The 122,318-nt window shown below is 41.5% G+C and overlaps 14 protein-coding genes and 1 pseudogene across 27 annotated transcripts; 6 read left to right on the forward strand and 9 right to left on the reverse strand.

Annotated features, from left to right (window-relative positions):
• The first annotated feature begins 2,305 nt into the window (after positions 1–2,305).
• Positions 2,306–9,351, forward strand: nlrc3l1 (NLR family, CARD domain containing 3-like 1). 3 transcript variants are annotated; one of them, XM_084564859.1, is made up of 7 exons: positions 2,306–3,232; positions 4,858–5,125; positions 5,929–6,030; positions 6,132–6,209; positions 6,305–6,410; positions 6,527–6,767; positions 6,873–9,351. In XM_084564859.1, the coding sequence occupies exons 2-7, from the start codon at positions 4,947–4,949 to the stop codon at positions 8,438–8,440; spliced, it is 2,274 nt and encodes a 757-aa protein (XP_084420985.1). In that variant the 5' UTR covers positions 2,306–3,232; positions 4,858–4,946; the 3' UTR covers positions 8,441–9,351. The 3 variants fall into 3 exon arrangements, with proteins under 3 accessions (XP_084420985.1, XP_084420984.1, XP_084420986.1); XM_084564858.1 differs by having other exon boundaries at positions 2,306–3,196; positions 6,873–9,350; XM_084564860.1 differs by lacking the exon at positions 2,306–3,232 and having other exon boundaries at positions 4,777–5,125.
• On the reverse strand, positions 9,351–10,950 carry LOC311502576 (interleukin-18-binding protein-like). The gene is made up of 5 exons (XM_084564872.1): positions 10,751–10,950; positions 10,630–10,671; positions 10,476–10,538; positions 10,252–10,375; positions 9,351–10,070 (listed from the first exon to the last, which is right to left on the reverse strand). Exons 1-5 carry the CDS (start codon positions 10,863–10,865, stop codon positions 9,905–9,907), a joined length of 510 nt encoding a protein of 169 aa, XP_084420998.1. The 5' UTR covers positions 10,866–10,950; the 3' UTR covers positions 9,351–9,904.
• Positions 10,951–11,063: 113 nt separating this feature from the next.
• rnf121 (ring finger protein 121) lies at positions 11,064–21,699 on the reverse strand. The gene is made up of 10 exons (XM_084564871.1): positions 21,591–21,699; positions 20,934–21,106; positions 19,374–19,411; positions 19,028–19,169; positions 17,777–17,931; positions 17,539–17,646; positions 14,978–15,098; positions 14,759–14,892; positions 13,131–13,232; positions 11,064–12,384 (listed from the first exon to the last, which is right to left on the reverse strand). Exons 2-10 carry the CDS (start codon positions 21,009–21,011, stop codon positions 12,264–12,266), a joined length of 999 nt encoding a protein of 332 aa, XP_084420997.1. The 5' UTR covers positions 21,012–21,106; positions 21,591–21,699; the 3' UTR covers positions 11,064–12,263.
• Positions 21,700–21,754: 55 nt separating this feature from the next.
• On the forward strand, positions 21,755–27,299 carry LOC311502572 (ribonucleoside-diphosphate reductase large subunit). Its single transcript, XM_084564857.1, has 19 exons — positions 21,755–22,025; positions 22,745–22,833; positions 22,930–23,107; positions 23,351–23,451; positions 23,546–23,605; positions 23,688–23,727; positions 23,843–24,005; positions 24,106–24,247; positions 24,334–24,417; positions 24,535–24,696; positions 24,796–24,875; positions 24,961–25,162; positions 25,274–25,423; positions 25,513–25,734; positions 25,826–25,902; positions 26,017–26,152; positions 26,250–26,345; positions 26,464–26,652; positions 26,751–27,299. Exons 1-19 carry the CDS (start codon positions 22,007–22,009, stop codon positions 26,940–26,942), a joined length of 2,382 nt encoding a protein of 793 aa, XP_084420983.1. The 5' UTR covers positions 21,755–22,006; the 3' UTR covers positions 26,943–27,299.
• A 1,059-nt stretch (positions 27,300–28,358) lies between these two features.
• On the reverse strand, positions 28,359–34,578 carry LOC311502571 (short transient receptor potential channel 2-like; the record flags this gene model as incomplete). Its single annotated transcript, XM_084564856.1, has 13 exons — positions 28,359–29,588; positions 30,966–31,083; positions 31,193–31,265; positions 31,369–31,496; positions 31,583–31,775; positions 31,934–32,026; positions 32,129–32,291; positions 32,385–32,585; positions 32,688–32,862; positions 32,945–33,109; positions 33,218–33,418; positions 33,504–34,196; positions 34,564–34,578. 13 exons carry the CDS (start codon positions 34,576–34,578, stop codon positions 28,714–28,716), a joined length of 3,093 nt encoding a protein of 1,030 aa, XP_084420982.1. The 3' UTR covers positions 28,359–28,713.
• A 1,316-nt stretch (positions 34,579–35,894) lies between these two features.
• Positions 35,895–57,357, reverse strand: rb1 (retinoblastoma 1). The gene is made up of 27 exons (XM_084565060.1): positions 56,667–57,357; positions 56,117–56,237; positions 55,497–55,600; positions 55,138–55,272; positions 55,008–55,046; positions 54,814–54,863; positions 54,489–54,599; positions 52,857–53,002; positions 52,671–52,748; positions 51,086–51,195; positions 50,928–51,005; positions 49,432–49,519; positions 49,226–49,342; positions 49,074–49,130; positions 48,915–48,946; positions 48,662–48,738; positions 48,299–48,519; positions 40,921–41,036; positions 40,470–40,624; positions 39,965–40,110; positions 39,750–39,854; positions 39,515–39,628; positions 38,423–38,571; positions 38,269–38,299; positions 38,004–38,146; positions 37,737–37,783; positions 35,895–37,626 (listed from the first exon to the last, which is right to left on the reverse strand). The coding sequence occupies exons 1-27, from the start codon at positions 56,774–56,776 to the stop codon at positions 37,556–37,558; spliced, it is 2,751 nt and encodes a 916-aa protein (XP_084421186.1). The 5' UTR covers positions 56,777–57,357; the 3' UTR covers positions 35,895–37,555.
• Positions 41,513–43,889, forward strand: LOC311502716 (lysophosphatidic acid receptor 6-like). The gene has a single exon (XM_084565061.1). The coding sequence runs from the start codon at positions 42,315–42,317 to the stop codon at positions 43,410–43,412; it is 1,098 nt and encodes a 365-aa protein (XP_084421187.1). The 5' UTR covers positions 41,513–42,314; the 3' UTR covers positions 43,413–43,889.
• On the forward strand, positions 46,094–48,027 carry LOC311502717 (lysophosphatidic acid receptor 6). The gene has a single exon (XM_084565062.1). The coding sequence runs from the start codon at positions 46,912–46,914 to the stop codon at positions 47,896–47,898; it is 987 nt and encodes a 328-aa protein (XP_084421188.1). The 5' UTR covers positions 46,094–46,911; the 3' UTR covers positions 47,899–48,027.
• A 650-nt stretch (positions 57,358–58,007) lies between the features above and the next one.
• On the reverse strand, positions 58,008–67,011 carry slc6a7 (solute carrier family 6 member 7). Its single transcript, XM_084565259.1, has 14 exons — positions 66,768–67,011; positions 64,974–65,205; positions 64,349–64,480; positions 63,271–63,481; positions 62,865–63,003; positions 62,634–62,768; positions 61,990–62,093; positions 61,783–61,907; positions 61,187–61,299; positions 60,949–61,086; positions 60,768–60,867; positions 60,396–60,514; positions 59,668–59,841; positions 58,008–59,542 (listed from the first exon to the last, which is right to left on the reverse strand). The coding sequence occupies exons 1-14, from the start codon at positions 66,825–66,827 to the stop codon at positions 59,378–59,380; spliced, it is 1,947 nt and encodes a 648-aa protein (XP_084421385.1). The 5' UTR covers positions 66,828–67,011; the 3' UTR covers positions 58,008–59,377.
• A 2,159-nt stretch (positions 67,012–69,170) lies between these two features.
• LOC311502128 (SLAIN motif-containing protein-like) lies at positions 69,171–74,371 on the forward strand. Its single transcript, XM_084564262.1, has 8 exons — positions 69,171–70,251; positions 70,456–70,669; positions 70,712–70,764; positions 71,828–72,029; positions 72,111–72,132; positions 72,278–72,364; positions 72,703–72,828; positions 72,939–74,371. Exons 1-8 carry the CDS (start codon positions 69,800–69,802, stop codon positions 73,208–73,210), a joined length of 1,428 nt encoding a protein of 475 aa, XP_084420388.1. The 5' UTR covers positions 69,171–69,799; the 3' UTR covers positions 73,211–74,371.
• Positions 74,372–74,938: 567 nt separating this feature from the next.
• taf1 (TAF1 RNA polymerase II, TATA box binding protein (TBP)-associated factor) lies at positions 74,939–88,888 on the reverse strand. Of its 8 annotated transcripts, XM_084564575.1 has the most exons (41): positions 88,309–88,888; positions 87,476–87,590; positions 87,207–87,330; positions 87,004–87,120; positions 86,678–86,800; positions 86,287–86,531; positions 85,941–86,156; positions 85,609–85,851; positions 85,266–85,527; positions 85,077–85,184; positions 84,824–84,991; positions 84,605–84,732; positions 84,251–84,358; positions 83,922–84,095; positions 83,643–83,816; positions 83,375–83,479; positions 83,069–83,269; positions 82,845–82,986; positions 82,356–82,486; positions 82,188–82,268; positions 81,941–82,090; positions 81,724–81,843; positions 81,327–81,502; positions 81,005–81,237; positions 80,712–80,919; positions 80,054–80,219; positions 79,662–79,873; positions 79,399–79,507; positions 79,218–79,316; positions 78,943–79,120; positions 78,745–78,812; positions 78,548–78,670; positions 78,358–78,450; positions 78,168–78,252; positions 78,006–78,073; positions 77,152–77,268; positions 76,713–76,820; positions 76,428–76,523; positions 76,037–76,268; positions 75,710–75,881; positions 74,939–75,526 (listed from the first exon to the last, which is right to left on the reverse strand). In XM_084564575.1, the coding sequence occupies exons 2-41, from the start codon at positions 87,587–87,589 to the stop codon at positions 75,304–75,306; spliced, it is 6,000 nt and encodes a 1,999-aa protein (XP_084420701.1). In that variant the 5' UTR covers position 87,590; positions 88,309–88,888; the 3' UTR covers positions 74,939–75,303. The 8 variants fall into 8 exon arrangements, with proteins under 8 accessions (XP_084420701.1, XP_084420702.1, XP_084420700.1 ...); XM_084564576.1 differs by lacking the exon at positions 76,713–76,820 and having other exon boundaries at positions 86,287–86,528; positions 88,309–88,886; XM_084564574.1 differs by lacking the exon at positions 76,713–76,820 and having other exon boundaries at positions 88,309–88,886.
• A 626-nt stretch (positions 88,889–89,514) lies between these two features.
• Positions 89,515–101,556, forward strand: LOC311502129 (RNA polymerase I-specific transcription initiation factor RRN3-like; annotated as a pseudogene). Its single transcript has 17 exons — positions 89,515–89,529; positions 90,753–90,809; positions 90,902–90,991; positions 91,064–91,193; positions 91,303–91,362; positions 91,512–91,575; positions 92,048–92,117; positions 92,465–92,563; positions 98,933–99,028; positions 99,119–99,242; positions 99,382–99,502; positions 99,756–99,886; positions 99,980–100,167; positions 100,258–100,366; positions 100,618–100,770; positions 101,193–101,280; positions 101,503–101,556. The product of its transcript is annotated as an RNA polymerase I-specific transcription initiation factor RRN3-like (transcript).
• A 2,669-nt stretch (positions 101,557–104,225) lies between these two features.
• fam76b (family with sequence similarity 76 member B) lies at positions 104,226–108,902 on the reverse strand. 2 transcript variants are annotated; one of them, XM_084565145.1, is made up of 10 exons: positions 108,403–108,902; positions 107,491–107,555; positions 107,342–107,396; positions 107,063–107,218; positions 106,792–106,976; positions 106,593–106,643; positions 106,425–106,502; positions 106,196–106,331; positions 105,992–106,093; positions 104,226–105,357 (listed from the first exon to the last, which is right to left on the reverse strand). In XM_084565145.1, exons 1-10 carry the CDS (start codon positions 108,487–108,489, stop codon positions 105,268–105,270), a joined length of 1,005 nt encoding a protein of 334 aa, XP_084421271.1. In that variant the 5' UTR covers positions 108,490–108,902; the 3' UTR covers positions 104,226–105,267. The 2 variants fall into 2 exon arrangements, with proteins under 2 accessions (XP_084421271.1, XP_084421270.1); XM_084565144.1 differs by having other exon boundaries at positions 106,196–106,502.
• A 2,789-nt stretch (positions 108,903–111,691) lies between these two features.
• On the reverse strand, positions 111,692–118,856 carry mtmr2 (myotubularin related protein 2). 3 transcript variants are annotated; one of them, XM_084564374.1, is made up of 16 exons: positions 118,617–118,856; positions 117,897–117,999; positions 117,774–117,797; positions 117,212–117,278; positions 116,989–117,083; positions 116,803–116,907; positions 116,445–116,549; positions 116,259–116,342; positions 116,031–116,180; positions 115,749–115,937; positions 114,793–114,978; positions 114,506–114,712; positions 114,328–114,420; positions 114,130–114,243; positions 113,820–113,996; positions 111,694–113,708 (listed from the first exon to the last, which is right to left on the reverse strand). In XM_084564374.1, exons 1-16 carry the CDS (start codon positions 118,694–118,696, stop codon positions 113,544–113,546), a joined length of 1,944 nt encoding a protein of 647 aa, XP_084420500.1. In that variant the 5' UTR covers positions 118,697–118,856; the 3' UTR covers positions 111,694–113,543. The 3 variants fall into 3 exon arrangements, with proteins under 3 accessions (XP_084420499.1, XP_084420498.1, XP_084420500.1); XM_084564373.1 differs by having other exon boundaries at positions 111,692–113,708; positions 116,031–116,342; positions 117,212–117,275; XM_084564372.1 differs by having other exon boundaries at positions 111,693–113,708; positions 116,031–116,342.
• Positions 118,857–119,551: 695 nt separating this feature from the next.
• On the reverse strand, positions 119,552–121,692 carry cwc15 (CWC15 spliceosome associated protein homolog). Its single transcript, XM_084564528.1, has 7 exons — positions 121,673–121,692; positions 120,926–121,069; positions 120,678–120,790; positions 120,476–120,573; positions 120,273–120,383; positions 120,033–120,163; positions 119,552–119,924 (listed from the first exon to the last, which is right to left on the reverse strand). The coding sequence occupies exons 2-7, from the start codon at positions 121,054–121,056 to the stop codon at positions 119,795–119,797; spliced, it is 714 nt and encodes a 237-aa protein (XP_084420654.1). The 5' UTR covers positions 121,057–121,069; positions 121,673–121,692; the 3' UTR covers positions 119,552–119,794.
• Positions 121,693–122,318: the final 626 nt, after the last annotated feature.

Genomic DNA, 122,318 nt, shown 5'->3' on the forward strand with positions numbered 1-122,318 from the left:
TTTAAGTTGTCCGATCCTTTTATGAGTCTAATGTGTCCCACCAATTTTACACCCCCTCTACAAAGGGGCCTCAGCCAACTGGAAAGACTGCTGCAGGAAGAACACAATCCCTCATAATCCCAGACACCGTATTAATCAAGCAGGCAGCATTTGGGAAGTACTGCAATCATGGATTTGTACTGCGGTTGTTTTTTAACACTTCTTCTTTTCCACCGACTACAGTACAATCCGTTGCATTAAGTAAAACTTTTTAAGTATTGATGACTCACAAAGTTGATTTACGCTTGGTAAAAGAATGGCACATTTCTTCTTGGGCAATACTGCAACACTGCAACTGCAACATAAAGCACATATTGAGTAATCAACAACAATGATTTCTCCATTTCTCCTCCCAAGACCCTTGGCACTAATCAGCCCTCATACCAGCCGCTGTTTTCTCCTGCTGTCTTTGTCACTGCTCAGCCTCCATCACACAAAGCGCAGTGTAGTGGAAACGACGGTCACCAACGAAGCTAGGATGCTGACATGCGCCTGGCTTTTTTAATTTATTTTTTTTCTTCATATATGGATGGGCAGCTTCAGGGTGTATGCCTATATTCAGTGCGTGGGCACACATGATGCAGCAAACTCTACATTTAGAATGAAAGATATGGCATTGATCCCAGATAAAAAATATATATATATATATATATACTTTCAGACTATATAGGCGTGATTCTTTAAATATGCAACTCAGATTTTTTTAGAAATGAAGTACATTCATGTTTTTGTAAATTATAGGTTCAATCACTCTTTAAATTAAGTGGAACCCTTCAACACATATGATGAAAACACAAAAACTTGGTAAAAAAAAAAAAAAAAAAAACAAGACAAAAATGTCCACCAGAACAATAGGCTAAATTAAAACTCTTCAGGGAGTAATTAAAAAAATGTCAATATGACAAAAACAAGAACATGATTTACTGAATTATTTTGCTGCACGCACACAAGCAGCTAGAGAGCGGCCACTGCAGTGGATAAAGTCCCAACAGTGTTAGCACTGACATTCAAGACAATCAATAATCATAAATAAATTCAGAGACAGGAAGCTGTAAAGTGTGAAACTTGCTAATGTGACTGCATGCAGCTCTTATAAGCTGTGATGCCTTTTTTACCTTCGTGAGTCATATTTTGCAGCAGACTGCCTGAAGAAAATTCCAACGCTACTGTCTACAAACAGATTTGACATTCAGCACCAGCCTTATATAACAGCAGTGAAAACATATAGATCAAGGTGAAAATATTTTTTAAAGTTAACTTTTTGAAATTCATAATTGTTGAAAAAAAAAACATGTTGAAACGACTTTGATTAAATCTTTATCAAACGCCAGACAGCTTTTCCAATTATAAAGAAGGTTCAATGAGAACTCAACAGATTTCACACATGAAAGTGTGTTAGTGATCTTGGGGGTAAGTTACTGCATGAGAGGACACTGCGGGTTCAAGTTGCCTCAAGTGATGTAAATTGACTCAGTTCTGGTTGGGTCTGAAGAAAGAAAGAAGTGAGCATACCAGAGCTCTGCAGCCTTTTCCTCATCTCAGAATTTCAAGTCTTCAGTAGCTGCTAGCATAAGAGTAAAATCAGAGACAGGTCAGGTGTCATTTCCTGTATCAGGTGTTACGTGGGCGTTGCCTCTGACCCGCCCTTATAGGAGACAAGTTGACATCAGCACAGGTGTGGAATGTTTTCACTAGTTTTTTTCCTAAACATATGGTATGCAACTCCCGAGCTGAGCTTACGGGTACAACATGAAAAGTTGGTTGTTAATACCACCAGAGAGGACCGTTCATATAGACGTGAACATGATAAACACAACACCATTTGAGGGCAGCAATATACACAAAAAGCTACCTCAGCCATTTTTTAAAACATCCGAAAAAATGTGGTGCAACTCTGTAACTTAGACCTTAGTGGAAATTTCCACTTATGAAGCAATGCATACCACAGGAAAAGGCCTTCATATGCAAACATGGTACCTACATTTAATATTACCAAATAATCTTTCAACCATGTACCTACACAAGGTTCACAACCGTTCTGAAAAATCCCACATGAGACAGGAAGTGTTTGTTATTTCATAAGTGCTTGAAATGCTTCATCTAGTTCAAATGTGACCTCGTGGTTATGACATGGAAAGTCATGAATGTGACTCATGAACATGAGTCCAACGTCTTGGAGAGAAAAAAAAACACTGGGTGGACTACTCTTCAGTTCTTGGGTCATTAATTACGGCCGATTCTGGCCAATTTGCATTGTCTGTTTATACACATATGCCATTATCTTCAGTTTTACGGTCACAAGCAGATTATTATTCATGTTTATTTATTTATTTATTTATTTGTTTTGCTGTTAAATATCATGTTTATAACACAGTACAGAAAAACACCTTACCATAACATAAATGGTGCCACTGTTGTGCATAGGTGATGTGTGTATAGAGGAACAGTAGTCCTGCAGTCACAATACCAGAACAATGAAACTAAAAGCAGCCAAACAGAATTCACCCATCATGATTAATTGACATTATTTATACCAGTGCCTTTCTGTGGCATTTGAAAATGTCATCTGTGTGAAATGCAACGTTGTTGGATATTTTGTGCAGAAAAACTCAGTATGATGATGAGCTGACGAGTGATTTGACATACAGCTTTTATTTATTGCACAATAATGATACGTGGAGAGATTGTGCATTTCAGGATTATTTAAATCTCTTACAAAGACAAAGATTTGATATACAAAATATATGATCAGCTCAGAAAATAGTATGCCGTGTTATATAGTCAATTTCCAGAAGTATGTAGTACTTTTAGGACTTTAGACCAAGTGCCACATTAAAATTCTGAAAATACAGCATATTAAACCAACACAATAATATACTGAAAGCATTTATTCTGCATGAGTACTCTGTGGTCGTAACAATTTTTGAATACAGGGATAATACTTTGTTATTTACGCTGGTATTTCTGCTTTTCATTTCTGTACTTCCACCACTGGTCATTCCTCCAGACTGCATGTTTTCAAACTGCCTATAGGTGGCAGTGTGGCTTTACTCCACCTCACCTACATTTGGAAAACATAGAAGAAAAACAATAATAAGAAGAAGAAGAAGTCGACGCAGACGCAGAAGAAGAAGAAGAATAGACTTCCTGAAGCGAGGTGAGGTAAATTCCTATCTGGAATATACATTAGAAGGTAATATTAATGTATTTATATAGCAACAAATGCAGTACCTCTACATTTATTGACTGTACGTAAGAGGTTTAGTGTAATTTTGCATTTGTCTTCGCGTTTTGAGTAATGCGCCTGCATTGCCCATCAAAAGTTCAAAGTTTGCTAAGCTAGTTAAATAACCATAAAATTGCCACGAAATCCGTTGGGAATATCATTTCCCAGTGCTGTATAGATGTATTAGTACAACTGAAAAGACTGTCCCCGACAAAACGAAGAGAGCACAGTGTGGAATAGTGCAATAAAGGCCCCAAACATTTTATAACAGTGCCTTGTAGCAGTTAGCTGATATCATCAATGTGGTCCCTCAGTCAGAATGACGAATAGATAGATTATACATGGGACATATGAGGATGGTGGCCATGCTTCACCTCCAGACTGTGGATTTCAGGTGTCTAACTTTTAATACGGCCTATTGTGTATTAATTACGAGTTTATAGAAGGTGAGATGTTTTTCGAACTGTGGCCCCAGCCCTCTGAATGTGTCCTTGATTATCTGTGAGGGGTTAAGAGATGAAGAAGAAGGAGTAAAGAAGAAAAACACACATACCTGGACAAAATCTGGCTTGTGCGTTCTCCCATCCTCTTAATTCTGGCATCAAACTCTTGCACAGAAATCTGTATGACAAAAGTAACTCAAAAATGGTCATGCAGCAATATACACAGTATTGTATGTCTAGCAAACAGATTTCCATCTATATGAATCATATTTTAAAAAAATCCACTCTTGCCCCTGTATGCAGTATTCTTCCTCAAGCTTAGGTCCTGCACAGTATCTTAGCTGTTCCTAGTACAGCATGCTTCTGGACATCATGTAGAGATCTCACGCAGCCATCATGAGTGACAGCAACATCATCACTAGTTTGTATATGGAGGTCTCACGGGATCTTTTGTCCATGAATGTCCAGTTCTTGTTCCAGTAACCCACTCCTCATGATGTTGCCATGGTTGCCCAGCGCCTAACACCAACTTTGTTGACCTGGCTAGCATCCAAGCCGTTGTGTGACTCGTGTGTTTCTAGCTCCCATTGTTACTAATGAGGTTGGCAGGTAGCATCAAAGACCGTGCCTACGGGGCCGACACTGGGGATGTCCTGATCGGGAATTTAACCTCAACCACCTGTACTGATGTCCAGTGGTTTTTGGTGCTGTATTGTCAAAAAACAAAACCTATATACGATGATTTGTTTTTGTTTACTGAATTGGCTCTTATTTCATGAAGTCTTTTGACGCCCAATATGTGATATTTAATTTACTGCACTAATCTTTACACCAAGAAACAAGACATTTGAATGCAATGCTAATTTTAGGTACCTCAGAATGTAATTGAACTGAATGAACAATTGAGTGAATTTAACTTTCTATGAATTTTTATTTCAATTTAATGTTTCATATTGAAACAAGCCAAACCAATCATAACATGTTGCAGTAGCCAGTGTTAAAAAATGTCTGTTCTAATTCCATTCTAAAGATATCTGTAGGAAATTTAAATGAGATTTTACTTTGCATGTTATTGTAGTCAGACACAATCTGAAAATCTCTAAACCAGGTCTTATAAACAGCTTTCTTTCCATGTTTCTTCTCATACAGGTTCAGGCAGGTTTCACACCCTGAGACCATCCTTGCTAAACAGAAAGTGATCACTGTCCGTGTCATTAACTGACCCTCCCTATGAAATCATGGATGACACTGACGAGGCGATGGCCACGCAATCAGGCAGCTCCTCCATTGGGGAAGCAGTATCTGGTAGAGGAGAGAACGTGGCTAATGAAGAAGAAGAAGACGACGACCTGTACTACATCCCTGCAAGAAGACCTTCTCTTGACCTGGGACCGGATCCAATGGATACCAGCAACTGGTAGGGAGAGATGTTTCACTTACGAGTACTAAAGATGCTTTTGCTCTCTATATGTCATTACTATTTTAATGGAAAGTGATGATTAATAGATCACAATTATAAAACAAAAAGAATAAATCTTCTTGATGATACAACAATCTCAGGCTGTATGTCTAAGGCAGTGACAAAGGTTGTCATTTACTGTATTTTCTTAGGCTACAGTAATGAAAGTGAGTATCACTTACACCTTACATGTAGCAACAAGGTAGGTGTCGCAGCTCAGCAGTTTTCCCAAGGGAACTGAATAAATACCTCCTTAAGGGTTATCTGATCTGTTTTCAGTTTGTATTATCATCTACGTACGTGTTATAAAATTGTGTGTGTTATATAAACTCTCCTTCTCATAATTCTACCGACCACCGTACACCATACTTTGACGTTTTTATTATTATCATTATTTAATTCATTTTAAGAATGAACACAAAGCTTGCACCAAAATAAAAAGGGAGGTTAATTTAGTTCAACTGTTGAGTGAGAAATAGGTACATGTTCGTAGCTTAAGCATCGATATGCAAACATGTATGTCACAAAAATATGGTATATTTTTTTAGTTTGAGCAAAATAAAAATAAATGGACAAACAAAAAGTGAGTTAAGTTTATGTTGAATATCTGAAGTTCTTGTAGCCCACAGTTTGAATACCTTAGCCTCGATGGCCTTCATGCTGCTTGAGAGAGAACAACCGGGTTAATTTGGTCTGCTTATCTTGCATGTACCATGGAAGCCACTTAGTAATTAACAAACCGTCAATCTTCTTTTTTTCAGGCATTATGTGGAACAGGCCGTGTCACCCGCTCAGAGCTACAGATCAATGACAAGTGAGGAGAACTTAGACGAAATGAAAGATGACCAAGGGTCTTCCACAAGGTACAAACAAGACAAGAGACATTCGGTTCATGAAACACTTGTTCACATTGTACTTTCACCCGAAGAAAATGTCATTCCCCCCTTTGTCTTCTTGATTTTAGGATCCAGCTGGACAGAGCAGATTCATTCTCCAGCTGCTACTCCTTTGACAGTGACGACTGTGAAAAAAAAGCTCCTAAGTAAGACATATGGTGCAGCACGTCTACTTGTTAATGTGTGTGGCAAGTAGATGGGCGTTAAACATATTAAAATCTATACACTATTGTTTCACCAGGAATAAAAGCAAAGATGAAGTCTCAGAGCCTACTGAAACACTTGAGTTAATCCAAGGCCCAGATCCAATTAGTCATCCATCTCTGACAGTGGGATTTACTCTCAAGGTGCCCTTTAACCTTTCTATATTTTTTAAGAAATTATATACACTACACATATTCAAGTAATTAATACTCTAGTTTGAAAATGGCAGCACTGAATGTGATCCTTCTTTTGGACATAGGCAATTTGTGACACCCTTAAGGAGTTGACAAAGGAGGAGTTTTGGAGGTTCAAGAGGATGCTGTGGAAGTATTACCCCCAGTTATTCACCACTTCTCCCCAAAGCACGGACATGCTGGACCTTGTGGACCGGTTACTCGAGTGTTACAGCCTTGAAGTGTCTTTGCAGATCACCAAAACCGTTCTTATCAAGATAGGGCAAAGTAAGATGGTTGACTTTCTGCAGACTTTGTGCATCAGAAGTAAGTCCACTCTTGTATCTTCACGGTCCTGTTAATTTAACCTTAAACAAATGTGTCGGATAGTCTATTTGCACAGACTTCTTTAATGTGTACTTTTTCTTCCAGATGAGGTACGTTACGATTTGAGAGAGACTCTGAAGAAGACCTATGGTGAAGTGTGTCAGGATTTGGCCATGGAGGGAGAGAAGAGGCCCTTTGACGAGGTCTTCACTGATCTCAACATTTCATCGAAGTCAAATAATGGCCCAAATATTGAACACGAGGTAATGACCATAAAAAAGCAGGACACCAACCAGGAACCAGGAAATCTTCTTTCTGCTAAGGATGTTTTCAGTGAGGAAAGCCTGCAAGACCACTCACACGTCAAGTTAATATTGGTCACTGGTGTGGCGGGATCAGGGAAGTCCATGTTGGTCAGAAGGTTAGTCCTTGATTGGGCTGAAGAGCGGTCACACCCACACATTTCTTTTTTATTTCCCTTGACATTCAGACAGCTCAAACAGTTTGAGGGCTCAAATGTCTCCCTCCAGGACATAATACAACAAATCTACCCGGAAACTAAAAAATTAAGAGTTGAGGATTATAGAAGTAGCGACTGCAAAATGATGTTTGTCTTTGACGGTCTTGATGAGTATTCTGGGAAGCTTGACTTTGAAAATACAGAGCTGCTGTGTGACCACGCTGATCCCACCACCTTGAAAGTCATCGTGGTCAACGTCATGAGAGGGCGGCTGCTCTACAGCAACCTGTCTGTGGTCACCTCTCGGCCACAAGTAAACAGCTGCATCCCTTGGGATACGTTTCACCATGAGATAGAAGTGCGGGGCTTTCGTGAGCCTGATAAGGATGACTACTTTAAAAAGAGGTTTAAGGATCCAGATCAGGCGGCTCGAGTTATTGATTATGTCAACTCTTTCAAAACCCTCCGCATCATGTGCCACCTGCCTCTGTTCTGCTCATTGGTGGCCGATGAGTGCCAGCGCATATTTCAGGAACAGCGGACACGAGCACAGCTGCCGAGGAGCATTACCTACATGTACACAAAGCTGATGCTTGTGCTCATACGACAGCTTCGCACATGTAGAGCTCGGAAGTGGACCCCAGAAGAAGAACTAGAATTCCTTATGAAACTTGGAAAGCAGGCCTTCAGCATGCTGGAACAAGACCAGTTCAGCTTAACCTTGTGGGATTGGAAAGAGCTTGGAATCAGTGAACAGGAGGCAGTGATTAACAGCGGCCTGTGCACACAGTACCTCATAAAGCCGTACGTCTTGTTCCATGAGAAAGTCTTGAGCTTTATCCACCCCACCATGCAGGAGTACCTGGCTGCTCTTTACGTGTTTCTCCTTTTTAAGATCCAGGGGACAAACGTTTTTGAGCAAAAAGGCAAATTCGCGGTGTTCAAGGGTTCCAAGTCAAAGGATCTGTACAAATGTGCTTTGGACACAAGCCTCTCATGTGCAGATGGCAAACTGGACATTTTCCTGCGTTTCCTGTTTGGAATGGCCCCTAAAAGCAACTTTGTACTTCTCCAGCCATTCCAACCATCTTCTTTAAAGTGGTCATCTGTCATAGAGGATGCCGTTGCACTTATCAGGAAGAAGATCAGAGACAATCAGTATCCCAACAGGATCGGCAACTTGCAGCAGTGCCTGGCGGAGCTGAGTGCGTGAACATCGGACTCATCATGTAGTTTATCTTGTACACACTGCTCAACACTAAATTACTAACGTAGAACCGTGTTGCATTAGGACAGGATGTGATCTCAGTCCAACCAACCTAAACACTATTGAGGATTTTGAGAATTTAAGAGCCAAACAGAATCTGTTTAAGAGTTCCTCAGATATGCTCATGTTCCAAAGGTGGAAATAGAATCTTTTAAATAGTGTGAATGGTGTGATTTAGTGTGTGTTTATCTAAGTAGGGAGATTGTATGGTGCCTTATTTGGGTTTGTGTTTTTTTAATGCAATGCAGATATGATTTGAGACTTATGCTAGACATTATGAATCATTGCTACCATTTCTATTAAATCTGCTGCTGTGGTTAGAATTACATGCACTTAAAATTGACTGCACAACTAACCAAATATTGATGCCTTCTTTTGTCTTGTGAAACATTTTGCACTATTAAATTAGTCAATTTTACTTGTTCTTGGCTGCTTGCAAGATTGTTTTCTTATGGAATGCAGCAATCACATGGAAGAGTGACCGTTTATCCTACAGGACTCGAACACACCCATCCGTGCTGTAGTTTACATCACTGAGTTTTTCTTTTATAGCAAAGCCTGTGTGTAATCTTGTACCTTGTAAATATGTAAACTTGAATTGGTAATGTCTAACAACTGATAGAAATTTACATCTTAAACAAAGATGATTTTTAGCAAATTAATTTAAAACCCCCCAAAAAACATAACTGCAGTACATCAGTAGACGCTGGATTCTGCCTATGAATTATGTTGACCTACAAATAAATAATCCTAAGGAAAAACTGGCTCCTGGTTGATTTTTGGGCTCCAACGCTGACAGTAATAGCCATTAGAAGAAAAATGACCTGCTTAAAATAAAGTGTGATTATCTATAGATCTCTGGGGAAACAACCTCAGGCTTCCAGCAGCAGCTTCACAGTTTTGTGAAAGAACCAATAGATGCGGCTTTTGTCTCATTAAAGAGTATTTATTTCATTCAAACGCACACATTTAAGATGTCAGCAAACACACTGAGATGATTCAGTATGAATCATATGGAAGTGCCGTAGTGTTAAAAGTATTCTGAAGGTAATGTAGGCAGTTTTAATAAGAGTAAACTGAGTTCCACAAAAAAATGCCCTCAAGTGTCTTGGATAAAAGGAACACCATGCATCATATATACATTGCAAGTAGAAGACAAAATTTAAACTCAAGTGGCTTTCTTAAATTTTATTTCCAAACAACCAGAAGGAGTATTTTCATTACATGTTTTGTCTCTCTGAAGATAAATTTATCAAATAAAGGTGATGTGATGTTGTGGAACCAAATACAGTCCAGGCTTTATACATTTCGTCATCCAGCTCCAGCATAACAAATGAGTAAATTCACATATAATACTGGCTCTCATTTTGCTGCCACAGGAAATCCACATTTTACATCAATATCGTTCAGTCAAGCACCGTTGCAGCCGCTGGTGTTGGTAGCTAACGTGATGTGCTTCTGGGCCATTCCCACAGCATTTGTCACAACACATTTGAAGGTGGATCCGAGGTCCTCCGATGTGACGTTCTTCAACACCAAACTCCTGTGAAGGATTGCACCCTCCTCTAAAGTTGACCTAAAACAAACAGTCATTTCAGTCCAACTGCAGATTTAGCCATCAATCATCATTGCTGTCTTCACTGCTGTGTAAAAAATGTTCAAGCAAAAGATACAGTCCGACAGACGTCTAACAGTAACGATGTGGACTTGAATTTATGATGTGTTTAAGTCAATTCCAATAAAGTGTTAACACTCACTCATCTGATTCCACTATCCTGCCATCGCCCTCTTCAGGGAAAGAGCCGTTGACGAGCCAGTAGATAAGAGTAATGTCATCTTCACAGTTTGGAAACGCATCGCAGTGTAGAACCAGCAGCTCTCCTGAAAGGCACAACGCAAGCACAGCTTCACTATAACAAAAGTCTTCATTGTGTAACGTCAGCATGTGTAAGCCATAAATGTTGCTGATATTGAGCGCTACCTGGATGAGCTTCTATTTTGACCCGGTCTGGCCCGATGATCTTTGGAAATTCATCCTCAGGAACTGAAGGACAAACTTCAGTTAGATTTAAAAAAAAAAAAACATTAAGATTACATAAAAATATCAATTGGACGCAGACAAAAATGTACTGTACCTGGAAATCCATCTGCAAGAAGCAGACACAGAAATCCAAAAGCTGTGGAAGAGGCACAACAATGTTGACAACAAAGCAACACAATACAGAGAAAATGACTGGTGTCATTGTGTGGGATTACCTTTAACAACAGAAGACTGCTTCATGGTGATTCCTCCTGAGAGACTGTTGCTGCTGACTGTTGTCTGGGCTTTACTATATATATGTACACTCATACTTCCCCTTCGCCCACTCATTGGGTCATTGGGATTTCCTCATAAACAAGTTAACCCCCGTTCTTAGTAACGCTATTTGATTTCGGACATGCTCAGTAACTCACAGCTCTGTCACTTTATTCTGCGCGTGCCTACACATGAGGTCATGCAGCGGGCTTGGCTTAAGACCTCAGAAACATGCACCTCGGGGATGCGCTGATAAAACACCTGCACACCATCTAAACCACGTGACCTTTATTAAGCGGATCTTCATCAAAACATGGGACAACAAAACGAAATGTATGCATGTTATTGTCGTTGTACACACTCCCTTTACCGTTTGACTAGAAAATACCCTTCAAACCTGGCCTTGTGACACATACTAGAACCACCAACCATTCCGGGTACCTGTGGTCTGGAAAGCCCACACATAACAGTATGAGAGAACTTTGATATAACGGATCACATTAATTAAGACTGGCACCATCAGTACTCCCACAGTTAAAGGATCATTCTGGGATGTTTTCTTTCATGTTCAGATCAAATATATAGTCAATCATTTTAGTCCAACTACTGACTGATACAGCTTTCAGATTGTGCTTACTTGGGTGACTGTGATTTCGTAACAGCCCCATGACTACAGAAAAAAATATTCTTATCTCTAGCGTTCTATCCATGCAGATAATTTTGGTTTTATTTGGCCACTGCCCCAATACAGTGGAGCAGAATCTAATTTAGTTAATATAGGATATTGTCTAAGGAGTCAAACCAAATGACTGTTTTGCCAGATTGTGCGGATGAGTGTATTATGAAATCTAGCAACTCTGAAAGTTCCATAGTAAAAGACTACCGTACCGCTCTTCCCCCCAAACGATGACAATGCCTCTGCTCACACGCTGCTGTTACAAAACGCACGTCGCCAAAATCCAAAACACGTAATGGGTCTCCAGCAGCATCATTAAATAAAGAAGTTGCGCAATGACTCCAGAGGACAGCACAGTTACCAAATTTAGGAGGAAGTGGTGATCTCTGCTCGTTTCCATTCATTATTTATTACTCGTGTTACGACCATCTAATATGTTTATGACCAATACCAGCATGATCCTTTAACTAAGTAATAACAAACACTTTAAGACATTAATTAGTAAAAAGCGCCTCTCTAATTGATTCGGAGAAGCGCTTTACTAGGCCATAAGATGCACAAACCAATCATTAACGATGTGGAGTAAATCCTGGGACACTGACATCCAAATTCAGATAACTAATGAAATTCAAATAAACCGTAAATACAGATATGTGTCTAGAAATATATACAAAAAGTATAGACACTTTTTTTTTTTTTTTTTTTTAAATCAGGTGTTTTAGTTCAGTGTTAGGCCCTCAGTCTTTTGAGCCAGTGCATATCTTCTCTGCATGGCATGTATGTCCATTTCTTCCAGGTCACTCCAGACCCAGGACGTAGTTGATGCCTTGCACAAATCCAATGATAACGGGCTGCCAGGCCACCAAGTACCGAAGCCAGTCTAAAAGTTGTCCATACATGACATGTGGCCTTTCCCAGCTAAGGAAAAAAAAAAACAGGTTAAGGGAAAAACACACATATGTGGCAGTGATTAGAAACAGATAATAGGCCTTAGGATGTATAGTCTCTATGGTTACCTTTACATGGACAGTATTACTTCAGCCTGATTGAAATCATTATTAACTGTTTATATGGACGCTAAATCTAATAAACTGACGAGATGCGTGGGTTTACGTGCACGAACAAGTTTTTTTACATGTTTATTTGGTGCCAATATTTTCCTATTGAACATATTATCAAAAGGTTAAAAGCACCCATCTTAATCCTACTGGAAATGCCTTCCCATCAGGCCAGTCACATGAGTCACATTGACAAGCAAGCCACCCGATTATTAACGTAATACGTCCATGTAAACGTAGTCAATGACTGCTTACAGTTTCTATGAAAGTGTTATTTTTGTACGGTGCTGTCATTCACAGAGAATGGCTGAAGCGTTTCTCTCCAAGCCACAAAAAGGAAGTGGAACTTGGAGTACAACATATAAATCTCGTGTATGCCTCAAAAGGTCACTGCCCACTCAATCACGTTACAAGAAAATAAGTCCCTCCTGTGACTTAGCATAATTGGGTTGCCTGACTGTAAGAGGTCACCTGTGAATATATTGATTTATTACACCAATTAATTATTTTTTTTTAAATGGATATTCCAAAGAAAAAAGCAAATACAGCAGAGCAAAGTTAGTTTGTAAAACTCAAATGTTGAAAATGACAGATTAAAAAGGATACGGGTTACTGAACATTCTCTTCAGATCCACCTTCTCTTTGCAGTACGGGCACATCTGCTTCTTTCCAACGATGCACCATCCTCTTATGCAGAACTCGTGGAACCTGAAGGTGGAGTTAAGGTCCAGTGCAACAGCAGCTCAACACTATATAGCATACGTGTCAAACATACGGCCTGGGGGCCAAAACCGGCCCGCCAGAGAGTCTAATCCGGCCCGTGGGATGAATTTGCCAATTGCAAAAATTACGTTGAAGGCATTAACTGCAATTTCTACAATAAATTGCTATTCCTAGGGTTCACACAGATTTAGAGATTTAGTAAGTAGACATAACACAACACTGAGACCTAGAACTAAACAGAAATTGCATTTCTTTTCTTAAGAAATGTCCAGTCATTAAATGTAAACATTTTCATAATGTTCTTCTTTGCACTAAAACAAAGGGAAACATTTGGAGCTGTCGTTATTTATAGGTAAATAGCTTATGGTGTTATTGGTCTGGCCTCCTTGACATCAAACTGGGCTGTATGTGGCCCCTGAACTAAAATGAGTTAGACACCCTTGCTATATGGGTTCAAATACGAAGTACTTTAGAAATTCCAGCTTATTGTTGCTACATGTGTATCAACATTAATGTCAAATTTTTAAATGTCAAAAAGCTAACTTTTTTTTATTCATAGCAGCTCAAAATACTCCGACCTGTTCCTTTAAAGGCCGAAAAAATACTTCCTGACCTTGTTTAAACACAGCAAACTGGCATACATGGCACTTATTTGCAGAATTCAAGTCTAATTAATAAATGATTTCAGGGAATTGAACGTGTAAATTTATTTTTTTTGCCTGACCATTATTTTTAATTTGTGACAATGCTGGAATGGTTGGTGCACCTAAATTGTTATGAAATCTATTTATGATTAAATTTGGAACAGCAAAGTTTAAACATCATTTTTAGACAGTAACATCAACTGAAAGTTCAAGTGCTTAAAAGGTTAAATCAGACAAAATATTATAAGTAACACGCAGAATTACAACCTGCAAAATTGTGATGGACTTCAAAATGTTTTTGCGTATCTCCTGTTATGGAGCATATATCAATCAATTGGAAAACTAATAAGTTATAAAGGAATATGATATAACTGTAGGTACAAACATAAACACAAGATGACAGGGAAACTAAATAAGGTTGCGTGATATTTACTGTTTACACACCGCACAGATAATCCTGGGGGAAGTCACCTAATATTCAGACATGAAAATGATAAGTTAATTCCTCTTTGGGTTGCCAAATCACATGGTATTTTCAACACAAACCTTTAATAGACATGAGATGTCTGAACTGAACTTCTCTTCCACTGGTAACAGATAGCACCAATAATATATTTATGACATAAAGCAGGGGTCTTCAACGTTTTCCAGGCCAAGGACCCCCAAACTGATACAGACATGGAGCGGGGACCCCCTAGTTATGTATATGTGTATTTAAAGACATTTAAATTTGTGGAAAAAATTGCAGGGGGAATTTAAAAAAAAAAAGTCTAATCCACCAAAGCTTTCGCGACCCCCCTGCAGTACCTCCGAGGACCCCCTAGGGGTCGCGGACCCCCTGTTGAAGACCTCTGACATAAAGGATACACATGGTTGCAGGATAATCTGTACGTGTTCTCAATAATCCCTTCCTCACTGACATCTACGAGGATGGGTTGACCGCACACGGCACAGATATTGTCAGAGAGGTGCTTGGTAGGCATGCCTGATGCACTGTAATACTGAAAAGAAAAAGAGAAAAGTTGTCAAAATCACGTTTTAGTTTAACAGGTCAGCTGAAATATACAGTGTTATTTGTCCACTTACCCCAACGGTTGAAGCCATGAAGTCTGCACACATCTCTGCAAAGTCCCTTCCTAGCACCCCGTAATACAGCCCATAGAAGAGCAATGAAACACCAAAGTCCATAGCATCCTCTGGCTTTATCCTGGACAGAGAAGGCACTGCATTTCATTCATGGCTCTGACTAATGTGTTCAACATCACCTTTTGTTTAAACCATAAAACAGATATGTCTATTTAATATGTATATGAACAAATATCAGGTGTTAGGAAAGCCAGGTTTACATTTTGTAGAGGAAAAACTTGAACTAAAACACATTTTTTTTAGGCTGAACCAGCCTGACGTTTATTATTATTTTTTTTTTAAACAAGAATTTAACCATGCCTACAAAAGTTAAAAATCTTTGCTGCTAATTGGCAATAAAAAAAACAAAAACAGGAACTAAAATCTAATTCAGAGACGACAACTGTCATGTTTTGGGTAGGAAGTGCAAAACCTTTGGCCCATTTAATTCCAGAAGAAGATGTAGGAAGCTATAAGGTAGCTTCCTGTTTAGAAAAGAAAGAATAAAAACATACATTGTTTTTTTTTAGGAGGGACAGACAATCCCGTGGCACTTTTATATCGGTTAAGTTGATAATGATTACAACTCGGAACGGAGTATGTTAAATTTGTTTAGTTTGAACTGAATTATCAGGACGTGTTTTAAAGGGGAATTACCATTTTTTACAACCTGGACCTTATTTCTGGCATAATAGGCGATTGTTTACTCACCCCGGGGTCTGTAGATTGACCTACTAACCTCTGACCTGGATGATGTCATCTCTGAGCGCCACATGCACCCCGCGCGGCTTGTTTACCTGTAATTTGCTACTGCTAGTTTTTTTGCAACATTATGTTACAATTCTGAGGTTGTGGATGATGACTTTGTTCATGATGGACGTCTTTACCGTTCTGAGCCAGAGTATAGGGATGAGGAGCTCGTTAAAAGGAGGATGCGGAGGAGGCAGAGAGAGGAACAGCTGGTCAAATAACAACAAACCGCTGCACGTCCGCGAATAGATAACAGGTAACAGTGCTCCAGTCACTCCAAATGACACCAAAGTTATATGAGTGAGTAAACGATCGTATTTTATGCCAGAAATAAGGTCCAGGTTGTAAAAAACGGTAATTCCCCTTTAACCAATCGGGAGGTGTATCATTGTTCAGCATCAAAGGTTATGTGCAGTAATCCTAACAAGTCTAGTTGAAGCTTCCTTGTAATAAATAATAATATATAAGCTGACAGTAAATGCATGTTATGGAAAAAAAATTGACCCCATTCAGAGGATTTAGTTTGAGGATGGCATAATTTGCAAATTAATACAGCATGCGGCGAGCAAGATTACAAATAATCAAAAATAATGTATGAGAGTAGCAATTTATTTTAAAACTCATCACAAGATGCATTTATTTAACTTGTCATGTGAAGGCTTTGTCAGAAAGCAGGCTGACCTTTAGCCCAACTAGCTTGGTTAGGCAATGTTAGCTCCTGGTGCTCTAAGGCCAGGAGTTAACCTCGCCCTTTCATTGTGGATGGTGTGGAATCAGTCATCACAAAGGATGTGGAAGGGGGGGAAACAGCACCATCTAGTGGCAGCTACGTGTAAATGCTACATAAGAAACAGACCAGGAAGAAACTATTTGAAATGGGTATAGTATGTGTCATTTAAAAAAAATAACTTGTTTCAAATAAGTGCATGAAGACTGTGAGAGCACAACTCTATTAAAACAAAACGACCATGAACATCTCTAAGCTCTGATAAAAAATTGCAGGGCAGTGAAGCAGAACACAGAGGCTCCAGCGAACAGTATCGAGTGTGCCCATGGGATGCATTCAAACAAAATATGTAGAGGAACATCTTCCAGCAGGGCTGTGTAGAGAGTGTAACCACTGTGTTATTAATGTTTTATACCAAAGATTCACAAGCCTGGCATAGCAAGACTCAGTTCTTATCAGAATATAAGTCTGGTGACACGTCATCTAGATTTGATTACGGGGCATGTCTCAACTCATACAGAGAAAAAATACCTCTGCACACAACTGGATAGGCCTGCAACCTATAAGAGCCATCGTGCTGTAAACAAATTCAACTGAAGTTCAGCTGAGATGACGTGTACGACTACACGTCGTTAATGCTGTTTCTATTGTCTGTCCATCACCACATAAAGCCCGCCCAAACAATTTGACTAGCCTGGCAGAACTTTGCCTGAGTAAACTCAGTTCAGAGCAGGCCAACTTTCCATGGCAAAAATGTAGTGGGCGGAGGAAGTCAGGGTAGCTTGCATGCTACAGATTGCCCGCTTGGTTCTCCATTTTATTCATTCGCTTTACCTTGCCTGACCACCACTGCTCTCTCTCTCTTTCTCTTTGAGCCAGTGATGTGGGGTCAAGTTTTAATTTTGCAAACAACCACTGAAACATGCTACCCCTTTCACCTTTAGCCTATTCTTGTTAGCACCAGCCTTTGAAGGGCTTCTTCCACTAAGAGCTTTGAACACAGAAACTGAAACGAAAATAATAATTTAACTCTGGTAATACGTACCTGAATATTAGGTTAATACCAAAAAGTGTAAACATGACGACACTGTAGCCTACTATTCCCGTGGAATAGCTGATCTTGTACAGGAGGAGGAACCACTTATACACCAACCTACAGACACCAAAGAGAAGAAACTTGTTAGACTTTCTCTGAGTATGTAATGGACGTTTCACCCGACATTACAGGAAAGGCCGCACTCTCCCTGTTACGGGATGTGTTTACGTGTAAACGTCGGTTTTACCTTGGTGTGGTGCAGGCCAGCGGCTTGCGAGTGGCGCGGTAGGAGATGTATGCTGTGATGACAGAGAAGATAAACCATGTGGTCAGGAACCTCCACCAGTGAAGTTTGGTAGTAAAGTAGAGAGGAACTACCCACATCTGGAACAGAGTCACCAGCTACAAGACAGAACGTTCATGTAAGAAGATGCATGTATAAACAGTTACCATAACACGACTCCATATCCTGGATAAATTCAAAGAAAACACAAACAATGGACCAACTGTCGTGTGGTGAATGATATAGAGTATATAACCGTTTCATTATCTGAAACTACGACGAGGCAAAGCTACGTCCATTGTAGACTATGCACATCCATGCTGACACATTCAAGGGCTGTGACAATTGCCACGGCTGTCCCACTGCAACTCAAGATTTCTCTCCATATATGTTCAGACGATTGGTGTGGTCTCTCATTACTTTTTCAAACCTGATCTGTCAGGAGATCGGAAGTCTGTATGTTAGACGCACCATTGTATCTGGCCAAGACTTTCACATTACACCTGCCTCTGGCTAAGTGGACAATTTAGTCTCGATTTAGGTGTAGCGCTACTCCTTAACTTTATGCAGGACTTAAAACACATTTTACACCTAGCCTTTTCCTATGACCAGGTGTACGTTCAGCTAGCACGACCGGACGTACAGCAACAAAGATGCAAGTACCTGTTGCCTCTATTTACTTTCCTATCACTGCAAACACACATACCCCTAGTTCCCAGCTGACGTGATTCTGTAAGCAAAACATACCACTTCTTCGGTTTGAAATGTGACTTTTCACATGACAGTATTTTAAACCTTTTTCAAACATTGCACTTGTACTTGTCAGGGGGTGGAAGACAGAGGGGGCGCCCTCTCTGCAAGAGTGGGCTATGGAGATGGCACGTATTGCAGCATTTGAAAAAATGTCATATAAACAATTGGGTAGACTGGATCTATATGAAGCGAAGTGGAGTGGATATTTAAATTTCTTGAAGGGCTCTTGAATGGGGTTATATAGTGGGGAGAGGCAAGTTTCTAGTTATGGTGGATACTTACATGCCTGTGATGCTTCTTTATATTTTTGTATGAATTTCATTTTATTAGCTGTGGTGGCTGTACATGAAAGAGCACAGCAATGGATGCTGGCAACCAGAGAGGGATTAGCATAGATGGTGATGATTTTGTGGGGAGGGGTTGTTGTTGTTAAATTGTTACTGTTGAAATTTAGTCCCTTACATTGTAAGACTTTGGATGTCTCTGCTTCCACTGCACGAGGACGAGCTGGGCGACGACCAGGGTGACAATGAGGATCAGCACCATCTCTGCGTGCATGGCCTCGTGGCCTTTGTGTTTGGCATGCATTCTTGCATGCTCCACCCTGTGGAAAAACAGGTACATGTTACACTAATGCATAGCTGAGAGCCACGGCATCCGTGGATTTATGCCAAAGCGGGATAAGAGTGTCCTTAAAGCCGCATCAGCTCTGCACAATATTGTCCCATCCTGCCATCTGAGGAAAGAAAATATTTGTACAATACATGTCACAAAAAGAAACGCAGAAGCCAAGAAAAATGTGACTAACCTCCATTTCTCTTCTGGTGATAGCTTGGACATATCAAACTAAAGAAAGAAAAAGACAAAGCACTGATTATTATTCTTGAAAATAAAATAAAAAATCACAGCCAGAAGAAACTACACACTAAGCTGTAAGCTGTAAAGAGGGGATACTACTGTAGTGTGGCTTAGCAACATGCAATGAATTAATAAACCACAACACCAAAACAAAGAAATGATTTCCTTCTGGGTCCAGATTCTATAATATTTTATGTTGGAGTCCTTAAAGTTCTATGAATAAAGTCAGCCACTAGTAATTACCAAAAACAATTATCCCACCAAACTGAAGCACTGAACATTACCTTTTACACAGTTGGCACAAAACACCTAGACCACACACTGCATACAGAGCAGCTAAATAATACCTGAATTAAAAGCTTTAACTTTGATTGAGTAGCAAGATGGCGACCGTGTGTCAAGGCTGAATAAAAGATATAACCACTCATGAATATCTATAGTTAACAAGAATGACGCTATCAATGCGCAGTGAGTGTGCTAATTAGTTATGGTCCCTCCCAAGCTGTTGGGCTTGTTGAGCTACTTTACCTTAACTAAAATAGCAGCAAGGACTGATGCAATATTTGCTCATTACTAGAACTTCTTATTTGGCAAACGAATACACTCAACTGCCACCTCACCAGGAACATTAGCGAATAAAATAGCCCTGCATCAGATCTTATCTTCTTGAAGGTTATGGTATTCAGCATTTGTTTAAAATAACAGAGAGCTGTTGGTTTAACTGTGCTTTCAATTTGGAGGCTGTGGTTTGCAGTGCGGAAGTCTCCGTGCTCAGTTAAAAACTACATAAACGATTGATTGTTGTCTTTTTCATCAAATCAGTATTTTCAGAGGTACTTTTTTGTTCTCTGGTCACTTTACACACTAGGATGCAGAGCAAACACCGGCCACTGGGGAACCTTATGTCCCCTACTCAGTTTACGAATGGAACCACATGCACTTAAATCATCAGTGATGTGCATATAGATCTGCTATTCTGCCTACACATCACACGACAGACTGTGAATTTCTTTTTCTTGCACACTGTAACATCACTTCAACATCTAGATGGTTTAGGTTTGACAAGATTGAAATGCCACCGGAAGTAAAAACAACTAGCAAGACATGACCTTTGACCCGAACAGCCACATCAGCTATACTTGTGGAGTTAATAATTCATGTTGTTAGGTTGTTTACCAACATAGAATTAACCATATGAGCGTGGAAAATGCTCTACTTATTGGCAGAATATAAAATAATAAACACCTGAGTTTTTTTAGTTGAAAAAGAAACTGAGCTAGCTTAGCACGGCTAAGTGGCTCTCAGGGCGTTTTCTCTTGCACTGTTGCTTTGACGAACGACGTGTAATCGCTTATGTTACGCTGAACAATGCACTTTATCGGGACACCTCTGCTCAGTAACAGATGGCTAAGTTAACCAGTAGCTAGCTGCTTACGTTAGACTAAACCCACGAGAAGCAGCTAATGTGTTTAATCTATTACATTACTTCGATGTGGCTCATCACTCTCACCTGATTCGGATCGTCATGGTGCTCCAATCCATGGTCGTGCTCTACACCATCAACCTCCACCTCAAACACCCCGGCCATCTTCGGAGTGTTGCTTTACCGTTCCGGGGCCATTAGCATTAGCAACAAACCTAAGAGGGTCACTTCCGGTCTTGTGAGATTCTCTTTCCTCCCCCCTTCAAAATAAAGTTCGCAAATAATGTCGGTCAAATACAAGTGTCCAACAGAGAGGCAACGGAGCACGATTTGATTTTATGTTTTATCTTGTTTTCAATAACAGCAGGTCAACAGAGAGCTGTGATGTAATTTTTGCGGAAACCAATCGGAATACATTTCACTGTGCATTGTACTATGTATAACTGTGCATGTGACAAATAAAAACCTATCTATCTATCTATCTATCTATCTATCTATCTATCTAAAGGTAAAACAGCAATAGATGCAATAGATCTTAAACACTGACTGTATGAAAGATCCCAAAGGATACCAACCGTGAATGCCTAAAACATATAGGCAGATGAAATGTAGGTCAAACATATATGATCAAAGTTTAACTTGTTACTGTTCTCATACTTTGAAAACTCATTTATTCTTAATGCAATAATAGTGCCATGTTATCATGTAAGGCAGGAATTGTAACTTGTTTATAACTCAACTCACATTCCTGCGGGGTCAATTGGACGTCATTATCCTTTCTGAATATCACCAAAAATATTTGAAAAAAAAAAATATATATATAATGACATGTTATAAAACCCAGGTCTGACAGCTGTCGTTAGGAAAACATCCCGCCATATTCTGTCCAATGATGCCGCCAGAATAATGTCACGGAACGACGTAAAGGAACTGTGCGGTTGTGAAGTCTTCTCTGATTGGCTGAACCGCTGACACAACGAATGCAATGTAACTGGTCTGTGGCTTGTTGGCGCTCAGTTTGAGATTCTGTCTTGATCTGCGGTGGACCTCTCTGTGTTGTAACCTGCTACAGCTACGTTATTGCAGTTTATAATTGGTTCCCAGTGTCCAGCTGAGGAGATAACTCAAACGCCTGCAGTTTCAGAAAACCAGCTGCCAACATGCATGTCGTTAAACGAGGTAATGTAGCTAACTTTAATATTTTTGCTGTCAAATATAGGTTACCACAAAGCCCTGGGGATTTGCGTTTCCTGAAAACTTTTAAAATGTCTGTATGTTATAGGAAATGTTAATACTGTTAAGGAATATTATATTTTTTAGTCTACTACTCAGTTTAAGTCATATTAAAATAGTTGTTTCTTTGTGTGGTTTCCGTCGGGACAGAACAAAGGCTGAAGATATGTAACAACAAAAGCTCAAACCCAAAAGCTTTACGTCTTGTTGTTGGGTTTGTCTGTATTTTGAATACAATACAATACAACAAATATTACTATAAAGTTGAGCATACTATTGTTTTTAAAATAAGTTACTCAGCCGAGACTTCGAAATGATAATTTTTCTTTGTTCTCCTGCATTTGACATTTAATGCAGCGGTGTTTTACGAAGTAAACGCGTTGACAGACTTGCTAGTTTAAGGAATCTGTGTAAAGGTTTACTTTAGACACATTTCGGCATCTGTTGTAATGGCGCGAAGTAAGTTGTCTTCCTGTTGTTGACACAACAACAGCTCAGACAGGTGCAGGCTCCTCTGAACTAATTGGTCAGGGAGGAAATCCAGTTAAGGCAGTGCGGGTTATGGCGCGTCTGAGACTGCGGTTATGTTAATAAACTCTTCTAATCATTTACTTCATAAATCATGAAGTAAGTTTGAGGGATAATAATATTTATCTCTTTTTAAGATGGACGCCAGGAGAGAGTGACCTTTGACAAAATCACATCGCGCATCCAGAAGCTTTGCTATGGACTCAATTCTGACTTCGTGGATCCCGTAAGTTCAAAGCTAGAGGGGGGGTCAAGTAATTGGGTGACATGGTTGGCAGACTCCAGTGATAATCTATGGTGTGTTTTATGTCTGTTTCTGTAGGCCCAGATTACGATGAAGGTGATCCAGGGTCTGTACAGCGGAGTCACCACCGTGGAGTTGGACACTCTGGCAGCAGAGACAGCTGCCACCCTCACCACTAAACATCCCGACTATGCCATCCTGGCTGCACGCATCGCTGTGTCTAACCTGCACAAAGAGACCAAGAAGGTATTCAGTGGTGAGTACAAACCTTAAGTTACCATAACAGATCTAACGCTCTATTGAGATTAATTTCTATGATTTCGATTTGAAACAAATGACGGCATTAATGCACCATAGCGATCATAATGTCATCTGTTATTTGTGTAAATGCTAATTTACACATTGCACATTATGGTATTCTTCTTGATTGATTGACAGCATCAAAGTAGTAAGTATTCTGCACTTAAATTAGACTTTTTTTTCTTTTTTGTTTCTGTAGATGTGATGGAAGACCTTTACAACTATGTCAACCCTTTGAATAAATGTCACTCTCCCATGATCGCCAAGGAGACGCTGGACATTATCCTTGAACACAAGGCTGTAAGTCACATTTGATCATATGTTATGTTCTTGTTATCAAATGATTGCAATTATTTCTTGCATGTTTTAAAATCATAACCTCTATTCTCCACAGCGCCTCAACTCAGCCATCATTTATGACAGAGACTTCTCCTACAACTTTTTTGGCTTTAAGGTAATTATTAATTTTATTTTGCATTAAAAAAGTCATACAAACACTGGGATTCTCACTCTAATTTGTCCCTTTGCTGTAATAGACTCTGGAGCGGTCGTATTTGTTGAAGATCAATGGCAAAGGTGAGGATTCATTTTCCTATAAATTGTTGAGAGGAATGCTTATAGGTGTAGATACTCCACGCCAAGTCATCAGTTAATTGGACGTTCTTATATTGTTCAATATTTTCTTCTGTAGTTGCTGAGAGACCCCAGCACATGCTAATGAGAGTGGCTGTGGGGATTCATAAAGAAGACATTGATGCAGCCATCGAGACTTACAACTTGCTGTCAGAGAAGTGGTTCACCCATGCCTCCCCTACACTGTTTAACGCTGGCACCAACAGGCCTCAGCTGTCCAGGTAAAGAATATAGAAATGAGGGCATGCCATGTCCAAAGATCAGGTGCTTTCTTTTAAGTTTGATCCCTTTTCCTGATTTAATTTTTTTGGACTTTTGCAGTTGTTTCTTGCTAGACATGAAGGACGACAGCATTGATGGTATTTACGACACACTGAAGCATTGCGCCCTCATCTCCAAATCAGCTGGAGGTATTGGATTGGCAGTTAGCTGCATCAGAGCAACAGGCAGCTATATTGCTGGGGTGAGCAAAATGCTTATTGTGGAGAGCAAAATCAAGCAGATATTAAGGAGCTTTTTATCTTAGTAAATGTGGTTCATGTTTTTCAGACTAACGGCGTTTCAAATGGGCTGGTTCCTATGCTTCGAGTGTACAACAACACAGCACGTTACGTTGACCAGGGTGGCAACAAGGTAAGGATGTAATTTATCTCAAATTATCAAAGACACATAATAATGGTGTGCATAGAATGGTGCTTGAAATTGTTGTTGCAAGTTTAAATACCTTGCTCTTTGCATTTGCTTGTTTAGAGACCTGGGGCCTTTGCTGTGTACCTGGAGCCGTGGCATTCTGACGTGTTTGACTTTTTGGAGTTGAAGAAAAACACAGGCAAAGAAGAGCAGAGGGCCAGAGATCTGTTTTTTGCCTTGTGGATTCCAGACCTCTTCATGAAACGAGTGGAAAGCAATCAGGTGAATGTTCAGGAAGTGCCATCCTTAAATATTTTGATGCTTGTGATACATTTTGAAACTTTGCTTACAAGTCTTATTGATCTTGCGCTGTTCTTGTAGGACTGGTCTCTGATGTGTCCCAGTGAATGTCCTGGGCTGGAGGAGTGTTGGGGAGAGGAGTTTGAGGAGCTCTACACTCGGTAAGATCACAACACCAAACTCCGTTCTTATTTAACAGCTCATTTATCATTTCTAACCTACCCCATGGATCCTGTTGATCTTTAGATATGAGAAGGAGGGCAGGGCTAAACGTGTGGTGAAGGCTCAACAGCTGTGGTACGCCGTCATTGAGTCACAGACGGAAACTGGCACACCATACATGCTCTACAAGGATGCCTGCAACAGGAAGAGCAACCAGCAAAATTTGGGCACTATAAAATCCAGCAACCTGTGCACTGAGATTGTAGAGTACACAAGCAAAGATGAGGTGAGGAGCCGACAAATTTACTATTTATTTAGCTTTTTTCTATATTGTTGCTTGTTGCATAATTTTGTGAGTGTGTGTTTTTCACTTTGGTTTGGTGTTTTTTCTTCTCAGATTGCGGTGTGTAACCTGGCATCCATTGCCCTCAACATGTACGTCACCCCAGAAAAGACCTTTGACTTCAACAAGCTTGCATCTGTTACCAAAGTCATTGTCAAGAACCTGAACAAAATTATTGACATCAACTACTACCCAGTGCCTGAGGTATGATTTATTTCCTAGTGTTGCTCCTTAGCCAACCATTCAGCCAGGTCTGATGAGTTAACAAATAGTTCCTCCATTCTGTGTTACAGGCTGAAAGGTCTAATAAGCGTCACAGGCCAATTGGAATCGGTGTGCAGGGTCTGGCTGATGCCTTTATCCTCATGCGGTATCCATTTGAAAGCCCAGAGGCCCAGTTACTCAACATTCAGATCTTTGAGACCATCTACTACGCTGCCCTGGAGGCCAGTTGTGAACTGGCAGCAGAGCTCGGCTCCTACGAAACCTACGCTGGCTCTCCTGTCAGCAAAGGAGTGAGTAGTTTTTTAGTATGCCTAAAATTCATCCTGAGACATAGTTAAGCATTCTGAGATCAAATCTCAACCAAGACATTTTGTTTTCCAGATCCTTCAGCATGACATGTGGGGGAAAACCCCAACAGATTTGTGGGACTGGAAAGCACTGAAGGAGAAAATTGCAAAGTAAGTCTTTCTGAAAGTCATCTGAAAGTTTTTGGCAGTTCACAGTTATTGTGTCACATTTATTTCATGTAGAAACTGTAGTTCATTCCTTGTTCAACCCATGTGTGTCCTCAGGCATGGTGTGAGGAACAGTCTGCTTTTGGCTCCTATGCCTACAGCCTCCACTGCCCAGATCCTGGGCAACAACGAGTCCATTGAACCGTACACTAGTAACATCTACACCCGCAGGGTCCTCTCCGGAGAGTTTCAGGTCAGTAGTGAATGCATCAGCTGTTTTGCACATCTAAAGTCAAGTGTCCTTAGGAGGAAAGGTTTCTATATGTGTGTTTTTTCTGCCTGTTGTATAGATAGTGAATCCACATCTGCTGAAGGACCTCACAGAAAGAGGACTGTGGAGTGAGGAAATGAAGAACCAGCTGATTGCTCAGAATGGATCCATCCAGGTAAAGAGTTGCACTTAAAATCTTAACTAATTAAAGTAGTCACCATCACAGCTGTAAATGTCTCTATTACATAAATTGAACTGTTTTGGTGTGCAAACCTTTGTTAAACACCTCACAGGAAATTGAGGAGATTCCTGACGATGTGAAGCAGCTGTATAAAACTGTGTGGGAGATTTCTCAGAAGACTGTCCTCAAGATGGCAGCAGATCGTGGCGCATACATCGACCAGAGCCAGTCCCTTAACATTCATATTGCTGAGCCAAACTACGGCAAACTGAGCAGCATGCACTTCTATGGTTGGAAATTGGTAAGTAAGGACTGAGACAAAGAGCTCTCTAGGTACCAACAGACAAATATGCTGCATCAGAGAAAGAACACCTTTAAGCCTGTTTATTTACTCCACAGGGCCTGAAAACTGGCATGTACTACCTGCGGACGAAGCCAGCCGCCAACCCTATTCAGTTCACTCTGAATAAGGAGAAACTAAAGGAGGGCCAGTCAGCTAAAACTGTGGAAGAGGAGACCAAAGAACTTAACACTGCTGCCATGGTGTGCTCCTTAGCAAACAAAGACGAATGTCTGATGTGTGGATCCTAAGTGAAGTGTACTACACTCAGACACACACTCCTCCTTAATCACCACATTTCCCACTGAAAATGTATTTTCACAAACAATCGGTGCTTCTTTTTTGTGTGTAAATGATTTTGTAATAAGTGTTTACATATTCCGCTATCTTCACAGCACAAATCTTTACAGGTATTATTTAATTTGTACTGGATTTTCATCATGAGGTGTGTGTTGAATGCATGTTTTGTATAGAAATGATAGGGTTTAATGAATTAATATTTGCTCTTACTTTTATTTTATACAATTTTGTAACGTGGGTGACAAATGAATTTCATGTCAGTTTGTATTTTTAGATAAATGAAATTAAACTTATGTAGGGGTCTTTCATCAAGTCTGATTATTTAATAGATTGTCAAGAATGTGTCAGTCTTGTGTCTGAGAATATACCATGTGTAGTATTTTTAACTTACTCATACCTGGATTAAGGGAAACAAGAACAGCAGTTTTACATTTACTAACCAAAGAAAAGTCAGTCTGATGCTACTTATATTTTGTGTTTACTAGGAAATAAGAAGCAGGACATTTTGGTGTTTCTATCCTAGGACAGTCTAAAAAGATGGTGGTTGTTATTGGCCGATACCAGTAAGAGGAAGTGTGACTAATGGTTAAGTATATTTGAATTTACTGGACAGGTTAGGATTTAAAATACTACAAACTAAAACAGAACTGGTGACTCATCCAGTACTGTGACAAAAGGCTATATGCCCATGTGTTTTTCCAGTGAAGCGTCTGGATGTAGCATGCCTTGGGAGAGATGCTGCTGCTGCAGGTGATGAATTAATGAACTGCTGTGTTCATGCTTGAGATCTCATGGGATCATTATGTGTGAAGCAAGCTGAGACCTGCACTGTCACACTAGCAACAGGTATAGGTCAGCTGCCTAGCCAAAAGAAATACTAATGCAACACTGTGACTCCAGTTAACTCAGAGGATCCTCTACATTATGATGGAGACATGCAAAGACAAAGTCATTTCATTTCAAATTATTTATTCATTAACTATTTTACAGAGTAACAATGTTGTGCAAAAGATAACTGAATCCAAGGCTATTTTCTTGTGATATTTAAATATCAGATAACAAGAAACCAGCAGAGAATCTTGAACAGTACAACTAGGATGTGACATATTTGCTCTAATCAGCTGACAAATGAAACTGCATTTTGCAGTTTAAAGTGGTGACTACTTGTGGTATAATATGTGTTTGTGTTTTTTTCTTCATAAGGCACAGTAACCTCAATTTCCTGTTGATGTTACTTAGACATGTTCCACACACCTTGACCAGACCTTTGTCTTTGTGCGCTAAATATGAAGCAGCAGTCAGCTGCTAGATAGTTGGGGAAATAGTTACTCATTTTGTCAAATATGAAGACAATCCACCAACAACCAACTTCTAACCTAACTTAACCCTTTTTTTTCTATTTCTCAAAATGTTAGCTTTTAGGTTAAGCTGTGAACAAGCCTAAAATCAGTGCTAGCATCCCAAATATGAAGATATGCCAAATGTTTAGCTGTCTGTACGTTGTTCATATGTTTTGGGCTCTCAAATGTTATTACACAGTAGAAAGTATCCTGCTGATATTTTAACTTTCTGGCTATTTGTTGAACACATAGAAAACCCCACATCATAGAAATGGCAAATGTATATATAGTAAATAACCTCTTATCAGATATTTGGTAAAGTGACCAAAGGGCCAAGCTCTGCAAAAGTCAGTGTGGTCCTTAAATCGGGACATTAACCAGGTTATGGTCGCCCTACTGCACTATCGATGGATCCGTCCCCTTCTTGGGAACCAAAGCCCGTGTCCTGGGAGCTGCTACTTCCTGTTGGTGAGGGAATGTTTTTTTTGCTTAAAGGTTTTTCTCCGCTCCCCCTAACGCCAGATTTCTCTGCTATATTATGCTCAAACTTTCTGTTCTTCGTCCATGTTGCCTCCACTTTTCTTTCTTGCAGCTCTATCTCCTTGAACTTGTTCACTATTTTTTTTGTGTCTGTCTTTTCGCAGCTTACTTCGTTGCCCTCTGAGCCTTCAGGGATCATCTCTGTGTCTTTTTCACTAACTTTCACCCCTGTGTTCATCTCTCCTTGCCCTCCCTTTTCTGCCTCACCCTGCGTGGCCTCGCCTTTCACCTTCTCTTCTACGCGTTTTAAACTCGTCCCTTCTGTCACTTCGTCTCTCACTTTATTCTCATCTCTGTCTGCTTTTGCTTGCTCTATTTTCTCCATTTCATTCTGATCCTCTGGTTTTTTAGCTCGGCCTTCCTCCATTTTCACCACATCACAGTCGGTCACCTGATTCGGCCCCTCTGCTCCACATTCGCCCACCTGATTCTGTTCCTGCTGTGCGTCTGAGTCACCCTTTTTGCTATCCACCTCTCCCTCTTCGTGGTGCACTGTCACCTTGAGTGCAGTGTTTTTGTTGTCATCTTGTCTGGTGTTAAAACCTCTGAAATTGTTCTTGGCTCCAATGATGTATTTCCCCAGTATAGAGGAGCCATCCTTAGTCAGTGGATTGCTTGCCGCGTGCCCATCTTCCGTCGGAAGTTGCTGGAGCATTTTCATATCGTTGTGCATCCTGGTGACTGCTTTACTCAGCTCAGTGATTCGATTACCAATATCTGAGGGAAGACAATACTCTGATCACACCACAGCATTCAGCCTTTGCAATGACCCATACTGATATTCATATTGGGAGATTGACTCACTTTTCTTTGTTTTTTTTTTTTTTCAGTTCAGTCAAAATAAGTGGTTTGCAATTGAACACTAAAATGTTCAAAATGCGTTAATGTAAATGTATTTTTAAAGGATGTTTAAAAACAACAAATGTTAGCCAAAGTGCTGTACAGAGTAGTCAAGGCATGTAACAATAAAAAAAACTAATAAACACACTGTCAACACAGAAACAAAGACTATAGAGATCCACTAATATCCAAAAGGATCCACTCATCTTAAATGTATTATAAAATAATACACATGCTATATAAAAGAAAATAAGAACTTGAGAACGTTCTAAACTGACGTTTACATCCCCAATGACTCTTCACAGCAGCCATCTTGACTTGCCTCAGTAGGGAAAGCACAGGCATTAATGATGGCTACATTCCACTCAGAGGAGATCCTGTTTTTGCGGATGCTCGGTTACTGTTGTGGCTTAATGGGGCACTTAATGGAACTGAACCCTCATTATTTCCACCTGTGCTTGCCACCTTCTCACTTCTCAGCCAATCATAAGCCCCCTGCCTCTATTAGGCTAGTAAGCTCAACAGCTGCTACCAAAATTAGCCATTTTGCAAAAAAATATCCCTCAGTTGATTTAAACCATGGACACTGTGGTTATGTTTTTTAGACTTAATATTCAACATGTGCTACTCAGAGAAAGACCCTAAAGCAGCTAAGCTACAGGGAGCTAATAGTGCAAACAGGCTACGCAACTGCCTAGCTTAGCAGCCAGCTAGGTAGGTAGCTGTTGTAAACCAGTTAAGCTAAGACCCATAAAGTTTTATAAAACTTTATAAAGCTGTATAAAGGTTTACTTAGTGTCTGTCTGGTGGGCTCAGTTCCAGCTTGCTGCTGGTTGATTCAGAATAACATTTACAATATTGTTTCTAACTGGCTAATTTTGGAAGCAGTTGTTGAGCATGCTAGCTTAGCGAAAAAAAATTCAGTGATTGGCTGAAAGGTGACATTATGTAAGAGCAATGATTAATTTAATCTTTAATTTGCATAATAACCTTTTTTTATGGGTTATTATGCAAATTAAAGTTAGTTTTGAATAATTCTGCCACAAATTCCTAGTTCATTTATTTAGTTTATTCATATGCCATTAACACAAGTTTCATTGTTTACTGACTTATTGGAGTCAAACTGAAAACATTTCTATAATATATAATTTAATACATTTTATCTAACAAAAGAGAGAGGTGGCACGCAGAAGGCCATGAAATCCAATGTTTGTCTGTGAGGACATGATATTTTGGTGCTAGAGTGACTGTTACCTTTCCTCTTAGTCTCCTCAAACTCCCTGCGAGCCGACTCAATGTACCGCTGCACCAGAGCCCCGATCACCTGCTGCCGGTAAGGTATCTGGCTGTCTTGAGATCCCTTATCGTTGGACTATTTTACATGATAAGAAATAATATAAAACATGGATTTAATGTCATATACTGGAGACTGAAATCATTATTTTATTAAAATCACAATTACCTAAGCCTCACACACTTACCAAAGAAGTTATAGCGGGATATTTTTGCTCAGAGGAACACTTGCAGCAGCAGCAGATTCGTCTGAAGATGCCCCTTGAACATAAATTGAAACAAATTAATAATTAAAAAATAATAATAATAATACTTTTTTTGTAGTTTAAAAGTGTCAGTTTTGGAACTACCTTAAGATGCCCACCTTAAGATGTAAAAGACAGCTTTGGGTGAGGGGATAATGTTGAAAGGCACAGGCATGGTGAGGCCTTCTCTAAAGTAACTGAGGTACAGCTTTGACCTGGCAAATTTCCACTCAACGTCTGCGTCATCCTGAAAAGAATTTGGGATATCGGCCCACAGCACTGAGGTTTTGCATTTTATCACAGAAGCAACACAAAATGAATTCAACTCCCCACCTCAATTTTCTGAAAGGAGTTGGTGATCATAGCAATAAGCATGTTGAGGAGCACAATGACAATGACAAGAGTGAAGATGCCATAGAGAATCCTTCCTACAAACTCTGCCAACACAAACTGAGGCATGTCCACGTAGTCCTGGTTGGCCACACCAAACATGGTCCAGAATAAGAAGTGGAACGTCTCGTTAAACCTGGAGCAAGGATGTGGAGTGTGTTACCATCATGAGACAGTTTTCACACCACTGCTTACACACAATGGATTGAAAAAGACCAAATATAAAAGGCTTGGATTAATGCACAACTGAGGGCAGTGCAGCCTGTGGATAAGCCTCAGACAGCAACATCTTACCTGCCAAGGTGAGGAGAGATGACATAAGGAACATAGACATTGTTGATGCCACAGAGGAAGGCTGTTCCTATGATCATCAATATAAACATAAATCTAGAAAAGAAAAAAAGAACGTTCTTTGGGATCGGTCATGTGTCCCCCACAGAATCCCCCCACAGGCAATGATCACTATTCAAACATGCAGAATGCCGTTACCTCATCATGTCGTCAATCATTTTTCCTATGGAGATCTGTAGCGTTCCCAGAGATTCATGGGCTGGCAGGATGTACGCCAAGCGTGTGAAGCTCAACATGCTGGTCACTGCGAACAGCACCTCTGCAATCAGCTGAGGGTCCTCCTGATGCCAGTCATCACGTACTGTGGAACAGTTTCACATAACAACAGACCAACTGAACATTGAGAACTTTTACGTCAGTATTTCAGACGAATGCTCTGATGTCCTTTTCCCACCAGTCTGGGTGAAGTAGACGCACTCCTCCGCGCCAATGTGATCATGGCAGACGAAATGGCCTTTGAGCATAATAAGCACACGTAAGGCAAAGGACGCCAGGTACATGCTGAGAACCATCATGTCCAAGCAGTTCCACCAGTCTAGGAAGTAACTCCGCAGCCCCTCGATCCACACTTCCTTACACTCATACCAGAAGAATCCTACAAGAAACAGTTTGATATGAGCCCAGTTCTATTGCTCTTGCGACTGGAGATATTTATGGCCGTGATCTCAGAGCGTTAAGAAGGAGACAGTGAACCTACCGACCACCCACACCATGTGGAATGAGCTGTGCAAGATGTTCTGCTGCCGGGAAGCAAATTTGTCTCGATACATCTCCATAGTTATCGATTCTCCAAGAAGTGTGATGAGAAACCACAGATAGGATGCTGAGTGAAGGAGAAACTTGATCACAGGAATCTTTAGGATCTTCCCTATCTGGAGAAAAATCAAAAGACCTGTCAAGGATGAACAGAACACAATTGTAGTGGCTTTACTTTTTTCTTAACTGCCATGTGACCTTTGACTTCGGTGCAGTCCAGTAGACGAGACAAAGAAGGGGCATGGTGAGAAAGATCCCCACAGAGACAAACAATTTCCATATTGTCCTGCTGCCTCTCCAGCCCGAGAGGTTCCCACACCAGATAGATGACAGCACCTGCTGGCAGATTGGGTGCGCCACAAACTGCACCAGAAGAGTACCAGAGAGTAGAAGAGAACTGATTAATCAAGTTTATGCGGCCTCTTTCTTGTCTCAGGTTTACTGAATACTTACATATCTGCAATTAGCTACCTGTTTCTGGTTGTAGTTAACGGCGAGCCGCAGACGTGACAGGTTGGGTATACCCTCCTCAAAGGCCTGCTCATCTAAGGAATCCTGGCTCTCGACTCCACAGCTGTTCAGAATAGTGGTCACCTCACTCTGGTTGCGACACATCCCCAGCAATTCGACGGCAAACTCCTGGCAGAGCTCCTCTAGGCTCAGGTACTGAGGCTGCAAAGAAAGTTGCCGGAGTAATGAAACCACACAGACACAGAGCTTAACAAATAAGGGGTGGTCCCTATGAATGTCCTCTGACCTTGAACTCTGGCTCTTTTTGTGACAGCATGCGGAGCTCTTTGCTGAGACTGAAAGCTCTGAGCATGGCATCTTCAGAGGTGACGGACAAGTAGGCACGGCTCGCGATGCCACGATAGGTATTGATACGGGACAAGGAGAACTTCAGCAGGTCATACTGACGCCCGTTTCGGCACTCCAGACAGGTACAGGATATCTTATGAGGCCATGGGATGACATGGCCTTTCTGGGTGAGCATGGTGACTATTTCGTATAGGTCTTTCTGGCAGGCTAAGGTCAGAGGAGTCACACCAGGCGCAAACTGTGAGTTGTCAATAGAGTGATCAAAGATGGCCTGAGAGAAGGATCGTACGTCCATCTTGTTGCCTTTCTCCTGGTCCAGGCGGTCAAGAAGACGCTTCACCACCCTGGGCTGGTTTGTGTCCACAGCAACAAGCAGGGCCTCGTGAATTTGCCGGAAGTCAAACTTGACCCCCTGCAGGAGGGCGTCCATGGCATCCTCGCTGCCCAGGCGGATGGAGAGGTTGAGGGCCTCCCTCCACTGGCGATCCTCGGACTCGTCCAGCTGGCGGATGATCCCATCGCCCGTCTTTAACAGTCCACACAACAGTTCTATTTTCCCTTCCTGAATGGCGGTGATAAGTTCCGGACGGAACTGCATCTTCTTGTTCATAATTTCGCGCCATTGTTCTGGCTGGGGTACAAGACAGGTGAGTTAGCAGCTGTGTCAGACGACTATTTTCACATTTTTATGAAACAAATGGAAGATATCTAAAAAGGCACCTTGTAATCGGATCCCTTATTTAAATTAAGTCAGGATAATGTTACTGTGGAAAATTTAAGCATATGCAAAAAAATTTTATTTTAACACAGTCCATGGTGCAGTGCAGTGACTGGTATAAAACACAATTCAGTAACAAAACATAATGTTTTTATTATGTAAAGCAGTTTAGAGCATACCTAGAGAACTTTACTCTCAGTAAAATACAATTTATTTCCAAATGACAAATATACTAATAGTAGTACTCCTACTCAACAGATGTGAATAAAGTTGTGCTTACCGTGAGGTTTTCCATTCCCGATGACAAAACAAAAACTGTCCTGAGAGGCAATATTAAAGTTGAATAAACCAAACCAAGTCACATTCTCTGAAGACATGAAAAAGTTTTTTGTCTGCTATTCTGAGCTTCAGAGATGAAGATGAGAGACACAGAGCAGATTGCAGTGCCGGCTTCAATAAGAGGAGGACTGAGCTCTTTGGTGTCCAGTGATCATGTGCTACCAGCTGACTACATGGACACTGTACATCAGCATCCACAATAACACTCAATGCCCCATGGGGCAAGGCCAATTAAAATGTAACCGGTTCAGAGTGTTTCACGCTTGGCTGGGGCCAAACCAAACTGTTTCTGCACTCAGACAGGAATTAACTGTGTTCTCCCCAATGGAAACAGCGCCATGGTACAATTAAGGTAGCTGTTACAGAACAGGCAGCAGCTGTCATCATTTCCCCCGGAGGGGCTGGAAGGAGTTCACAGCAGTGGGAAAAACAAAGAGCTGCAAGTTAAAAGATTCACTAATTATTTTCACTAGTCTTTTTATATGGCCCTTGTCCTCGGCCTGGAAGCAAATTTGCACATTTGCATTTTTGTCTTAACACAGCTGTAATGTTTCGGTCTCAATACTATGCCAGCTTCAATTATTTTTATATCTGTGGTTTTGAGAGGCTTATTGGCTCTTCATCTGAGTCAAATCCATTACAGTACAGCTTTGGTCCAAGTCCTTTTCACACATTCTAACTTATATTTAGTTGAGCGTAGAACACACAAGCAACTGTTTGTAGAGCCTTATACAATAGAAACACATCCCTCTCAGGGCTACACATACAGTACCTCTACCAAACAGATAATGACACCAAAGAAAACTGAGGTCATTTTCCTTGAATGTTGTAGCAGACTTATCCTGAGCTCAAAATTATTGATGAAATTAATGAAGATTTTAATCCAATTACCAGAGTCAACTTACTGAACACACCATCCAAAGACATGCTCATTAGGTTCATTGGTGATTCTAAATTGACTATAGGTGTGAGTGTGAGTGTGAATGGTTGTCTGTCTCTCTGTGTTAGCCCTGCGAAAGACTGGAGACCTGTCCAGGGTGTACCCCGCCTCTCGCATGATGACAGCTGGGATAGGCTCCAGCAGACCCCACGACCCTTAACAGGAACAAGTGGTTACAGAAAATGAATGAATGAATGAATGAATGAATGAATCTTACTGAACTGAAATCATTTAGAAGCGAAGTCTGAAGTCTGGTTGCTGCCTCTTGTAATCATCCTCCTCCAGAGCAGAGGGAGGAAAACTACCACCGTAGGCTTAAAGACAAGCTCTTTGTTGTAAGTGCTAAGCAGGAAGAAATAAAACATGGCACACAAAATATTTTTTTTGTTGTTCAAGTATTGGCTTTTATTGGTTCGTAATCACAAATTAATTGTTTGTTTATTTAAAAAAAAAAAGAAAGAAGGGAAACCTGGATTCTTTTGGTTTTAAACAAATGAGTGTATTGCCTAAACAGTTATTTATATGAATCTTAAAGGACCAGTAGGTGGGATCTATTAATGAGGCTGCATATCGCAGCCAACTGAATATCCTCACCCTCACTCAGTCCTGGGTTTCGTCCACGTAGGAGAGCTCTCCAGTCAGTTTGGCCATGTAACCCACAATAACCCAGAACAGACAAAGTTCTGGGTTACTGTAGAAACATGGATGGCTTTGTGGAAGAGGACATGCTCCCAACGTGAAGAATCCCCCTAAATCCTACACTTTAAACAGACTCATTTTAAAATCACCTTTGACATGGCTTTGAAAAAAGACAGAGCTTGAAAAGATGATCATCGCATGATTGATCCTTTTCTTTTTTCCCAATACCAACACTTATATCACATTTTTCTCAGTTAACCAACCTCCTAGAAAGAAATTAAAACAAAGTTCCACTTTGTGTCCATTTTGAAAAGCCAAAATTAATCATATGTAGGTTTCTAAAAAAAGTGTATTCTGAAAAAAACAACAACACAAACCAAAGTAAAGCCAGAATTAATCCACGCTGGAGTCATGGCAGCTGATTAGTGAAGAATACCGTGTATGCACTGGAGTACAAACTTTCTTTAAAAGAAATATTCGCTACATTTTCAAGGAACTACTTCAACAGAGCACAATATAAACACATTTAATATAAAAAAAATAAAAAAAATCAGGTTACCGACAGTTCTAGGAATATTTCAGCCTGGTATACTTAAGTCCTCGCCTGAATGTGCCGTATGAGGAGTGTGTTTGTGTATTTCTCCCCTTCTCTGAATACTGCTACTCCCGTTTCCAGAACTTACTCAACTAATACGTACAAAATGTGAATACCAATCTTCCCTTAGTTCACAGACGTTAGGAGATGCTCGCATTTATGTGTTATGATCATTTTTCTAACCACCCAAAATAATAATACTAAAGCTACTATAAAACCATACATGTTAACATTAAAGAAATCTGGAACCAAATCGTTTGACACTACCTGTTTTTTGGCCATATGCAAATTATGCCATGACTTTACTCTAAATGATGTTCTCACATCATCATCACACACACACATGCGCACACACACACAAAACAAAATACTTTAAAAAGTAAAACCACTGATGTTTCTGAGGACAATTACTCCTTTTTGCAGATTAATCATGATTTAACACTCATCATGATTAAGACACTGTAATGTCAAAGCAGAACATTACTGTCAAAAAGAAAAAATGTCAACGTACAAGTGTCCCGTGAAAACAACGCTTTCCCATAAGATCCACAAATTAATTAACACTCTTAAAACACTCTTAATGTCCAATAAGTCAAATTTAAATGAAATTCAATGTAAAACCAGAGAGAAATTCCTCTATATTCAAATATTATTCCACAAAGTTAAATACAAACTAAACTCCAAAACTAAATGTACATTTGTGTGAACAAAAAGTCACGTTCACATTGTGACAAACAGTGCAGGTCAGTTCAGTAGGTTTTAGAATGACTCCTTCTTCAGTTCTGCGTCCTCCTTCATCTTCTGCTCCTGCATGCGACTGCGAGCGGAGCCTACATGTAAGAAATCGACAAGTTTGAGGAATTGTGCTGCCATTTAGAGTAGATGAAAAAGTAGAATTAAGAATATCAAGGGGCAAATGTAAGAAACTGTTTTCACTTACTCATCTCTGCAAGCTTCTGTATCAATGTAGAATCTCCTCCAGGTTTGCTATAAATTTGAAGAGATAAAATGAGTTTAACTGAAATGAATGTATACATTGTTGTAATATACACAACTTGAGCCTGATACTGAGATGATTTTTATTTCTACTGTCCAAAAACAGAGTCTCCCTGATGATTATATTGTTTTCTTGCTTTCTAAAGCATATACTACATTTGAGTAACTTTGGTGTTCAGCTCTGACACCTGCACTGTTATTTGGGACCTACCTGCCATCTGCTTCATCTTGGCCGTCCACATCAAACCGTAACCTCTTCAGAGGCTTTGGAGTGGGGCCCATATCCAGAGTCCTCTTAAAGGAGCGATCGCTGCTGTTGACCATCTGGTTGATCTTCTGGAAGCGATTGGACTGCTGCACATGAAGGCAAAACGAGAAAAAGTACAAGAGTGAAGGAAAAACTTTTGGCACAGAGGCTGTTAAGTTGGCAAGATTCAGATTGAATATAATACAGAGCAAACTAAAGAGGCACATACCCCAAATGATTCACCAATTGATACCAGCATCCTGCAAAAAGCCCCCAAGAAAAATCATGTTCAGTTGCAGTTGGATGGTGTTTACTGGTTTGAAAATAATCAATAAAGCTGTCAAAGGAGAAAAATAAGTCCACCATGAATATGCTGGACTGACCTGGTGCGAGGCGTCATGAGACTTGGAGACATTCGTGGGCTTTTCATAGGAGAGATGTACACGTTGTTGCTTCCAGGCACACGTAGAGGGGAATTAGGGAACTTGTAGGGGCTGCGTGGTATTTGAGGGATTGGAGAAAGTGTAGGCGGCTAGAGAGAAACACACAACAGTAATTATGTTTACATGGACAATTAGTCTTCAAACCAATTCAAATCATTCTGATCAGAGATTCATATCTAACTGCACCATGGACACTACGTAAAATAATCTTGTGAGATCAATGCGTTTACATCTCTACACATGCGTGTGTGACAAGTATGTCCACTGTGGAGAGTTCAATTTATTTAAACATTGAATTCACTGATTAGAAGATGATGGGCTTCCAAAAATGGTTTCTTTTTCAACACTTGTTGAAACAACTTGCTTCAAGCTTTTCAATCACCTGGCATTTGAAAGTCATTAAATCTTTAGTGGGAAACCAGTGCATCAGGGTAAGAAGAGAGGCAGATGAAGTGATGCACCCATCATGCCTAGTGCCTACTGTACAAGCCTGTGGGGCAGTGCTATGATCTGGGGTTGCTGCAGTTGCTCAGGTCTAGGTTCAACAACGTTATGTGCTCAAAGAATGAGGTCAGCTGACTACCTGAATATACTGAATGACCAGGTTATTCCATCAATAGATTTTTTCTTCCTTGATGGCACGGGCATATTCCAAGATGACAATGCCAGGATTCATGGGGCTCAGATTGTGAAAGAGGGAGCATGAGACATCATTTTCACACATGGATTGGCCACCACAGAGTCCAGACCTTAACCCCATTGAGAATCTTTACGATGTGCTGGAGAAGGCTTTGTGCAGTGGTCAGACTCTCCCATCATCAATACAAGATCTTGGTGAAAAATGAATGCAACACTGGATGGAAATAAATCTAATCAAAACAATGCCACAGTGAATGCGTGCTGTAATCAAAGCTAAAGGCACTCCAACGAAATATTAGCGTGTGTGACCTTTTTCTTTTTTTTGATGGCAACTTTTCTTTTTGGCCAGGCAGTGTAATAACAGTGCAGCCCCTGACTGGAGAGGTGTCTCACCCTGGTAGACGCATACTGCAGGATGTTGGTTTTCAGCCTCTGCATGAATACTTGGTTGTAGAAGATAATGATGGAGTCGTAGTGACCCTCAGTGATCAGCACATGCTTAAAGGTCTGAAACACACAGAGTGATATTTCAAGAAGGTCAACAACACTTCTGTCACAATTCAACATGACATAAAAAATATGGACTGACAGAGAGATTATATGTGCAATTTTTAAAAGGCTTTGTCACCTCCTGGCTTGTGTTGGGCATGTTCTTGTACGATGTCACAATGGTCTTGAAGCGCAGATCAACACTCTTCACTTTACATATGGCATACATGGCCGACATCATCAACTACGAGAACGACAGAAGTATATGGACAGAAAACATGAATGAGCTGAGGGCGACAAAAAAAAAGAAGACAAGAGTGGATAAGCATGTGAGAGCAGCGTATCGTCAAATACCTGGTCGAGGTGGCGGTCTCTCATCAGCTCGTACTCATGCTGCAGAGTGTGTTGGAATAGGGTCCAAATGATGGGCTCCAGTTCAGGGTGGGATGACAACAGGTAAGAGCAGAGCATCTTCAGCCTTGTGTAGGCCAGGCGGTATACTACAGAGACACAAAACAATACAGATAGTTGGAGCAGCAGCAGCAGGTGCACACATCACTTAAATTATGTACATGTACTGAATACATTTCCTTGTTACGCAAGAAGGCAAATTTGGGAAGTGACCAGTTCTGATTCATTTAAATGGAGTCAGCAAAAACATACAGTTGTAGTGACTGAGTGCTTTCATTTCATGGTTATTAGAAGGAAGAGTAAGATTTATTACTCAACCTACCATTTACTAAAAGAGAAATTACTTAAAAAAGGCACCAGAGTCAAGATTTAGTTTTTCAACACATCAATAATATAACATAGCCATAGAGTGTGCTTATCATAAATATAAACCAGAACAACGTGTTACATTTTTTATAGAACAGGCTAAGAGAGTTGGACTTTGGGAGTCGTGGAGCTTGGCTGGCCGCCTGGGAGGCACCCTGGGCGGAAACTTGAGAGCTGGGTGTGGCCGGTGACTCAGGAAGCAAGACACGAACGCCTGGTCGCATGGGGGACAGATATCTGCATGTGCAACAGAGAAAGGGTGGAATGTGTCAGTTACGCCATCAACGTAAACGGTAAGTTTCCACTAAACTGTAAACACAAACCACAGATGTCTTCTTTTATCTGATTGAGAAATGATAAAATAATCAAACCTACAAAACAGAGAGCTCATGGTAAGAGTCATGGAATTTAACAAAAAAAATGTATGATGCTCACCCAGAACTAGTTAAATGGTGAGATAGATAGATACTTAATTTATGCTGTGGGATAAATACATTAGTGAGGTGTTAGGGTTTGAAAAACCAGCAACTTACAGGTCAGCTGCTGTGTGGTTGTGCTGTAGTGGTTGGCTAAAACTGGCTGGGGTCTCCACTTGCTCTGCTGCTCCACCCTCATGTTCTTGTTTCAGAAGGTCAAACAGTGGTGAGCCCTGCAGAGACACAAACATGACCATCTTCATTTAACCATGAATGTGTGCAGGGAATTCAAATTCAATACAAATTAGATTTTTTTTTTATGAAGATATTTGTGGAGCTTGATTTTTCTGTCCAACAGTACAGTGAACCCACTAATCATTCCAGCTCTAGCAGTCTTTGTATTTTTTGTTAAACACTGCCCTTAGCATTCTGTATTAACCTGACACAAAATAATCATTTTATTTAAACATACATTCCCTCAAATACCAACACACACGATTATTCTCTGCATCCGTCAAACTAAATGTCATGCCAGTGAAGGCTGCACAGAAACATGCAGATAAAAGACATGAGTTCATACAAGGAAGTGGTGGGGGTGGGGGTTTGGTTTATCACCCAGTGATTAACAGAGTAACTGCATGTATGGGCAAGCCAGTAGAACATTCTTTATGTCACACATGCTGCACCCTGCTGACGCCACTGAAATTTCAAGAGTACACGTACAGCCTTTAAAAAAAAGTCAGTGATTTGTAACGGATACCACAGAGCATTGTTATGTTTAGTAAATTGATTACTTAAGTCTTCTGTGTTCACTGTCAAAGTACAGATTCTTTGAATACAGGGCGGGGCTGATCTCTATAGCAGTGAGGAAGAAAAAAAAATATTTAGAAAGCCCTCAAATTAATGTTGGTAATTGCACAGAAAATGAAAAACTACATCAGTTTCTCATTGTGATATTTCAGAAGTCTCATTGTTCCTGTTTCATTTGTACAAAAAGAAAAATAGCAATGAGACTACTCTGGCCCCAGTCAAGGCTCCTCCCCGTGTTTCAAAAGCTCAGTCAGCTCCTGTGTGTCAGTGCCTCTCACTTGCTGGCAGCTGTGAGGTTCCTGTTTTACAGTCAAGCACGAGCAGAGTAGCGATCACCGTGGGCCCCCGAGTGCAGGAGCTTAACGGAGTACAAGAAAGGAGAAGAGTCACTCAACTGTTCACAGACTTGAGGAGAAGCACATGACTCTTTTCTCTACGGGGATAAACCTTTCTTCTGTGGAAAGACAACTGATAAAGACAGCACTTTGGATCACTGGACGTAAAGGACACCTTTAACAAACAGAAAATGGATGTACAGGACTTTGGATGCCATTAAAGGTATTTTTGTGGAGTAGCTGTATTTCATATTATAATTCCATTAAGTGAGCTTTCGTTAACATTTCAGTAACCATTTCCTATTCAAATGCCATGGAAATGTTCCCTGCCTAAAGACACGACTGAGGAGAACTTTTTCACGGCTAATGAACCAAACTCACCAGTCAAGTCTAAAGATGGATAATAAAACCCTACAAAACAACTGCAACAAGAGCGATGACTTCAAGTACCCTCTCTACAGTGTAGTTTTCAGCCTGGTGTTTGTAGTTGGACTTATCTTCAACATGATGGCTGTATATATTTTTGGCTGTACACTGAAGATGCGGAATGAGACCACGACATACATGATCAACCTTGTTGTTTCAGACTCTCTCTTTGTCCTCAGCCTGCCTTTTCGGATTGTGTACTTCATTAAACAAGACTGGCTATTTGGAAGTATCCTCTGTAAAATCTCTGTGGCCTTGTTCTATACCAACATGTACGGCAGCATCCTCTTTCTCACCTGCATCAGCGTTGATCGTTTTCTGGCCATTGTGTACCCATTCCAGTCCCAGACTATTCGTACTCGGAAAAATGCCAAATTGGCATGCTGTGTAGTGTGGGTGATGGTGCTTTCTGGAAGTATACCCACAGGATTCCTTTTGGACACCACTTCACCAAACAATACTAACTCGTCTGTACAATATTGTTTTGAAAACTACTCTAAAAAACAGTGGAAGTCTGAGCTGTCTAAGGTAGTGATGTTTATTGAGACTGTGGGCTTCATCATCCCACTAATGCTTAACGTCTTCTGCTCAGTCATGGTGCTACGAACCCTGAAGAACCCCCAAAGCCTCAATCGTGGAGGGAACCTCAACAAAGCAAAGATTTTGAGGATGATTGTCGTGCATCTGCTCATTTTTTGCTTCTGTTTTATCCCCTACAATGTCAATCTCATGTTCTATTCCATGGTCCGCTCCAATGTCCTGAAGGGATGCACTGCAGAACATGTGGTCAGAACCATTTACCCCATTGCACTATGCATAGCGGTGACCAACTGCTGCTTTGATCCAGTCATTTACTACTTTACGTCAGAGACAATTCAGAGCTCCATCAGAAAAAAGTCTAGAGTGTTTCACAACGGTGCCAAGCTCTTGAACAGACTTCAGAAGGACAGCCCACAAAGCAGCCCACATACTACACCCAAAGGTGCGTTCTTAACGCCTCTGAGAGACAAGATATTTAACAACGAGTCCACGGTCTAATGACAAAAGTGACAGGATTAATAATTCAGTGAGTAGGTGCTGATTTGAATCCAAGGACACAGGTGGCAACTGAATGGTCTTGGAACAACTCTACTGAAAACCCCAAAGAGACTATAGACTGGGATTTAAGACAATCATCCATCAGTCAATATAACAGTGGAGCAAGTAAAAGTGGAGGCATTTGTGTTGAAGCAAAGTTTAAACATGACAAGTTGCTGCAAATATGTACAAGCTTTTGCACAACAGCTATTGTAATTGTAGCCATCACTCAGAGCAGACGCTCCCTTAGAAAAAAAAAATTGCTTTGGCAACACTGACTCAGTATTATAACTCTTTTATTTAACTGTACTGTGCAGTTTGTAAGCGGTGTTATTTGTGGCCATCTGTGGTGTTATTCATGGCTTTCAAGCACTTTATAGAGCAGCATGTTCTATAAAAATGTATACAACTATTGAATAAAACAATGTATTTACTTTTTATATTTTAAGTATGAAATTTATCGTTTGTCTGATGAAGTGGGATGTTGTGAAATGTCTGGCATGAGAAGCGTCAGTTATTCATATGCTTCTCTCATGCAGTGCCACCAAATCATTTGCTTAATTAGTCATACCAGTAGTAACAATGCAGATACTAGACTGTGGCTGGCTGTGCTGTGTACATTGGTGTGGTCCACAGCTGCACTGCTGTCGTCAATACTACACGAACAATGTTGATGGCCGCTACATTTGTCAATTCTGTAGGAGGTTTAGTGCTGAAACGTAAAAGAATGTCAAGGCGTTGATCTGCCCTGTAGCATTTCTGCATACACAACAAACTTGGAGCATTTGGTAATCAAATCCTGTACACAGGCATGAATTGGCAAGTTACTAATACGTACCTAAAATGTAACTCAATAACACTATGAGCAAAAACACAGTCCACAGTGCAAATGGAATACAGCGGAAGTTAAATGAATGTGAAATATTTGTGTCGTCTTGTAAAAGCTGTGTGCTGCAAGACCGAGCACTGCTGCATTCCTGTTGAGAGGCTCGGCCCGAGGGTCTGCACTGACAAGGTTAGACTCATCAGCAGTGCAGTGATGAGTAGGACTGTGAACCGGAGCAGGCAAGCAACAACACGCCCCTCTTTTAAGATTGTAGCAGTTGTGACATAGAGCATAGAGGTATTTGGCATGAGACCATCATTATTTTTATTTTTTTAACTAGATTATGCAGATCATAAATTCACCACAGGTGACATATTAATACATACACTCACCAGCCAGTTCGGTTAGGTACACTGGTTAAAATGAATTAATTCTAATATAAACAGATTCACAAAATCCTCCTTCATAACTGTTTTAATGTTCAGTTTGTGTTGAAACAGCACCATAAAGTTGCAAATTCAACTAGATGATCATTCTGGAGGATGTAGTATGCGGTGCTGTTAAACTAGATTGAAGTAAACAGGAAGACACCTAGTGTCCAGTGAAACAGAAGTTGTTATATAAATAACAGAAACTCAAGTGTTTCTGTTATTTATAATAGAAACGTGTCAGAACAATACAATTTAATAATAGTACTAAAAACCCCAGGCTATAAAGATGAAAACAGAGTTGAACTTTTCTCTCAGATATTTAAAATAAGTACTGAATACCATAACCACATGAACCTGTGATTAAATGCAGGGGTGTATGAGAATTAGGTCATTTTCACTAATGTACCTAATGGCAAGTGAGTGCACAATCTAACTGTAGGAAAAATGAAGGCTTGGCTTATCTTACTTTTACTTCTAAATGAGCAGTCAAGTTATATAGCAAAAAAACAGACCCAGAAAACATAAACTGATCTGTTTACGACACTAAATTTATCCTGTTTTTCTTAGGTAGACTATATGAATAGTTGAAAGTGTCTTTGACTGATTAAACCTAGTTTTGAATAAAAATGTTTATCTTTGGTGCTCTCCAATGCTGACATCTACACCGACTTTCCAAAGAGCTCCATACCAAAATCTGACACACAAAATACACTGCTGTACGATTACCGCACCTTCTGTCAGTGAATTACTGCTCTTCCACTATCAGCAGGCTGGAAAATATAGTTAACGATCAACTCCGATCGCCCATGTAGCTTTTTAACCAGGGGCCATAAACATGACTGTCTCTATAAAGGTAATGAAACAATCTGCACTTAATTCTAAGATTAAAGAAAAATTTCAGTTCATTGAGAAAACTAGCTGGTCGGTATCCCTTAATCCCAGAAGCAACCTAGTGATGAGAACTTTTGAAGCTGTCTGAACAAATAAAATATAATTAAAATTTGTGAGCAATAAACTGCTTAGTGTGTGTGAAGAAAGGCGAGAAGGGAGATAGAGCTGGAGATAGGGAGAGAGAAAGGGAGAGAGACCATGACCTGAGTGTAGGTGTGAACGGTTGCGGTCAGTAGCATGTGCACTGTTACAGCATACTACCAAGTAATCCTGTTGATGAACACCAGCTCACTGGAGACGTAACTTTACAACGCTGCCACTGCATTGATCCTGCTACTGGTGAGTGATCAAGTTTCATCTGTTTAAATATTCTCTACAGAGTTTTATGCATGCATTAAGAAATTTTACTTTTTAAATCTACTGCCTGACATCATCCAACACAACTTCCACACAGCTTAGAATTCTATTTTTTCTGGATATAATGTTTATATATATATATATATAGCTTTTCCCTGGCTTTTGCAGTTAAAGAACGAAATAAAGGCAAAAAGGTAACACAGTGATATTAAGAACTGTTACTATTACAACAATAACTATTTGTCAGGAGAACAAAATACTTATAAATTAATTTACAGGAAAAAAGTGGGAGGTTGGTCCTAAAAAGTCCAAAGAATTTTTGAGACTCTGCTCATTCAAAAATAATTCCACAACTGCATTTAAAATATAATAAGTGTCAAATTATGTATTAGTGTCATTAGTGGGTGTTCACTTTTAATTCCTCAGTCAGTATTTAAGCTGTTTAATTACTGGTAATTACTTGACCCAGAAAGTGTCAAGCATGCTGATTTATAAGAAACATTAGTGGGTGAGTGCTTACAATCAGACCTACCAAAATGCTGACTGAAAGATGCTAAAATTGATATTTGCTCATCCGCCATAAACATAGTTAAATTAACATATCTTATGATCTCAAAGAATGATTAACTTTATGAGTCTCAGTAAATTCGTATTAAACTCTGCATGTAATGAAAACAAATGTTTGCTTGTTTTATGAGAAAAAGGGGTTGTACATAAACTTAACTGTCTTCTACGTATCTGAAGTCATTTATGTGCATTCTCATCACCCCAGCAAATGTACATACCATAAAATGTGACAGTTGGAGTTGATTAATGTTTCACTTACCACAGGTTGAATTGCTCCAACAGAAGCTACTGAACATGCTCCTTCCTTCCATCATGTGCTCACTTCAACCAACCTAATCTTCAGATATGTGAGCAACACAGTGCTGAGAACTGAAATTCATTTTGAAATATGGAGTTGTGGAATATGACTGATTTAACAGACAAGCCAACATCAGCTTTATTTAACTGTACTGTGGATACAAGCTACCGTTTCACCTTCTACCAAGTGTCCTACAGCATCATCTTCCTGCTGGGTTTGGTCACCAACAGCCTCGCTCTACGCAGACTGTGTCTATCTCCCTGCACTATGAACAGCACAGCCATTTACATGGCAAGTTTATCAACCGTTGACTTGTTTTTTGTGATCTCTCTCCCTTTGAGAATCTACTACTACCACCAAAAAGCTCAAGCCTCCAATACAGGAGATTCATCCAGTTGGACTCCTGGGGCGACTTACTGCCAGCTCACTTTCACACTCAAATACATCAGTTTGTACGGGGGCATCTTCTTCTTGGTGTGCATTGCTGTGGACCGTTACTTTGCTGTAGTGCATCCCCTTGCATCAACGCTCCGCAGGTTGCGTGTCGCACAGGTTGTAAGTGGGGGGATCTGGTGCCTGGTGCTAGGGCTTAGTGTGAGTTTGCCTTTGTTGCGCTCAGCAGCCACTCTCCAAAACCAGCCCTGTCTGCTGGACCCTTCCTCACAACACCACCGCACCATCATCCTGATAGCCCTGGGCTTAGTCATGGCGTCATTTCTGCTGCCCACTCTGCTACTCCTGTATAGCTACTGCAGGGTGCTGAGCGTTCTTAGCCAGCCAAGACACCGGTGCCGCAGCAACCGCCACAACCGCAAGCACACTCTCAGGGTTATTTACTGTGTGCTAGGCGTCTTCCTTGTGTGCTTCCTCCCCTATCACGTTAACTTGCTGGGATATACCCTAACACATCTGAAGCTGGTGCCCCATTGTGGCCTAGCCAAGGTGACCAAATACATGCAGCCCATGGTGCTTTCTCTAGCCAGTTTCAACTGCTGCCTCAACCCACTCATCTACTACTTCTCCAGTAGCCTGGTGCATAAGGAGGTGCCAGGTGGTGGAGGCAGTGGTAGCCAGTAACACAGTAATGCAAAAAAAAATCTCCAGTTTATGTTTAGGTCACTAATATATAAAACCTTGGCAATTTTCATATATTACTGTTTCCCCTACTGCATGATCTTCTGTTAATAACTGTGTGTTGACATAACTTCAATGTGTAACCCTGTGTGAAATGTTGATATTGCATAATATTTTTCATATGAAGTGAAATTGTGCAGAATCAAGTATTCTTTAGTAGTTTATATATTACTTTTATGTTATTCCTAAAATGTATTAACTTTCTTGACCAAACCAATAAATGGATTATAGGGTATGTTTACAGGGACAGTGTTTTTATGCTTTTGTATTCATACGTCTTATTAAAATGAAATAGTAGCGTTATTACAAAGATGCTCAAGTAGGAATGGGAAATGAAACTGACCGTCCTCCATGCAATCCTCTCCATGATTAGGTTCTCGCAGGTCTCCAGATGTTTGACAATATCTTTGCTCAGAGTGGGCTCAGCCTTGATGAAGCTCTCGATGACTTTGTAGAAGTCAAATGCTGCTAGGTTGAAAACATCCAGTATCCAGGGGAAACACACGCCTGTCTCAGCTGTGTCACCTCCTCCACTGTTGAACCCTCCATTTTTGAAACTGCTCTCTAATCATTGCAGAACAGACAAGATTATTATAATTTGTCACACATACAAGATCTGTAAACATTTATCTGCATTACTGTTTGACACTTTTCAGGATGTAGTATGTAGTAAGTTATTCATTTGTGAGAAAATTATAGGACACACCTCCATATGTTGCCATGACCACCTCCAAAGCACAGGCCAAAAGTGATGTGTGGAATGTGGAGTGATTGAGGAGTTTACTAAAAAGGAAATCAAATGACATGTATCAGGGAAAATACCACTTTAGCACATACCAAAACAATACAACACATGCACACACACCCAATGTTTAAATAAGTATACGAGAATACACACACATGCACTTAGATATACAATTCTCCAGGGATTTGATAAAAAAAAACTGAAAGAAATGTACCTGAAATTTTGCACAGATAGTCGCTTCTCTTCCTGTAAAATGAAGATAATTAGATAATGTAATGTAACGGCAGTGTAAGATTTAAAAAGAATAAAAGAAAACATTTTTGAATTAAACTGTTGAAAAATAAATGAATGAAATAAGAATAAGTTACTGTACCGATTTCAGCATTGCTTCCATTACTTTATAATACAGTCCAACACCAAGGGTAAATCGCTGAAAGATTAAAAGGAATGAACTCGGACTTAAAGTAACCTGAGGACAAAATGTGTTGCTATTGTTGCTCCTTGTTCTCGAGCGGTAGTTCTCACCTGCCTGCCATTCACGACACAGTGTGGACCAACTGCCTGACCAAATCTTTGGCTGAACACCTGTCCAAGAGTCTCCAAACGCTCCAGCACATCCTGAGTCGGGTCCACTGTGCAATGCTGATCAAGAAGAAAACAAGAAATGTATCACAGTAATAACTGTAGTTCATGGAACAGTGTAATTAGTGGCAACATTTCTAAAGACCCACTTTGAAATAAGTAGCCAGGTTAGTAGATGGCTGGTCTCCACTGGAGGTGAGATCAACCCTTAACAGATGAATAGAGGTCATGGCAGCTCTGATAAAGGAATACAAAAACAGAAACAAATGTGATGAAGGACAAACTCAGAATAAATTAATGAACATTTCTCAATAAGTCACAATAAAAGTGCCAGAAATCCCAGCAGTGTTTGGTTTTCCAGATGGATGGAGGGACAGATGCGTGAATAGATAAATACATGGCTGAAAGGAGGCGGAAGCATGGCTGCATGCACGGATGCACAGATTCAGCTAGGTCCAGATTTTTTATTTTTTTTTAATTTTCTGAAACACTGTTGTTTTTCCAAAGTTATTACAGGAAACATTTAGGAATTACAATCACATTTATACACATACTCCCATTTTCAGGGTCCCAAAAAGATATTATTGGACAAATTAACAAAATAATAACTCAAATATCCTGTAAAGCATGACCTTTAAAAAGTCATGCTTGAAGTGATGTGAATTTTTGGCAAGGTCTAATCTAGTCTTTCCATTTTTGAGGTTTATAAATGTTTATGAATGGTTAGCACTTTCTGGTGAACGTTCTGGTGAAATCTTATCTTGAGGCACAACGATATGCTTATCTCCCACAGAGTGTTCTTCTCTGGAAACTGTGATGATGTTTTTCTTTACCATGGAAAGGGTTGTGAGCTCACCCATCATACACCACTTATGTCCATTAAACATTGCGAGTCAAGAGTCAAATTACTTTCGGTCTCTTGAAAAAGATGGTCTCTGTATTAAAGACCTGTAATTCCTAAACCTCTAATTTGGATGTGAATACTCTCAGATTGAGGCTGGGTGCCTGAACTTTAAACCCATGTTCTTTATATAACTATTATATGACTAGAATAACACATATATGTAACACAAATTGTGTCAGTGTCCAAAAATATATAGACCTAACACATGAAGCAAGTCTTTCAAATGTATTTAAAATAATATGCAGATGTCTCTCTCTGATCTGTTTGTTTTCAACTAAGTCACACTGTAATCTAGTATATACACCGATCAGTCATAACATTATGACCACCTTCCTAATATTGTGTATGTCTACTTGTGACTCCAAAACAGTTGCATCCTGCTCGGGATGGCTGCTTCCTTCAAGGAGTGTCATTGCTATGGGGTGGGGCTGCCTGCTGTGGTCTAGGTGGGTGTTACATGTCTAAGTAACATCCACATGAATGCCAGGTCCAATAGTTTCCCAGCAGAACATTGGATTGTCACAAGATGGTCAATGTTATTTACTTCTCCTGTCAGTGGTCATATTATATAATTCACTTCCATAAGACTAGGATGCTTTTTCCATAACTGCACCAGTTCACAGTTGAGCAATCAACAATGTACGGTACAAAAAGCTGACATGAGTCTTCAGCCATTCTCCTCTGGATAGAAACAAATAAATAAAACACTGAAGAACAGGTGAGTTACTGCTAGCTGCTCACCTGACTGGAGTCTGGGGAGGGATGACAACTCCATCTTCATCTGGCAGACTCTTCTTTGGTGTTCTCTCCACCTGTGATCTGAAAGCAGGACATTGTTAAACACTGTTTTTAGTTTTTTTTAAACAAGTCACACTGACCGGTGAAGAAAACTAAATTACATCTCGACTTTAGGTGCAAGAACAGTCTCATCTCCGTCAAAGAACAGCCGTCCATCAATCTCTCTGCTCTTGAGGTAGTGCTCTTCATACTGCTGGTTGACGTCATTCACCTGTGTTGAACATTGGTAGCAGGGATAACAGTGTATCAGATGTCAATAGATAAATGCAAGTTTTACATGGAAAAAGACATCACGTGTCCAATAGTCAAACACTACAGAGGCAATACCCGCTTGGATTTCTAAACAGTCAAGATTCTGTCTTTCTTCTGTGTGGCCACATAAATATAATCATAGCCCAGGCCTTTATACTCTTGTAGTTTATCTAAACAGCAGCCAATTTGTTTATAGATTGAATGATTACAACTGGCCCGCAGTCTGTCTGTATCTGATTAGATTTCAGTCTAAAGAAAAATAAACATTTCTAAAATAAGCCATGGCTCCAACATGTCTACAACTAGTTTTATACAGACTTCATATAAAAGGATCCAATAAGGTATACATCCACTTGTCAGTTCATTATGTACACTAGAGATCATAAATAGATCTAATATGACAATTCTGCACTAAATGCCTCTTCACTTTCTAGTGTTCAGTTTATGTTGAAACAGCATCAGAAACGCGGTAATACAACTGGATGTAGTTTGAAATGCTGTTAATTAGATTAAATTAAACACAAAAGTATTTCTATTATATATCCTAGTCCACTGACTATAATGGGTTTGAACTGGGAAGTCAGACACTAAGAGGTCCTGTCCAATGAGAAGTGTTGAATATGTAGAGGAAATTGTTTTTATTACTTGACAGATAAATCTGAAGTTGCTGTAAACCCAGTGTTTTCAACAGTGATTTCGACCTAATTCGCCATAGATGGATAGATAGACATGGATTTATAAAAAGTTGTTGCTCAGCTACCTCCATGTATAGACTTGGATTGGAAAACATCAAGTTTTCCAGCAGCCAAGCGAAGCCACAAAACAAACTTGAGTTCATGTTGTACTTGAACTCAAGGATCGAATGATTGCAACTGAAGTGTAACCAGATCATATCTTAATCAAATAAACATAAAGCTTCCAATAAGTCTACAGCAAGTTAAGACACAGACACATTTGTAGAGTTAACTAATGTGGCTGACTTCTTTTCCAAATGAACCAGACTTTTCAATAGAAGTTAGGTTCAATAAGGTGACATTTATACATTATTTATATAACACACTTACTGCACACCATCTGTCCGTTGCTGGGGTAATATCAAAGTAAAATAAATATTTCCAGCATCCTTCTTCAAAGGAGTGTGTCAGTGTTAGCAAACAGTAGCATCCTGTCTCTGCTATTTTCATACCTGCCTCTCCAATATACTACCGTGACACCCTATAAAGGAACCCCTGCTTAAGTACACATTTTCCTTGCACCATGTATGTAATAACAAACATGTATGAACAGCAAAGAGGCCAGTTAACATCTGTTAGACACTCAAATGCTCAACAATGGCAACAGCAAGCAGGAAGGACAACTAATGGAAACAGTAAGTGCAAAGAAGGCAGAGAGAAACCAAACATAAGATTAGGTCTTGTGACAACTGACCCGTACCTGAGGAAAATCTGGGCTTCTTGATTGATCCAGTGAGTCTAGGAAAGCAGTGAAACTGGTCTGGTATACGTTCTTCACCTGGAAATACAAAAGGCATAAAGAGAATATGAGGACAAAAACGCAAAGAAGAATTTAAGTATGTGTATGATGACTGCAGTAATTATAAAAACAGATGAGAGCTTCCACCTCTTCTGCATTGCATTCATTCTCTTTGCACAGGGTTTCGAGAAGCTGCACATCAACCTCTGGCTCCGGAGGTCGGGATCTTGCTTTGTTCTGGTTGCGACGAGATGTTCGTGTTGGGGGGCTCTGAACTTTGCTGATGGCTGATTCTGAGAGGAAAAAAATGTAAGATGTTACACAGTCTCTGGGCGCAGTTACTAATATATATTTTCATGACGCATACAATTCACATTTTCCATGGCTGGGCAACACAACTAACAAATATACTGCTTGACTATATACCAATCAGCCACTATATTACAACCACCAACCTGTGACTGAATGACACTGATGATCTTGTCTCAGTGTTCTTTAGGGAAACCTTGGGGAAACCTTGGTCCTGGAATTTATGTGGATGTTACTTTGATATGTACCACCACCTGAGCATTGTTGCAGACCAAGTACACCCCATGGCAATAGCAAGGGGGTGTTCCTTTCATTGTGGTGCCCCAAGCAACGTATTCCACTATCCACATAAAAGAAAATGTGATACATCAGACCATTTATCACACCACCTTTTTCCTTTGTAGATGCTTTCAGCAGTGGACAGGGGTCAGCATGGTCCCCCTAACTGGTCTGCAGCTACACAGCCCCATATAAAACAAATTGTGAGGCACTGTGTGTTCCAACACCTTTCTATCAGAACTAGTTTGAACTCTTTCAGCAGTCTGAGGTACAGTAGCTTGTCGGTTGATAGGTGTTGATAGGAGATACTGACCACTCCAAACCAGGAACACCCCAGAGCTGTGGTCTTGGAGATATTCCTGCTTCTAACATCAACACATCAACCTTGCGGACAAAATGTTGTCTTACTGTCTTACTGATTATCTTGTTATCATGACATGTGTCAGTTGGTGGAATACCAACTGACACATGTCATGATAACAAGATAATCAGTCTTATTAATCTGACTAGTGATTATGACATTTCAATTAAAATGTTATGGCCGATCAGTGAAAGAAATTCCTTGACTTTTCTTGGAGTTGTTGTACAGTAAAGCCCAAGTTATGCTTCCGCGTTGACACAGCGCGTCCGTGCGTACGGACCTATTACGGACCTATTGCGTTCTTGCGGACCCCCGTGCGTCCTACGCAAGGGCCAGACGTGCACCTCCCAAATGCAGCAGCAACGCAGCGGCATTGGCTGTGATTGGTCCGCTAACTACATCCGCTGGAGACCGCTTTTCCGGTTTCCACTCATAAACATCATTGTCTCCTTTGTCGTGCCCTAATTTGCAATATAAGTATTTCTTCCTCTGCTTCAATAATTTGGAGCTCCAACGCCAGTCTCTCTGTCTCGGTGTCCATCGTTCACTGTGACTACGACAAAATCCGGAAGGTAAATAACTATACGAGGCGAGATACGTCACAAGAGTCTCGGTCGGTCGGTCACAAAAAATCATAGCGCCCTCTACTGGTGTGGCATGCATTTCGACACGTAAACCCCACGCAGAACCATCACGGTCTCACGACTGCGTCCAAGCAACTGCGTGGCCATTGCGTGACCATTGCGTGATCACTACGCGGAAGCATAATCCAGCCTTCAGGGTTGAAAATCTATAAGACATATGTTAAAGTAAATGATACTAAAGCGTACTGTAAAGAGGCTGCAGAAGGTCTGGAGAACAGCGCTTGATGAATAACTCCAGTGTACAGAGAAGCAACTGGAATGATATGACCAGGTCATCCTCCATCTGCAAGGCCCTTCCTGTAAACAGCAGAGACACATGAAGAGCATTGTCACAAAAACAATGAAGCTAGAAACATAACCATGAAACTGTAACCATGCAGAGAAACATGAACTCTACAGCTGAGCACAAAGGAGGAAGGAAGGGTGAAAAGAAGAAGAGAGATCAACATGAAAATAATTCCATCTAGTGTGTTAACAGCTTGGTCCTAGTGTGTTAAAATGCTGAACCTACCTTTGGCCAAAAGAAACATAGTCCAGCAAGTCTGCATGGTCTCCCTTTCCCTTGAAGATGAGACATTTGACCATTAACCGTGCACCTGCATCACATCCTTCATCACAATATCATTATCAAACACAAGACCAACAAGATACTAAAAAGAGTGACAAATAAATTTCTCTTATATGGCACAGAAGTCTTAAACTTACTTTCCATCTGACGTCAAAGCGAAGATTTTCTTACATGTTCTGAAACAACATGAAATGTTTGATTACTCACAATTATACCCAAAACTCTTACATAAATCAAGCCCTTCACTGTATTGTTATGCTCACTCACTTCTCAAATCTCTGATATAGAGCCAGCATCACATCATACTTCTTCTCCATTCGTGTCAGTGCTGAATTCACTTTGGAGCTTATTGTATCCAGGTTTACATCCAACTTCCTTACCAGATCCATAAACTGTTTTACGCTACAAAAGAGAAAAGATTAAGTTGTGTCACACGATATATATAAATAAGAACAAAACTGTAAAATCACATAACTGATGTGAGTAAATAGTAAAGTTAATTGTAAGACTGGTAAGTCTTCACCCTCTCCACAGTTGTCATAATGTCTATTCAAATGACCACAATTGCATGAAAGCAGGTTCACTATGAATTTGACCAAAGCCAATAACATATAGTTAGCACTCACTTAAGACTGACTGCTTTGAGAACCTGGGTAAAGGTGAAACAGGTGGCATCCATATCTACGACAGTCACAAACAGAGAAGCACCCCACAGCCTTTTCTGGCTGTCCTGAAACAAAATGTATAAAGAACAATGTTAGAAAATACTGTTTGGTCACAACCCGTCTCCTTTCTCTTGGGTGGAAGTGTTTTAAAAGAAATGTAATTAAGTTGTTTTTTATCATCTACCGGATATTTTTAAGTACCTTGCAAAAACTGGGAAATGTCTGTTTCTGGTACTGTACCCAGCTACTGTTTGAAAATTTAAAAACATTACAGCAGCCTAAAGTAAGGATGATAATGGATTTAGGCTTTGAACATATTCTCCGTAATGCAAATCTGAGAAAACTTTTTAAAAAGGATAACATGGAGAGTATCTGATTGGGAGGACTGAATGTCATCACGGCCACAAAATAATATATATGAACCATTGGCTGTGTCCAGAAGGAATGTTTTTACTCCCTTATAGAGTAGTTTTCAACCAGATTAACTTTACATCCATGTCTTGTCCAAAGTTTAAGCAGGACAGCCAGCGGGATCACAGCAGCATGAATGTACAGTCACATAACAATTGATGAATACATACAGTGACTTCATCCATGGACTCTTGAACATCTTTCCACAGCTTCCAAGCACGGTCACACACCAGGTCGGTCACATGAAGGCTCTTACACAGAGTCACAAACTCAGCATCCTTGTCTCTGTGTCTAGAGGATGGAGGTCAGAAATCAACAATCATAGAGAACACAAACACAGAACATCGTGCTATGCTGCACTGATGACAACAATGCGGCACTACCCGGAGTGTTAGCCAAAGTGTGAGTCAGACAAGGGGTGTATTTGTCTGTTATAACAGAGACACCTTTACACACACGTCAGTTATTAAATAGCAATAAACGGAATAAAGTTGTGCTGGGTTAGGACGTATCAAATCTCGTTGTATAAGCTTTAAATGCAGGTCTGAATTCATTTAAAGCAGCTAGCTAGTCAACCTGGGTCACATAAGCTAGCTAGCAAGAGTTGAGCATCTGAACAAACTAGCTCAATGTTACGCTATAATGTTAAAACTAAAACACTAATATTCCGACTGTTGACATGCAGCTGTGGTCGGAGTGAGGAACCATAACTTTTCTTACTTCTTAACAGATAACTCTGGACTTTCCTTCTTGTCAGGAGAGGCACTTTCTGCACTGGGCTTCAGCTCCTTACTGTGAGGAGTCACAGAGTTGCGTTTCTTCGGTGCCATCTTGGCGTCCAGTTAACAAAGAGGCAAATTATACAATTAAAAAAAAAAGAAGTGTGTTTTGAAGGTGGCAAATAATGCTTACTGAATTTAAAGCCCACTAAACGAGTTCCGTGGCAACAATACAACAAAACCTGAATAACTTCCTGAACCCGTGGTGAAGGAAGTGTTCGTTTTGTATCACTGAAACGCGCGGCGGAGTACCCGCGCGGCCGGTGCCAGTGCTGTTACACGCCCCCCACAAATAATGTTCACTACCACGAGTAAACGACCCCATGCATTGCGTTTTTGTGGTGGTTTGTGTCCGTTTGAACCTACGGTTGTCTACTTTAACATTAACTTAACGTTTCACTGCTTCACGTTTATCCAGACGCGGTGTGTTAACAAACATACAACAGCTTGCGTTTGCCGGGATCACGTGACAAACAGCAAACGAACGCACCCAAACTCTCGAGACAAAAACGCGGGAAAACATCTACGCAACATCCGTTCATTTGCATTTATCCCGCCATCGAGACGAGCACGGAGAGACAGCAAGCTCAAATCGTGGTATTGGCCACTAGCAGTGGTATTTCCGGTGGTAACCCCAGATACCACGGTAATTACCACTGCTAGTGGCCACTAGCGGTGATAATTGCCGTGGTATCTGGGGGTACCACCGGAAATACCACTGCTAGTGGCCAATACCACGATTTGAGCCAGCCCCTGCTGGAGGTGTTTACTCAGCACAGTGTAATTAACACGTTATTCTAGCTAAACCAATGTAGCTGTATATTACAGCGATGTGAATGCAACACATAGCCGCATCTACCTTTTACGTATTTATTTTATGTAAATATTTAATATATATATAATAATAATAATAATATATCCACGGAACATACCTTCATCTATCACTGCTTACATTATTACAGGTTACAATAAATTATTTCAGATCACTGTAAATTATCTTTTAATACAATACAGTAAATGTGATATTTAAGGAAGCGGACATGAATTTGTGCCAAACCGTCTCTCTATACTTTGTGTAAACATTGCCCTCTGTTGGTAGGGCTCAGTCAATAGCAAGCCACCCCATCACTACCCACTACGATGAGCAGCGACAAACGTATATCAAAAGAACCATTCAAAACACACACACACACACACACACATATATATATATGTATATATATATATATGTATATATTTGTTTTGTTGTGACTTATTGTGTATATATATATATACACACAATAAGTCACAACAAAACAAATCAAGTCATAAGAATGATTATTTACAGTAGCATTTTTACAAGAATGGCAATTTAGTGTACAAAGTCAGAAACATTATTGCGTAAAGCCATAACAAAAATGGCAAAAAAAATGTCTCTTAAAGGTTTAAAAGTCTTGATTTCGCTTGGAATTTTATTTAAAAGAGAAAATCTTGACGATACACATTAGTTTGACTCATCTGAAGGGGAAACCTAAACACTGTAGATCTGGAGGGTTTCATTTATCCATCACCATATACTTGTTTGCAACAAGACACAAGAAGGAACACATTGAAAAACGGTTTTGAGAGCTGTCTCAGATGATTTGATTTACGTCTCAACTTAAATAACACTGGGCTCACCAAGCAAACAATCTAAATAAAATGCATTGTTCTGATTGTACAGTAACATTCTTAATTATCTTAAATATCATTTTTACCAACCGATTTCCTAACAAAGACAACAATGATCATGTTCTAAAGGACAGATTTTAAACCAATGAGTGCTCCTTCATATAGTAAACTTAAACAGTGATAAAACAGTAACTTAATAAGGACTCTGCCAATAAACAGCAGAGGAAACTGGCAAAGGAGAACTGTCAGCCAACTTCCCCCTGATGGTCTTTTGCAAAAGCTAACAATGGATAATTTTAGAAGCAACGGTCAAAAACCTGTCTACTGTAGAGTTATATTTGTAATTTGTAGAAGTGAGTGATAACTATAATTCTATGCTCATTTTAAATGCAAACAATCAGATAAGACATCTGGGTGTCTACTCTCAGTGACACTAGCGCAGCATCTTCAAAAATAGTTCATTTGGCAAGTTATATTTTTCATGTATTTATTTATTCTAGCAATCATTTTAGCAATAATTCATTTTAAAATATAAAATGGATTAAAAGAACTCTTGACTCAGTAGAGCCATGTCGTCCACATCATTTAGTCTTGCAGGCAGATGACTTGCGTTCACTTCTCCTGGTCCATGAGTGGTGTAGAGGGCAACAGTCCCTCCTCCTTGTATATGACAACTTACCTCTGGTACTTAAGCTGCTGTTGGCCACTGTCAGTGACAGTTCATTGCACTATGCTATGATGATAATAAATAAGATCAGCAGATATACTGCAACCTTAACATCTACGCAATGTAAAAAAAAAAAAAAAATGTTAAAAACTAAATTCATATACATACACGTAATAGTATAAATAAACCAACTGATCCACACTGCCCTGCAGGACACAGTCTACTGAGACAGCCACCAGAGTCTAGCTGGGGCGAAAAACAAAACAATAAATTCCTCTGTCTCTTTACAACGCAGTTTGCATTTTATCATGAGTTCATCACTTCTGTCAGAGTTGTTATGCCTGGCTTCCCACCTCCCACGTCATGGCTGTAAAGTCCATGTCAGTGAGTGTGACCGTGAACGGAGCCTCCACTCTCTCATGCTCCATGGTCTCCTGTGCTCTGCTGTTGCTGTTATTTACCCTCCAGGAATTCAGGGGTCGAATTGATTTCTGGAAACGCTGCAAAAACAAAGTCAGGGATAGTTACAAACCCATCATGTTATACTGTATATTAAACAGACACCGTGTTAACAGTCAGTCTGAGCTGTAACTGGAACTCAGAGTGACTTAGTGGTGATACTGACGTCTTTCAGTGTTCCAGTTTCCTTGCTGATGGCCACGATGGCCCAGATGAGGATCTGTAGACAGCAGGTCGCACCAATGCACACGCCCAGCGCTTTGCCCCACCGTGGATACACGTAAGAGCCGTAGTGGAGTGAAGTGTTGTACATCTCAATGAAGATGTAGGTCAGGATGAACTACAGCCACAACAGGAAAGGCACACAGTGAGCACAGGAAGATTTCATGTCAACAAAAAGACACAATGGCAGCTGCAGAGAGAATGAGAAGGCCAGAATAGAAATCCTGCAGGGGGGACTCAGATTGAATGTCAGTTCTCCTCTTCAATTATTCAACCGGCGTCAAGATTTCAACGCAGTTTGCAACTGAAGATCTCAAACGAGTGATGTTACTTTAGTTTACTCATTTTTATATTTAACTCCAGGAGTTTCACCCCTCTTCATATTACCCTTTGACTGAAGGTTCAACAATACATAACAATAGAGTATAAAATGGGTATATCAGTTTGCCTGACTGTAAATGATAAGTCTATTTCAGGCAACATACAAAAAAAACAGCAGACATACTAGATGAGTAACATGGACTGTGTAAATTAATTCGTTCATTTATTCATCTTCTGTAACCGCTTGTCCTGTGAAGGGTGCGGGCTGGAGTCTATCCTAGCTGTCATCGGGCAAGAGGCAGATAAATGATAAAACAAAGATTAGAAAAAACACTACATGTATAAACTCACCAGCAGTAGAAACGGAGTGAAGAAAACCCAGCAGGCTTTGAAGTAAAGCAGCACTTTGCCACACCAGGGAGGGCAGTGGCAGATCATATCAAGGATGTCCTGACAAAACTGGTTGACACCTAAATAGAAAGGTTCATTAAGAAATGCATATTAGGAAGCCTGGAAATTCATGGATACAAATGTATTATTAAAAACAAAATGATAACTCTAACCTAGAAAAGATAAAAAGCTTAGGTAGAACCTAGTTTTGCAAATCAAACTTTCTTCACTTGTGCAAGACATTATATATGTTGGATGAGTGGATCTCATATGGAGGAATGATATGGTGTTAGAGGAGTGTAATGTAAAAATAAGGACTGCAGGATGGGATACCATAGAAAAAGGAGATGCCAATGCACATGAAGAGGGTGATGATGATGAGGCCGAAACTAGTGCTGAAGGAGTCAATGAGAGTGAACCAGTAAATCCCTCCCTAGGAAGACACAGACAGGCATGGGAGGTGTGAGTCTGAACATACAAAGGATGCAGATATTTCTTTTAAAATCACACTCACATCAGTCACTAACAGGAGGCCCATCAGGTAGAAGCCAAAACAGAGAGCACCCAAGAACAAGGACTTGTGCAGCGTGTTGCTCCTGAGGTGTGGGAACTCATCCAGCACGGCCGTAGTGATGCCCTCCATGTTTCCAAACTGTGAGGCAACAGAGTAGAAGGTATCACACATTTTGAGGTGGATATGTAGGTTTTGATTCTTGCTAAAAAAAAAAAAAAGACGTGGCGTGTGGCCTTACCAGCGTATCGACCCCCAGCATGAACAACATCAGGAAGAACATGATGGACCAGAATACTGAACCTGGCAGCAGAGCAAGGGCTTCTGGGTACGCAACAAAAGCCAACCCAGGACCTAATGGGTTAAAAAAAAAAAGAAAGGTTGAAGTCTGGTGTGCAAGTGGTAACGTAACTTAAGTTGTGAGAACACTGCTGCTAGGCAACTGTAGACATCGAGAATCCACTAAGGCTAATATTTAGCAAGCTAACAACCAGGTGACTTTTATAAAAATGTTTGAGGACAATGTTCAATATCAGTATTTACCTCAGACATAATATAAAGTACAACTAAACTCAAAAAATGACCTTACTATCCACTTCCACTGTCTATGAAAACACCTGCGACATCTCAACTGAACTTGGACCTTAGTGAAAACTTCTATCCAATTAACAGGTTATGAACAGCACAAGCGGGCGGTTTTCTTTTGAACACAGTAGATACAACCCCATTTGAGGGCAACGTAAGTAATAATTTGTTCAGAGATGGTAAAGTAATGAACGGTTATGAACTTTTAACAGAAAACAACGGGATTACTGTGCATAAATGCAAAGTAACTACCTGTATCTGCCACCTCCGCAACCGGCACGCCCTTCTTCCATGCCATGTGACCCAGGATTGAGAATATGGCAAATCCTGCAAAGAAGCTGGTGGTGCAGTTTCCTGTGGTGATGATTATAGTATCCCTGTAATCAAAAGAGTCATGATTATATGGAGACGTCACAATTTGAACAGCAGAGATAATTTTTGAAAAGAGCATGAGCTCACCTGATGACATTGTTGTCAAACTTATTGTAAGAGGCCATAGAAAGCAGCCCTCCTACCCCAATACCTAATGAGTAGAAGATCTGTGAGGCTGCGTCATTCCACACCTGTAGTGGTTCAGACGAAAAATATTCAATGGACATATCATCAAAATATTATTAGTTTTGAAGTCTTATCAAAGCTCCGTGATCACAGACTCAGCAGGGTTGTTAAACATATGGCTCGTGGGCCAAAACTGGCCTGTCAGAGGGTCCAATCTGGCCTGTGGTATGAATTTGCAAAGTGTGAAAACTACATAGATGACATTAACTGCAATATTTAAATAAACGTAACTGCTATTACTAATTTTCCACTAAGGGTCACACAGTTTTAGTCAGAGTCATGGACATAACACAACACTGAGACCCAGAACTAAACAGCAGATGGAAGCAATGTAATGAAATTGCACTTCCTTTCTTAAGAAATTTCAGGTTGTTCATGAAATGTTTTGTGAAAGGGTAGCTCATTCATATATAAACATTTTTATGATGTACTTGTAATTCTTACCCTAAAACAAAGGGGAACATCTGAAGTTGTTATTTGTAGGTTATCATGCTATTATTATGGCTGTATGTGGCCCCTGAACTAAAGTCTAGTATCAAAAGTACCTGTGCATTAGCTAAGCGGCCCCAGTCTGGGGTGAGGTAGAAAGCAATGCCCTGAAGAGAGCCCTCCAGTGTGGCACCCCTGATGATCAAAACAATGAGCACGAAGTACGGGAAGGTAGCCGTTACATAAACCACCTGAAAACACACACAGCACAAACACACGTTAGGCCAACTAGATACGGCAGCGAGGGGATCGGATTGTCTGACAATAAGAACGTTGTGCTAAATCACCTTGCCAGAGCTGCGGATGCCCTTGAGCATACACAGAAAGATGATGATCCAGGCAGCCAGCAGGCACAGGGCCAAGGGCCACCGGACGGGGCCCGGGTCATGAAGGCCTTTGCTGTGTACCACTCCCAGTACACGTTCACTATGAGACACACAAGTCACACACAAACTTAAAATCGCACACCTCTGACCACACCTTTTGAAAACAAACAATGCATCATTGCAGGGCCAGATTTATAAGTGACTGGGGTGACTTTCACTTATAAATCTTTAGAAATTTACTCCTATGAAGTCCTGTCATTTTAGCTGAAAAGCAGCTGATAATGTATAGTCTATAATAAATTTCCAGTTCAAGGATGCCTAAGGATATAAACAGTACTATACATAAGCGTGTAAACAAAGCACTTACTTCCAGAATATTTCTGTGGGGCTGAGGGGTTTACCGCTGGAGCTATTGCTGGTGGAGCCGTTACCACAGATGCCTGCGTTGGCTATAGCGTCACATGACCAGGGCAGGGGGCTCTGGAACGAGCTGCCCAGGTAGTAAAATGTCCACGCTATGATGACATTATAGTAGAGACACACCAACGTGGACACACAAAGCATTCCAATTCCAATACCTGCATAAGAATCACAGAAAAACAGGATTTAGATTATTGTGGGAGGGACTTTGTACTGTATAAGATATTTTGTGGATAATTTTGCAAGTAGCTGTGACATAAAGTGGAAGCTATGTTAGCAGAAACAAAAAAATACATATAGTTAATGAACACACAGGGTATATTGATGTTTAATGACAGAATTCCAGGCGCTAATTGTTGGGCTTCTTAACAAGAGACTTTCCACTTCCTTTAAAGAGGAACTCCACCCCATTTCTCTCTTCTGCCTGCCAATTTGCTTCTGGCAGTTCCTTGATAAAACGTACTTTTCTGGTTTGGAGACAGTCCATACAGGTTTCTGTATCAGATGATCGCAGATGGAGTACAGTAATGAGGTAAGCAAGCTGATGTGAGTCAGCAGGCGGTTATTTTCCTAAAACTGTGACGTGAGTCTGGACTGACTGGTGACACAGGCATTCTGATGACACTTTTCCATATTAGAGAGTTAAAACATACATGTGATCAGACATTTTTAAATTTCTGAACACTGTCTTATTGATGCTTTGTGGGCGTTTGACAAACAAGCCATTCGTTAAACAATCCAAAAACATTGTAATAATCGAGTGTAGGTAATGGGAAGGCCAGACGGCTACGGCTGACCTTATGCAGCAGATATTTTCAGTGTTTTTCAGTGGGAAAGCACCTCCGCCTTGATATGGTTTGTCTAACATAGCAACAGTAACATAGGAAGTCAGAACTTGACAAAGGGTAGGAGCCCTCTGCTTGAGGGCTAGCAGACCAATCACAATACCAAAAGGGGGGCAATTATCTCTATAAAAAAGTTCTATCAATTAGGTTAATATAATACATAATACAAGAGGGCATTACCTTTGAGGAGAGGGCAGCATTTCCACACAGTGATCGGACCAGCTGCACCATATTGGCCCAAACTCAGCTCCATGAGGAAGAGGGGAACACCCGTAAAAAAGAGCATGATGAAGTAGGGGATGAGAAACACACCTGCGAAGATTAGAAACAGGCCAGATTGAGCAAGGGCGGTGCCGGGGGAGACATTCAGTGCAATTCTGTGCATGCAGATGGCCTGTAGAGGCAGGTCCATTTCTAGACAGCAGCTTCACAGACAGATGTCATCTGGTATTACTATTAGTCGAGCTACAACAAGTCTGAATTCAGAAAAAGATGCATAGCTTATAAGGCTGGGATACAAAAAAATCAGACCACATGTCTGGTGTGTGACCAAGAGAAAAACACTGTCTCCACTTAGAGGATTAGCAAATGCTTTGTGCACTAGCTTTCCTGATGCTGGCATGGAGAGCTCTGGGCTGAGAGTGTGGAATAAGTCAGAATGATCCGAGGGTAGCGCACACCCAAGGGCAAGGCAAAGAGTGACTCTTACCTAAACAGGCGTAACAAAACATTACAGACACACACCCAGGCATTAGAGGCATTTAAAGCCTACAGAGGGCAGCAATCATGCTTGTAGACCGCTCACCTCCTCCATTGCGATAGCAAAGGTATGGGAACCGCCACACATTCCCAAGTCCCACACAGTATCCTATACAGGACAGCAGGAACTCATATTTTCCACCCCACTGCTCCCTCGGAACAGTTGCAGGTGGAGTGGGCACAGGACTCGGGGCTCGGGATTCAGGCTGTGATGAAGGCGTAGTTGTCGGGTTGTAGCCATTGTGAGCAACGGTATGGCCGTTCGAATGTACAGAATTCTAAAAAAAAAACAACACAAAATTACACTGTTAAAACTTTGAAATCAGGGAGGAAATAAACAGATGTCATAACATTAGTTTGTGGATTACATAGAAATGTGCAAAAACTGTTAGCAATGGCAGTTCTAATCATCCATTAAGTACAGTAAAAACAAGCATTTACCCAGGTGCTTCCACAGAATTATACAAACAAGCTTTGTAGCTACCTCCTCCTCAGGTATTAAAACTACCAACTGTACCAACCAAGGTCTACTATTTCTTCCTCTTCCTTCCTGCACTCTATCCATCTGAAAGGAGGAACTACTTTTTAATGTCAGGTCACAGGGAGGAAGTCCAATGAAGATAACAGCAGGGCTTCTGCTTTATTCAATGTGATGGTCATTGTTATTTGTATCCATTTTTCAGTACACTGAATAGAATACAAATGGTTTTGCTAAAATAAAAAATACATTTCCAATTAAGAGTCCAAAAGAAGTCAAGATATTTTTTATCACCAGGTTTACAAACACCTTGCACACAGGGAATATGTAAACATGTGGTAGCATAGAGACAAAGGTATCACAATATGACCAAGGAAGATGTAAATGTGTTGAAAAGAGAACTAACTGATTGCAGTGTGTACAATAGACCAAAAGAGTCCACGGACAGCATCAAAAGCAGCTCTAAAAGTGAAGAAACTAGAAAAGTTCATTATAATCATCATCTGGTACATCCATGGGTGCAGATCCCGGGGGGGATGGGGGGGACATGTCCTCCCCAATTTGTGAAAAACATGAATTGTCCCCCCCAATAAAAATTATTCAAAATTGAACAAATGTATTTTCAGACTTCACATTCTTCACATTTTAGATTCACATCTAAAAAGAAATGATTGGTATGGTGCCATGGTATGTGTTGCATACCGACAAAAAACAAAAATCACTTTTGTGTCCCCCCCAATCCTGACATCGGATCTACACCCCTGGGTACATCACTACGGACAGGAAACTAAAATTACCTTCAACATGGAATTTCCTCAAATATATTCAGGAATATATTCATTTCCTTAACTATATTCTTGATTAATCTATTATTCATTCAAATTTATAGACATTATTGGGCTTAAAAATAGCCCATTCATCCAACCCAGTGTCTTGGATGAGCACGCACACTAAACGTAGCCTACAGAAATCAGAAACAGAAAAGCAGATCAATGTATACAGTGTGTGATCATGTTCAATAATGGACTTTATCATGATTTGACTGGCAGCTAAACAATCCTGTGTCTCTCTGGTGTAAAAAGTTGTAGTAAACACATCTGTTTGGGGGGAGTGCACTGAGGCCTTGACCCTGCGGTGTGCTGCTGTAGAAGAGGACAACTCCGAGAGTAATGTGGACGGACAGGTTAGACCGCTTCCTCTGAAGACATTTTACCTTTCTTTACGACCAGAAGACATCCGAAATGCCAGGAGAAGTGAAATAAAACAGGTCGTAAAATGCTTCCAGGTTTATTTAAAAGGCTATTATGCTTCGTTAACACGCGAGGTGATGTTTGATGGGGAATAACAAAGCTGCGCTCTTACCTGCGCACCAGTGGCTCCAGCCGGACTCCCGACTGCTGCTTTGCCGATGTCGTCCTGCATTTCCCCCCCTAGCAGAGGCGGTGCTTCACTGCGTTATCTGTCGCTTGTTTCTACTCATTTTACACGGGAAAGGTGCTACTACGAGTACGCCATGTTGCTGCAGTTTTGGTGGCAGGTGAAGAGGTACGACCGGTCGGGGAGTCAGACACAGCGGGGAAGCATCGGCGATGACGAGGAGGAAACAGGCCGGTGGGGGCGGTGAGGTAACCGGCAGGGAAGCAGGGCGCAGGTGCAGCCTACACTGGGTGGAGGAGAAGACACCTCCTCTTCTTTTGAAACTGGGCGGGGTTTATTAAAGGAAGTTTAGCAGAGTATCTGCTGACACCTACGTCATTTATCATAGCAGCAATAGCTTACCTTTTCCTGGCAGACAGGTCTGAACTGGGAAAGAGTAATAACTTACTGGGACACTTAATGTTACTGAGCCACCATTGATACACCCATGCACCAGTCAACATGTCTGCTGAGAAAAAAAAGCAATGTGTTGAAGGATGCCTCATTATTCATGTTATTGTGAAATTGAACATCAACCCAAGTCCATACACCACAAACAGAAACTGAGCACCATGTGGTTAATTATGTCAGGATTACTTTGAGGTCATAAACAGGTATTGCCTAATGCTATCTTCAAATGGAAATAGTGAAGCTGTTGAAAGTCGTGACAAAATGTGCGTCAGTGAAGTGATAAGCTGTAGAAGATGAGGACGCTGCTAGGCAACCTTCCGCGTAGCAAGCTAACAATGACATGTAAAGGTGTTGCGAAAGTTGATAATATGCTTTATTAATTCCACACTGGGAAATTTCACAGTTGCAGCAGCAATGTAGGTACAGAGAAATCTCCATATAACTAAATTGGAATAGGAAACCTCAGCAAGCATATCACAACTCGAGCATTCGGCCCTTACCAAAAATGTCCGTTTGCAAGGCCGCGAATAACGCAAGAGCAGTGTTGCCAGATACGATAATTATTGTATTTATTCCATAGTTTCAGGGCCTATACGATATAAAAGGGCAAATATACGATTTGACTGACAATGAATAAAGCAGTTGTTTCATTCAAATGGCCAAGCCTCCGTGTTTATTCCTTAGGTTATTGTAGTTCCATGCACGGAGTATATGTTTGATTTTAAATGCACTGTCCTGTGTGATTTTTTTCAAGTTGTTTTAGTACATACGATAGTTTGGGTCAAAATATGATCATTTTAAAGCGACACCATGATATTTCTTCATTTCCCATCTGGCAACACTGGAGTCAGGACTCTTCTCGTAACATGCTAAGCAATATTTCAGATTAACCGATGATTAGCTACGCTTGCTAACATAATTACACAGTGTATTTAAGTCATTCTTGACCTTTAAATATATAAATGTTTTAAATTAGTAAAAATAATTGTTTTCATCCACAAATTCTGAAAAATACAGAGTTTTTTTTTGTTTGTTTTTTTACAGAGAGGCCCAGCCATACCAGCACATGTCGGGTCTCAGCATCCAGGTGTTCTTTACATACATTTTTTTATTATTATTTTGGATTTTTTGTATATTTAGTTGTTTATTATTTGTCCTGATAGAATTTTACTCGAGAACGGAGTTTTCGTGAATATGGAAAAGAGAAAATATTTCCAAACTAATGATGTTGCTAACTTCTAGCTAGCATACTTGTTTGCTCAGTTGCTAATGCAGCAATAAAGTAATGTATTTTAACCGCTAACTCTTGCTGTTATGCAGCATTTTATACTTCAACAGATTTACGTAGATAATTAAAACAAACTGATGACACCACCGTCACAGAAATAACTATTTTGCTAAAAGCAAACAAACAAAAAATAGCAACAACATTATCAGGTTTGCGTGTTAGCTGGAGCCAGGAAGCAGTTGACTCAGTATTAAGTCTGGCAGCACAGTTTAAAGCTATGTCCTTCATTTGCCTCTATAGTTTAATGACAAACACCACTCCCTCCGCACTAAAACTATCTCTTGATGTACAACACACATAACCACACCTAGATGTGGTCAAAGGTTCAAGGTCCGTTTTGTCTTTCAACACCTCCAAAACATGGAGGCCCATTTCCCCCTTCTGATTAGTTACTTATATATAAAGGAGTTACTAAACTAAATTCGAAATTGACTCTTTTTGTGATTTCATGGCCTGATAAATAAAATCTATCAGTTTATTTTTTATTATGATACGTTTTTATCTGTCTCTGCCTGATTTTTGTAAGACGGGGGAGTGGTTAATGGATGTGCAATCCTGAATGAAATGCATTTAATAGATTTTGTTGCTCTTTTAAATAGAAAACATTTTCCAGGTGCTTCACAGTAAAAGAGCTACAACACATCTTCTTGTGATATTACTGGTATTGTTATGGCCCTGAAAAGGTCATCCAACTACATGCCATGGTATGCGTTTGTAATTGACAAGTAATGTTTAAATCAAGCAGCTATAAGAGAGGCTGGTAATCTTCGGCTTGATTCTGCATGCAGTAAAGAGAGCGAAAGACAAAAAGAGAGAAGCAGCATCCGACCACACTTGACAATATGACTTCCTTTGGCGCGATGAATACAGGTACATTTACAAAACAGTCAACCACAAACACTCAGCGAACTCTGAAGGCAAGCCAGCACAGAGGGATGTACAGACCACGACTCACTCAAGTCAAACAAATATGTTCACCAGCTGTTACCCTCACTATTGCCCATGTTGGTCTTGAAGATGTGATGCTGTGTGTCTCCTTATCTCTCTTTCTAACAACTCGTGAACTCTTTAATCCGCATAAGCCCATGATGCTTCTCTTAATCCATCCAATCTGTTGTGAGTCTATACTTAACAGCCCTACTCACTAAATCTGGGTCAGTAGAGAAGGTAGGTTGGTGTTTGACGAGAAAAATCACCATTAAATCTATGAAGATTCACACCTTGTTGATCCAGATCGTGTTAGATTTCAGTCTGACAACAGACAGAGGAATGAGATGGAATGACTGGACAAGAGTTTGAAGATATGAGAAGGTTTGAGGACTTCTCTGAGAAAATGCAACCCCAAGACCAAATCGAAAGCGACTGGAGCAGGTATTTTGGCAATCATCTATCGGAGGAGTTTGATATGAACCCTCATCTTATCTGCAATGAGGTGGGAAGCAGCTGTGTGCAACCGGAGGACAATTCAGATGCATACCGCAACATCTGGAACGATGCACAAGTCAAGAATTCTAACAGTCGGTCATTTGCCATGGACGCCAGAATAAGACTGGATAATTTGAAGTCTGGGTGTAATTCGCCTGTGTCTTGCTGCACCTCTGATAGTACATTGTACAACTATAACTATGAGAAAGACCTCTGGGAATACAAGGAGACAGAGGAAGAACAGTCTGCCTTAGACTTGGTGGAGATCCTTGATCTAGCGGATGATATGCAGGATGAAGAGAGCTGGTATGTGCCATCAAACCCTCAGTAATGTTCTGTAATGAGGATTGTTGTCCGAGTTATCATACACTTTAAAATGCATGTAAATGTGCTGGTGGCTCCTGAGCAGTTCAGAAGAATTAACTCATACTCCTCATAAAATGTTTTCTGAAGAGCTCTCTTGTTTAACTAGATTAAGAGTGAGTTATCTCTTATTCCTACCCCTCACAGGTTATATGAGTCTCCAAAGAAGCCGTCGTTTGTAGAGACAAAGGAGTCAGCTCTCAGATGGTGTCGACATGTCCTTGATAACCCCAGTCCTGAGATGGAGGCTGCATGTCGTCTACTGACAAATATGCTGGATCAAAGTAAGCCAGCGACACAGAGTCAGTTTCCTGGTGATATTCTTTTCTGCTTTTTTTCTAAATGTTCAAGGATCATCAGCTAAATCATGGGTTTACCCTTTTTTCACTCTCTTCAATGCTAGGATCAAGACGTCATTACTACAGACGTCCTGCAGGTTTCCATTATGCTGCCGGTGTGTCTCTGAGTTCCTCTATGGACAAAGCATGTATCAGCACAACACACATTATGACTGACAGTTTAGGTAATATCCTGATGAGAAATTAATCTGAGATGTAGTTTATACTCAGTAAATAAAACAAGAAACAATGTGTAGCAATATCAAATGAATCCCTACACAACCATATGTTGTTCTTCAAGCTCTGTGCACATTCAGTTTGTAATAAAATAATATGGGTAGGGACAAATTTGAATTTGAGTACGTTTATGTCAGTTTTGTCAGCTGTTAAAGTTTCTTGGGGTATGTGGAGTCAGTGTCACTTCATCTTGATTGAGACCCAAGCTTAAAAAACATTCAAAATTCCAATCCATCTGAGGGAGATAAAGGTAATTGCTTTACAGAAACCAACAGCTCTGCAACTTTTAGAAAATATTTTTTGTATGGTGGAAAAAACTACTTTTTATGACTGCAATACAAGTCAAAGTTATACAAATTGGACTTAGGTGAACATGTTTCCTTCCTTACCAGTAAGAAATAGAATACTTTATGAGGATAACATCAGATAGCTTCAAATACAAAAGGCCATACTGCAGTTTGCAGAAAAATGCAAAAATAAACTGACAGTTCTGTGAGCTAATGGGAACATATCTCTAGCCCGACTGAAAGACAAACGTGTAAAGAAAAAAAAAGAGAGCAGCTCAAGACCCGAAGTAAAGTATCTCATCTGTCAACCATGATGGTGGAAATGGCATTTATGGATCATTTCATTGCTCAACATTTCATCATTCAGCAAAACAACAATTCACATGGCCAAAGCAACAAAAAAAAAGAAAAGTGTTTAGGGGTGAGGAGGTGAAATATCTTCAATTGGCTGAGTCAGTCACCTGAAGTCTAAAGACCAGACTGAAGGCAGAGTGACCCCACAGCAAGCAATAGCTAAAGGTGCTGAAGTGGAGGCCAGGAGGACTTTACCTGGGAAGGTACAAGGATTATGTCTCTGGCTCAAAGACTTAAGGCAGGCACTGGCAACAAATGGTTTCTTCAAAACAATAAATTAAGTTTAGTTTGAGTTTATGCTAGACAATTTAAGGTAGTAGTGATTGTTCATCTAAACGCTTTTCTTATATTATTACATGTATTAATCTGCACAGATCACAATGAGCGAAACATCTCCCACGACTCCATAACCACAGGCTACCGACTGCAGGACATAACAGATGTTCATATGATGGCCCGATTACAGGAAGCCAGTGAGTATACAAGAGTGTACGCTGCGTGCACAGTGAAGGCTGGATAACTTTGTCCATTATTTTTCAGGTTTAAGACAGGACTATGTTTCCCTGCCTTCCACTGCTTCATCTAGCAGAAGCCACCAGTCTCTACCGGTACTGCCGTCCTGTTTTAAACGCACAGGTGAAAATGCTGGTGACTGCACTTCAGGAAATAAAAACGAGGCGTCGTCTTCCCCTCGTCGACTGCCTGGTGTGTCGTCACTGAGCTCAGCTTCTTGCTATTCACCAACATCCGTAGCTAAGCAGGCCTACCAAAGTCCCAGACTGGCCAGGCTTCACCAACAAGTCACCCAATTCAAGCTGCTTAAACTGGCTCAGAATCAAGGTACACGGAGTGTACACAGTGTTGCTATCACGTTCTTATGAGAGACTATGATAGATTATCAGTTCTCTTGTTCTTGGGAAGATCTCAGTAAGATTTAGTGCATAGTAGCTGAGGTCTTGTTTAAAATACTTTCACTTCCAGTGATATTTTAGGATCCGAACCATTTCTTTGCATCATGACCTTTTGAAGAAGAGAGACCTCTCAGTTGTTTAGTAATTCTTTTTTTTAGGTAGGCAGTGAGGCAGAAGTAAAAGACAAGTCAAAGATATTAAAAGTGCCAAAAACTATTTTCCAAATGAATGCCATTACCTTTGATGAAGCTCTCATGTGTTTTGCAGCATCTCCAGACAAGATGAGGTCACCTCTGCGAACCAGCCTCCGCTCCCTCCAGGCCGTCAGGAACAGCAGGAGCTTAGAGGGTGATGACTGCCAACCTCCTGACCAAAGCCCTTACTCTCCACCAGGTTTGGATCCATTTGCTCACATTAAAAAGGAAAATTACCAACAACAACACACAACTGCAGCTTTACTCACGTCTGATCAATTAAGAAAAAAAACATTCACTGTTTCCCAGGTGTGTATTCTTCCACCAGAACAGGGCCAAGCTGCTGCTCCACACCACTGTCCTCGGCACCTCCGAACTCCAGCAGCTTGTTGACCTCGATGAGAGACTCGACAGCCAGGACCACGGCCATGAAGAGGCTGCAGAGGTCTCACTCTCTCAGCCCCTGCAGGCTCCCTCTCTCTGCTAAGGGATACATGTCCAGTCACAGGCGTGTTTTTGCCTCACCTGACAGGCCGATCGCCACAGCTTGGGCCAGACATGCACCATCCGTTCAGCGCTGAAAGACTTCACAATTCATAATATAGAGCAAATTCATAAACTGTAATAAAAGTTTGAAACTGTAATGATTTGGTATACAAGCCAGCATAATCACATAAATACAATGAGATTAGTGTCTACTTTGAAATCCTTTATGGTATGCCGCTCTGGGCAAAAATATATTGTATGTGCTGTGTCTGTATGATGATGGTTCAGTTAATTGTGCTTGGATCTGGGCCTTCTTCCTCTGGAACAGCTTGCAGATAAAAACACCAGACTGTGCATATGGCAGGTTTTACTAAAAACACTGGCTTATGCTGCAGGGAGGGATTTGATATTACTAAAAAGAAGCCATGTGGACTATTTTAGAAATGTTATGCTGAAGTAGCTGGAGCACCGATAAATTTACCCATCTGAGACAGTTCTTGGAAGACCAAACAAAGCTGTTGTTGTAGATTTCGTAACTGTTTTGAATGTGGAAGTGGAGACAGACTTCAGTGTGGTTGATTACAGAACGTGCTGTTTTTTCTGTCACAACAGGAAGTGTGCAATTTGCCACCCTGTGAGAGAAACTGTAAGAGGTGACCTCTGCATAATAGTAAGCATAATTACCAGGAAGCAGAAGTGCGAGTTTTCGGTTGGTTTCGTGCCTTCCTAAAAGTTTTTCGGCGTAAATCATTACTTCCGTGGTGGATATATTTAGCAGATGTCTAAATCTATCTAATAATATGTAGCAACTCCCAGGGAAGGTCCATTTCTCTCTCGTGTTCCTACACGTCACCTAAGGTCCAGTGCCGTGTACACTGCTGTGGTTTTCAACCTTTCTTTCATTCAGAACTAATCCATCAAAAGTCAGTTTCTGTTCAGTTTTCTTTGATCTCTTGTCTGCTTGTCTGAATAGGATCATTTATCATTTACATGTTATAATACAAACACAAAGTAAGTCACTGTTCAAATGTTAAAGGAATCAGAGTGGGTTGTACTTGTTGAGAGTGCTCAAGTAACAAAAGAAGAAAATACCTAAATGCTGATTTTTGCTAGTGAAACAAAGTTTGTTAGCTACAGTTCAGACTGTAGTTTGGTGGTGGAGCACCCTCTGCTGGTCAGTTTGTGAACATGTTTCATTTCTGAATTTTATTTGTCTGCTGCAGCTCAAGTGTCTGAGTGATCTATAGACATGATATCTATACCAACAATAAGAACACTACTTATAGCTAACATGTGACTTGCAATGCAGATTAATAAATAATAATAATACTAAGCTTTTATGTGATACTTTTGTTTTATATTGTGAATTTAGTCTTTGTTAAATAAAAAATGCAATAGGAAAACATTACCTTGGGTTTTGAGATGTAAATAGCTTTTCTTAAACCAGTTTTTACTAGGATGACCTACAATGCCCTACAATTCACCATCTTGGTCGTGATTTATTTGCTTAGATGCTTCAAACCTTGTGTTGCACATTAGTCATCTATTACACTTCATCCAAAGCTCCTCTCTTGCATGGTGTGTCCTTCAGTACAGCACAGACACTCAATTTTCAAAATTCTAAGGAAGAAAGATATGTTGTCTATAATCGTCTTTCCTGATCGTTTCAAACACATGTGGTCGCGATGATGTGGAATTATAAAAATAGAGGGTAAACTACATGGACCTGGACCGTTCTGATCCAGTCCTAAGTTATCGCCATGACGAAAGAGCAGAGTAACGTCTACTCAATAAACCAGTGAGGAAGAGAAACTGCAGCTTAGTTTTTGTTAAAGTTTGTTTATCTTCAGCGCGTTTATTCTGTTTTAAAGAAGACCTTCGAGGAGATGCTTTAACACTTTCAGTGCAGGATATACTGGAGTTAAAACGGTACAAAACAAGCGAACACACTCTTCCATGTTAAGACAGACATGGTGAGCAATTTTCTTTCAACATACAGAAGGCAAACTGAAATTTACAATGCGCTGTTTTGTCAAAGGTACAACAGAGCTACGGTAGGAAGCTATAAACACTAAGCATCATTTACAAAATAAGAACAATGTACATATTTACCTGAGAAGTCACATTTTCTCAATTTTAAAACAGTGTTTTCATGATACTGCGTCACGAAAAGATTTCATTAACAATTTCAGTTGTCAGAGTCCATGTCGCTGTCTCCCCCGATAGATCTGAACTCTTCGCTCTCCTCGTCTTCACTAAGCTGGACCTGGGAGAGCACAGCCGGGCCTCTCCTCCGGGCTTCGTCTTCTTCATCTTCCTCCTCCTCTTCGCTGATGCCGTATTCCTCTCCGTTTCCCATGCTGGATGGCTGCAACTGACTACGACTCTCCGTCTCCTCATAACTGCCGTAACTGAATCAGAAAAAGGGGCAAGAAGAAAGGAGATGTTTAAACCACATCAGCCAGAAGCCAGAATTCAGAAGAAATATAGAAATGCCTGTTATATTATCACTTAAACTATTTAGTTAGAAATAATTACACTGCTATCATCTGCATTTGTGAGTATTGTGATGCAGTACTGATGGCCTGTTATACCTGACATTGCTGTCTTCCATGTGAGGCTCATCAGGCACGTCCCCTTCATACGACATCATGCTCTCGTCCTGCTCCATGCCCATGCGGGCCGTCTCTTGAGCTCTCCGTGGAGGTGCAGGTCGCACATCAACCTCTCTGTCAGAGTCACTGCCACTCTCTGATAGTTGTATGGCTGGAAGGAGGAACATTATGCATCAGATATTTTACTCTCTGGTTCTAATACGCAATCCTTTTTTTAATGCAGGTGGAAATTGTGAAATATGATATTGTTACTGAAGTTACAGTTAAATTGTTACTGAAGTTGCACTTTAAAATAAAAGGACTTACAGGAGAAAGGGTTGTCACCCTCCTCTTCGCTGGCATCCTCCTCTCCGTCAGACATGAGCAGGTCCTGATAAAGCACACTGGCTTGGGCCGGGCGGTTAGATCTTCTGTCGTCTCCATCCTCTTCTTCGTCGTCTTCCTCTTCCTCCTGGTCATGATGCACCCGCCTGCGAGGTGACAGCAGCATCTCATCGTCGTCATCTTCGTCCTCCAGATCTCCTTCAGCATCCTCTGCCTAGAGACAAAGACCACCAAGAACACAATGAGCACGAGAATAATAATAATAAAATTATGATTTTTACTTTCATGAATATATATCTTAAATGTACTGGGTGCCATTTGTATAAAATGTACAATACGGAAGACATCATATGAATAAATCTGTCTTTCGTACCGGAGCAGGAGTCTTGGGTTTCCCATCATCTTCCTCCTCAAATCCTTCAATATCTACATCTGATTCTTCTTCACCAGGTCTTCTCATGTGCCGTCCCTGAGGAGCAGAATAAAAGAAGTCAGACTTGGCAAAATTCAGATTGTGATGTTAACGGTAATATTCTTGTGTACCAAATAATCTTTATGTAAACAAGTACAACGAAGGCACTGGAAGAAGCTGGATGCTTGAGGATAAATTGAGGAGAGGTGGCGTGTGGTTGCAAGCCCTATTTCTGTCTCTCCATACCTGCCCGCCTCTCTTCTCTGGAGCAACCACTAGAGGTCCCTCAGAGAAAAGGCTGCTGGGCTCTCTGGGCAGACTCACTGAAGCGCCGCTGTCAAACAGATCAGCAGGCTGGCCAACACCACACAGAGCAGCACACACAAACGGAGAGACAGGACAAGAGGACAGGAGCAAAGGGGGGAAAAAGAAGACACTACAGTGAAGAAACTAGGGTGTAGAAATGAAACGTGAAAGTCTGGAAAGGAGAGTTAGTACAGAGAGCAAGGAGCACTACAGGGAGCTACTGCACATCAAAATGTCTGACTACTTGGTTTGACTCATTAAAAAAAGAGTTGGTAACCTTAGTTTTTTTGACAGTGTGGGTTTGTGTAAATCGGACGCCCAGGAAACCACCATGTCCCATGCTCGTGAAAGAAAACAAGCTCTCTGGATACACTCGTACCTGTGGTGTGTAAGGCCCAGGCGTCATTGGGTCCAGACTCTCTAAGTCAGCCGCATCCAGAGCTGCCTCTTTAGCAGTGGAGATGTCTTTCTCCAGCTGTGTCAAGTGCTCATCATACTGGAAACGCAGAAACAGATGACTGTTAGAATGGTGTTATGAACCAAATCTTACCTCCTCCATCATGATACTTGCAGATCCTGGGGGCAGTAGTGACCTGTAGATCTGCTCTAAAGCATCCAAATCTGGACGCAGATTTAAGTTTTAGGAGGTATCATCAGTTTGAAGTTATATGTAAGAGTGATGATATAATAATTACTCTGAAGCAGGATGATTTTAAATAAGAAACGGTTAACGAAAAGTTTAGAAAATGGAGTTATATATTTCTATGAATAATATGATTCCCTTAACTTATTTATTTAATGATGGAGAATATTATTTCTCTCACCCAAGTACTGCTGGATGAGGATATATCCATTTTGTTTTGGGTGGGTTGCTTTATAATACAATAAATAATAGCCTGTTACAATGCTGTCACCTAATTCACAACTTTAAACACGGATAAACTACCACCTGTTGCAATGGGGACAGGGAAGTTGTGAGGTGTATGAAAAATCTGCATCACGAGCAGCAATGTAATTCTGTAATATTTTCAAATCACTGATTTTGTGTAAGCATACCATACCATATGATGCAACAGCACAGTGATGGACATGTCACTAGCTTGCCTTATTGCATGGTGCATTTTAAAAACTGGAATGGGGTAAGTGAAAATAGGAAAGCTCTCACCACGTTACATCAGCTCAGCTCGATGCAACGTTGTGCAATACTCAAACTGTGAATTAGACTCAGCGTACCTCTGCCAGGGTCTGCTTGCACACATTGACAATATCCAGGGCTGTCTTGGTGTAAGGACTGTCAGGGCCTGTTGAACACACACAAGCAACACTTGTACATAACTGCAGAACTTAAAAGAGACACCAAAGGTCATGGTGAAGTCATGTGAGAAAAATATTTACCGTTGTACTTAATGCTGTTGGTGTGGATGAGGCTGACATCTGAGAGGAACACGTCTCGATTCTGGTATTTATGTTTGGAGATGTTCTGTCGAACCACAAATCACACGTTCACAGAGGGACATTTAGATGCTTCTTTGTTTTGCTGCTCTAATTAAATGATTATATTTACTGCATCTTATAAGCCTCTCACCTTGCGGATGGATTCCAGATCCATGGGGTTTACGATTACCTTATAATAATCTGGCACAAACTTTTTGTTGACAGGATGGTGAAAAGGCCAAGACTACAAAGAAGATAACAACGGAAGAATGAGATCCCCTACACCGATTAACTGTTCTCAAACAGACAAGGTGAGAAAGGAGAGGAAGGAGGTGACTCACATCAGGAATCATCATCATTTTCTGGGTGACAATGTGGTCCAGGATGAAGGAGAAGGCCACCTGATCATCATCATCCAGCAGGGGGTTGATGGCTTTCTCCAGCCTCACCAGCCTGTCCTCCTTCTGCACACAGATGCAGTGGTTAATGTGGAAACTAACTGAGGCAACAATCTTCACTGCCGCTGACATTCACTCACCTCTTTCAGTTTTGCGTCGCACAGGTCCAACATAGACTGGGCCACTTGTGTTATTGGATGCTTTGCTCCTAGTGAGACAAAATCAGAGAGCTGTCTCAATACACTGATGTCTTTCTGAATTCAGAGGAAGGCTTTAGGTACTTTACAACAGACACGATCACGTTAAACATGATATTAACATCATCGTGTTAACTTTACCATTGTAGGTGGCGCTGTTTTTGACGATAAGCTCCACTGCTTCACGGAACTCCTCCCTCGATGGGTACATCCGCTTGCGTACATTATCCCGTAGCGTCTGCAGGTCCATGGGCCGTGTGATGATTTTATAATAGTCCTTGACAACCTTCGCATTGACTGGTGTGTGGAAAGGGTACGTCTGTATTGAAAAAGGTAGTAAAGAGTTCAGTACAGGCGGTGTATGGGGAAAAGATGAATATAACAGAGGTGGGGTGTGTGTGCCTGAGGAATCTCACGTTGGGGTGATCCCGCATGTCATTGATGATGCTTTCTAGCACAGACGACAGGGTTACCATGGGGTCAGTGCGTCGGCGGTGGATGGCTTTGTGAGGTTTCTGTCAATAATAAAACACAAAGATGATTTAAAGCTGCTAAAACTTCACAATGTGATGCAACAAGTTGTAAAACGATTCTTACATTGAGGTAATCACAGTGGACTGCACTGCCTACACGTCTCTTCTTCTTTGGTGGCAGCTGTTGTTTGGGGAACTTGAGCACTAAAGACTTTCTGCGCACCTCATCAGCACTGCAAGAGAAAGAAGGGGTTAGAAACTGGCAGGAATACACAGCATGGACAATCCATCTATTAAAACTGCATAAGGGCAAATAACAAATGTTACAGGTTCTTGATAAAATTCTTTCCACAGGGGTAAGAAGAGGGAAAAATGACAATCCACTACCTTTCAATGAGCTGCTTGCCCAGCACAATCTTAGTGCCCTCCACCTTGATCAGTTCCTCATTATCGTTGTGGATGACGGTCTTTTCCAGCTCCTCCTCCTGCTCCTCTGTCATGGCGACGGGGTTAGAGGGCGGGGCGTTGGTTTGATAGTACAGCGGACAGAACTTGTTGGTTCTCATGTGCCCAATGGCTCCACATGCACCGCACTTTAGCTAGGGAAAAGAGGCAAACATTAAGGAACAAGACAATAATCTACATGTGCTGTTTAATAATACTGGGAAAAATACAAAAAAAAAAACTGGCAGATGAATCTTAAGTTTGCCTTCATCTGAGTATAATCTGGTGAAGAATGAGAATGGAGAATAGTACTGAATCAGCAAGCTTACTTTTACCTTGAGGTCTGGTCGCTCCTTGACCTTCTTGCTCTTCTTCTCCGGGGGTCCCTTGATCTTGTCCTTCTCTTGGTTTCTCTTCAGCCGCCTCAGCTGCTCCTGAATGCGCCGGCGCTCCTTCCTCATCTCCTCTCTGTGCTGCTCATCAAAGAGGGCGTACTTTCGGCTGCAGCGACAAATATTCACAGTGTAAGCTATTTAGCATTCACTGGTTCATTAGTGGTGATGCCACAGATCCAATTAAGAGACAATACCACAATATGAGCTCTCTGTCTTTGTCCCTAATGAGCCGTGTTCATGTCTGCCATGCATATTAACAGTGTAAGGCTGACCTTCTGGTTACACTTTTAATGAGCAAAACTTTCAGCATATTTTAAACACTAATTTAACAAGTATATAATCTTAATTTAAGAGTCTGTACCAAATGTTTGATGTGTGCAGCCAGGTCAAGTCAGTTTGCATATTAAACATCAAAGTTGCAGCCAAGAAGTGAATTATTTTCATCGCCTTCTTTGGATAAATTTAAACCCTGCCCAGTTAGAGAGTAGCTTTGTACGATTGTTTTGGCACTCTGGTTATATAACAGCCTGATGGGTCACTCCCTTTGGACAAGTTCTTACTTCAAGATAAGAACTGGAGTTTGATTACAGAGACTCACATGAATTCATCATCCTTGGTGGTTCTGATCCTGGTGTAGGCGTCGATGACGGCAGCTTTGCGCACTGTCTCACAGCGGACATATTCCTTGCCATCCTCATCCCTGAAGGTGCGATAGATCTTGAGCCGCCGTCCTGTTGCCGAGGAGTTCAGGCTGGTGACAGAGGATGTGTCATCATCTTTGTGGGAGCTGGTGGACAAGGAACTGGCTATAAAGTGAATGGAAGTAAAGTCCACAGTTAGACACACTTATATTTATTAAGACTTCATTTACAATGGGAAACACAAACGTACACAAGCCTTTGCGCCGTTCCTTGCGTCCCTTGTTGTCCCGATCGCTCTCCTCTCCCATCAGCATCCTCTGCAGCTCCTTCCTTTCCTGCTCTTCCCTCTCGCGGGAAAGCTGGGAGCTGGTCTTCTTGTTCTGCAGCATGTTCTCAATGTTCTTCCCCATCTCCTCAAAGTCACTATCCTCTGCTGAACTGCTGTCTGTGTCTGTAGAGAGCACCTCTGTCGACTCCAACACTCTGTGTTTGGGGTGCAACAAGGAGAATGGCTCACAGCGTGCACAGACGGAATAATGAACGACACAAATAATGGTAAATGAGAGGCTCACTTGTTCTGCAGGTCAAAGATCCTCTGACACTCTTCCTTGTAGCGTTCCTGGTGTTCGGCAACAGAGAAACGAGAGCCCCTGGCAAACTTGCTCATGGGACCCTCGCCTGAGCGTGCTTGCTCTGTGGACATGGTTCTCACTACATCGATAACCTCCCATCGTGACAGTTTCTTGATCTAAAACACAGACAAACACATAATCTCATTAACAAGCTTCTAAAGGTGTGTTAAATAATCCAACCAAAAGGACAAGCCAGGTGAATTTTCTGCATTTGCCATCATTACGAAAGAACTCTGACATTAGTTACAGTTAAAGTGGATAAAAAGACCAATTATTGAGATCAATTTTCTCATTAGGGGAGGTGTCCTTAATCTGTATATGGTCCAACATTAGTTACCTCTTCCTCTGGAACACCAAACTTGCGCAGCAGCTGCTTGGCATTCTTCAGCGAGAGCCTCCTCAAATCGGCATCTGTCCCGGTCACTGTCTTCTTGGCAGGCTGCGGCTCTTTGTCATCCTAAAGGAAGAACCAAAACTTCTAAACTGCGGCACAGACCCGAACATTGGCAGAAAATAAAAATGAGGTGGCAGAACTTCACTTGAGATAATGAGACCTTCTGTTGCGTGGGCTTGTTCGGCACTTTCACGTAGGAGAAACCTTCTCCGCAGCCTGTGGGATCAGCCACGCCCGTAACCTCCAACAGGCACTTCCCCTTCATGGCAGAAATGAAGGCTCTCGTTGTGTTCCAAGGAGCTGTCCGCACCTACAGTACGCCAAACAGAGTCAGCATGGCATAAATCAAAATTTCTTTCCGTCACCTGAAGTCTGCATGAGTTGTGAGGGAGCACTTGGACCAATACCTCATCATCAATCTTCATCTGGAAGTCCTCTTCATTCTCCTCCTCTGGAGCAAAGAAGGATTTCTCACCATATCCAGCATCCTAGATGAGTCAAATAATTTGTAGTTTAACAGCAGACATAATACTAATTTAACTAACTAAAAATAATCTGAATGTAAAAACGGTTACCTTGAGCCTTTGCTCTGCCACCAGCATGCTGTAGTAGGCGCAGCACTGCTCTGGAGACACCATGGCCCTAATCTCTTCTTCAGTAGGCAATCTGAAGTCAGGCTTTAGTACCCACCAGTTTGAATCCATTCCTTGCATAAAGGCAAAGACACATTAGTAATTTTCTCTCACCTTCAGTGATTGCTTAATCATAGAACACAGCGTGATGAACAAAAATAACAAGTAATATAATCCTATCTCCTTAAACTCCCTTAAGCCTACATCTTACCTGTAGGGTAAAATCCATAGTAGGTGTAAAAAGCTCTTTCCCTGTTCAGATTCCTGTCTGTCAATTCAAGGCACACACACACACACTGCTGAACTCATGCATCTTCAAACAGCACACAATCCCTTTATAACCTCAACGCTGCCCTGGTTCAACACATCTGCGTTTGGTCGGTCCAATCCATGGTAATGCTCACATAAAGGCGGACAATGTGTGAAGTCTACCTGTACGCTTGAAGTCGGCACAGAGTTTGAGTCGTTTCCTAATGCTGCTCTCTGAGTGAGAGGGAAAAGCTTTCTTTATATCCTCCATGCGGATTCTCCGGGGCCGATCCTTGCTCTTCCAGAACAAGCGGTAGATGAATACCTACAGAATACAAATGTGACAACTGAGCATTTGTGACTACAACAGCTTCAGTCTCTGAGAGAGGTCTTGCAAGTAATCATACCTGCAGGAAGTCTCTGATGTGAGTATTGGCTCGTTTCGAGTTTGGCCCTGGAACTTCAAACAGGGGACACTCCTGACCAACTACAAAGATGTCCACAAGCTCTCTAATGTAGTAGCCGTGTCGTGTTCGTAGAACCAGGAAATCTGTCTCTGGCATCTTGTGCAGGTAGATCGGAGCACGGAAGAGGTTGTTTTCAAAGGCCTAAAAGAAAAGGACATATCATCTCCGTGTGCCATGACATCAGACTAGTGATGTGGCATGTATCCATTCACTTAAACGTCATATCAAATCTTTGATGGTGCTGACCTGGAGCAGCTGACCAGGATGCAGAGAACCCAGGAAGGGGGATGTGTGGCAATACACAGTCTCTCCGTATTTACAGTCGGGGGCTCCAGGATCTTTTCCGGGTTTCTGAAAAATGCAGTAACCGTGGCGCTTTGTCTTAACAACGACTTCCAGAAGTGACAAGAATAAATGTGGCAATCTGGGGATGATTACACACCAAATCTGACACATGGTAAATCTTAAGAGAGGTTAAAAAAAAAAAAAAAATAATAATAATAATATACTCAACCCTTTTGTAGTAGTTTTTGATCTTGGTAGCCATGCCGACTTGCATTATGAGAGGAGCGTATTCTTCGCTGTACTCGGCTAGGATCAGATCTCCATCTTTCCCTGTCAAGTCCTGAGGGGTCCTCATGAAGAACATGTCTCCTCCTCCGGATGCCTGCCGCTCTTGTTCTCGCATCTATCCAAAAATAACATTAAAACGTACATTTAATGCAACGTTAATATGAAAACGGCAATGATAAGATTGGTCGAGTCACGGCGCTTCTTTTGAGCAGGGCTCCACCTTGGCCTTCTTCTTGATGTGTTTGAGCAGTGGCTGAACAGCATGTGGACCTGGTTGAGCCAAAGCTCCGAATGAGTACTTCTTTAGAGACGGTCGATGAAACTGGCGAAGCTTCGAGGGCCCCATGTGAGTGGGGAAGAAAGGCTGCCTCAGCTCCAGCGCTGGGATGGAATGCTGTCAAGAGAGAAAATATCAAAGTTGTCTGGTTGCAGCTCTGGGTCTATTTTATATATACAGAATAAGGCAAGATTCTGCTTGACGGGATAACTTACAGTTCAAATTGGGACGTCCTTTCAGATTTATCTTTATTATTGTGGGCCGATTCTTACCTGAATGATGTTGCCACCAAAGGTTCCCCTAAGGCCTTGCTGTTTGGGATAGTAGAACTCATCGTTGGAAAGGTTCCAGGGATCCTTCACCTCAGGCTGCGACATGTTCTGCATTGAGAGAAAACATTCATTCTAGCATCTTATTTTTCAACAGAACTATACAAATACCAGTGTAAAATTGCCCACTCTATGGCAGTATTAGGTGTGAATAATAATGTCAAGAATGTTTTAGCCTCAGAGGTATTTTGTCCATTTCACTATATCTGCTCCTCCATTACACAGCCCATACCTTGTAATCTGACATCTTTAATAATCAAACAAATGCCTGGTGCCTGGCCTGGTGAGACGACATACCTGCTGGGGCTCATCTTTTATCACTCCAGTTTTCCCCAGTAGGATGCGGCTCTTCTTGATTGCAGTTTCCTTCTTATTTTCTTTAGAAGGGGAGTGCGAGGTTGCCTCTTCCTTTTCATCAGGAATTTCTACAACAGACAACATTGCATCATGTATCAAAACGAAGTGAAACAGGCTATGGCTAATGTTGTCACCTTTGGAAAAAGCAGAACAATATACCTAGAACTATATTCTCATCGTTTGGATCCAGAGTAAGAACAGGTGGAGAGAGCAAGTGATCCATCTCCTGGTCATCCCAGATAATGTGGTCCTCCCAGCGTCCGTACACTAACTCTTCATTGTCAATGGGAAAAATTGAGAACCAGGGACAGTCTTCTTCCTGAGAGGCTGCAAAGTAACCAAAAAAAAAACCACACATGAAGACAATAAAGTGAATCTACTGGCTGTACTGTGATAGACCAAATAAACTCACCGTGATTATCGTGGCTGTTTTTTTCCCGCTTAGAGCCAGTGATTGAAGAAACTTTGGGCATTGGTGGAGGAGTAGGTGGCACCAGCTGGGAATTGCTTCTTGTCAGACCTGCAAGAATGAATTGATTATCACATTTCTTTTACACGCTACAAGATTTCTTCTGATTTTTTTTCCCCCCTGGCATCTTACCCTGCTGCGCATTATAAGCATTGGCATTGCGGGTCATGCTAGAAGGAAGCCATCCCGCCAGGCTGGCTCGCTGAGTCTTGGTGCCCTTGTGTTTTACGTCCTCTCCATTCCAAATGATGTCCTCCTCCCATTGCAGTTGAGTGACCATCAGGAACAGCTCATTCTCTAGGGCCTGTCTCTCTTTATTTCCATCCTCATCACGACCACCACCACCATCTTCATCATCATCATCAGTGAAGTTGCAGTTGTCGTACCTCTGAACCTACATATGCATTAAACACAATATCAGTAACGTGATCAGTATAATTTCCTTGTTGTGGATACAGTATCTTTGTGTGCACACCTCTTGAGAAGTCTCAGGTACTTCTTTAGGCAAATCCTGCTTCTGAGGCTCGCCGGACTTCTGTTCCTTAAGCTTGAATCCATAGTTGAAATTGCTTCCATCCTCATAGACTCCTAGCATGTCATACCAGAGCTGGGCTGGCCCATATCGCCATTCTGCTACTTTAGGTCGAGACTCTGTCTCTTTGTCCCCATCCCCACAAGACTGTGAAAACTTTGATTCTACTGGAGCCATCATGGTTATCTGGACAGCACAGAAAAGAATGTAAGGTGTTGGGAAAGATGACACTGCCAGACTGCTACCCACTGACATTATGAAAGCCTAGAATATACCTCATCATCTGAGAGACACTGCTCTGGAGGTGGGGCCGATGCGTACTCGTAAATCCATCCAGATTTCTTGTCCTGGCTTTGTTCTGAGGGCTCTCCTTCTGGAGGAGGCGTCCCAGGTTGATGGTCTCTGTGTTTCCGTTTCTTTTTCCTGCGGGCACTCCTCCAAACTGATGGCATGTTCTTTCCAGGACCAAAGAGTCGCAAGAACCTAAGCACCTTGAAGCAACATAATACACATAATAAAATGGACGTCAGTGCACTCATTGAATTCAAGACAATGAAATAAACTATTAACATGCTTAACAGTGAATTTCCGCTTAGAACAGTGCCTGTAAATATGCCCTACCTTTCCAGGCCTAAACTCTGGAAAGAGCTCTGTGACACCTGGCAATGCTTTAGCTGCATCTTTCTGCATGATGCCAGCAAGTGGGAGGTTGAGCATGTCTGGTGGGCCTCCTGTCCCAGAGCCCTGGCAGGGACGGTCAGTTTCTGACTCAGAGTCTGAGGAGCTGCTGAAGTCAACCTTATCAGCCGTAGAGGAAGGTGCAATGATGGAGGGCAAGATGATGCCGTCGCCATCTTCTCCAACTGCTAGGAGAGACAGTGATAAATCACAGCAGCAGCACAAAAAAAAAATCACACTTTTAAAACACTTGAACCTTGACTGAACTGCTACTGAATTTAGTTGAAACTTTGTAAACAGCCCAACCCTTGAAGACAAAGGTAAGACATCTTACCATTTGTGCTCTGAGTAGAGGGCTCATCTTTCTTAGCAGTTGTAGAAAGACTTGGCGGTGGTGGAGGAGGCATAAGCTTCGAGTCAATATCCTCACAGTCAGCATCATAGTCATCATCATCATCTACAATTAAGGAGGTTGAAAAAAGAGTAAATATGGAGTCCAACCACAGTTTGGCATCCTTTTTTCATATAAAAATCATCATTTAAAAAAAAAGATACACTATTCTACATGTATGAAGTACGATTTCATTTATACGTAAATATGAATAAAGACTGAATAAAGACAATTAAAGAGCCGACAGTAGGGAGCACTGAGATGATCACCTGTTTTCCTGCTGGGCTGCAAAGACCCCATGGCTTGGCGGTACTTCTTTGTCTCATCCTCAGCAACCTCACTGATGTCAGAATAATCAACTGCATCTTCAGTGCTTTTCACCCATCCTGGATAAGGCAACGTATTGAAGAATGTCACTCCATTCTGTCCCTGGCAATATTGTTGCTAAGTTTCGTCATATATTTACCCTCACCTTCTGCATCCACACTACCAGAGTCTCTGTTTTCCTCCTTATCCTCATCCTCATTGGCAGTGATCTCTGTAATGAGTGAGCCCAGACCCAGAGTACCCAAACCAGCGAGATGCTTTTTGGACTCCTGATGTTGGGAGATAGAGGAGAAACGGAGCATTTCAGTTAAGAAGTGAAAAAAAAAACAACCCACAAATAACCAGGTATGAACAACTAATCATTAAAAACAGTCCACTGTATGTCGTTTCTACCAAAAATGAGCCTTCACTCACATTGTCCAAAACACTGTCATCTTCTAACTGCCCGTCTTCATTGATGTTTCCAAAGAGGAACCCAGTTATAGAAAAGGGGCGATCTTGGTCCTCGTCACTGTCTGAGTCCGACATCCTGAGGAGATAAGAATTGCAGCATAAGCATTTGGATCATGAAGCATTGGTCAGAGACGACACTGTGATCAAGGATAACATGTCAGAGTTAATATTTTGTATCAAATGACTAAATTAACTTTATATTTCTACTAGGTTAAAATGTATTAAATCAATGTAGGTCTTTCGTTTACGCTTTCTCAGTTGTTAACCTTCCTAGGATCTTTTAGATATTTCACAGTACATCACATGTATGAACTGGTGCACTGTGACATTACACCTGGAAATGTGGTTTCTCTTTTGCCTCTGCCTGTCAATTCTGCTGCTGTTATAAAGCTGGTGATTCCCACAACTGCGTTACCCTCTTGTATTTCCCACAGCTAACAAATTTTATAACATATTGAATTTCTGTTTCTGCACTACAGTCGTTTTACTTTTGCATTAGTAGCACTGAGTAGCTAATATTGTAGCCAAAGTTAGCTCCGTCTAACTAACGTAATATAATAATATTAAAGCCTCTGTATCTGTATTCACTTATAACGCTATTTTGGGATGATTAATTGTTGCACGGAAAATTCTGATCAGAGTTTTAAGTTAACAATTAAGCATGACAACATTAACGTTAGCTGTGCTACTATACAATGATAATACAGTAAGTTATGTGTTATGAGCCTAGCAAGCCACAAACTACGTGTTACTATGGAAATATCATACATCTCGCAGATGTAATTTACACTTACCTTGTGAGACTTCTTTTCGGGTGTTGTAAGCTTAGAATTTAGCCAGCTTGATGAATCTACCAAGCGCTAACACAGCTAGCTAAGTGCGTTAGCTAATGCTAGCTACACAAACATTAGCTAACATTTAATGCGTTAAGTAAAATATCTGAAGTTAAACATATTTCTTGTTACGGAACTCAGTTTGGTGTAACCAAAAGAAAACACACACCATCTATTTAATGCAGTCTTTACACAATCAGGTTTGAAACAGACCTTTGTTTTTATTAGTGTGTATCGCGCACTGAAGCGACATGCAGACTAACTAGCGTAAGCTTCAAGTGAACCCGGATGTAATGATGTGTCATGCGCAGAAGGGCGGGCTCTAAGAGCCGGTGCTTGGTAGTGAATCAGGAGAGCCGATTCCCTAAGAGAGCCAGCTCCCTTTTAATCACTGCTTGTGTCAGGTCAGGACGGTCAGGACCTAGTATAGACGTATATCAGTCAATGGTATAGACAGTCAATGGTCAGGACCAGGCGGCAACCTCCGGGTCTGAAACTTGAAGCCCATGCGGAAGTGCAAAAAACTGCAGTTCATCCTAGTACAGTCAATGAGTTCATCGAGTGGCCGTTTTAGACTGGCTCCAAAAGGGAGCAAATTCCCATATACCCCCATGTTAAAATGCCCAACTTTACAGCAATATTAAACATGTTTACAGCCTGGTACAAAAACGGTTTTAGTCTCAATGAATTTTTTCTAACGCATTCATTTATTTTTTATTAAGGTTAAAAATTCTGCATAATTAAGGGAGTTCCCGCTTTGAGTGACAGATGACGTGGTATGGGCACTGTCACTTGGTGCTAGCTGCTAGCTTTGGCCTCTCCCCGGCTTGTAGTCAGTTTTGGAAAATTGTACACACAAATACCGTTGACAAATACCGAATAAATAATGGCTTGCTGTGCGTTTTTTTCTGTGAGTGAAACACTGGTTTTCTAATTATGTTCGCACTAATTAGCAAGCGGTGGTGTTTGTGCTTAACAAAACAGGCGCATTAGCTCAGCTTGTTAGCTAGCTAGTTAGCCAGCTAATGAATTAGCCATCGGGTAAAGCTGCGATGTTAACAGGAGTACATTGTTGGCTGCCTGTCACAGTTATTAAACCGACTTGTATCGAAATCAATACGTATTATAGAAGTGTTGGACTTTACGATGATGATATTTTTAAACCTAATGCCTCTGTATGAGGTTGGAAAAAAAAGTTCACCTCATAAGCTAGCTAACATGTAGTTAGTTTGGCAATATAACGTTAACAGGTAACGGAACGTTAATGCCAGAATAGCTTAAAATCATTAATAAGTGGTGACCTATGTGCAATTACAATATGATTTGTGTAACTTAATAATGCCACAATTCATTTATTATATTATAATGTGTATAACGTGTTTTAACATTAAACAGCCATTTATTACACTTCGTATTAAATTCACTCTTACTTATAGGAGCTTTAATTGCAATAAACCAACATACTGAACTGATTCCTCTCCCTGGTTTAATTGTATACAGATTTTACACATCTTCTTAAACTTTACAGCAAATACACTCACTGGCCAGTTCATTAGGTACGCTTTACTTAGTTCTTTGTGGCACAGACTCAGTAAGGTGCTGGAAGCAGGCTGCTCGTATATAGTGTGAATCATCCGGTTCCACCACATCAGACGGTGCATGGACATGTTCAGCAGCAGTGCTCAATGCTGAACCATTGATACAAACCAGGACGGAGCCATGCTTTCATAATGTTTGTGTAAAAATTTTGACCCTACAGTCCGAACGTTGCAGCATCGGGAAGACTCATTAGATGAGACATTCATTCATTCATTCGACGTGGCGTCTGCTGGAGCCTATCCCAGCTGTCATCGGGCGAGAGGCGGGGTACACCCTGGACAGGTCGCCAGTCTATCACAGGGCTAACACAGAGAGACAGACAACCATTCACACTCATACTCACACCTGCAGCCAATTTAGAATCACCAGTTAACCTAATGAGCATGTCTTTGGGCGGCGGGAGGAAGCCGGAGTACCGGGAACATAGTTGGCCCATGGCTTCGAACCCCGGACCTTCTCGCTGTGAGGCATCAGTGCTAACCACCTCGCCACTGTGCCGCCCATGTTTTTTGAGTCATCTGTTGTCTAAATTCTTCTGCTGCCACAGCTCTTCTTCTTCAAGGTTTAACATGTTGTGCATCCAGAGATGCCCTTCTGCCTGCAACCAAGACTAAAGTCACTTTAACCACCTTTTTTCCTCATTCTGATGCTCGGTTCGAACTTCAGCAGATCATCTTGACCGTATCTAAATGTACCGATTTGCTGCCATGCAATTGGCTGATTAGATATTGGCGTTAACCAGCTGTTGAACAGATGCTGTAATTCATATCATTTAGCTAATCAGCTGCATCTGTTCTCCTTTGAAGGGAGACTCCAGTGGTTACGAACTGCTGAAACATCAGCTGGCTGATCCTGATATAAAGGTACAGTAAAGCATCAGCTTGGAATCCGGGTCAAAACAGTAAGCCCTTGTCATGCAGCTTTGATTTTGAGTGAGCTTTCTCCCCTCTAACAGGATGCTCAGATCATCAACTGGCTGCAAGAGTTTCGGGGCTGTGTGAGCCAGCTAAACAAGGACCATGAACAATTTATTTATACTGTCTTGGTGAGTATGGGGGCGACCATGGTGAGATTGTGGCTCCATGCTGAATTTGTGTGTGTGAATGTTTGTTTCTAGAGGCTTCCGTGGGTGGGTTGGAGCCAGGCCGTGGTGGAGGAGTACATGGCCTTCCTCGGTAACCTGTTGTCAGCACAGACGGTCTACCTGTGCACCTGCCTTAAGATGGTGGTCTCCCACTTTACTCCCAGTACGTTCCCTCTGACTGATGTCCAAATGATCAGAAATTAAATCCCGAACTGAGGCCTCTCACGGTGCTGTGAGACTCGTAAAATGTCTGACTGTGTTTTGTTTTTCAGAGAGGGTGACCATCTGTGAAGGAGGGGTGGATATCTCTGATTCCGTTGATGAACATGAGAGTGAGTAATTTTTTACTTCTGTGTTTTAGAGGGACGTTTGAGAGGGAAGTAGTGTGGATGGCTTTCAATCATCACACTTCATTCTGTCATTAAATACATATTAATTGACACCATACTGTACTTCTGATTATTATTATTATTTTTTTAAGATCTTCCCAGAAACTTCCATCAGTGTCACCAGGCGCTACAGCTCATCACCAGATATGTTCGATCGTAAGTCACCTGCTGTGTCATTCTACCAAGCTTTTGATTATATGTTTTACTCTGAAAGTTTCTGACACTGAATTCTCAATCAGAGGCGTCTTCTTCTGCCAGAAGTTGACTTAGTGTGTCATCATTGGCCTTAGTTCAAGTTGTCATGGCAGATCATTTGAGGGGAAAGAGTTTATTTTAATAATCACTTGCGCTGACAACCTGGTTCATTGCCTTTCGTTGCCTCCTCTCAGGAAGGAAATCTACGTTGTTAATGAGTGACGTGGCTCTGGACAAAGAAAGTGTTCCTCTCATTCTCTCTTTAACTATTGGCTATATCTGCAAAGTGTCCCTAATCCATCCATTTATGCCAAAACATGTCATAGAGTGACACATATGCATTAATATATAATCAGTTAGTCAATAAAATGACTAAAATAACCTAATATTGTAGTTTACATGTTACTATAAATTATTGGTGCTCTTGTTTTAGCACGAGTCGCTTCCTGATGCCCATTCTGCGGGACAACTTCCCCTTCATACAGAAATCCTCCAGAATACTGGTAAGAGAAAACTGAGGCTGGAACAACACCTAGCACGAACTCCATATATATACATTTTAGTATCATGTGTGTACTGTGATTGTTGTGCCTCATCACATATAAAGGAGACCTTGTTTAGTCATTTCAAACATCATCAAATTGTGAATACATAATATTAAATTCACCGTAGTCAGGAAATAGATTTTCAGCTCTGCCGTTATTAGACATTGACAGAAGTTTTATTAGTTTTGCTTGATTTTTGCAATAATTATGCAACAGTTTTATCGTAACATCTTACGTGTCATGAATATTGTTGTGTATTCGTAGTATTAACCACAGTTATGTCGGTACTTGGTCGTTCTTTACAGGAGTGTTACGTCCACAACCTCCTGAGGGTGACGGTGTATATACCATCAATTAGACGGGACGTGCTGGAGGTGATCATCGGGAAGCTGCTCAAACTGGACGTGAGTGCTACGACTCTGCATCGCAAGTTTAAATGGCCAATAAAGTGTAGGTTGTATGTTTAACCTTAGCCGCATTTCCTCCCGAAGTTCCAGGAACTTTTAAAGTTTTTTAGACATTACATCATGAATAAGCGGTGTTAAAAAGTGTTTCAGCATTTAACAGTTAAACGCTAAAAGACTTTTAATCTCTGCCGCAGCATGTCTATCTCTAAAACCCACTGAGGGAGCTGACATTAGCTAACATTGATGTAGTCAACATACATACACGAGGTCTTTGACAAGCATCGAGGTCTTTTTACATCCAGCAAAAGATAAAAATGTATTGGTTCATTGATTATCGATTGGTTGGTTGATTGGTTGAGATCACCTCTCACGTCTCCACACTGAGCTGATGGAATGTTGGCTTCCATGTGTAAGAGAAACATCACGTGATGTCATCAGAGTCAGAACCTGTGATCATCAAAGACCAATGGTCTGCCTTTGATCTTTAGAATGTTGCCGAGAGTATAAATAGGACTCAACTCCCGACAGCCACAGCTTAGTTTTTGATCGGTACCTACCACAAAACACACAGCGAGCGAACGAGAATATTACTTCATATTCCCAGAGCGACAGTCAGAGATTCGAACAGTAAACACTGCTCGATTTCAAATGGAGACTACAATGAACCCGAACCGCAACAAGGTTCATAGAGGTAAATTTAAAGTCGTATTGCGTGACTTTAAACACCGAGTCTTCATTCCACCGAAGACTGCCGTGACGTCTGCCGTGACGTCTGCCACGAAGTCTGCCACGAAGTCTGCCACGATGTCTGCAGAGGAAAACCAGGAGATGTCTCAGCCAACGGACTCCGGGATAACTTCTAACTTCCAGGAGAAGGTTGAGCAAAACATCAGCATGCAGCTCAACGATGAAGACTTCCCAGCCCTCCAGACAGAGCAGACTCAACCCCCCGCACAGGAGGCGCACAAGAACACCGCTGACCTGAAAAGGGGAATCAGAAAACAGGACAAGATGGCAACTGTGAAAATCAACTTTGGTTTGATTACGACAAGCACACAGGCAACCAAACCTGCACTGCTTGCCACATTGCCTAATCTGTCCCACACACCTGTCGAGATACCAGCCACAGCCCTCACAGTACCTGATGCAGCTCCAGGGATTCCTGTCGTAGCTCCCACAGTACGTGAGTCAGACACTGAAGTGCCTGCCACAGCTCTCACAGTACCTGATGCAGCTCCAGGGATTCCTGTCGTAGCTCCCACAGTACGTGAGTCAGCTACTGAAGTGCCTGCCGTATCTCCAGGTATTCCGGTCACATCTCCAGAAGTGACTGCCGTGTCTCCAGATAGGCCGTCCCTATCTCTAGATGTGCCTGCCGCATCTCCAGAAGTGACTGCCATGTCTCCAGATATGCCGTCCCTATCTCTAGATGTGCCTGCCGCATCTCCAGAAGTGACTGCCATGTCTCCAGATATGCCGTCCCTATCTCTAGATGTGCCTGCCGCATCTCCAGACATGCCTGCCGGCTCTCCAGAAGTGCCTGCCATGTCTCCAGATAGTCCGTCCCTATCTCTAGATGTGCCTGCCGCATCTCCAGACATGCCTGCCGGCTCTCCAGAGGTGGCTGCCGTATCTCCAGATATGGCTGCCGTATCTCCAGAAGTGCCTGCCACATCTCCAGACATGCCTGCCGGCTCTTTAGAGGTGGCTGCCGTATCTCCAGATATGGCTGCCACTTCTCCAGAAGTGCCTGCCGCATCTTCAGAAGTACCTGCCGCATCTTCAGAAGTGCCAGACGTATCTCTAGATATGCCTGCTGCATCTCAAGAAGTGTGTGCCACATCTCCAGAAATGCCTGCTGCAGCTACTGCTGTACGTAGTGCATCTCCAGAGACAGCAACTTCTGAAGAGCATGCTGAAGATACCCCTGCATGGGCTGCCATGATGACATCGATAGGGCCATATATAGACACGATGGAATGGACACCTACAATACAAGCTGCACCAAACTCTGCACAGACGATCATAAGGATCAAAGTGCAACCTTCAGCACTCCCAAAACTGACGGAGTTGAGACCTAGAGTGCTGTTGTCCAGCAGGCCTCGAACTGCAGCTCTTGTAATACCTGCCAATCCCAAATTGCCTCCCACGGATTATACCCTGCAAAAACTGCAGGCTATTACAGAGCCCATACAGCAGCCTGAAGCAGCTAAAGTACATCCTATTCTCCAAATGCTGCTTGGAAACCCAGCTGAGAAACTGCAGCCTGCAGCCCAGCCTGAACCCACCAGTGCTAGGATCGAGAACGACACTCTACTTCAGATCTCGGAGCTGGAGTTTCACAGAGTTCTGGGCGAAGGGACAGACAAGATCTCTTCACTGGAGCAAGAAAATGCTGCTCTAAGAAAAGAGTTAGAGCGATTGAGAGAACAGCTCACAACCCAAGGAAAAGAGGCGAAAGAAGAGATGGCTGTTCTTCATCAGGAGCTCAACGAGAAGGAGAAGATGCATGAAAATGTTTCCCTGCACAGTAAACAGCTAGAAGAAGCTCTTCAAGCAGAGGAAAACAAAAGGAAGGAAGCAGAGGTCTGTCTTCAGCAACAAGCAGAGGAGACCGCTAAAGCTAAAGCTGCACTGACTGTCATGCAGACTCAGATGGACGAGCAGCGACGTCAATGGGAAGAAGAAAAGTTCCGCTACGTTTCTGAGAACATAGTGACCAGATCAACCATGACAGCTGCAGCCATCAAGATGCAGGAGGACCTGGAAAACGAAAGAAAACAGTGGGACCAGGAAAAGGCCGACCTCCAGCACCGCCAACAATCCATGACCGAGGCCATGAAGAAGACCATGGAGGAGGGTGAGAACTCCAGAAAAGAGCTCATGGAAGCAGAGGCCTGTCTTCAGCAACAAGCAGAGGAGACCGCTAAAGCAAAAGCTGCACTGACTGTCATGCAGACTCAGATGGACGAGCAGCAACGTCAGTGGGAAGAGGAAAAGCTCCGCTACGTTTCTGAGAACTTAGTGACGAGATCAACCATGACAGCTGCAGCCATCCAGATGCAGGAGGACCTGGAAAACGAAAGAAAACAATGGGACCAGGAAAAGGCCGACCTCCAGCACCGCCTACAATCCATGACCGAGGTCATCAAGAAGACCGTGGAGGAGGGTGAGAACTCCAGAAAAGAGCTGATGGAAGCAGAGGCCTGTCTTCAGCAACAAGCAGAGGAGACCACTAAAGCTAAAGCTGCGCTGACTCTCATGCAGACTCAGATGGACGAGCAGCAACGTCAGTGGGAAGAGGAAAAGCTCCGCTACGTTTCTGAGAACATAGTGACCAGATCAACTATGACAGCTGCAGCCATCAAGATGCAGGAGGACCTGGAAAACGAAAGAAAACAATGGGACCAGGAAAAGGCCGACCTCCAGCACCGCCTACAATCCATCACTGAGGCCATGAAGAAGACGGTGGAGGAGGGTGAGAACTCCAAAGAAGAGCTGATGGACAGACTGCAACACCTAGAAGAGCAGATTGAGGAGGCGCCGAAAAAAGTGAAGAAGAAATCTTTGAAGAAGAGATTCCTCAAAATTTTCAAAAGAACTTGAAAGACCCAGCCTCAGCCTGACTTCTGCCATAACCACCAGCCTATAACCCCTCCTCCTCCCCCATTTGTGTTTGTTTGTGTGTGAATGTGAGTGTGAATGATTGTTTGTCCTGTGATGGCGAGGAGCCCTGTCCAGAGTCGTAGACATATATACATAGACGCCTCATTGAACGCTGGACCGTACGTCAACGTCGCCGCCATATTGGAGGAGGCAGCTCTGTCCCGCGAACCAGTACGAGTCAATGGAGTGAACTTTATTAAGCGTCTACAAAGTATTATAAGTTAATGCCTCTCATTTACACATTTACACATGAAACGTATACAGTCAGGAAACAGAGAGGAACCAAAAAGAACTGACATTGTTTTTGGTTCCCTGGTTTTCCCTGGAATTTATACGTTGGCGTGTGAATGTGTAAATGAGAGGCGTTAACTTACAGCACTTTGAAGAAGACGCTTAAAGTTCATTCATTGACTTGTATTGGTTCGCGGGACAGAGCTGCCTCCTCCAATGTGGCGGCAACGTTGACGCACGGTCCAGCGTTCAATGAGGCTTCTGTGTATATACGTCTATGTCCAGAGTGGCCTGGTGTCTCTCTGTCTTAATCCTGTGATGTACTGGCAGCATGTCCTTACGGTATTGGGCAAAACATCTTTTGTCCATTTCCTTCTGGAAGAAGCTACAGACATCAAAAGGAATCTGCCCTAGCCATCTGCGGACCATGAATGAATGAGTGAGTGAATGGTTTCATTAACAGCACAAAAAACACAAATAAAAAAAAAACAAAAAACAACATACACTAATGTTTACACATCTCTTCTATAACTAAGTTCTGAGTTGTAAAGTATTGAGTATTCTGAATATTTAAAGTAGCAGGTGATTATACCGTGCTATAGATTCATGAAGAGTACTACGGATGTGCAGTACCTTCCTCACAGTGGTACTGCTGAGTCTTATTTGTCTATTTTAATTATGTGTCTCTTTACTTTCTTATTAATGTGTTTGGACGTAATGAGACCCCAATGTCTGAATTCAAACTGCTGTTTTCTTATAGATAACACTAAACCTGTTTGACCTCAAAAACACACTGAAATTTATTACACAGTCACAAATACTGATGGTGACTAAACTGTCCGTGGGTGCGTAAAATGTCAAAGTAATATTACGAAAACATTTATTTGTCTCTGAGAACACAGAACTGTCTAAAATAATTTATATATTAATTACAAAGTATCTTAAATTAGGTTTAAAATAAGTAAATAGGATTGTCTGTGAAGGTTCTCAGTCATACAGGTCATGGTATATCAACAAAGCATTTAAAAAACTTGTCTTCTCAAAGACCCTTAAAGCCCAGTTGCCTTTTTTTAAAAAACCTTTTTTGGATAAATAGGGGATTAATGTTAAAAATATGCACAAACTTGTATGAATTTGAAATAACAGTAATAGAAACACTCAGGTTTTTATGTTTATTTATGGTGCTGTCTGTTCACTAGTCTAAAAGGAGGCAAAATAAAAAATAGCCTGCATAATTAATACTAACTTAACATAGTTAACAATGTTCCTGTGGTTAAAACAGATACATTCATCTTAGTTTGCATGAATTTATGGGATTGATCTTTTTTCTCCATCAATTATGGTTTTAAACATATTAATATTTCCTCAGTTTTCTTCTCATCAGATCCTTATTTACATGGCCTAACACTGAATCAGGTTGTTGAGCAGTAGCAGCAGTTTTATCAACTGTTTAGAAAGAGTAGTGGCCAGGGCCACAGATGAGAAACATGCAGCTCTGAGAAATAAAGAGAAATAAACCCTAACCCTAGAACTTCAATATATTTTGGTAAATAGCTAAAATAAAAAGTGTCCAAACATTTATAGACCTATCTAGAACATGCAGTGGTTAGTATTTTCCACCTCCAGTCAAATTAACAAATACGTAGATTAATAAGAGTCAAAATAAAGAATAAAAATTCTTTGCATATAATGAATTGTAACATAAAAGTGAGATGAGGATAAGAACAGAAAAATACATTTATTCCCATTTACTTAAAGCTTTACTAACCATAGCTCATACATTACATTTAGACCATTGGTTGTCTTTGTTTTTACTGAAAGGAATGAGTTTGCTGGAGCGCCCCCTTCACTCCAGTCCAGTAGTAATGCACAAGACTACAGGCATCACTGCAACAGAAATGACAACGCAGAGGATAATCCAGCAGTGCTGCTGTGAATCCTGATTTGTTGCTTCGCTAGTGTCGTTATTGAGTCAATGCTGGAAAAGAAAAAAAGTGGTTTTAAAGAATCCAAATGGCTGAACTTAAACAAAGCAGGGAGACTGATTGTGAGAAGAACTGCAGTAAGTTTTCCACCAATCCGAAATGTTCAACACTGCAAGCCCTACCCTCAAAGTTCCTGCACTTTTTAAATGTGCCACCCAATAAGTAATACAGTTTCCCTGAAGCTTATTATAGTTCCCTGCAGGGGAAACACACTGATGTACCTTTAAAGGTTCCTAGTTCTTAAAAGAAAGAAAATTCTTGCAGTGGAAATGTGGCTTTTGAAAGTAACAGGGACTCGGAAGGTGGATACGGTCTCTTGGAAGCTTGTTGTAGTTAAAATGTCTCCAGAGGATGTCAAGTTATTTGTTGTGGACAGACGTACAGATCTGTACTCTCTGTTTTCATGTCTTTTGTCCACATATGACACACGCTGCTTTACACTGGAAGTAAACAGGTGTCTAACAGTGTGTGTGGTGTATTCTAGGTGAGTGCATCCCGGGCCGACATTGAGGAGGCAGAAGAAAATGCAGTCCAGAACCAGAGGACAGAGGATCAGACTGAAGAGGGACTCTTTGACATGGTAACTGCTGATTGCTCTGTGAGATTGTCAGCCTTAAAAATCAGCAGCTGAAATGTTCAAAGGATTGACTCTCCTCTCGTCTCCCGTCAGGACGAGGACATGTCGGCAGATCAGCCCGCCAGGAAGACCTCCATGGTTCATCCGGTGGCTGAGAGGCTGGACAGCCTCATGGCTGTGCTGCTGGCGCACATCAAGGACGTCTGTCATGTCAACGGTAGACGGAGAGCTCAGCTTTCACTAAAGGAATCCACAGCTTTAAACATGATACTGACCAATAAAGACTTTGACTGAGTAGAACAAGATCTAAAAGACTCATTTAGTGGTTTCCAGTTACTCTCTGTTTTCTCTCTCAGGCTCTCTTGACGTGGAAAGGACTAAGGAGCTGTACAAAGATTTGCTGAGTGTGTTTGACAAGCTCATTCTGCTTCCTGTCACGTCCAGTACACAGTATTTTACCTCTGCAGCTTCAGACTGGTCAGTACTACCTACACCGTGTGCTTGTTAATAAAGCAGCATCACAAATTTAAATTAAGTCTTAAAAAACATTAAAGGACATTGTCTGTGCAGATCCCATTCAAGATGCTGTAGGTTTTCTGTGTATTACGTGGGTTTGGGACGTCTTTTCATGCAATCTGTCACTATTTTATTTATCTTTTTCATCCTCATTCATGTGTTGTAGATACTCACTGTGCTTTACGTTCTGTGTTTTCTTTATTCTCCATCACAGGCCCTAGCAGAAGCGTTCCTGGATCACCTGTGGAAGATCCTGCAGAACCCCTCCCAGCCTGCCGTCATCCGCCAGGCTGCTGCTGTGTACCTGGGCAGCTTTCTGGCCCGGGCCAAGTTCATCCCTGTCGTGTGAGTTGAAAACAGCCGAAAGCCAACTGTGCCATACGTTTTTTTCTTTGGCTTTTGTTCTGATCTGTCTGTCTTCTCTGCGCCGTCCTACAGTACCGTGCGGGCCTGTCTGGACTTGCTGATCAACTGGATCCACGGCTACATCTACAGCCAGGACAGCAGCGGCAAGCAGGTGTGTTGCGACACCAGCCTGCACGGGGCCTTCTACACGGCCTGCCAGTCCGTCTTCTACACGCTCATCTTCAGACACAGAGCCATGCTGGAGGCCAACATGAAGAAAGGTAGCAAACACACATCTGAGCTGTGACAAACATGGCAACACATCAGATAATAATCAAATAATAACATCAGCGTGTTTGTCTGTGGGTCAGGTCTGGAGTACCTGCAGAGTCTGAACCTGGAGCGGGTGGTGATGTGTCAGCTGAACCCTCTCAAAGTCTGCATGCCCTCTGTCGCCAGCATGTTTGCTGCCATCACCAGGTACACAGCTTTCATTTCAAATAGTTTGTGTATATACAGTTGTTCCTACTTCCAAAGGCAGGGGTAGTTTTGACAGTTACAGGAACTATGAAGAAGTTCCTGCAGTCTGAAAACACTTAATCATCAACAAAACTCAATGCACTCTATGCACATTTTTGTGCATGTACCCCTACTATAAGCAACGACAATGAATAAAGGTGTTTACGTGTCCTCCTGGTCATCTGCAGCTGTATTTGTGGTGTCCGTTGCAGGAAGTACCAAGTGGTGTTCTGCTACACCATCATAGAGAGGAACAACCGCCACGCGCTGCCGGTGGTCCGCAGCTCTGGAGGAGGAGACTGCGTCAGCACCAACACCAACCCCCTGGACAGCTTCTTCCCCTTCGACCCCTACGTCCTCACGAGGTACGGGTAATCAAAGAAAATGTGACCAGACTGAAGCGGCCTTCCTCACATTTAAACGTGATGTTTATTTCACAAGAAACTCAAGGGCCGAACTCCCAGGAAGTTCTCATAGGCCCCTCCCACTGCAGCATCCGTCACACGTGCTGAACTTTGTGGGAGATGTGGACGGAGACGGACGACGAGAGGCAGTTTTCATATTATTTTCAGATGTCTTATCACGCCGTTCATTCAGCATGCACTACCCAGGAGAGATTAGCGGTCACACTGCGAATATTAGCAACTGGGAGAACAAGCTTTTCGCTTCTCGTGGAGCATGTAGCAGCCTTCAGGTTACACTCAGCAAGTCTGGACAAGGAAACTTAAACTACAAAATAAAAATCCCACCAAACAGGATCTTACATTGTCTACGTGTGTGTTTTCAGGTCTGGTCAGCTGATTGAGCCTTTGTACCAGGTCTGGGAAGAACTTGCAGACACTGAGCTGCTTCCCACAAAAACAGGCGGTGATACAGTATAAGTATTTGAAATGAACATGATTTCTTCATGTCTAGTGACATATCAGGGCCATTTTATGATTAACTGAAATACATTTCTTACATACGGCTCCTTTAAATGTTAAAATGTCCAGCTTTACAGAGACTGAATATACAGTATAATTTGGATCCAACCCGACTCCTCTCCATGTTAGCAGAGTCCAGGAAGGTAATGTTTCTCTCACTTTCTGTCTCTACAGAGCGTCCACAAAGTATTGACAACGCCCAGTCTGTTCGGAGGAGAAGGCGGGTAAGAGATCCATTATTACACCACATTATTAGTTCCATTAGTCGCATTGAGGATCCTTCTGTAATCCACCGTTCCCGCGTTCAAAACATTGAATGCGAAAGGGCCTACCAACACACAAACCATATGTATTTGTTGTGTTGGCCTAAAATATTAGGCTATAAATGATACTAAATAAAGAGCCATTCAGGAGCCGAGAGAGCTGGCTCTTCTTTGGGAGCCGTGGCAAAAGAGCCGGCTCTCAGAAATGAGCTGAACTGCCCACCACTACCCGGATGAACAGCAACATGACGCATTCAGGAACTCCTTCAAAACGCGGTAAAGTGAAAAAAAAGTTCACTTTCCAAAAACTAGCTCTATTGTTGATTGTGATGAATTAAAATTTTGGGGATTTCTGGCTCAATTATCCCATAAAATCCACACGGTTGTATTTTTCCCATTATCTTCTATATTGTTTGATGCCCCCTGTCCTCCTCGTGTTAATTTAATAAACCATTACATACAGTGATCAAAGGAGTGTTATGCTGATACTTTCTCTGCTCTTACAGATTAGATTGTATGCAGTCTTGAGAGTGTTTTTGTCACTGGGTTGAGTCAGCAGTGTCCTAATGTGTCCTGTTAATCTGCACAGATGTAGCCACAACTCACTTCAGGTTCAGGATTTGTTCCCTGAAACCTTGAAAACCTTTCTCTCTCTACTTCTGAAGACAAAACAGTTGTTGGAGCATTTCTAATCTAATCTAATCGAGTGTACATAAACCCAGGAAACCACTGACAGGAGAAGTAAATTGACCATCTTGTAACAATGCAATGCAATATTAAGTTGGGAAACCTTTGTACCCGGTACTCACGTGGATGATACTTAGGCATATAGCACCCATCTAGACCAGACCAGGCACCCCCACCCCATAACAATGACACTCCTTGATGGCAGCAGCTGTCCCCAGCAGGATGCAGCCTGACACAGGCACACACACAAAAATGCTTCAGGAACAACTAAAATACATGAAGAACAGCACAAGGTGTTGACGTGGCCTCCAAATTCACTAGATCCCAAACTGATCAAGTATCTGTGGGATGATCCATAGAGGCCCCTCAACCCATAGGACCCAAAGGCCCCCACTAACAACATTCTGTTGTCAGACACCACAGGACACCCTCAGAAGGCCCATGTCCATTCTCTGATGAGTCATAACTGTCTACATCTTCCTCCTTGTTGTTCTCCTCCTCTTTGTCCTTTCTGGGATATCGTTTTGAGACTTTGACACAGGCCTAGTTGGGATATCCACATGTCCTGAGTGTTTGTTTGATGCGTTTATGCTTTCTCCTTACCATCCATCCTTACAGTTTGTGCTCTGTGCTGTAGTGTTCTGACGTTCCAAGATCTTATATTGATGATGGGAGAGTCTGACCACTGCGCAAAGCCTTCTCCAGAACATCCCAAAGATTCTCAGTGGGGTTAATCCATGTGTGAAAATGATGTCTCGTGCTCCCTGAGCCACTCTTTCACAATTTGAGCCTAATGAATCCTGGCATTGTCATCTTGGAATATGCCTGTGACATCAGTGAAGAAAAAATCCATTGATGGAATAACCCGATTTTAGTAGTTTCTACAATCTCCTGAGATGTTTTCTCTGCTTGATGCATGCCAATGATTTGACCCTTCTCAAACAGACTACATCTTTTCCACGACAACGAGATGTGTCTTTCGACATGGTTGTTGGGGTTAAACAACTTGTTGTCAGCTGAAAGATAATCACCCATGTAGTAATTATCCAATGGGAAGCCCATACCTATTTGCTTAGTTAAAGCCAGGTGGTGACTGTTTTTTGGCCAGGCAGTGTAGGAAAACCCTTCTCTGAGCAGAGGAGGTGGACTGAGATATAATCTGCCATAAATTCACAATACAGTCCTAACTTCTGTCCCCAAGACATTTCAACCCCATTCACACCTTGAGCCTGGAGCCTCAACTCTTCTCCAGTCCCCTAGAACCAAAGAAGTTACTTGGATGAGTGATGAAATGTCTTCAAATCCAGTTGCTTTTCTTTAACTATTTTGGATATACCATGACCTGGATGTCTGAGAAGTCATTATCCCTGCACTTGTTAGTGGGTGGGATATATGAGGCTACAAGTAAACATTTTGTCCCCAAAGTTCATGAGTTAGAAACAGGAAAAAAATGGACAAGTGAAAGGATTTGAGGGAATTTGACCATAGTCTGGTTGTCTGATGAGTGGGTCAGCGGCATCCCCAAAACTGCTGCTCTTGTGGGGTGTTCCCCAGCTGCAGTAATCAGTATCAAAAGTGGTCCAAGGAAGGAAAAGAAGGGAACCAGTAAGGGGGCCGGGAGCAGCCAGGACACAATGATCCAAGTGTCGAGCAAAGCCTGCTTTGTCTGCTGAAAGCACCTGCATCGGACACATGAGCATCAGAACTGGACCACGGAGCAGTGGAAAAAGATGGCCTGGTCTGATATATCACATTTTCTTTAACATTTGGTGGCAATGTTCAGGTGGTGGTATGTGTCAAAGTAACATCCACATAAAAGCCAAGACCCAGGTTTCTCAGAAGAACGCTTCATCATAATGAGGTCACTGATGTTATTCACACCACGGATAATGCTTTGGCTTCGTTTTAGTTCAACAGCTACAAGGTCAATAAAAACAAGAACACAGCAACCGTTTAGCCAGTTTTAATAGTTTTAAAACACTTGGATTGGAAAAAAGTACAAAAGTGATCCTGGACGCCACAGTATGAAACCAGCCCAATAATGTAGGGTGATAGGTGTGTTCCTTTAAAAAGCATCTTCTACAGACATGTTAATTTCAACTGGCCTTACCATACACATACTTTACTCACTAAAACAGATACAAGCAATAGTTTAAATACAACGGCTGACCCCAGTGATACATTTACAAGTGATTCTTAAAAAACTCATTAAAAGAGGAGGAGGGGAGGGGCAAAAAGAAGTCTGACAATGCCATCCGGTACCTGGCAGTAAGATCATGCAGTATTACAATCGTTCCACTAAAGAGAAACAGCAAAGCACTACAGCTGTCACACAGTGAGAAAGAGGGGCAGCCAAGGGGCGTCTACCAGACGCCCTTTCAAAATGTTCATTGGTTGTCTTATGAATTGTTACTGAGAGATTTCTCTACTGTTGAGCAGCAGCTCAGTGGTCACCCTTCCCACATTTGCATACGTTGTAAAGATGTATATGGCCTCCGTTAAGGAGAACTTGTCTTCCACAATCCATTTAGAAAAATAGAACTAATTGCTATTGAAGAAATCCCCAAAATGTGGGATGTTCTCTTCGTATGTTGTGAAGAAATAAAAAAAGCTAAGAAATACAGTTGAATAAATAAAATGCATGACATCCATAAAAGTTACTGTGGATACATTGAGTCAACAGAATGCTATCCACATATGCACACCATGCGTTTTGTTTTGGCCCGGCAGTGTTAAAAATGAAGGCTCCATCCAAAGTCACGTCCTATGATCCAGTGGAAAAGTCGCCATAAAATATCTAAAATACGTTGACATTTAGAGAAAAGCTTTCTTTGATTTAACAATTGATTTCCATGTACAACATGGTCTCTGGCTTTACCAATTAAGGAGTAATTGATGTTGATGGCAATGAGGAAACACAGGAGAGAGACTTTCACAGTGTTACAAGTATGAAGCCGCTCTGTGTTGTTACCCAGTGGCTGGCCTACTGTTAGGGCAACAGCAGTGAACTTCCAGTCCGGTCAAACTTTTTTCCCTTTGAAAGGGCAGCCACTTGTTTCATCAACTCCCTGTTCTTGGTCTGTGGAAACAAATAATGAACTGCATTAGAAGACACATATAGACGGCATTTCTAACAGCTAACTGGACACGTTTGCACTTTGACACTGCAATTTATCAAGTCTTGGTTGTGATTTGAAAGGTAGAAAACACACTAACTGGTCTAACTTTAGGATACTGCGGCTCTTATGACTTTCATAATTTTGTCTGATAAACATTGGCTAACTTAACTGTCTAGACTGTGCTGATGAAAAGTCATTGGGTGCATGCAAATCAACAACTGTTATGAAAGTTAAGTCCGCACAATTTGACAGGAAATGGCCCGTATCCATGGCAACAAAGTGCAAACACATGCAACAAGTGACTCATTTATGTATCATGCGGGCACGACCATGATATCGCTGCAGACAATTGTGATGTTGTCAACATATTACATGTCATAAATTAGTTGGCAAAATGACAGAATGTTGATTTAAAATGATTAGAAGCTGCACATGAGAACATCTGTCAATTAATAGCGACACAGCAAATGCATGTTTTATTGGTTAATAAGAAGCTGAGAACTGTGAAGGGAAAAAAATGCAAATCTTCTCAAAAAAGACAAATTATGATGTTGAATCTATCAAGCACGTGATCTTCAATGGATATGTTCCTACCTGCTGTTGCTCCATAGCTTCTTTGTGTGCCTTCTCCATTTGGTTCATCTTCACCCTCATATTTGACTCCTGATACTGAAAGTCTGCTTTGAGCTCGGTGAGCTGGATGAGGAGGAGTTCATCATTCAGTCAATAGCTCAAACAAATGCAGGCAATCAGCAGAGGTGTAGCTTTTACTCATCGTCGCCGAGGCCAGTAACCTACCTTTCGGTCCTTCTCCAGAATGGTCTGATCCCTTTGCTGTAGAAGCCTCTTCAGCGACATGACCTCCTCTTTCAGCTGGCTGATGAGAATGAAGTTGTCCGTTCCTCCAGAATCCATAGACTGGGTAATGGAACTACTGATGGGAGGAAGGAAACAGCATGAAGCTACTGGGTGGAAGAAAGAGGAAGAAAATAACAGCCAAAATGTAAGTAAAGTCAAGAATCCATACCTGTCCCCATTGGATGGCTTCATCTCCAGTTTTGGTTTCTTCTTTGGGGTCTCCTTCTGGATTGAAGACGATTTATGGCTGCAAAAACATCAGGATGCTTGTGATCAATTTTGGCATAAAGACAGTCAACCTGCTGTTTTCTCAGGTAAAATAAAAAAAACATTTTACCTCTGCTTCCACAGTCCCTGCTCCTGCTCAGGACTCAGGCTCCCACTCAATCTGTGACAGAAGGGGAAACTTAGCAAATAACAGCATATGATAGATACACAAATCCTTTCACCATCATGTGCTTACAATCAACAATCTGACTGAGCGGCCTGGGGACAGGAATGAGAGAGGAAGAGAAGTGACTCAACAGCGGACATACTTGTGGTGAGAACTGCTGTGTCTGTGTTGGTGGTGGTGGTGATGATGGTGTGGTCTGGAGTGGTGGTCTTTCTCATTCAGAGAAGAGGAGTTGGAGGAACCGAAGCCCTTCCTCTGCTCCTTGGTCTTCTGCAGGACGCGGCGGTAGGACAGCGTACAGAGCCAACACAGCAGTTTTCCATCCACCTGTAACACAAGCAGGAGAGGGTATCGCATGAGACGGTGTCACACATCTGCTGCACACTTAAAACGCACGTGTGTTAGGTTTCTACCTTTCTCCTGCCCTCCTCCTTACGGTCGAAGGCGCACTGTTGTTTGCACTGTTCACAAGTCTGTGGGGGTCCATATTTCTTCTCTGAGTTTGTACAACGCTGGCACTTTGTCCCAATAAACGCTGCAATGATGTTACAGTACTGGCAAGGTTTGGGCTATAAAGACAGACAAATCCAACTTTAAAAAAAACACATGGCAAATGAAGCTGGAGTCAGCGAACACATCAGGGGGTTTAAAAAAAAAAAATACCCTCGGAATAATAAAATCCTGCTACTCACGGTTCCAAACTGTTTGACATTCTGGGCACATTTCTTGCAGATCGTGTTGGTTTTGCTGCAAAGGATACACAGGAGTTCACATCCAGATCAGACATCATAAAAGGAAAGAAATTTGTTGCATTTGCACGAGTAAGAGAAACATGTCTCACCTTTCCTGCTGAAACTCAGACCTGCAGTACGTGCACTTCACTATTGGGTGCGCGATGCGACACTCCTGTGGTACCAAAACAAAGAAATATCAGCCCTCTCATGTCTGCTGGCAGAAGTTGACAAATCATTTGCAGTATTACCACTGACACATGGGAAACAAGACCAGCCAACAAGCGTGAATCAGGGCAACGGGATTTGTGCTGGTGATGACATCTGTCTAAAGGCTGCCATTTGATTTAAGAGTGTATACCAGAGTTACACCAGCGTTTCTAGAATCAACACCCTGCACATCAACAGACTACCACGCCATGTAACACAACGACTACTAAGCATCGCCACTGCTGGGTAACTGCTGCGATAAGCCTGCATTTAAAAAAACCCTGACAGGTAAATCATAGCAATTAATCAAATGGACTTGCACTTTAACTGAAACTGTGCAAATAAAAGACCAAGAAATAATAAATCTCTAAAGTGCTGAAATCTGAGTCAGTACAAAGAAAGGTGGGAAGAGGTTTGTTTTAGGATCAAGGCTCAGATTGCTCTGCTCCTTTGTAACACTTTGCTCCACAGCTGCAATTTAAAGCTCTGAGAGCAACACGTTGCCAAATATGTCCGGTCGTGTATTTTCTTAACAGTTTAATTATTTTAATGTTTCGTGGGAAAATATTCGGCAGTAAACATCAGATGTGATTGTGGCATTACTCTTTAATAAACATCCCTGTAATCAGATCTGATCTAAACGCGGTTGCGTTAGCACGGTCGTCTTCCAACTTGTTACATAATCTGAGCCTGTCTAACCTGCTACTGGTCGTAACACCATCGCACCCGGGCGGCAATAACACCTTTACAATCTCGACTGTTTATGTCTTGTTTACTGTCATCCTCGATCCCACACACACACACTCCCAAACCTTGCACAGCTGCTGGCCCTGCGACAGCTCCTCGAAGGGGTACCGCTGGTTACACTTCGTACAGGCGTACAGAGCCGATGTTGCCATTCTTGCCCAACTAAAGTCACCGAGCTAGCAGGGGGTAGCAGGAGTCCAGCTGCAAACTGAACGGATTAACGGCGCTGTTTACTTCCGAGCCGCTTGCTAATTGAGCAGTAAGAACACCGCGTTGGCATCCAGCGTTAGCTAACGTTAGCTAGCTCCGCTATGTAGCGCAGGGCAACACAGAAATAGCTTAGCTGGAGGGAGCAGGCGAAGAACAATAAACTCCAAATATCTGTGATCCTCTGCTGCTCGTATCGTTATCCGGCCACACTAGCTTGACGTCCGTCGTTGGTTGTGTCGCCGCATAAGCAATCCGTTAACAGCAATCGGGCTATTTGTGTCAAGTTTCAGCTGTTCTCGCCGAGAAATCTATTTTCCTTGTGTTTTCCTTCTCTTTTTTGTATCAACGCCGTCGTCGTCGTCATGTAACCGGAAGTGGCCGACAGCTCCCGAAGAAGAAAGGAAACCTATCGCGACACAACATCCGTCCGCGGGATTTACATTTTGAAATCTGCCGAGCCAATCACGCGTCCGGATAAAATCGCCACACTTTTACACCATTTATAATCATGATATTAACTTGCCTCGTGCACAGCTACTTTAGTCTCTAAAATAACGATTAAAATATGTAGAATTCAGTCATACAACCTTTGGTGTTGTTATTCCACCAGGCCATTCCACCGGGCATATATATTCATGTGTAATTCATTGTAATTGTAAGTGTAAATACTCTTCTCCAATTATTTGAATTGTGCGAATTTTCTGTTCTAAAAGTGTAAAGTGTGTATTAATTGTAGATGGACCTCCCTTGCTCTTGACATACAGTAGGTGGCATTCTAGTCAACTAGGTGTGTACCCATACAGTCAATAGCTGAAGAACACTGCCCAAGGGCCCGACTGTCAGGATCTCTCAAATCTGCAACTTGCAGTGCAGTGCTTTATTGCAAACTAAACTATTGGATTTCAAGAAAGCTGTGTCAGAATTAAGTCAGCATATTTGGAACTAGTTTATTTAATTATTTCTATTTGGCCCTATCGTTCTCATACACTTACCTCATGATTGTTTCTTGATAATCTGGTTAGAGGCCTCACACTGTGTAGCTTTCTTATTTAAGGAAAGCTGGACCTGTCAGTTTCTATGTTGAAAAGCAATCTTGAATCAAATATCTTTTTGTAGATCTGTGTTTGAATTACACTCACTTTCCAGTTGATTACGTTAGTGAAAACAAATGTATTCTAATAATAGTTCTGAACTAAATCTTAGACCTAAAATGGCCATATGCTGAATTACCTATTTCTGAAGCTGTTTCAATATAAACTGAACATTAGAAGAGTCATGAAGGGGGATTTGGAGCAGGAATGTTACATTAGAATCCATTACTTTTACTAGGGTACCTAGTGACCCCACTCTGCCTGACACCTTAAACAGCTTCTTCGCACAGTTCGACTCTCCAAGCAGGAGAAGGACTGTACATCTTCCTGCAGCGGCACCATGTGACCTCCACCTTGAGGAGGATCAACACCAACAAAGCTGCAGGTCCAGATAAGGTGTCAGGTCGGACAGTGAAATCATGTGCTGACCAACTGGCAGAAGTTTTTCTGGACATTTTCAACCTGTCCATGCAGCTTTCCATGGCCCCTCTCTGCCTGAAGTCCTCCATCATTGTGCCTGTGCCCAAAAAAACAACCATTGCCTGCCTCAACGATCACCGCCCTGTCGCTCTGACCCCAGTCATCATGAAGTGCTTCGAGAGGATCCTCCTAAAGTACATCAAGGACGCCATCCCTGCTGGCCTGGACAGCCTGCAGTTCACCTACAGGGAGAACCATTCTACGGAGGATGTTGTTAGCACTTCACCTGGCCCTGACTCACCTGCAGCATCCTAACACCTATGTTGGGATGCTATTTGTGGACTTCAGTTCAGCCTTCAACACTGTTCTCGCAGACATGCTGGTCCTGAAGCTCCACAGCCTGGGTTTTTCAGCATCGCTCTGCTCCTGGATCAGGGACTTCCTCACCAACAGGCCCCAGGTGGTGGGGATAGGGGAGTCCACATCTGCCTCACTGAACACAGGCACATGTGCTCAGCCCTGGCCTCTTCACCCGCTTCACTCATGACTGCTCTGCCATCCACCCTACAAATATGGTTGTGAAGTTTGCGGATGACACCACCGTGGTGGGTCTGATATCCGACAATGATGAGACCCACTATAGAGAAGAGGAATAATCTTATCCTGAACATCAGCAAGATCAAGGAGGTCATAGTGGATTACAGGAGGTCCAGAAAGACTGAACACGCTCCTCTCTGCATACATGGGGAGGCAGTGGGGCGTGAAGTGAAATTCCTGGGCATCGACATTTCCTCTGACCTCTCCTGGACTGTGAACACTTCACACCTGGTGAAGAGCCCAATGGCTCTTTCTCAGAAAGTTGAAGCGGACTGGACTCTCTTCTCAGCTGCATGCAAACTTTTACAGAGTCACGATCGAAAGCGTCCTGTGTCTCGTTGTGGATTCAGTTTACGCTGCCCGAGTTCAGAAGAGGGCCAGACGCATTGCGACAGACCCCACCCACCTGGGCAATGCACTATTTGTACCACTTCCACCAGGAAAGCGGTACAGGAATATTAAAACTAGCACAAACAGACTCGGGAACAGCTTCTTCCCCAGAGCTGTGAAAGCAATCGCCCCCCTGTAGTGAAACACTCACATCCCATCCCCCCACAGAACCCTCACACATGCACCGCCCCCCCACCACACACACTCACCTTCTAACATAGACACACACCTGCTCAGAATCAAACAGACAATTAAGACTCTTGATTCTTGAAATGAGTGTATTACAGAGTAGCTAAACTGACTGGTGGGTAAGAATCTGCCCACTGTAATGTGTTCACACAAGTTGTTGATGTGTAAGAAAACAATAATTCAGATTAAGAGATGATAATCTGTGCACCACTGTGAAATCATTCTTCAACAGAGTGCTGTGCTGGACCAAGAAAGAACTGGCAAACTATTCATGAAGAAGAAATTCCAGTGCACATCAACAGATATGAAGATTATATCCAGGTGTGATGTACGCTATTACACATCTACAAGACTGGAAAATGTTTAAATTAGTTGTGTTGTTTGCCTGTGTGTCAAGAGACATGTCAGACATTTTGTACTGATTAAAATGGATTTAGACTTCAAATCTACACTAGACTCTGTTTATGTTCCTTCTTCACCAGACTTCTGGTCAGATCCTGTGTAAGTTCCTGTCACTCTTCCTGTAACCTAAATCAGTTTGCCGTCAGTAGACTTTATGGCTCCACTTCCACATGTTGCACTCCCATTTGTTAGCTCCTCTGTCATGTCTTTGTGTGGCCCCCGCCTTTAGAATCAACAGCTTGTTAATTAACACAACAACCAGCGTTGGCCTAACACTGGATCATAAAAGAGGGCAAGAAGTTAACAATGTATGCACATTTCCTTTTTTCACCAACACAACAAAAGTCCAACAATTAACACAACTTTGACTACGGTATATGCGATTTTATTAAATATTTTAACACAATTTGACAATTTCAAATTCAAATTTAGAATTGCAGTCTCACTTCATTGATATGCAACTGTATGACTTTAATAGCTGTACAAGTTAAACTGAAAGTTTTCAGTATTGGTGTCAATGTAAATGTGAATGTACATAGAGTGCATACATTTCAAACAAATGTGATGGTATAATGACTCATAACATGTAAATGATGTCTTAAAACTTCAGTGTAAACTGTGTATGGTCATGGCAAGTTTTCAGAACTATATTCTCATGTTACACAGCCTCACAGTCACACTGTAAACTCTCATCTTTCCTAATTTAAAATAAAAGGCACTCTATATCTTCGATTTTCCGGCAAGATCCTGATCACAATTATTCATGCTACCGTCATGGAGTTAATCTGAAACAGCTAAATCCAAGAAATGGACTGGTGGGTGTGGCATTCACGCCATGGTAATGTTTGTTTATTGCAATTATTCACATATGCAGCAGAAAGGCTAACACTGTTTGCTATTTAACATTGGCAGCTACAAACTGTGCACACTATCCTTTAGTTATCCTCCCTGTCATTCAGAACAAGGCACAGATAGTCATTCAGATTTATGAAACTAAAAAACAAAGCAAATCATTTAGTAGTGTTACACAATCTGTTGCCCTTAAAGCGAATATTGGCTTTAAAAACCATCTGCAAGAAATGCTCACACATAAATATTCTTAGTAAACGACTACTGGGACAAATGAACTGTTGCATATTCTTGGCAGCTTATTAATATTGCATGGCGCCATCTCCAGTTAAGTCAGAGAATGTTTGTCTGAACTAATATATAATAAATAGTGCTAGTTAGAAACTAGTTAGAAAAATGAAACTTATAAAACTTAAATCCCCTCGGTGAAAGGAATAGCAAACATACACATTAACAAAAAAACAAAAACTTATTTGGTCACAACAATCTAATTGGAGTAATTTGTGAAGACAACCTTAACTTTCTTTTAATGCACTCGATTTATTAGAAGAAGCTAATGTTACAGCCCTTTAGCTACATTTTAAATGAATATTTAACAGCTCCCAAGACATTTAGTGCTAGTGCTAGTTTTCTTGCGACACTGCACATCTACACAATTGTTTCAGCTGTAGTGTTTTCAAATGAATATCAAGGAATGAGTGTCTATGATGTGTATAAGGCATAAATATTTAACCCGAGTAATATTTAGTGTACTAAAAAAACACTGATTGTGGGTAGGCGGATTTTATAAATAGTCACTGTTGTGGTTGCATGTCCTCTCAGCCCTGGAAGAAGAGAACAATATGGCTGTAGTAAAGCCGTCTGAGACAGACACTTCTGCTGCAAGTGAACTCTACATGAAATGTGAGCGACGCAGATCCAGTGATCTGCTTCTTCAGACTTTTGGTGGTAGTGTATTACACTGGCCAAACCAAGTGTGGCCGACTTGTTTCTACTGTACGGCACATTCTCACAGGAAGGATTTAGCTTCCTGGGAGCGCCATGTGGCTCATCTTGCGTCAAACAAAAGTCTGCACAGGGGTGATGGAGCGTGTGGGGGAGCCCGGCAGCTCAGACGAAGAGGAAGCCGAGCGGTTGGTCACCTCTCGCTGTAACTCGTCCACTCTTTTCTGCAGCTCAGCGCGCTTTGCTAGCAGCTCCTTGTGGCGCTGATGGACAGGTTCCTAACAAAAGAAGGGGAAAAAGTCAAAGTTCAAGTACTTTAAAGGGAGAAGAATTCAAATTATTTGCTTTGGAAACACTCACGTAAACAGGAGACTGGTTTTGTGACATACCTGAGGTCTCATGCGAGGGTTCCAGCGGATATAGTAGCCAACCCAAAGCTCTAGGTGGCGCAAGCTGACTACTGGGAACAGCACATGGTTGGAGTAGTTGACATACAAAGGATTGGTAAACTCCTCCAGCTGGCTGTTAATATAGGACCACAAGGAGACTGACCTCTTGGGAATCTCCTGGAAAGAAAAAAACAAACAAACAAAAAACAGTGGAGATGTCATTCCATTAAAATTTTCAGGCACTGTATGCCATTCAGCTTGTCATACTAATCAAAAGCTTAAGAAACAGAGGGAGTCCAAATGCCCTTACTTCCTTCAACCTCTGTTGTTCGCTGTTACACAAGAATGTCCCAAACAGGCAGCTGTACAGGTGATCCAGGATGGTTACCAGGAAGGATTCGTTGAACTCAAAGGCCGCAGGAAACTTAAATAAAAAAGAACTTCATTATATTTCTAGAAATATATTTTTTCTACATTTTAGTATTTTATTTCAATACTTGCTACATACCTGGCGAGTCAACTGCCAGACACAGTCAATGAACTGAATGAAAACAGGTGAACGATCCGCATCCGTGTGGTTTTTATCGCCATGACCGATACGCTGAGAGAAAGGACAATCAGTAACGCAGCAGGAACCACAAATGCCACCTGTCCAAAATAGCGGACGTGCAAGTCCGTTCATTTACCAGCTGGAAGCGGTGGCCGAAACTCAGCCACTCCTTCTCGAGCAGCACCTCGAAGCCGCGGATGGTGCGGTAGTAGCCGTCCAGCATGAGCATGGACAAGGAGGTGAGCTGAGCTGTGCGGTCCCAGCCGTCGCTGCAGTGCACCACCACTGACGTTTTCCCGGATTCCACTTTGTCGGCAATCCTCAGCGCCCCTGCCAGGATCAGCTACAAACACACCGCCACAGATTATGGGTATCGGCTTATTCACTTAATTTCTTTCCCATCTGAATCATCATGGCGCTCACCTTGATGTGCTCGAGCCAGTGAGTGGACTCCAGATTGGAGAGCCAGTGGGAATCTTCGATGTTGGGATAGACCACGTCCTTCAGCTTGCGGAGTGACTCTCTCATCACGTGGATATTGTGAATATCCAAGAACACCAGCTCAGCGTTTTGATATGCATCCTCACTTTCATATCCACCACCTTTCATCTGCAGAAAGCACGGTAGTTATGAAGGTCAATAAGAAAGCTCCACTTGTACTTCAACTGACATTACTGCTGACATTTGTGTACAAGCAGCAATGATATGACAATAACATTTAAATTTTCATTTCCCCATTGATAAATCTTGCTTTTTTCATTTCTTTACGCTTTCTTTGTCGTCACACTTTTTCAGTCTTTAGACAGGTTGGTTAGAAGACTTCTGCTCTGTTTTTTTTTTTTTACCAAGTTTCTTTTACCATTTTCATTCAACAGACCAGCTGCAACTCTAGGAGAATAGCTGCTCATATTGAAACCAGTGAGCATGGGGACCAGGAGAGGATGCAAAGTAAGAATGAAGAGATCATGAAAAATAGCTGTCCAGACAAGAGATAGATGGATGTCACATTTCCTTTCCATCAGCACAGGCAATGTGTGATTACCCGACAATAAGATGGACAAGCTAATGGCTCTATTGAGGAATTGAGGGGGCTTCCATTAAAGTAGTGTTATGTGTTTGTGAGTGGCAAGAAACGAGGCGAATTGATGGTTCTTTTATTAGCAACTAATGGTCCCACCCTGGTCAGCATTTTGTCATTAATGCGAAGAAAAGCTTCTGCAGCCCAGATATTGACTTGACGGTATCAGCTCCGCTACTGCAAAGCTCCAGACTATACAACTTTGTTCGTTCTTGTGTTCAATTTCATATGATTTTCCAGCTCACACATATGTGTATCGTATATACGATATATTAAAGTGATTCCAGATCAGTAAACAGACCTTGTTGGCAGCAGCGTTGACACTGGGCCTGGCATCGAAAATGAAGAGTTTGTGGGACTGAGCGTTGGCGTCCATGATGGCCTGGAGGTATTTCTCATCCTCTTTGCTGCGCTTCCCGTTCACCCCAACCATTGGCTGACTGCAGCGTGTCACCGTGGCCTGGCTCTCTGGGTGGATCCACGACAACACCTACACACAGAGGGTATCAGACCATCAGCCCAGACCGTCCCACATGCCGGCTGCACATGATAATTCGATTCATGCTGAGGAACGGTCACTCACCGGTATCCTCCCCTTTGCTCGGAATGTGGCTACTCTCTTCAGCTCTTCGTCTGGCATGTTGACAGGGACGGCCAGAGTTGATGGGTAGGTGTCACAAAGCTCGTAGTGATCGTTTACTTTTGTTATCCTCCAGCTTTCATTGGGTATACCCTTGACAAAAAACAGCCACCATTGTGATACTCTGCCTTTAACATCTAGCAAAGACCTCAGAGTGTCATCTTGAAATACCTGTCGTTTATATTCTGAGACCGCATCATACACCTTCCATCCGTTTTCAGGAAACACTTGCCCATATTCAAAAGCAAAGATTTGCTATGGAGAATTAGGGAAGCGTTCATGAGTTGAGTCATTCATGAGTCATGAGATCTTTACAGAGCTACACAGTCAGCGACAGTGGGTCAGAGGATCACTCACCAAACCGTTGGAAACAGGAAACGCAAATTTCATCAGCACTTCGAAAATCGACTTCCTGAGTGTGTCCTCTATCTGTTTGTGTGCAAATCGAAGATTGCGCATATCCTATAGAAAGGCAGAGTGGCATGGTCAGGGATCAGCTGCAGTGTGGAGCTAACCTTTTGTAGCATTGAAATGTTTGCTGTGCTGTAAACTATATTGTATAATAGTTGCCATCTAGTGTTTTGATGGTGTAATTACAGAACAATACATTTAAGACACACCAGCGAACAGGTATAAACGCTTTCAACGGCGTAACCCCCTGCAGCGTAGGCTCTGTTCAGACCAATCGTAGGAGTATAAACCATGCTTTAATCACCTTGCAGACTAGCCCATAGGACACATCACCACGGTTTGAAGCGCTTCCAATCTTTTCCACACGGCTCACCACCCCGAGAGGCAAGTCCAGAACAAACGCCGGCTCCTAGAAAGCAACTACAAGTTAACAAACACAAACAGCTGCCCAAAATACCTCCAGTGCTTTTTCAAAATGAATCGAACGTACCCTGTCCATGCATTTAAAGAAAAGCCTGTAGTTGGTAACTGTCACTGTTCCCCTCAGTGCTCCAGTAAAAGGACAGAAGTAGGTGATATCTTGGGCTTCGGGATAAAACAAGAAAATAACGTTGATTTAGTCAAGTATGATTCATCTATTACAAATAATAACATTTGCCTTTAATGCATGCTATTTTGGCGAAAGCAGTGACTGCAACTAAGAGAAAGCTTACCGGTGTCTTGCATGATTTCGTTTGGTAGTAATTGTAGTTCTTCTTTGTCTGAATCTCTAAGAACCTGCTGGAAACATTAGATAACATATTCTTCAAAATGGAGAACTCCCTTGACCTGAAGAGGTATTCAAACAGGGAGTGGGACACAAAGGTTTGGACGCCCCTGGATAACATTTGTGTTAAGTGAGTAGAAAATGAACTGATGTCCAAAAGGCATGAAGTTAAATATGCAACTTTTTGAGCAAGATGAGTGTATTATTTTTTATTTTTGAACAATATTAAAGTGGAAAAAGCGTGGTGGAAGAGTTTGGGCTCTCAGATTACTTTTCCCAGTGGGTCAGACCTTATTTAGCTTGTTATGGCTATGGCTTGATAACAGCCATTGTCTACTGACACTGGCCTCTCTCTAAGCAGCTCTGTAGCTCGATGAAAATGAAAATAGTTGATGCCCACAAAGCAAGATGGGACACTGGAGCTAAGCAATTCACAATTCTCTGCAGAAGGGAGCCCAAACTTCTTCACGCCACTGATGGGCATGAATGAACTGATTAAAATGGCATACCTTGGCAGGGGTTTTGGGCTTAACCTGAGGGATGCAGAAAAGAGGAGGGCCATGCTTCAGTTATTATGATGAGTTATTACAATGAGAAGCAGAACAGCAGTGAAGTACATGCAGGCTACAAACCCTGAGCTCTGGAGAAAGCTCTGCAGAGGTAGACACCGAGTCAGAGGACATGGCAGACGGAGGTTTGGCCTGGGCCGACCGGTCAGACCGAGAGGTGGAAGTGCTGGAGACAAATGAAGATCTGACAGTTCAATAACGGTTCATAAACTGACAATTAATTATCAATAACTGTGATGTGATCAACAATTGTTTGTGTCATTTATAAGTCATAAACAACAGTTCTTTTCTTTTCTTAGCTTCTCAAATATGTTTTAGGTTTTAAGACTTTAAAATTGTTATATTTTGGGTGCAGTTTGAATGCAAAATGTAATTGTTCATTGGTCATCAACTTGTGAGCTGTTACCTGCCCCAAATATTGATCGAAAATCACAATCAATAAGTCGAGCTATACTGTTTGGTCAGCGAATACATACACAGCATCATCCAGGACTCCAGTAATCCCTGACTGGCATTTGTACAACATGACATCTTAAATTATTTATGAACAATCCAATAAATATGAATGATAATCGATTAAGACAACAACAACAGTGGTACCCTAATTCACTGTTTATTAACCCGGTTACATTATTGGTGGTTTAACATTCGTTTCTGAAGGATTACATAAAGTGCATTGTGGTTAAAAACATTGGGTTAGGTTATCAAACGTAAATAAATAACACCCTGATAGCCTCAAAACTTTTAGCTAGCTTAAACAGCTATGTGTTGTGGTTTAGCTACCTGGACAATGAATCAACACTTGGCTGTCGGGAAGAGAAGCGCTTCGAGCCCAAGCTGTCGATACTCCCGCTCTTCTCCATGTTCTCCTGGTCCAAGGGTTTGGTTCTCGGGTACTATGGAGCCTCGAGAATGCCAAGAATCTGCTGAAAAATGTCCTTAAATCCTTCCTCGGAGAACAGCAAATCCCCACAAACAAAAGGAAGCTGCCATCTTTTCCCAGTAACCTCCCAATCCCCGTCACAAGGAAGCCAGTGTTGGAGATGGCGCCCTCTGCTGGACGTTAACTGTTGGAACGCTGCCTTCATAGATTTTCGTACATTTTAATTTCTTTAATAGACTGTATAAAGATATACACAACTAGATAAAGTATATTTGTATACAGTGTATTATATTTCTCACACACGCTTTCTCTAGAAATTGTCCTTTTGGTTGCTTGTAAAGTAAAATATCGACTTACAACACACCATAAAATGAACACGCCTAAACATCAAATTTAGGCATTTATTTTATTGAACCTCCAGTAAACTCCTGTAAACGCCACATCTCTGCGACTTCCCTGGTTTTTATTATATTTATTTACTCGCTGAAGGAATATTGAAAAAGACCTCACTGCAGCTTAATTTAACTTATTACTAAACATTTATATATTTTTACATTAATATACAAAATGATGAATTTAAGCATTTAATATAGTTAACATCATTCTCAATATTTTCTGAATTGTAAATCATCGTGTTAGACAAAGGTACCTATTATTTTATTTAAGACAACAGAACCACAATAAATGTGTGTAGGTGGAATAAGAAAGAAGAAGTTGTCTATGGGGTTTAATTAACTTCTAACTTTTTAAATTAAATCTTCTTCAAAGCTCAGATACCTGAAACTGAAACATAACCCCTGTATTGACATCAATTTGCAGAGAAATGAGAAATTAATTCATGTGAGCCAAATGAACGTTTATTGAATTTAAAAACAACAAAACAAGCTTTACTCAAAAGACATAACTCACCAACTCATTTATACACAGCATTTACCCTGTTGACTGTACAGACACTACAGAATTTGAATATAGGATGTATTTGAATGCCATCTACCATTCTTGGCACAGAGGGCTACAGGCGGACCAGAGAGATCAGATACAAAAAAATAAAAAATAAAATTGAAAACACAGCAAGTCTCTACTTTACATATTTCTCCATAAATTTTTTGTGGAACTCGGAGCGCAGTGTGTCATTGACAAAACGTTTCTCCTTCCGTGCCTCGTCCACTCCTTTGGCGCAGTTCTTGAACACAACGTCATCATCCCACCTTGAAGGATAATTAGAAATGATTGGGGAGGATTAACAGAAAATAAAGAAACCTTTTTTCCTCGCATCCAAAACTCATACAGTGTATATCTGTGTATATATGCGATACCTTCTCTTGACCCTGAATGCAGGTGGAGTCTGGATAACCTGTTGCTGCTGTCCTGCCAAATTTATCAGTGGATTGCCACTCAAGATATTTTCCATCCGAATCCTCTCCTCCTCTGCCTTTTGCTCTCGTTCCTAAGAAGGAGAAAGAAATACATTACTAAACACAAGGACGTAACATTTTCCTTTGCTCAAATGTAACACTATTTTTTCTAGAGCAAAACCATTAGTCTGAAACATTTACTTTGCGTTCTTGCTCCTCGGCCCGCTCTTTCTTGATCTTCTCCAGTTCTGCCAGAAGAGCTGCAGTGTCATCATCATCACTGTCTTCCTCAGAGTCCTCGTCCTCGTCATCCTGTAAACAAAAACATAAATCATTTATAAAGTAGCTTAATGAGTGGTAATCATCATTAGACAACCATTGACTCCTGCACTGCAAGCACTTACATCAGTGAGAGGGTCATCAGCATCAAGGTTAGCTGCTGGGATCTGATCCAGTCTGGGCCTCTTTGAAGATGATGACGAGGATGAGGATGTGGTGTGCTCTGCAAAATTAAGAGTCAGTTCAATTCATGGGTACAAACTTTATACAGAAATAATGCACAGAAATATAAACTAAAATACAAATCTAGTTTAGAGAAAGACCAACCTCTTGGTCCCCTCTCTCTCGTCTTGTCACGTACAGCTACTCGTTCCCTCTCCTCCAGCTCCCTGCGGAAGTCACGGGCACGCACCTCCTCGGGGGCATCCTGGGTAGGTTGCCTGAAGACAGGAAAACAACTTTGTTTAAAGCATATATCCAGCTTCAGAGTAATCCGATGGAAGATGCAGTAGGAACTTTCTGGAAACACTGACAACAACCCAAAACTAAACTCCATTCATGTTAGACATTCGAACCTGTATTTGATCTTTGTGTGACCCGGAAGATCCCGGCTGGAGTACTGTTTGGACAAGGCACTCAGGTCCCCTTCTCCTTTACCCCTCCCGCCTCTTGCCGGCTCAAATGTTGGCCTTGCAGCTGTAGTCATCTTTGATGGCTTGCTGTGGCAAAAAATAAGAGGAAAAATACATTAGTTAAAGCAATCCCATCCAGCTACAAAAAGGCAACTCCTGACCTAATATGAATTTACGCAGCAGTGCCCTCCTTATAGTTCAACATGTTTTAAACGCTTATATTGTACAGTAACGCCATCACTTATAACATCAACATAGACTATTAAATAATAATAACTTATTATATGTATACTTACGCAGGCTACTGAAATACTAACTGGCTAAACTAAGCTGAATATTAAAACTGTCAAAGAACTGTTGATGATTAAAAACGTCACAATGTTTAATGCTTTGAATGACGATGTATATTCCAGCGACACATATCTGATCTCGTGGTATACAGATAAATTGCTTGCTAGTTATAGATTCAATGCAAAACACAAGGTAGCCACTAGAGCTAACAAAATGCTAGCAGGCTAACCTAGTCTAACTTCGCCGTTGAAGTAGAAAACAGGCATATTTGACGTTTCTGGTCGTTCGTGTATCGCCAGCGTTCAATATGAAATGTCTCAGATAGTTATACTATTAAATGTAAACTACAATTTATACTAACTGCAGCTTATAAATTAATTTTGAAAGAACAACACTTACGACGCTGCGACCACACGACAAACGGAAGCCCCAGTACAATAAGTAACGTCACTTCCGGAGGGAAGCTAGTCGTCACAAGATGCATTCACAAAAACTCGGAAAACAACAACGAAAAAAACATTTGTCATTTCATTATTTGGTAACATTGTCAAAACATACAGTACCAACATTTCACTGTCTCCCCAAAATGTTTCATGGAAACTAAAAGACCACAAGTTTGCTAAAAGACTATAGAAGAGGAGAGAGAGCATCAATCAATCAATCAATCAATCTTTATTTATAAAGCACTTTAAAAACAACGAGGTTGGCCAAAGTGCTGTACACAGACATGAGAATATATAAAACAGGATTTAAATCATAAAACCAATCAAACCAGGTATCTTCACAATGATGCGTAGTGTTGCAGTGGAGAAGGTAGGGGGCAGATAGTGTTAGATGATGCACCAAAGCTGAACCCGCCTGAAGTGTTTCTCCCTGTTTCACTTCACTTTGACTGTGCATGCTGTACTTTCAGTGTCGTGTGTAATGCATGATCATAGCAGGACGGCATGCAGTATCTGGAAGCCTTGTAAATCACAAATGCCGTTTTGGCAGCGTTGTCAAATCTAATTGCCGGTTATGTTTTACAATTGCATTACAACACAAT

This window comes from Chelon labrosus, assembly GCF_963514085.1.
Source record: "Chelon labrosus genome assembly, chromosome: 17".
Taxonomy (NCBI): Eukaryota; Metazoa; Chordata; class Actinopteri; order Mugiliformes; family Mugilidae; genus Chelon; species Chelon labrosus.

Bases quoted from the DNA above. Each gene is read 5' to 3' on its own strand.
- LOC311502572 (XM_084564857.1), top strand. The intron at 24,248-24,333 runs GTGAGCAAAATG...CATGTTTTTCAG, and splicing joins CAGGCAGCTATATTGCTGGG to ACTAACGGCGTTTCAAATGG. The intron at 24,697-24,795 runs GTGAATGTTCAG...CTGTTCTTGTAG, and splicing joins AACGAGTGGAAAGCAATCAG to GACTGGTCTCTGATGTGTCC.
- LOC311502576 (XM_084564872.1), bottom strand. From the start codon at position 10,865: ATGAGTGGGCGAAGGGGAAGTATGAGTGTACATATATATAGTAAAGCC. The intron at 10,539-10,629 runs GTACAGTACATT...TTTGTCCTTCAG, and splicing joins TCTTGCAGATGGATTTCCAG to TTCCTGAGGATGAATTTCCA. The intron at 10,071-10,251 runs GTGAGTGTTAAC...TGTTTGTTTTAG, and splicing joins AGGATAGTGGAATCAGATGA to GTCAACTTTAGAGGAGGGTG.
- mtmr2 (XM_084564372.1), bottom strand. From the start codon at position 118,696: ATGGAGAAGAGCGGGAGTATCGACAGCTTGGGCTCGAAGCGCTTCTCT. The intron at 117,798-117,896 runs GTTTGTAGCCTG...TGCATCCCTCAG, and splicing joins AGCTTTCTCCAGAGCTCAGG to GTTAAGCCCAAAACCCCTGC. The intron at 114,979-115,748 runs GTCTGTTTACTG...TGCTTTCTGCAG, and splicing joins TCAACGCTGCTGCCAACAAG to ATGAAAGGTGGTGGATATGA.
- LOC311502717 (XM_084565062.1), top strand. From the start codon at position 46,912: ATGGAGTTGTGGAATATGACTGATTTAACAGACAAGCCAACATCAGCT.
- taf1 (XM_084564575.1), bottom strand. From the start codon at position 87,589: ATGTCGGACTCAGACAGTGACGAGGACCAAGATCGCCCCTTTTCTATA. The intron at 83,480-83,642 runs GTTGAGTATATT...TGCATTTTTCAG, and splicing joins TCAAAAACTACTACAAAAGG to AAACCCGGAAAAGATCCTGG. The intron at 78,671-78,744 runs GTGAGTGAATGT...ATCTGTGTGCAG, and splicing joins GCGACGCAAAACTGAAAGAG to AAGGAGGACAGGCTGGTGAG.
- fam76b (XM_084565144.1), bottom strand. From the start codon at position 108,489: ATGGCAACATCGGCTCTGTACGCCTGTACGAAGTGTAACCAGCGGTAC. The intron at 107,397-107,490 runs GTGAGACATGTT...TATCCTTTGCAG, and splicing joins TCTGAGTTTCAGCAGGAAAG to CAAAACCAACACGATCTGCA. The intron at 106,977-107,062 runs GTAGAAACCTAA...CTTGTGTTACAG, and splicing joins AGGAGGAGGGCAGGAGAAAG to GTGGATGGAAAACTGCTGTG.
- LOC311502716 (XM_084565061.1), top strand. From the start codon at position 42,315: ATGAACCAAACTCACCAGTCAAGTCTAAAGATGGATAATAAAACCCTA.
- rnf121 (XM_084564871.1), bottom strand. From the start codon at position 21,011: ATGGCCGGGGTGTTTGAGGTGGAGGTTGATGGTGTAGAGCACGACCAT. The intron at 17,932-19,027 runs GTAAGGGACTAA...TCTGTCTTGTAG, and splicing joins GACATCCAAAGTCTTACAAT to CTGGTGACTCTGTTCCAGAT. The intron at 15,099-17,538 runs GTACGTATTACC...TTCTCTGTCCAG, and splicing joins GGTATTAACCTAATATTCAG to GATAAAGCCAGAGGATGCTA.
- cwc15 (XM_084564528.1), bottom strand. From the start codon at position 121,056: ATGACTACAGCTGCAAGGCCAACATTTGAGCCGGCAAGAGGCGGGAGG. The intron at 120,574-120,677 runs GTTGGTCTTTCT...TTAATTTTGCAG, and splicing joins GAGAGAGAGGGGACCAAGAG to AGCACACCACATCCTCATCC. The intron at 119,925-120,032 runs GTATCGCATATA...TTATCCTTCAAG, and splicing joins GCATTCAGGGTCAAGAGAAG to GTGGGATGATGACGTTGTGT.
- slc6a7 (XM_084565259.1), bottom strand. From the start codon at position 66,827: ATGCAGGACGACATCGGCAAAGCAGCAGTCGGGAGTCCGGCTGGAGCC. The intron at 63,482-64,348 runs GTAATGCCCTCT...ATTCTTATGCAG, and splicing joins ATGCTGCCCTCTCCTCAAAG to GTATTGGAATTGGAATGCTT. The intron at 61,300-61,782 runs GTAGTTACTTTG...TTAACCCATTAG, and splicing joins TGCGGAGGTGGCAGATACAG to GTCCTGGGTTGGCTTTTGTT.
- LOC311502128 (XM_084564262.1), top strand. From the start codon at position 69,800: ATGACTGGACAAGAGTTTGAAGATATGAGAAGGTTTGAGGACTTCTCT. The intron at 70,765-71,827 runs GTGTCTCTGAGT...AGTTTATGCTAG, and splicing joins GTTTCCATTATGCTGCCGGT to ACAATTTAAGGTAGTAGTGA. The intron at 72,030-72,110 runs GTGAAGGCTGGA...TGCTTCATCTAG, and splicing joins GAGTGTACGCTGCGTGCACA to CAGAAGCCACCAGTCTCTAC.
- nlrc3l1 (XM_084564859.1), top strand. From the start codon at position 4,947: ATGGATGACACTGACGAGGCGATGGCCACGCAATCAGGCAGCTCCTCC. The intron at 6,031-6,131 runs GTACAAACAAGA...TCTTGATTTTAG, and splicing joins GACCAAGGGTCTTCCACAAG to GATCCAGCTGGACAGAGCAG. The intron at 6,210-6,304 runs GTAAGACATATG...TTGTTTCACCAG, and splicing joins TGTGAAAAAAAAGCTCCTAA to GAATAAAAGCAAAGATGAAG.
- rb1 (XM_084565060.1), bottom strand. From the start codon at position 56,776: ATGGCACCGAAGAAACGCAACTCTGTGACTCCTCACAGTAAGGAGCTG. The intron at 48,520-48,661 runs GTGTGTCCTATA...TGCAATGATTAG, and splicing joins GGTCATGGCAACATATGGAG to AGAGCAGTTTCAAAAATGGA. The intron at 41,037-48,298 runs GTCAGTTTCATT...GTGTCTCTGCAG, and splicing joins AGAGGATTGCATGGAGGACG to GGCTCACCACTGTTTGACCT.